At 46.2% G+C, this 140,801-nt stretch overlaps 3 protein-coding genes, 2 long non-coding RNA genes and 5 pseudogenes across 8 annotated transcripts; 3 read left to right on the top strand and 7 right to left on the bottom strand.

The window, feature by feature from the left end:
- LOC147828613 (ubiquitin carboxyl-terminal hydrolase 1 pseudogene) overlaps nucleotides 1-825 on the bottom strand; it is a 2,546-nt pseudogene extending 1,721 nt beyond the window's left edge.
- LOC147828612 (PEST proteolytic signal-containing nuclear protein pseudogene) overlaps nucleotides 1-9,682 on the bottom strand; it is a 10,909-nt pseudogene extending 1,227 nt beyond the window's left edge.
- Nucleotides 9,683-15,398: 5,716 nt separating this feature from the next.
- On the bottom strand, nucleotides 15,399-16,776 carry Pycard (PYD and CARD domain containing). The gene is made up of 3 exons (XM_013076314.3): nucleotides 16,348-16,776; nucleotides 15,944-16,003; nucleotides 15,399-15,735 (listed from the first exon to the last, which is right to left on the bottom strand). The coding sequence occupies exons 1-3, from the start codon at nucleotides 16,619-16,621 to the stop codon at nucleotides 15,482-15,484; spliced, it is 588 nt and encodes a 195-aa protein (XP_012931768.1). The 5' UTR covers nucleotides 16,622-16,776; the 3' UTR covers nucleotides 15,399-15,481.
- A 702-nt stretch (nucleotides 16,777-17,478) lies between these two features.
- Nucleotides 17,479-32,317, top strand: LOC147828611 (myotubularin-related protein 12 pseudogene; annotated as a pseudogene).
- A 2,153-nt stretch (nucleotides 32,318-34,470) lies between these two features.
- On the top strand, nucleotides 34,471-42,258 carry Trim72 (tripartite motif containing 72). The gene is made up of 7 exons (XM_004856242.3): nucleotides 34,471-36,906; nucleotides 37,248-37,642; nucleotides 38,873-38,968; nucleotides 39,047-39,277; nucleotides 39,648-39,670; nucleotides 40,739-40,857; nucleotides 41,659-42,258. Exons 2-7 carry the CDS (start codon nucleotides 37,253-37,255, stop codon nucleotides 42,231-42,233), a joined length of 1,434 nt encoding a protein of 477 aa, XP_004856299.1. The 5' UTR covers nucleotides 34,471-36,906; nucleotides 37,248-37,252; the 3' UTR covers nucleotides 42,234-42,258.
- A 10,564-nt stretch (nucleotides 42,259-52,822) lies between these two features.
- Nucleotides 52,823-54,649, bottom strand: LOC147828610 (RNA-binding protein 4B pseudogene; annotated as a pseudogene).
- A 631-nt stretch (nucleotides 54,650-55,280) lies between these two features.
- On the bottom strand, nucleotides 55,281-62,509 carry LOC110344205 (uncharacterized). Its single transcript, XR_002386634.2, has 2 exons — nucleotides 62,207-62,509; nucleotides 55,281-56,085 (listed from the first exon to the last, which is right to left on the bottom strand). It is a non-coding gene; the product is annotated as an uncharacterized LOC110344205 (long non-coding RNA).
- Nucleotides 62,510-69,997: 7,488 nt separating this feature from the next.
- On the bottom strand, nucleotides 69,998-77,927 carry LOC147828609 (signal recognition particle 9 kDa protein pseudogene; annotated as a pseudogene).
- Nucleotides 77,928-84,062: 6,135 nt separating this feature from the next.
- Nucleotides 84,063-135,301, top strand: Itgam (integrin subunit alpha M). 4 transcript variants are annotated; one of them, XM_021237492.2, is made up of 31 exons: nucleotides 84,063-84,135; nucleotides 86,276-86,322; nucleotides 87,307-87,412; nucleotides 88,667-88,770; nucleotides 88,989-89,059; nucleotides 89,184-89,301; nucleotides 103,573-103,703; nucleotides 104,079-104,224; nucleotides 104,894-105,047; nucleotides 106,203-106,353; nucleotides 107,508-107,581; nucleotides 107,698-107,827; nucleotides 108,394-108,536; nucleotides 109,835-109,975; nucleotides 110,061-110,273; nucleotides 126,001-126,131; nucleotides 126,224-126,387; nucleotides 128,611-128,765; nucleotides 128,858-128,989; nucleotides 129,125-129,198; nucleotides 129,426-129,567; nucleotides 129,652-129,774; nucleotides 130,402-130,481; nucleotides 131,799-131,882; nucleotides 132,138-132,213; nucleotides 132,656-132,763; nucleotides 132,936-133,019; nucleotides 133,154-133,267; nucleotides 133,353-133,454; nucleotides 133,691-133,801; nucleotides 134,331-135,301. In XM_021237492.2, exons 2-31 carry the CDS (start codon nucleotides 86,295-86,297, stop codon nucleotides 134,400-134,402), a joined length of 3,462 nt encoding a protein of 1,153 aa, XP_021093151.1. In that variant the 5' UTR covers nucleotides 84,063-84,135; nucleotides 86,276-86,294; the 3' UTR covers nucleotides 134,403-135,301. The 4 variants fall into 4 exon arrangements, with proteins under 4 accessions (XP_021093151.1, XP_004856301.1, XP_004856302.1 ...); XM_004856244.2 differs by lacking the exon at nucleotides 84,063-84,135 and having other exon boundaries at nucleotides 86,157-86,322; nucleotides 110,064-110,273; XM_004856245.2 differs by lacking the exon at nucleotides 84,063-84,135 and having other exon boundaries at nucleotides 86,157-86,322.
- Nucleotides 106,713-110,378, bottom strand: LOC106010373 (uncharacterized). The gene is made up of 3 exons (XR_001184201.3): nucleotides 110,226-110,378; nucleotides 107,824-107,919; nucleotides 106,713-106,957 (listed from the first exon to the last, which is right to left on the bottom strand). It is a non-coding gene; the product is annotated as an uncharacterized LOC106010373 (long non-coding RNA).
- Nucleotides 135,302-140,801: the final 5,500 nt, after the last annotated feature.

The following is a 140,801-nucleotide window of genomic DNA, read 5'->3' as shown; positions in this document are numbered from 1 at the left end:
TGCGTTAACAGGTGCTCTGAGGTAGTGATGCCATGGGGTGTGGTAGAGGCTCCATTTTCGCTTGTTCTCACCCTTCCTCCCTGAAGGGGAATTTTGTACAAAACTTTCTATATAAATAGTGTTACTTAGGAGGTAAGAAAACAGAAAACTGTCGCATGGTTTTTGTAATTAGCATTGTATAGCCAATACTAGCTTCTGCTCAGCTTGTTCTGCTTGTGTGTGTGTGTGTGTGTGTGTGTGTGTGTGTGTGTGTGTGTTTTGGAGGGTTGGGAGTTTGTCTTGTGGTACTTAGGTCTGAACCCAGGATCTTCATGCTGAACTTCACCCACTGCCCGCTCCCCCTTTAAGGTTTGATTTTGAGACCGGGTCCTGGTAAGTTGCTCAGTTGCCCAAGGTAGGTTCGAACTTTGGGTCTGCCTGCCTCACCCTCCCGAGTGCTGGGATGACCAGCATGTACCACTGGGCCTGGCTAGTTCTGAGTCTTAATGAAGCTTGAATGGAAGACTTCAGCAAGAAATTTGTATGTTTTCAGATGCTGTTTACTCCTCTGTGACTTTTTTGTTGGTGAGCTGGGCCATGGAGGGGGAGCCTGTGGATAGGGCTGGGATATGGGAGACTTCTGTTTGGCTTCAGCGGGACTGGGACAGCCGGCTAGGTGTGTAGGACAGTGGCACCATACAAAATGAGTTGCTCCCTCACTTCGTTGAATGTCTCTGAAAGCCAGGTCTGGATCTTGGCAGGGTATCCCTGCATGACGTGCTTGACCCTTATCTTCCAGGGTGTTTCTTCAGTTCCAAGGTGCTGGAGATAGCGAGGACCGTCCATCTACGCTGGGGCCAGGCCCCTAAAGCACTAAAATACCAGCAGGACTGGGAGTAGCAGCACGGGCCACGGTGCTGGGTGCAGGAAGACAGTGCAGATTGCTTTAGCACTGGTGCTCAGGGGCTATTCGAAGGTGTCGGAGAGTCAGGAACAGGAGCTTGCTGGGGAGAGAACGCTTCAGATGCGCTTGTCACGGGCCAGTTGCTGCAGCTGACCCACCATGTCCTGTTATTCCCACTCTGCAGGGGGAATGCTGAGGCACCGACTGTCTTTTTTTTCTGTTAAGATTTTTGGTGTATTTTAGGTGTGCAGTGCAGTTACACTCATCACTGGGAACTTGCACCTGTACATGATGAATCTTGCTTCTTATTTTTCCCCACTCCCCTGCTCTCCCTTCACCCCCTCCACTCCTCTCTATTTACATTGATTCCATTTTTTCCTTTTCTCATATTTTTCCTTTCCCTTCTTTTCCTTCCCCTACCCCTCCCACTTCCCCTACCTCTTTAGACCTTTACTTCCCTATTTCACATTATCAGTTATACCTTTTGATCCTTATTTACACTCTCAGTTTCTCACACCAGAGAAACTATTCAGTATTTACACACGTGTGTCCTATTTATTTCACTTAAGAGTTTGGCCTCAATATGCATCCACTTAGCTATAAATTTCTCTAGTTTCTCATTCTTTATGGCTGAGTAGTACTCCATTTTATAAAAAACCCCACATCTTTATCCAGTCTCCAGCTGATGGGCACTTGGGCTGCTTCCAAGCTTTAGCTATTACAAACTGTGCCGCTATGAACATGGGTGCACATATATCACTGTGGTATGATTCTATTAATTCTTTCTCTTTATTTTGAGTTTGACAAAATTTATTGGTTATTTTAGTAAAGACATTCATCTCAGTCATATCTCTCCTCATCTTGACCTTAGATTAGTATTTCATTTGGGTCAAGAAAAGAGTATGTAGAGGGATGTTATTTTAACAAACAGTAGAATGGACAAAAATGAAGTTTCCCTACATAAAATTAAAGTTAAATTCATGTATCTTGGTATAATTAAATCATGTAAGAACTAATTAGTTCTATACACATTTCCCTTGTTTTATTTGGGGCTTAATCTAAACTTTAATGTAAAAGAACAACTTATTAGGCGTATGTGCAGGTTTCTTCTCTGGAGTTACTATTAAAAAAGATCAGCAAGTAACTACCATCAATAAAATAGTCTGAAGCTGCCTCCAAATTTAACACTGTAGGCATTCTGGAGGAAATCACTGTATCATTTTTCTTTTGTCTGTGTATGCTTTCAAAGGTGTGTTTAACTGTCACTTTAAAAAAGTCCATATACAATACAAAAATACAAAACAAAACACCCTACAGTACACAAATCTAACGGTATATGTGATGAACAATTCTATAAAATGTGTTTGAAGATGCATTTTCTTTCATTTTCAGTACCTACAATATGCCCAGGCCACTGGGCAGTATGTATACACTTAAAATAAACCATATAATTGTTCTAATAAGAAATCCTGTAGTGAGTTCAATTCAAATTGGATTTAACAATTTAGCAATGTAAATGTGTAGACAAAGTTACAGAAAATGCATCTCATTGTCTTCCATCTTCTACAGTGTTAAATTTTTTTTTTGGTATTTACACCTTTTAAAACATAAAAACCAGCCAAATACTTAAACAGTATGTATATTTAAATTTTTGGTGGTACTTTTTATTTTAAGAGAAAGAGCTTCCTTATGATTTGCCTCAAGTTCTGGTGGAAATGCTTACAAGAATTAGCTAATAAATAAACAAAAACCAAGAGAAGCACATTCAAAATACTGATTTACAAAAAAACAAACAAACCCCAAAATACTGATTTACTGTGGTAGCAAATGGGTGTTCTTTGAAGACTAATGAGGGTAGACAAGACCATTAAAGTGAAATGGGCCATTTCAAACATGATACTTCACACAGAAATTTTTTAAAAAATTATTTTTTAGTAAAAGAGCTAGGCATCTGTATCCACTAATAACAATACAATACCTAATAATATGACAAAACGAATGCCCATAAGGAAAAAAACTATTTTAATTTTATCTAAATTTACTTTCAGGCAATAGTCCAGCAACATTTTCCTTTCAATACAGTACTCCCCCTTTCTCTGTAAGGTTGTTCAGTCAGTTTAGGTAATGAGGGAGTTAATTTAGGGTAACTGCTGACAGTTTTATAGACAGTTATTTTTTGCTTCCCTCTTAATGAGCTAATACATGTGTCTAAAAAAATATGCAATTCTTAAAAGGGCACCATTTCTGATTTCTTTTCTTTTTTTTTTTTGGTACCAGGGATCAAACTCTGGTCCTTGCGCTTGTGCAGCAGGCGCCGAAACCACTGAGCTAAATCCCCGGCCCTTCTGATTTCTTTATTATCTGTAACCTTTGGGAACTAATCACATGAAACTACAAAATTAGCAAATGTCTTGAAATCTGTATATAAAACATAAATTACCTCTAATTTCAAACTCTCACTTATTAGTGTACCACTCAATCTTAAAAAAAAAAGAAAAAGAATTAGCAAATGTCTTGAAATCTGTATATAAAACATAAATTACCTCTAATTTCAAACTCTCACTTATTAGTGTACCACTCAATCTTAAAAAAAAATGAAAAAGAAAAAAAGCGGCTCCAAAGATAGTCTTATACCATTTTAAAAAAGGAAACTGTTCCTTTTAACTTTACACCCACCCCACACCCCAATTCAAAACACATCATTTAATTGTCTTGATCATGGACATTTCCAAGATGAGATTTTATATTTCGTTCCCATAGCTTCTGGTTATCAGAAAACCCATGCTTTCCTTTATTGAAAGAGTTTGGTCCGGCTGACATTGGTGTATCCCTTCCAGTATTCTTCATCCTCATCTTTGCTGCTGGAGGCATTTCCTCTGGTTCATTATCTTCATCTTCATTAAAAGCTGCTGCTACTGAAAGGGTTTTTGGAGCGGGAGTTGGAACAGCTTCTTTAGGCTTACTTGATCCAAGTTTGATGGACATAGCTGATGCTTTCTTTGTTGTCTGACTACCTATGGCAAATCCAAACTTGGAGATCTTTGTAGGCTTGTGGGGAGGTCTGCAGCTTCTTCTTCAGCTGATTGCTTCTCAGCGCTGGGACTGGAACTTTCTCCTCCAATACTGTAAGAAACAGTCTTAGTTTTCACAGGTTTTTCTGCTTCTTCTTCAGGTCCTCTGGCACCTCCAGCTGGCTTTGGCTTCTCAGGCTTCTCAGGCTTCTCCTCTCCTGCCTTTCTGTCCACCCTGATTCTTTTACTTCTTTGGGGGAAGATACCCAGCAGGGGAATAGCTGGGTCAAATGGGAGCACTAGCCCTAGCTCTTTGAGGAATCTCCATACTGATTTCCACAGTGGTTGCACCAGTCTGCACTCCCACCAACAATGGAGAAGGGTTCCTTTCTCCGCACACCCCTGCCAGCATTTGTTATTGGTTGATTTCTTGATAGCAGCCATTCTTTCTGGGGTGAGGTGGAATCTCAGTGTTGTTTTCATCTGCATCTCTCGAATGAGCAGTGATGTTGAACATTTTTTCATATGCTCATTTGCTGTTTTTACTTCTTTGAGAAATGTCTGTTCATTTCAGATGCCCATTTTTGAGTTGGGTCTTTATATTTATATATTTTATATTTGATTTTTTAAAAGTTCTTTATATATTCTAGATAGTAGTCCTTTGTTTGAAGAACAGCTGATAAAAAAATTTTCCCACATTGTAGGTTGTTTCTTAGCTCTGTTGGTGGTTTCTCTTGCAGTGTAGAAGCTTTTTAATAAGATGAGAACCCAGTCGTTGATTCTTTGTGCTAGTTCCCGTGCTACTGAGGTTTTGATCATAAAGTCTTCTCCTATGCCAATGTCTTCAAGAGTTCTATCTAACTTATCTTCCAGCAAGTTGCGTTTCTGTTTTAATATTTATATCTTTAATCCACTTCGATTTTAGTTTAATGCATGGTGAAAAATAGGGGTCTAGTTTTAATCTTTGGCAGGTTGAAATCCAGTTTTTCCAACACCATTTATTAAAGAGGCTCCAGTGAGGATGGTTGGCTCCTTTGTCAAAGATGACGTGGCTGGAGTTGTTTCTGGATCTTCTAATCTATTCCACTGATCCTCAGGTCTGTTTCTTTGCCAGTACCATGCTGTTTTTTTTTTTTTTTGGTACTGGGGATCGAACTCAGGTCCTTGTGCTTGCAAGGCAGGCGGCTGAACTGCTGAGCTACATCCCCGGCCCCCATGCTGTTTTTATCACAGTAGCTTTGTAGTATAGTTTCAAGTTGGGGATTGTGATACGCCCTGCTATGTCTGTGTTGCCTAGAATTGCTTTTGCTATTCTAGGTCTCTTCTGGTTCCAAATGAATTTTTGGATTGTTTTCTCTAGTTCTGTGAAATATACTGTTGGGATTTCAATTGGGATTGCATTGAATCTGTATAGCAGTTTTGGAAGTATGGCTATTTTCACTATATTGGTTCTTCCTACCTAGGAACAGGGGATGTCTTTCCATTTTCTTATATCCTCTTCGATCTCCTTCTTCAGAGTGCTATAGTTTTCAATGTAGCAGACTTTTGCTTCCTTCATTAGATTGATTCCTGGATACTTCTTTTTTTGGATGCTATTGTGAAAGTAATTGTTTCTCTAATTTCTCTCTCAGTGAGTCTGTTATTTGTGTATAAGAAGGCTATTCATTTTTGAGTATTGACCTTGTATCCAGCTAACTCTACTGAATCTGTCAATTAAGTCTAGAAGTCTTTTGGTGGAGTTTTTTGGGGTCTTCTATGTAGAGTATCATGTCATCAGCAAATAATGACAGTTTAACTTCTTCCTTTCCTATCTTTATTCCTTTTATTTCTTTCTTTTCTAATGGCTGTGGCTAATGTTTCCAGAACTACATTGAACAGGAGTGGTGATAGTGGACATCATTGTGTTGTTTCTGATTTTTGTGTGAAAGCTTTCAGTTTTTGACCATTTAGTATGATGTTGGCTGTTGGTTTTTCATAGATAGCCTTAATCAAATTGAGATAAAGACCTTCTATTCCAATTTTCTGTTTTTTATCATGAATGGGTGTTGGATTTTGTCGAATGTCTTTTCTGCATCTATTGAGATGATCGTATGGTTTTTGTCCTTGACTCTGTTAATATAGTGTATTACAATTATTGATTTACATATGTTGAACCATCCTTGCATCCCCGGGATAAATCTGACTTGGTCAGGGTGTATGATATTCTTGATGACCCTCTGTATTCTGTTTTCCAGTATCGTGAGGATTTTTGCATCTGTGTTCATTAGGGACATTGGCCTGTAGTTCTCTTTTTTGGTTGGATTGTTCTCTGCTTTTGGAATCAAAGTAACACTTGCTTCCAGAAATGAATTTGGAGGTATTGCTTTTCTTTCAATTTCACTGAAGAGTTTAAAGAGCAGTGACAATAGTTCTCTAAATGTCTTGTAGAATTCAGCAGTGAAGCCATCATGACCTGGGGTTTTCTTTGTTGGTAAATTTTTTTTTTTTTTTTTGGTATCTGGGTTCGAACTTGGGACCTTGCGCTTGCGAGTCAGGTGGCGGAACCACTGAGCTAAATCCCTGGCCCTGTATCTAGGAATCTGTCCATTTCTTCTGTGTTTTCTATTTTATTAGAGTACAGGTTCTTGAAGTAGGTATTGATGGTCCTCTGGATTTCTGCTGGACGTATTGTGACTTCACCTTTTTCGTTCCTAATTGCATGGATTTGAGCCTTTTCTTTTGTTTTTTGGATAATGTTGGCTAAGGGTTTATCGATATTATTTATTCTTTTGAAAAACCAACTCTTCAAGTCGTTGATTTTTTGTATCATTCTCTTAGTCTCCATTGCATTGATTTATGCTCTGATCTTTTTTTTCTTTTGTACCGGGGATTGAACTCTGGTCCTTCCGCTTGCGAGGCAGACAGCAGAACCACTGAGCTAAATCCCCAGCCTCTGCTCAGATCTTTATAATTTCCTTCTTTGTATGAGCTTTGGGTTTGTCTTGCTTATCTTTTTCTAGGAGCTTGAGGTTCAGCATTAGGTTGTTTATTTGAGCTCACCCTATTTTTCTAGTATGGGCATTCACTGAATGGGAATTCACTGAATTCCCTCGTAGAACTGCTTTCATTGTGTCCCATAGATTCCTGTATGTTGTGCTGGCATTATCATTTAATTGTAAAAACTGTCTAATTTCTTCTTTAATTTCCTCTGTGACCCATTGGTTGTTCAGGAGAGTGTTACTCAATTTCCATGTTTGTGGGGTTCTTGTGGTTTCTTATGCTATTGATCTCCAATTTAATTGCACTATGGTCTGATAATATACAGGGGGTAACTTCAGTTCCTTTTCATTTACTTAGACATGTCCTATGAGCTATGAGCATGTGGTCTGTTTTGGAGAACAACCCGTGTTCAGCCAAAAAGAATGTGTATTCGGGCTGGGGATTTAGCTCAGTGGTTTCGCTGCCTGCCTCGCAAGCGCAAGGTCCCGAGTTTGATCCCTGGTACCAAAAAAAAAAAGAATGTGTATTCTGATTTTGTGGGGTGGAACACTCTGTAGGATATGTATTAAGTCCATTTGTTCAAAAGTTTGGTTCGTTTGTAGTATTTCATTGTTGCTTTTTTGTCTAGATGATCTGTCTGTTTGTGACAGCGGGGTATTGAGGTCCCCCACTACAATTGTATTAGGTGCTTATTTGGTTTTTCATGTCCATTAATATTTGTTTTGTATAGTTGGGGGCATTCGTATTTGGTGGATAGATATTTATGATTGTCATCTCTTCCTCTTGGACTGTTCCCTTCACAAGGATGTAGTGTCCTTCTTTGTCTCTCTTAATTAGTTTGGTTTGGAATCTACTTTGTCTGCAAATAAGATTGCTACCGCTGCTTTCTTCTGGGTTCCTGTCACGTGGGGAACTGTTTTCTATCCTTTTCTTTCAGTCTATGAATTTCCTTTTGAGTTAGGTGTGTTTCTTGTATACAGCATATTGTTGGATTTTGCTTCTTAATCCATTCTGCCAGTCTATTTCTTTTGATTGGTGAATTGAGGCCATTAACATTGATGGTTATAACTGATATGTACTGACTTATCCTTGTCATGATATTTTACTGTTGTTGGCTCTTTTATTTTTTATTTTTCCCCCCTCTCCCTTTAATTTCTTTTTTTTTTGGTACCAGGGATCGAACTTGGGACCTTGTGCTTGCGAGGCAGGCGGCGGAACCACTGAGCTAAATCCCTGGCCCTCCCTTTGGTTTCTTGCCTTACCTGATGTCTTTGCTCTGTTGGGCCTCATGGAGTTGTGACCTTCATTGTCTTTTTCTAGGATATTGTGTAGAATGGTTTGGAGTGTTGGTTTGGTATTCATGAAGTTTCTCAGGTGTTCTTTGTCATGGAAATATCTTATTTCCCCATCAATTTTGAAAAATAGTTTTTCAGGATACATCAATCTAGGTTGGAAATTGTTTTCTTTTAGAGCTTGAAATACTTCACTCCAGGCTCTCCTTGACTTGAGGGTTTGTGTTGAGAAGTCTGCTGTGATTCTGATGGGCTTTCCTTTGAATGTGATTTGTTTTCTTCTCTTAACTGCTTGTAGTATTTTGTTCTTCTGTTGGGTTTCCGGGATCTTGACTATTATATGTCTAGGTGTAGATTTTATGTGTAGGTGTAGATTTTTTTTGATCATGGCTAGTTGGAGTCCTATAAGGCACCAACTGTCTTCTAGCTAGTGAAAGGTGGGGCTGGGATTTGAAAATTTTATGTTTTTGGATTTGAATTTTTATACTTTGTATAGCTTTGCTCTTAAGAATAATTTTTTTCATTTTTTGAGACAAGGTCTCACTAGCCCAGGCTGGCCTGAAATTCTCAGGCCTCCTGATGCTGGGATTGTACGAGTGCTGCTGCTATGCCTGTTCCTTAAGGACTGTTCTGTGCCAAAAATCCAAGGAGACTTCTGATAGAACTGAACTCCCTTTGTTGTAGTCGGGGTTTTGGCAAGGGAATACATTTAATATAGGACACATAATTTATAGGATTATTTTATGATATGTACTCAAAAAGTCAAATATGAAGGAGAGCAATAGATTAGCCACACACTAGAGGCCCAAAGAATCCAGCCAAGGGCCTGGATCCCACAGCAATGTCCCACACAAGTTCAGCAAGAGACCTAGAGTCCTCCACAAGGCATTGTCCTCCACAAGTCCGGCCAGTGGTCTAGAGCCCATGGCAGTGTCTCACACTCGTCCATATTGAGGATCTGCACCTGGAAGGCCCAAAGGCCAGTGGTGGAAGCCAGAAAACAGGCTGGTGAGATGAAGGACTTGTGCCACCAGGCTGAGGCCTCTACATTGAGGCCAGTGATGCTCACGGTGAAGATCAGAGCTCCCTTGAGGAGAGCAGCAGCCATTCCCAGTGACAGCGAGGACCTGAGCTCCTCCTCCGAGGAGAACAGCCAAGTTTGGGTCAGGAAAACCACCCGCAGCAGGCTTCTGCTAGAAAATCAACAGCCCCGATCTTCCCCTGCAGTTCTCTTTTTAGGGCATTGGCAGCAATCCTCTGTGGGTCTTCCATGTCCAGACCACACGGATTCTCAGCTGGGCATTATAAGTTGACCATTAGTCAATCCACCACACCCTTTCTCCAGAGGAAATAAAAGCTCCTATTAAATGTGCTGTTTCAGGACTGCCCTGGGGATCGAACTCTGGACCTTGCACTTGGGAAGCAGGTGGCGGAATCACTGAGCTAAGTCCCCAGCCCTGCCCTGGTTTTTTTAGCTGCTCTTGGAGGATACCTGCTGTACAACGAAATGTTAACTTGTGGTTCCATCTCATAACCATTAAGTTCCTGTGAGTTTGTTTGGTTTTGTTTTTTTGATACCGGGGATCAAACTCGGGACCTTGCCCTTTCAAGGCAGTCGATGGCACCACTGAGCTAAATCCCCGGCCCTCCTGTGAGGTTTTTTAAAAAGCTGTTAGACACTAGAAAGACACAGAAACTACCAGTTAATTTCCTTTCATATGTAAGGTAGGAACTTGTGTGGAGGTTGGAAAGATGGCTCTTTTTAATGGGTCTGAGTCCTGTGTGAAAGTAGGCTGGGGTGAGGGGCACTGGAGCCAGAGGAAGGCATGGACTTGGACCTGGTGGGACAGAAAGGACATTTTAGGTTGTCCAGAGCTCAGGGATCAGCATGTGTGCCAAGTGCGTGGGACTGGATGTGACCACAGAGTAAGCACATAATGTATGATCAAAAATACAGTGAATGTTTAAATTACTATTTCAATTTTTTTATTACAGTAAAAGACACATTCCTATAAATTCTTCTCAAAATATCCTCCCTTGCTTCAAACATACTTATCCTGTCATTCTCGATAACTTTGTAAAGCAGCTCTGAAGTCCTCTTTTGTGTGTCTTTAGTTGTACTGTTGCTAATGGCTCGATTGCTAAGTTAATTTAAAGCGTTTACCTTTTATGGTCATTTTGACTTTGAGGGAGAGCCAGAAATTGCACAGTTCTAGATGGACAAGTACAGTTCAGCTCATGAACTTAATTCTTTCTACGATTCTGGTTGCAAACTGCACTGGACGAGAACCAAATCAAATTTCCCTATAAGGTCAACGTTGAAGCTAACCATTGCATTTGATTTGGTTCTCCTCCTCGACCGGAATCGTGGGAAGAATTAGGTCTGTGAACCGAGGTACCACCATGCAGTGGGTTAGAACACAGCATAATGTTACTATGTGACAGAAGTTGCTATAAGTGCTTGATCATTGTGGGGTTATCAAGAAATATAGGCAATGTTTTAAAAGTTTATAATAAAAGACACATTGCCACTAACCCCCTTCAAAATATTAAAAATTCTCTCTTGCTCCAAATACACTTATTGCATTGTCCTGTGTAATGTGTCTTTCACTATAATAAGTTTTGAAAAATTAAAACATTTACCATATCTTTTTTTTTCCTTTTTTGTTTTTCTGAGATGGCTGGCCTTGAACTCTGTATATCACAGGCTGGCCTCAGACTCACAGCAATCCTCCTGACTCAGCCTCCTGAGCATTGGACTCACAGGCACATGACACCACACCGGCTCTCTCTGTATCTTCTGATCAACCTTGTAGTGTGGCTAGAATTGTGTATGTGAAAAGGAGAGTGGGAAGGAGAAGCTGGGAAAAACCTAGGTGTCTGCCAGATCCAGATGCCCCGTCACTGGGACGCAATACCTAACACAACATGTTCCCTCCGGCCTGAACTGCTGGTGGCACAAATGCATCTAATCCCTTTTTATTGGCCTTTTTACTTATAAAACTAACAAAAATCTATTAATGGACTAACTCTAGTTAGTTGCTTGAATTGGAATAATTAGCACCCAGATATAAAAATAAGTACTATTCATATGCATCAAAATTACTGCAATGAAATTTATTTCATTACATTTATATTAGTGAATTAAAAATACTTTATATATAGAGGTGGCTGGTTTATGCAGATTGTGCAAAACGTTGTATCATGTTTGGCTCTTTTTGTGGCCACAGCAGCACCAATTTTTTCATATAATTTTCTGTAACATTTTCTACATTGCTTGCATGTGTTTCTTTTCTTTCTTTTTTTTTTTTTTGGTACCGGGGATCGAACTCGGGACCTTGCCCTTTCAAGGCAGGCGGCAGAACCACTGAGCTAAATCCCTGGCCCCTGGCATGTGTTTCTTGCTGATCCTAAATTAGCTTCTATAAAGTGTATAGTTTTTTGAGTAATTTGTGCCTGTGGCATTTCTTCATGGGTTAATAGTTTAGCTATAGTTAATTCTCTAAATTTAACATGCAAATCTTACAAATTAGTTGTATTTCATGCTATTTTAATATTTTCCTCTTTTTTTTGGTACCAGGGATTGAACTCAGGACCTTGCGCTTTCAAGGCAGGTGGCAGCACCACTGAGCTAAATCCCGGCCCTTGCTTCTTTTTTTTTTTTTCTTTTTGGTACCAGGGATCAAACTTGGGTCCTTGTCCTTGCAAGGCAGGCAGTGGAACCACTGAGCTAAATCCATGGGCCCCTTGCTTCTTTTTTGAGACAGGGTCTCACTACGTCGTCCAGGCTGGCTTGAACTCACTGGGGATCCTGCCCCCCCCCCACTGGAGGGATTGAACTCAGGACCTTGTGTTTGCGAGGCAGGTGTGTTGCCACTGAGCTACATCCCCAGCCCATCAGCCTCTTAAGTACTAGGATTATAGGTGTGCACTACTACACCTGGCATGTTTTCCTTAACATAAGATGCTAAAATAAAAAGTCATTGTTATTTCATGGCTAGATTATTAAGCTCAGTGGTAAACTTTTCTGTTTTTATTCCTTGTTGTTCCTTGGTGGTTCTTCTCATATTTGTTTGGAATATTTATTTGTAAGTTATATATATATATATATGTTATGGCCTGTACATTTTCCTTTTTTTCTTCTCTTTGAGTCAGGGTCTCACTATGTGGCCCAGGCTGGCCTCGAACTCATGGCAGTTTTCCTGCCTTTGCCTCCTGAGTGCTGGGATTATAGGTGTGTGCCACCATGCCTGGCTACATTTTTCAATTTTAAGGGTATTTCAGTTTTGTAAAATTTTTTCCCATTGGAGTGTTAGATTATTGTAATATTTTAATTGGTATGAATGATATTTATATTTGGGCAGTAATTATTCAAATTCAAACAACTAATTTGGTCCATTTATAGACTTTTAGTTTTATTAGTAAAAAGACTGCTGATAGTACAAATGGATCTAATCGCTTTTATCAGTCAGTGGTACAAGCCACCTAATGGGACATTCATGCATGTACCATGGGTGGTTCAAGCCAGCAGGACAATCAAATTCAAATCACAGCTGCCTGGTAGCAAGACATACAAATTAGGGCCTCACTGTGAATGTGTCAAAGGACTTTTAGAACAGGAAAGGTGTAATTTGACGGTTTTAAGATTTAGTCGGTGGTTAGCTGGTTCCTCAGCAGAAGCATCATGGTGGGAGGGTGTGGAGGAGCAGAGATGCTCGGTCCATAGTGGCTGGGAGGCAGGGCGCAGGGGAACAGCGCCCCAGAGGAAGGGGCAAGGGGGCTGAATAGTACCCAAGGTCATGCCAGCCACAACCCGGCCAGATGCTGAGGAGTGTTGGCCAAACCCAGTGGCTCTCAGGCCCATCAGGCTGACACAGATGCAGCCACACATTCCGCCCTGTGTCAACTTGACACCCGACTGACAGGTCCTAAACTGCACTTACTTTCCAAATAAACCGCAAGCTGATAGTTCCATGCCGCAGGCCCAGCCTGAAGATGGCCCTTGCCTAATCCCCATTCCCTTCTTCTCTGTAGTCTGGACAAGTCAAACAGCACGGACACAGTCTGTCTGACTAAGATTGGAGACCGAGGCACCGCCCCAGGAGGGCTGCACTGTGACCCTCCCTGTCCCCTTCCTCCGCATGCCCTATGGATCTCGAAACCACCAAACCACCAGGCTGAGTCCACCTAGGCCAAGCAGCACTACTTCCCCTCCCCTCCTGTTTGCCTCCCACTATAGATACAGAGGGTGGGGCTCAGCCATTAGCTGCCCACGAGCTATGGTTCCACCCGGTCCCAACTTCCCGGAATAGTCTTTTTCTTCCTTTCTGCTTCATCTCCCACCACTCTCCCCAGCTTTGGACCCTACACTGTGTGGGTCTCAGCACTAAAACAGTTCAACTGTCTTGCATACAGTTGAAAATGCAATAATCTCTTCCTCAGAAACAACAGTTCTAGCATTTTTTTTTTTTTTTGTACCAGGGATTGAACTCAGGATCTTGCCCTTGCAAGGCAGGCAGTGGAACCACTGGGGTAAATTCCCAGCCCAGCTTTAGCATTTCTAAAAGTCCAAGCCAAAGTCTCTGCTAACTTAAGGCAAACAGTGTGATCCTCTGTAAAAAAAAGTCAGACAAGTTACACAATCCCAAGGTCTATGGCACAGGGTAATCATTCCTATTCTAAAAGGAAGGAATAGGGAGATAAAGAACTGGACCAAAGCAAGACAAATGCTGAGTCCTGTAGTCTTCTATCTGGTATCTGGGGCACATGTGGTGAGATGTGGGTTCAGTGGGCTTGTCCAGTCCTACCCTGTGGCCTCTGGTTGCAGCTCACAGGGCCTCTTGGGCCTGCTCTGCTCGCAGTCTGCAGATTTCCGTGGCAGACAGTCCATGGCCCTGACAGTTTCAACTTCATTCCCACAGCTTCATACTCAGATCTCAGTGGCTTTTTGCCTGGGTTCCTCAGCCTTCCTTTGAAATGTAGGTGGAAACCTCCCTGACCTCATAACTCTCAGATTCTGCATGCTAGTAAAACCAGTGTCAAGCCGTGCATGGTGGTGTACACCTGAAATCCCAGCACTTGGGAAGCTGAGGCAGGAGGATCGTGGTGAGTTCAAGGCCAGCCTGGGCTACACAGGGAGTTCATGGTCAGCCTGAGCTATATAGCAAGACCGTGTCTCAAAAAAACAAAAAACAGGGCCTGGGGATTTAGCTCAGTGGTTCTGGTGCCTGCCTCACAAGTGCAAGGTCCCGAGTTCAATCCCCGGTACCAAAAAAAGAAAGAAAGAAAGAAAAAAACAAAAAACAGGGCTGGGGATTTAGCTCAGTGTTTCTGCCTCCTGCCTCAAAAGTGCAAGGTCCCAAGCTCGATCCCCAGTACCAAAAAAACCCAAAACCAAAAAACAAACACAAAGAAAACCCAGTGTCACGAGGATGACACCGAAGTCTGCTTCCAGTGGGAGCAGTAGTCAGGCCTCTTGGACCATGGCTGCAGAAGCCTCAGTGCCTGGATGGGTGAGTACAGCAAAATGGATTCTTGGGAACCAATCACCTGAGTGACCTTGAGGGGACCCAGTGATTCTCTTCTCAGATGTTTATATACTTTTGCATCTTGGAGCCTGTGTGGGTGGGGTCTTGCTGATTCCCGAGGTGCCCTCAAGAAATCTTTCTTTTTGTCTCTGAACAAAGTACTTGGTTTCTTTTGGTTTTTTTTTTTTGGTATGGGATCGAAACTCGGGACCTTGTGCTTGCAAGGCAGGCGGCGGAACCACTGAGCTAAATCCCCGGCCCACTTGGTTTCTTTTTAATGACACTCATCTCTTCAGCCATGCTTTGCTCCAAACATTACACATGGTTCTTCCTGGGCCCCTTTTTTCTCCCAAAATTTCTGCTCTGATTTTTTTTGCCCCAGTTCTCACTATAAATTTGGCTGAAAACAGCCAGAATACTCACTCACTACAGCTTGAATGTTGGGCCTTCTTGAAGTTTCCTCCTGTAGGCTCAGGACATGGGAAGCAAAGCTGTAAAGTTGTTTTCTGTGCTGGGATTAGAGGTGTGCACCACCGCCCCTGGTGGTGTGGACTTCCCGTAATGGTGGGAAGTGAGCCTGGCGCCTAGCATAAGCTAAGCACAGGCTTTTATCACTGAGCCGCACCCCAGCCTGTGTGGCCTGGGAAACGTGGCTTAGCTTCGTACATGTGCGGGCTGGATGTAGGAAAAACACAGGTACAAGCCATTTTCCCATGCATCATACATTTAAAAAATCAGAGATTTGGGGTGAGTTGGCTGGAGCTGTCGAGGGCCTGTGGGGAGGGTGCCTCAGTTCCTCTCCAGGTCGGCCACCAGGTAGGGCTGGGTGCTCCTCAGAGCCTGGAGGAGCAGGTCCTTGCAACTCCGGTCCCAGGACGGGGCAAAGCCGAAGAGCCGCCTCATCTTTGCCGGGTTGGTGGTCTCTGCCCGCACTTGCTGGTACTGCTCTTCACTCAGGACCTCGCCGTACAGGGCATCCAGCACCCCATTGACTTCTGTGACCCGGTAGATGAGTTCGGCCCGGTGCTGGTCCACGAAGTGTGCTGGGGTGGGAGAAGAAGTGGTGAGCGGGCACCCAGGGTGGGTGCAGGGCCCAGCCCTGCTGAGCGCACTGTCTTCAGGCCCCAGGGACCCCAGGGTGGGAGGGGGCAGCCTGGCTGGGGGGGGGCGGGGGGAGAACAACAGGCTGTGCAGGGCGAGGCAGCCCGGGCGGAGAGGCCTGGCAGGTGACACAGGGCGTGGAGGCCTCACCTGGCTGTACGGGCACCCAGGGAGGGTCCGTGGTTGCAGCTGGGGCGACGGCTCCAGGGCCTGGAAATAAGGGGGTCAGGCAGTCGGTTCGCTTTCCTTTTCTGCCCCTTCGGTGCTGACGCCAACTTCAGGCCGAGAGGGAAGCTTGCCCAGCCGGGAAGCGCCCTCCCCACCCCGTAAGGGGCTGGAGCCCGGCCTCACAGTGAGTAACCCCTCAGACGGTTAAAACATTTCTATTTCGAGACAAGGTGCTCGAACTCGCGAGCCTCCTGCCTTAGCCTCCAGGAGTGCTGGGGCCGCGAATACAGGTGTGCACCACCAAGCCTGCAGCCCCCCCCCCCCCCCGGAGCCCCAGGCAGAGTCCCGGTTCGGTGGGGAGCCGGGCTGTCGGAGGGGGCGCTCACCGCCGCACCCGCCGGCCTGCAGCTGCCCGGCCAGCTCCCGCATCCCCATGTCGCGGAGCACGGTGGCCGTGAGCTCGGCGCCGTAGCTCTCCAGGTAGAAGCTCACGAGCTTGTCCGTGAGGTCCACGGCGTCCATGGGTAGCAGCGCCCCGCGCGGGATGCGCCCGTAGCCGTCCCGGAGCGGCACGGACAGCAGCCGCAGCTTGAACTTCTTGAGCTCGTCCGCTGTCAGGTTCTCCAGCGCGTCCAGGATGGCGCCGCGCGCGTCCGGCATGGCGCGGGGTCCAGGCCGCCGCCGCTCCTGGGGCAGCCTCCGGGGACGAGGAAGTCGGCTGCAGGGCGGGCCCGGGCTCCCCGCTCACCCGCCCTCTCTTTCCTCCCAGCCGCTGCGGCTGGCGAGGCGCCCAGGACCGTCCGGAAGCCTCCCGACTCGGCCTGGGTCCCAGGGCTCCCTCTTGCCGGCCTGCGGTGGCCCGAGTTGTCTGGTTGCACGCAGAGGCTTTGGGGCTTGGAATCACAGAACCCTGAGATCTCCACTTGCCCTGCACCTAAGGGTCCTCTCTGGCCCTAGATCTGATCCTACATCCTAGGTCTGAGCCTGATCCCCGATCCTAGACCCCCGCAGTGTCAAGTTCCACATTCTGGGGAGAAACTGCAGCTTCACCTCCCTGACCTCGGTGCCATTATCTGCAAACCGCGCGCCTCTCAGGAGCGCCCTGTTCCTGCTTGGAGGACCAGCGGGGCCAGCCCTGGTGGGCTGGGCGCGAAGCAAGGGGGCAGCTGCTCAGAAGTTGCTGCCTACTGAAGCTTTGTCGGATGCTTCCCGGCAAGGCCAGGAAGAAGGAAGGTAAACAGAGGGCGTAGGTGCCGAGGAGTTCACCGAATAAGCCGAAGGTCAGCAAGTAGGGCCCCAATAGTCAACTGCCAGTCGGGACCTAGTGGGCTGCAGAGGACAAAGAACAGGTCTCAAACAGTTTGGAAGGAGCCTTAGGGATGGCACAGTGCAAACAAGTCAGCCTGGTTTCCGGACAGCGACGGCCTCGCAGCAACGAGTGGCACCCGCGTAATGGCTGATAAAGGCCCTTGGACTTAAACAGCTGTGGGTTTTCTGCCCTTGCGAAATGCCCTCCCCAGTTCCTCCTCCTCCTCCTCTTCCTCCTTGTCCTCCCTCTTCCTCTTTTTTTTGTACGGAGGATCGAACTCAGGACCTTGCACTTGTGAGGCAGGCTCGGTGGCACAGGGCTAAATCCCCGGCCCTTGCTTATGGATTTTTGAGACACAGTCTCACTATGGAGCCCAGGCTGGCCTGGAACTCACAGCGATTCTCCTGCCTCAGCCTCCCTGAGTGCTGGGATTACAGGTGTGCACCATCACCACGTTCGGCTAGAATCCTTGCTCTTAACACAGCTGGGGAGTTCCTGCTGGGTGGCCCCTCTGGACCTCCCCAGCTTGTTAGCCTACTTTCCCTCCTCTCCAAATCCAGCTACGTTGGCTTCACAATTCCTCAAATGTTCCCCGCACCTCTGCCTCTCCAAGCCGTTGACACGCTGTTCCCTCACCTTTGACATAGCGCCCATCTTTGCTTGACAAATACTTGAGTCTTCATGTCTTAAATGTCTTACCTCTGGGAGGCCAGGTGCAGAGTCCTCCCAGCCTAATTCATAGCACTTGGTACTTGCTTGTCGCTCTCAGCAGTGTGTGTGTGTGTGTGTGTGTGTGTGTGTGTGTGTGTGGTGCTGGGATCGAACTAGGCAGGGAGAGGCAGCTGGCTACCTCCTGGAGTCTGACCTGGTGGGAATGGTGGCCTTGGGCTTTCTGGGAGGCCGCAGCACACCTTTCTCCTTTGAGCCTCTCATTGTGGACTAGGAGCCTGGGACCTTGGCAGAGAAGACCCTCCAGGTCACAGTCCAGGGCAGTTATGGCGATCAGGCGCCTCATCACCCCAGCTCCCAAAGGAGTGTCTGCTGGAGCCGGCGGCTGCTCCTGGGGATGGAAGGACCACATGGCCAGGATGCTACCAGCCATGTGGGTTCACATGCTCATGTCTGCTTCCTCGGCATTGATCAGGTCAAAGGAGGCCACTTACATTGGTGAAAAGGAAAAGTGACTTATTCAAGGCTGGCTCTGAGGAGATGGAGGGACCCATTCGCTTCAAACCGCCTTCTCCCCTTGTACAGGTGTGTGAGGGTCACAGTGAGTGTAGCAGACATCCCTGCCCAGTGTAAGCAGGCTCCAGTGGCAGAAGCTCCTTGCCCCTTCCATAATTCGGATGTATTATGTTAGGGGTCCGACCAAAGCTTTATGACTCAAATGGGCAGTCAGATAGCAGAGCTGGGTGAGTCTAGCTCCTCCACTAATGGCTGCTACAGAGACTTAAGTAGCAGGGCTCTGCTGAGTTCGCTTCCAGCCAAGGTCAGCTTGACTCCAATTAAATTCTTTCCCTCTGAATTAACCGTTTGTTCCGTTCAACAAGGTATGCCAGTGCCTCCCTTTTACAGCCCTGCCTGCGATGCCCGCTGTCACCAGGTGTCCTGAGGCGTACCCTGCTCCCCTCTCCCCATGCTTGTTAGGAATAGATTCTGGACGTCTTCGGTGCCTTTTGTCTTTCTGCCCAGAGCAGTTTAGATCAGCCTGAGACCCAGATTCCTCTCAAGTTCCTGTGTCTTTTGTTTTCTCTCTTTCTCTCTTGCTTACATCATACTGTCTTGTAGGAGATCAAGACCCATGGCTGGGGCTCTTGATAGCGTATTTTTTGTTGTTGTTGCAGGACCGGGGATCAAACTCAGGACCTTGCGCTTGCAAGGCAGGCACAGTGCCACTGAGCTACATCCCCGGCCCTCGATAATGTTCTTGATAAGTAAGGAACAGAGTGGAGAGGAACAAGGAAAGAAAATGCAAGTCTCCATACCCACTTTATCACTTCCAGCCACCTTCAGCTCACTCTTGTCTTATGGAAAGGAAACTGGGCTTCAGCCTCCTGGGCCAACATCTGCGTGTCTTGTTAGGCTGAGGAGAGGAAGTGTTGGTTATGTGATCAGCAGCAGAAAGTTTGGAGAAGTTATTTATCTCTAAAAGAAAAAAAGTCTAACTTTTTTTTTTTGGTACCGAACTCAGGACCTTATGCTTGTGGGGCAGGCGTGGCACCACTGAGCTAAATCCCAGCCCTAAGAAAGGTCTAACTTTTAAAGTTCCATTTTGCAGTGCCAGTGTCTTAGTTACTTTTCTCTCCTTGCTGAGACAAAATACGAGAGCCGAAGTTAAAGGGGGAAAGGTTTATTTAGCTCATTCAATCCATAGTTGGCTGGTTCCAAGGCAGGGTGGCATGGCAGAGGGCATCATAGAGGAGAAATAGCTCATGGAGAGCAGAAGGTAGCAAAGCAACAAAGGAGGACCACAGCTCTTTCTACCCCTATCTCTTACCCAGGCTACTTAGGGCAAGCAGCACTCACACCCTTAGTCCTAGTGCCCTTGATCCTAGCATTGCTTCATGAATCAATTCCATCACCACACACCCTAGATGCAGCCACCTCTGAAAAAGCCCCACCTGTGACCACAAGAGGCTTTGGGAGGACAGCTGGTCACAGCCAGAACAGCTAGTTCCAATTCCCCCTTGCTGTAGTCCAGCCCTCAGTCTTGACGGCCTCGAGGTGCCACACCATCTTGATGGCTGTCTAGTGTTGGACTGGCATGCACATTTCATTACCAGTAGTTGGAACACAAACAAAGGAAAGCCAGATGCTTCTCTTAAAAAAAATCCTGAAAAAGTGTTAAAAGCTGTGAAGTCAGATACAAAAGAAAGCTAAAGTCAGAAGATATCTAACAGCTAACCTACCAGAAGAGCTTTTGATTTAGGCAGTCATGCATAAAAACCCTGTTTTATAACTTCTGTAGCGCTACTTATTTTGATAGGGTTGACACACAGGTGACTCTTTGAACTCTCTAAGTGCATTTGTTTTTTCTTTCCTTCCCTTTCTTTCTTTCCTTCTTTTTTCCTTCCTTCCTTCCTTCCTTCCTTCCTTCTCTCTCTCTCTCTTTCTTTCTTTCTTCCTTTCTTTCTTTCCTTTCGGAACCGGAGATCAGGCTCAGGACCTTGTGCTTGCGAGGCAGGCGCTGTGCCACTGGGCTAAATGCGTGGCCCTTCTTTTCCTTTCTCGAGGCAGTGCCAGTTGACCATCTGTAGTCATGTCCCTCGGTGCCAGGGTAGCTTTCCCTAGTGATGGGCAGCTCAGAACATGTCCCACGCTGGAGGGGACGTGACAGCTGACTGGAGCCAGTGTTGTGATGTAAGTAGTTTAGCTAATTAGCTTATAAACAGGCAGCGAGCAAGGGACAGGCCTAAGATGGAGTCTGGCTGGTCTGCCTATGAAGAAAACAGCATTACGCAGAGTTAAGCGTTAACTCAGGCCATATCGATCACTAAGCTGAGGAACGCAGAAAATGAGCATGGAGAAGGGACCGCTGTAACTGACCTCTCCCTTTCCACTTGGCAACCCTTTAGGGGACCCCTCCTGACTACTGGGAGCTTTCACTGTTCTTATGTTTCCAATAAATATTCCTTGTCACTTCCTCCTTTGTCCATGGTTTCTTTCTTTGACTTTATGAGACACCAAGCTGGTGTGGATGGTAACAATGAAACCTTTTTTTAAAAAGTTTTTTCTGCCAAATTTGAGCAATATCAAAGATTTGAAAAGAGTGGCTCTTAGTCTGAGTTTAACCCTTACTGTCACATGTAATCCTCCCTATTTTGTAGTTAATACCCTAAAACTTTAGAACTTTGACAAATAGTTACAAAGCTCACGAGCAGATGAAACAAGCCAATAGTAGCAAAGCAAATCCAGTCTGTACAGTAGATGCAGACTAAGAAGCATAGTGACCAAGTTAATTAAAGAAAGCCAGTATTTCTGTGAAGCAAGTTTAGTTCTGACAGGGATATGTCAAGCAAATACTTGAGCATCCCCTCTTCTTGAAAACCAATGTGAATTACCATTTGGGAGAAAGCACACAATTTACTAATGTTAAGACCAAGAATTACAGGTTAGCGATACCTTTTGGATTTCTTAGGTACACATACAGAACTGTGTAAGTTTTTAAATACTGTGTACAAAAATTAATGTCTAGGGCTGGGGATTTAGCTCAGTGGTTCTGTCACCTGCCTCACAAGTGCAAGGTCCCGAGTTCGATCCCTGGTACAAAAAAAAATTAATGTCTACGTTACCAACTAAGAACAAGTGTTGCCTATAAAGGGCGCACTTCTGATAAGTCTGGTAAATTCTTTCTAGAAATTCTGAGGTGTCCTCATCTGCCTTCTGTTGAAGTTCTTGTATATTTTTTAAACTTCTCAGTTTAGGTACACCTTTCCAAAGTCCATCTAGAATGTACTGCTTATAATTACAGTGTCTACTAGAACTATTCTCCCATTACTCAGATCTCAGTCAGGGTCTACTGATGGAACAGCCCGAACAGGAGCAGGGCTCCTTGCAGGGTTTCCTGAGTAGCGAGCAGTGCCTCTTCAGGGCCTTTGGCTATCACTACCCTTCTCTCTTCTGCACACAGAGTATCCGAGAGAGCTGAATATCTGCCCATGTAGGGCAGTGAGTGGCAGAAACAGAGACAAGCAAATCAGTCATTCTGTGCGGATCACCTCTATCTGATGGTAGAGTTCTTCCCATTTAAAAATTCAGACCTTGAGAATGGCCCTAAACCCAGTAAGACCCTGCAGGCTAGCCACCCTGATCCAAGCCTGCAACCGGACACTGCCTTGGGGATGCTGTCCAGACCCCACTTGGGAAGCTCCTGCACCAAACTGAGTGCCCTGAGGCCTCAGAGGAGCTGGGTCCTGCCTTCCATTCCTGTGGGGGACGAGCTGCCACTCAGGAGAGCCTCGTGCCCCTGGGACACACGTAGAGTACTTGAAAAGTTAATCTCTTCACTTTCCTTTTTTTCCCAAGTTTTACCATCTGGGGGCAGGTAGAATCCTTACTTTTTCTCTGAACAATCAATTTAGCTCCCTTCTCCTTTCTAGAATCCTTATTATATCATACCACGAAGGCCTGAATATAAGGAATTTCACCTCATTTACTTGATTTTCTTTTAAAGCAACAAAGGTCATTTACTTGATTTTTGACAAAACAGCTCCAGTGGTGAAATGGAATGATAGTTAAAGAACTCTAGGGTGGCCACTTTTCCCCAGAGTCTGTCTCATGCTTAGGCCATGCAGTGGTACAGTAGGGTTTCAGCTCTTTTTTGGTCATGTGTCCTGGTGGTAGGCTGTCCTGTTACTCAGCACGAGGCTCAGAGGGCTCCCAAACGGTATGGAAGCCCAGCTGCCTGTTTCAGAAATAAGAGTAATAAGAGTGGTTATAAAAAAGATAAAAGAAACCAAAGCAAACCAAACAAATCAAACGAATACTCCAAACCATCACAACAAATACCGAGGATATTTTTTACTTCTGAATTTCTTCTTACTGCTCAGCACCCAAAATGACTTGTAGCAGGTCCACATGGGCCCTGGGTTACTGCCACCCAAACTGGAACTGCCAAATGGCCACGGAAAGGTCGAAGGGCTACTCCATCCATCAAATGGTGGAGAGTGAGACCCCGGGATGCCCTTCCCCGTGGGAATCACGCACAGCCTGTCAGCTCCGCAAACAACCTTCTTCCCTTCACCAGTGAGAGTGTTCACAGGCAGGTGACGCCACAGAGGGAAAGAAGGGAGCATTCCCAGGGCGCAAAGGTGTCTCCGGCAGCTGCTGGAATGTCCCTGGAGTCCCAGCTGTGGGTCAGCTCGTCTGGGGCAGTCAGTCCCAAGTGCCTGCTGCCTCCCCAGCCAGGACCGGGAGACGTGAATCAAATCACCACTTCTCCATGTACAAGTGGGTAAAAGCTGTTTACAGGGCACAGGGGGATTGTTAGGGCCTAAGTGAGTTAAGAGTTCTGAAGTGCAGAACAGGCCTGGTACATAAATCTCTGAGCCTTTGTTTCTAAACCTGTGAAGTAGGGATGATGTGAGTAACCCTACAGGGTTATGAGGAGGATTCACTGGAATAATGAAAATGAGCAATAATAATTGCAACAATATGAATAGCCAACATTTATTGAAAATTTTCTATGGGCCTGGCATCATCTTAAAAGCTTTATGAGAATTAAATTGTTGAATCTTCTGAACAACCCAAGAGTCTTTGTGACAGTCCCTACAGCACCCCCATTTTACAGACGAGAAGATCAGGTGTGGTGACCTGCCCAAGGTCACGCCACAAAGAAACAGCAGAGTGAAGATTTGAACCCAGGAGTGGCGGCCATTGCTTCATGAGCCCTTTGAGAACAGGATACTCTGCCTGTTTACTTATATTTTTTAAAGTTTAAAAAATTTATTTTTTATGTACTGGGGATTGAACCCAGGACCTCTATACTGAGCTACTTCTCAAGCCCTTTTTCATTTTGAGGGAGGGTCTCCTCAGTCTGGAACTGAGCTTCCTCACTGTACTGCAGTGCTGGGGTTACAGGCCTGTGTCACCCTCTCTGCCTGTCCTGCTTGCTTAGCATATTGTCTAGTTGAATTCTCACTGGGACCCTGCAAGAGTGGTGTTACTCTAACCATTCTTGAGTTGTAGCTGAGGATGATGAAGCCCAGAAAGGCGGGTGATTTTCCCAGGCAGCACCGAGCGTGAGCTCACAATGTCACCCGGGGTCCTGCTGCTGGAGCAGCACGAACTGGGCGTTTCCTGTCCTCGCTCTGCATCTGTGAAGTAACAAGGAGCTTTTGGGGCATTTTTGCTGCAGTTGTTGGGAAGCTCTCCCTTAGGACAAACTGAAGTCTGTCCCCTTTGAGTTCCCCTGGTTCAGGGGATGTGTAGAGCTTGGTTTTAGGGTCAGTAACACTGACCTGTTCTTCTCCTAGACATAGCTTTGTGTCCCTTCTTGCCCTGCAGCCTCCTTAAAACTATTAACCCCCTTTCATGGCCCATCTGTGGAGAAGGACTGAACTGGCTGTCACCTCCCGTCCTGGGTACCACTCCTATGGATGACAGGGCCAAGCGACAGGACCTTTGGGATGCTGCTCTGTAGGCAAGGGAAGAGTAGAATAAAGGGGCTGGGGATATAGCTCAGTGGTGTTGCATCTGCCTGGCAGGAGCAAGGTCCCGAGTTCGATTCCTGACATTAAAAAGAAGTAGAATAAGGGCATCGTTAGGCTTTATTAAAGAACTCGTGAAACAATCTTACTAAAAGCGCCTTTTGCCTCTGCTGGCTAGATTTGCTGGCTAATCCTGACTAAAGGAATTAAAACTTTACTAGAGGAATTTCTTTGGGAGTGATTAAAAGGACAAAAGTAAAGAAAGAGAAACAAAACAAACAACCAAAAACCAAACCAGATATAGAAACGCACCAGATAACACAAATAGCCTAAGTTTCAGGACAGACCCAGCCCCTTTTCAGAGGGTAGAGAATGCAGACTTTGTGTGGCTGTGACCAGCAAATGGCTTTCAAGCAGGTCGGTGCTTTGAGGCTGACAGTCTGGGGTTCTGACGCCTGCTCTGTGCAGGCAGCACTGTCCCTCCTAGTGCAGATCGCCTCGCCCACCAATTCCCCTAGCAACAAGCCCAATATCCCATCAGTCAGGGTCGACCCTGGGGGTGGAGAGGGGACCCCTACCCCATAAAGCAGGGCTGCTGCCCCGGTTCAGCGATGCCTCAGCTCTGGGCTGGAGTGGCTTTGTACCACTTCCTGCAATACCTACGATAAAGTACTTTCACTTTGCACTGGTCCTCTGACTCCTCTTCCTCCTACACTGGAGAGAGAGACAAGCCTGGGGAGGGTGAGTCTGGGGACCCTTGGGTGCCAGGCCACCGGACATAACAGTAAGAGTTTACAATAAAGGAAGGAATGCTCCCTAATGGAGAGATTAACCAGAGGAAACTGACAGGCAGAGCAGGAGGAATCGAGGAGCATGGAAGTCAGGATGTCTGACCCCCGAAAATGAAGGAGACAAGGGGGTGGCTACTTCACTTAGAAGAAAACTCTTATTTAGAATAAAAGAACACCCGCATATGCCTGTGTATGTATAAATACATGTCTATAACATACATATATTTCACTCTAGGATCACTGTTACTGCAGTAGGTACACATGCATCCCTTCATTACTGACTCTAAGCTGCCTTTTCCCTAAGGCTCCTACTAACCAACCTATATGCTCAAAGGCCCTGACAAGGACCAAAGGGCAGGAAGAATTTAAAGCCTGTCTCGTCAGAAGGAACGGGTAGGGGACAGAGGGACTGGGATAGGGTCCTGTGACCTGGGACCCATCCAGAGACAGCCTTGGGACCATTCAGAGTGTGGCAAGAGCCACAGGAGGAGGGGGAAGGGCTCCTAATAAATGAGAGAAGAGGGCTCAGGGTTCTCCATCTCGTTCCAGATTCCGCCCTCTCTCTGGGGTAGCTTGTTTCTGTTCGCTGCTTTTTCTCTTCTTGCAAGTGGTATTCCTTCCTTCACTTCTATCTCTCTAATTTATTACTGGTGCTGAGTTCCGACCCTGGCTAGCTGCTCACCTTGCCATCCCACCTTCAGTCCCAACTCGGCAAGGATGGAAACGTCAGATGAGATCTACGTTCTGGATGCTGGGTTTCTAAGTTTAATTTTTATTAGTGCATGTTTGCAGCACCTAATGATGGCATCCACTGTGGCTGGAATTGGCCTCTGAGCCTAAATAAAGTGGCTTGTGGCTTCAGAGACCAGCTCCAAAACACATCCCCACGCTCTCCTGTTAGTCGCCCAAGCTAAGGCCGAGCTGTCACAGCTGCCAGAGAAGAAGCCGGGCGAGGTGCTACACGGTTCTAATCCCAGCCCTCCGGGAGGCTGAGGCAGGAGCGTGGCAAGTTGGAGCCCAGCCTGGGCAATTCTGCAACTCAGTGAGACCAGATCGTGGGAAAACAGGGCCGGGCATCTGGGACGCAGCTCAGTGCAAAGGCCCTGGCTTCAATCTTCAGTACCACAGAAACAAGAAAGAAAAACCAAGTCAGAGAAGAAATCTGAGACTTGGAGACAGAGTAGGGGACATAAAACTGTCCCAGCCTTCTCAGTGTCCTGGTGAAAGAACACTTGCTTCCGGAGACTCTTCACATGCCAAGGGAATCAGATCTGTAGTCATTTGTACAGGTAATTGCTCTGACTCAAAAGAATAGTAAAACTCGGTGCAAGGCCATAGTGTCAGCCGCACAGCACCGGGGAGCCAGGAGTAGGTAGCGAGGCTGCAGAAGCTTGGCCCTACAACTTGCGAGAAGGAAACAGCCTGGCTGTAAACAAGCACTGGGCCTCGCGTAAGAGCTGAGGCGTGGAAAGGGTTTCTGGGGGTATTTTAGGGTTTACCTACCCGAGTGGTGGAGCGAGAGGAGACATTTATCAGCAGGAAGAGCTTCCTTGCTGCTCCCCTGTGGGGAGTCTGGATACTCTCCAAAAACAACTGTCACCCAGGGCAAAAGGGGTGCAGAACATTTAGTTTACTGGGAGTTATTTAATAAAAATCTGCCTCTGATTCACAATATCTCATGTGCACTTTTGAGATAATATTTAAAACCCAAGGCATGGCAAAGACAGTCCAAAGGGAAACTGAAGAGCCAGAAACAGAAACTGAAACTCAGAGCCTGTAATCCCGGCATTCAAGAGGCTGAGGCAGAAGGATCATGAATTTGAGGCCAGCTGGGGAAGATCCTGTCTGAAAAACCAGCAGGCCGGGGATTTAGCTCAGTGCAAGGACCCGAGTTCGATCCTGGGTACCAAAAACAAAACAAAACAAAACTGCAGGCGCCCCGCCCCGTGTGGGAAGGACCTTGGCTCTTCCCTTGAGATGCTAAACTTGGTCCCTTGCAGTCGCTGTGCTGGGGCCGTGCTGCGCCCCCTGCCCTGTGACCTGGAGCTCCGGAAGCCCGTCCGCTGGAGAGTCCCCGCCGCACACTGCACACTGTGCGCCTCCAGCTCCAGTATGCGGGCCCCGAGGAGACTCACACAGTGAAAGGGAAGTAACCGGGAAGGAAGCTGCTCCCCTTCCCGACGCCAAGTGGACAGCTGCTTTGTGAAGCCAGCTCAGCCCTGCGGGGCGCAGGAGGTTCCGGTCAGCTCGGCGAGTATGGTAGACTCATGTGCAGAAGTTAGGGTTGCCTTCCTGAGGGCTGATGAATCTGCGTTAAGAATAACTAAGAATGAAGTTATAGGAGGAAATGACATTACACTCCACTGTGTTGGTCAGATTTACACAGTGTTCCACAAGGAAAAATTCTTTGGACAACTGAAGGAATACCCCGAGAAACTCATCCTCCACTACGAAGACCTCTGAGCGTTCCACTTTTGTCTGAGGTACACAAAAGAGAGGAAGTCAAAAGGACTGTGGCATAAGTCATCACACCCAGGGTCCTGAACTGCTGGAAAGATTACTTGCCTTCCCGTGCAGCTGTGGCACAGAACACAGTGTCAGCACCTGCTGTTGCCTGTGCCCCTCTCTGGAAGAGGGTGCGCTGCCCTTTCAGGGCCTGGCGCCAATCCGGCGCTGGTCCTGCCCAGCGGAAGCGCCCCTTTGAAAATGTCAGCACTGCCCAAAGAACAGGAAGGACGCTGGCGGTTTGCAGGTGCAGAACAGCTTCCTGGGTGGAATTTACAAGACCACCAGCAGGCCACATCATGAAACTATTACAGCTGAAGACTTATCAAACTGCCTGCCCTGCAGGAAATCCAGGCTGCAGTCTCTAAATTTAAACAGCTGCTTCTGATAGATAACAGTCCTGAATCTGGGGATACAGATATAAATGGCTTTCTCTCTTGGGAAGCAGCTGGATTGACATAATCAGACATTGTCTGAAAAGCAACAGAGATTACAGAATGCCTGGATGCACAAAACATGAACATTCTTCTTTTATTTTATCTATTTATTTTTTTTTTTGGTACCGGGGATTGAACATGGGTCCTTGCGCTTGTGCAGGAGGTGGCGAAACCACTGAGCTAAATCCCCGGCCCAAACGTTCTAGTTTTAGAGGAGCAGACCTTCCACCTCTGCTGCCTCCTCTCCTCTCCAGTGCAAGTGATGTTGGACTTCCACCGTCGAACCAGGACTAGTCTCCAGAGCCTCATCCAAAAGGAGTGGTCATGGGGGCCACTGTTTCTTGGATCACTGTAGCCATCTCTGCTGGAGTGACAAAGAGGAGGTTCCTGTGTTTCTGCTTTCTTAGACTGTGCCTGGCAGCTGGTGCACTGGCATTCCCTCATATGTGAGTTCACCAAGACTTACCTGACTGTTTTGTTGTTTGCTTGCTTTGAGACAGGGTCTCGCTATGCATTCAGGCTGACCTTGAATTCTCTATGTAGCCCAGGCTGGCCTCGAACTCACAGCGATCCTCCTGCCTCAGCCTCCCAAGTGCTGGAATTACAGGTATGTGCCGCCTGGCTTACCTGGCTGTTTTGTCAGATAGCCCACGTATACCTATTTTTAGTACCTTCTTCAATTCACCTCACCAAAAAGATACTAACATGGTAGGAAAAGCCTGGATACACAAAGCAAGCCTTGAATCTGCTCACCGTGTGGAATTGGTCTGTTAGAATCCAAAGCCTAGACATTGCTCAAAAACCGTACATGGAAAAGCCCAAACTGGACACAGGCCAGCAGGAAGGAATGTGTTTCAAACATCAATGACAACTTTCTTTGCCACTCACCCAGTCTAAGTCATCTCCCAAAAGAGGATTTTCAGGGAAGAGACAGATCATTTAATTAAAAGCCTTCTGGGCAAGAGAATTAGCAAACTTATTACCTCTTTGGATGAGCTGCAGGACAACTTCCGGAGTTCTCCGACAGCTGGCTCCGCAAGCCTACTGACTACCACGGTTGGTTGCCGCCTCATATAGAGGGGTCAGAAATAAAAGTTTGGGCACCACGACACTTGTGTTGGATTCCAGAAGCCCAAATTGTAGGTGGTGGCAGAGCGGCCACTGTGAGCAAACTCTGAAAGTCCACGCGACACCACAGCCACGCGGCCCTCCAGGCAGAGGTGCGGCCTGCTGCCAGCTCGGCCCCCTGTGCTCTGTCTCCCTTCGCTTTGCTCCATGACACTGCTCCAAGCTGTCCTGCCCAACAGTGGCTGGAAAGCTTTGTGGGATGAGGGAGATCTGGCCAGATGGAAAGGCGAGTTTGTGGATCTCCAGGCCGTGGGACTTGTGTGTCAGTGACGGTGGAGAGGCGCCTGGGAGTTGGGACCGTTGTCCCTGGACGGGGGTCTTGTCTTGTTAATGTGGGAGGGTTGTGGCTGGCGCTGTGTTGGAGAAAGCCCAGGCCTTGCAGAAAAGAGCTGGTTTTCACTTTTTTCATAGTTCTGAATGACTATGCAATTAAAATCATATCTCCAGTATTATTAGTGGGGAGGAATTCCTACTGGACCCCTCATAGGGTGGTGGCTGTTTTCTGATGCCTGAGTATTATAGAAGACCTGAACTAGCCAGTTTACTGAAAGAGCTTCAGCGTGATATTCTCGGACTTGCTACTTTTTGTGCGTGTGTGTGGTACCGGGGATTGAACTCAGGACCTTGCGCTTGCGAGGCAGGCAGGGTGCCACTGAGCTACATCCTGGCTCCATTGCTCCTTTCTTCTGACCCTTTCTGTGCCAAGATAGTTCATCCCTCCATTGGGAATAGTGTTGATGGCCCATTTCTGTAGGAGGAAAGGCAGCTTTATGTGGTGTTTGTGTCAATCGAAAGTCTGAGACAGAAGTGTTGAATGGATGGCATTTACTTAGACTGGCACTGTCATTTCTGTAGAAAAGCTGCAAAGTTCCACACACCCTGACCCTCAGCCCTCGCCCTCCTTCTTGGACTGCCTCGCTGTGGAGTGCTGGCTCAGCGCCACCACTCCTCCTGTGCTGCCCAGGCCTTTCCCCAGCACCATCCCTCTGCACTGCCTGCTGCGGACCACAGGGTCCCAGTGTCTCGCTGCTGAACCTCTGCTGAAACGGGGGAGTCTCTTGGTTTGCTCAGAGGAGCTTTCTTGCCTCTGGAGTTTCCCAGCATTTGAACACCTTGCTTTGCTGCCTTCCACTTGCCCCAAGAATCTGGAGACCCTGAGAGCCAGCTTGTCCACTGTGGCTCCTCTGCTGCTTCCCAGCTGCCTGCTTCCCTTGCCTGCTCTGGTCCTTCACAGACTGCTGGGGTCGACCCCTTGTGAAGGTGGCTTTCATGGGCAAACAGCTGAACATCAGTGCCCGAAGTGATGATTCACGCAGGGTCTGAGTGCCTTCGGCATGCAGTTGGGGGAGGTGCAGAAGTTGGGGCTTCTCAGGGGCTGGGAGAGGGGCCAGGCCGGCTGATGAATAATTTTTATAAAACTGTGTTCCATGAAATGTTTTGGAGATACACTAAAACTATCTGTATTTATCTCAAACTCAACTATGCCTGGTCTTCTCCTTAGACCCGCTGCTTAAAAGAAAAGAATATATATATATATGTAGAAAAATATACTTTGTAAGGACTAGTTTTTTTCATTCTTGGTGAAACTCTTGTCAAATTCCACAAAAGGACGGGAAAAACCCTTACATTAGAACCTTTCAGAGTGAATGTTTTTGCCTTTTATACATTTGCTCTTCAGAATAGATCCAAATTTGGATGTTAGATGTTTAGAAATACCTGCTGGAGAGAAGTAGGAGAATTTGAAGCTATTGACAAAGGAGTTTCCACTTTGCACTGACTCACTTTGTACATATAATCATTTTGCCCTTCTTCATTCCACATTAAACCATATGCCAGGTTGGTCAGTTAAGGTAACAGGTTGAGGGGAGGGCAGGATTTGTGCATCTGGGGGCCAGACACATCTCAGTCTTTGTTGCCTTAAGAGTCTTAGGAGTGAGGTCAGTATTAGGCTTGCCACAGGGATTTTAACAAATACACGAGTTCCTAGCTCCCTTCACTTATGTCCTGTGGGCTTTCTTAACTAGCACTAATCTCCACTCACTTCCTATTTCCTCCCAGGTATACTATGGAGCTAACTATTTTGTTACCTTATTATAACATGAATATTTTTATGGTAGCCTCTTCAATCTTGGTAATTTTCATTCCAAAAATGCCTGGTGTTGAAATATCTAGGAACCAATCTAAGGAAGGGAGTAAAAGACCTCTACATTGAAAACTACAGTACTTTGACAAAGGAGATCGAAGAGGATATCCCTTGTTCTTGGGTAGGAAGAACCAATATAGGGAAAATGGCCATACTTCCGAAACTGTTATACAGATTTAATGCAATCCTGATCAAATTTCCAACAGCATATCTTACAGAATTAGAACAATCCTAAAATTCATTATGAACCAGAAGAGACCTACAATAGCAAAGGCAATTCTGGGCAACAAAGGCAAGGCAGGGGGCATCACAATCCCTGACTTGAAATTATACTACAAAGTTACTGTGATAAAAACAGCACAGTATTGGCAAAACACCAGACCTGAGGATCAGTGGAACAGATTAGAAGATGCAGAAACAACTCCAGACATAATCAGCCACCTCATCTTTGACAAAGGACCCAAACACCTTCACTGGAAGAGAGCCTCTTAAATAAATTGGTGCTGGAAAAACTGGCTTTCCACATGCTGAAGACCCATATCTTTCACCACCATGCACTGAACTAAAATCAAAGTGGATCAAAGATCTAAATATTAAAACAGAAATACTTCATCTGCTGGCTGATAGAATAGGTAAAACTCTTGAAGACATTAGTGTAGGCAAAGACTTCATGAGCAAAAGCCCTGTTGCACAGGAACTAGCACAAAGGACCAACAACTGGGATCCATCATATTAAAAAGGTTTTGCACAGCAAGAGAAACCACCAACACAGTGAAGAGATAACCCACAGAGTGGGAAAAATTTTTGCCAGCTGTTCCTCAGACAAAGAACTGCTATCCAGAATACATAAAGAACTAAAAAAAAAAAAAAATAGACCCCCCCCCCCAAATTTAAAGTTCCAATCCAAAAATGGGCATCTGAAATGAATAGACACTTCACAGATGAAGTAGAAACAGCAAATAAATATAGGAAAAATTGTTCAACATCACTGGTCATTCAAGACATGCAAATTAAAACAACACTGAGATTCTACCTCACCCCAGAAAGAATGGCTGCTCTCAAGAAATCAACCAATAACAAATGCTGGCGGGGGTGTGGGGAGAAAGGAACCCTTCTCCAATGTTGGTGGGAGTGCAGACTGGTGCAACCACTGTGGAAATCAGTATGGAGATTCCTCAAAGAACTAGGGCTAGAGGTCCCATTTGATCCAGTTATTCCCCTGCTGGGTATCTTCCTGAAAGAATTAGAAGCATCGTACCACAGCGATATATGCACAACCATGTTTATAGTTCGTGATAGCTAAATCTTGGAAACTGCTCGAATGCCTATTAACTGACGAATGGATAAAGAAAATGTGCTGTTTTAAAAAATACAATGTATTTAAAAATACTCTGCCATAAAGAAGGATAAGAAGGATAAGCTTGAGACATTTCTAGCTCAATGGATTCACCTTGAGACTATACTTCTAGGTAAAATAAATCAGGCACACATATTTAAATACCACATTGTTTCTCTGGTGTGAGAAACCAAAAGTGGAAATAAGGACTAAAATGGGATGTTGGGAAATGGGAATTAAATATTCAAATGTGAAGGGGAACAAGGGAAGAGGGAGGGGGAAAGGAAAGAAGGGACAAGGAAAAAAGAGACTAGAAGAAAAAATGGAAACAAAGCTTCTGTAAATAAGGAGGGGAAGAGGTTGAAGGGAGGGGAGGAGAATGGGGAAAAAGCAGTAGGATATATCACGTCCAGGTGCAAGCTCCCTATGGTGGGTGAGTGTTATCATTATCTTTATCTAAATTGTACCAATAAATGTTTTGCTTAAAAATGCCTGCTGTGGTGCTTTATACTCTTATTATAAAATATGGTTTAAAGGCACAAGGCCATGGCCCTTGTCATAGCAGTTGAATGTACATTGAAATATTTTTCTATGATTTTTTTTTCCGATACCAGGATCGAACTTAGGACCTCGCACTTGTGAGGCAGGCGACCTTTCTATGATTTAAAAAAAAAAAATCACTATAGCTAAATAAGTCAGCAAGCTGTTGTAACATGTAAGGTCATGGTAATTGATGTAGTTATATTTGAAATCAGATTTTTATAACTTGCATTTGTGTACGAAATTCTCAGTGGATTTAAATGTTGTGAAAATTTTATTCAAGATTCAGATATGAGTTATGCTTTACAGTAAAAGCTGAAATGAGGCCATTTACTTTAAAATGGAGCACTGTGCAAGTTTGGAAATGTACATTAATAATTTACTGTACACAATATCTTGAGTTTGTTTATACCTCCAAGTTTTTACACTGAAGAGAATTTAGCTTTAATTAAATTCAAAAATTTCTTTTTTTAAAGGAATAAACTGTGTGGCTATATCTGTATAAATGTGCTTTTTATTTTCTGGATGCACAAAAAAGTTTATTCTTGTATTCTCACTGCATCATTATCTGATTGCAAAAATTAAAGTATAATTTACAAGAAAAACAAAAAATAAAAAATAACCAACCAGCCAACTAGCCTATGCCCCAAACAAAATAAAACAGAAACTGGGGAGGGGGTATCTTGAGAAGAATGAGCAAAGCTAGGTACAGGCTGAGTGAGGCTGATAGAGAGAAACATGAAGGCCAAATGAGAGGGAAAGCATCTGTGTGCTCATCCATTATTAGTTGAGTGCTTACTTTGTGCCACACATTTTATTGTAAGCTGGAGACAAGCATTGAAGAAAACTTATATTCTGATAGAAGAAGACAATAAACCAACAAACAAGTGGACTATATTTCACGTCAGATGGTGACAAATGTTACAGGGAAGAAGCACGGAAGGCTGGTATTGTGCTGATGAGACTTAAATCCACGGAATGAGCCAGGTGGTGCACACTTAAAATCCCAGCACTTGGGAGGCCAAGGCAGGAAGATCGCAAATTAAAACCCAGCCTGGGAAATTTAGCAATTTAGAGAGACCCTTTTCCAAAAATAAAATACAAAATAAATTAATAAAATAAATATAAAGGGCTGAGAATGTAGTTCAATATGAAGCCCCTGGGTTCAATCCCCAGTACTGCAAAAACAAACAAAAACCAATAAAACTCTTGGAATTGCCAGGCATGGGGAGCCATCTGTATAACCCCAGTTTCTTGGGAGACTGAGGAAGGAGGATCGAGGGCCAAAAAGAAAGAGAAGAAGGTCTTAGAGAAGGCCTCATCAAAATGTGAGGTTGAATGCAGATGTGAGGCAGGGAGGCAGGGAGACGTGCAGTACCCAGTTTTCAGAGTTTGATTCCTGAGTTGATGCCTGCAAGTTGCTTATGGTGAGCAGCTTCATCACCAGTACTTGGAGCTTTAGGGATGACTACTTCTCAGAAGCATCTTCCAGGTGTAGCTGGCTTTGGGGCTTGAGTCTGTTGCAGGACCCCACCTCTTCAATTACTGGGGAGGAGAAGTTTCTGCCTATTTGGCCCAGCCGCCAGTTCTTTGGCACTGGCCTGTAGGGTTTTTTTTCTTTCTTTTTAACGACCCTTCGGTGATCTCAGTCTTGGTATACCAGGAGGAACAACTGCTGAACACAATTACGTCACCTTGGCTGACGTAGTACAATCAGCAATAACAATAGCATCAAACACAGCCTAGAAAATGACAAACTGTAGCCCTTAATATGGCATTCTCCTAATCCCTTAGGAGAAGATTTAAAAGGGGGTGGGGGTAAAAAACAGAAATAGAAGAAGAGGAAGCGATCGGAAGCAAGGCAGAGGACAAACTAGGAAACTGGTGAAGCAGACAGGTGGGAAAGAGAAAAGAAAAGGAAAAGAACAGAACAGAGCAAAAACAAAAAAATTAGAAACTGTTCAAATAATCAAGAAAACAATCAAGAAAAAACTAAACAAAACAAGAATAAGAAAGGAAAAAAAGAAAAGGAAAAAGATTAAAAAACCCCAAAATGTCCAATTCAAGATGTGTCTCTCCTGTCACTGTTAGGTAAGGTGGGTAAACAGAGTCCAGAGCCAAACTGATTAATCCCAGCAAGTTAGCTGCAGCTTCACAGTGGGGTAGTGGATAATCCCAGCCAGCCTGCCCCTTTAGTTCCTTTGAAGTTCAGGCCAGTTTCTGGCTCTGAGGCTGGAACCGGATTCCTCGAGCCTACAACAGTCTATGTGTCTCTCCTGCTGGTTTGAACTCTGCTCCCTGACCTCCTGCTAACTTGAACTCGGCACCCATACTGAGGCACCAGGAGCCACTAGATGGAGTCGCCTACAGCTGTTCCGAGTTCTAAGCTTAGTAGGCCCCTCTCCAAGATGGCTACCAGCCAATTCCCTTCTCCTGGGTGAGGTCTGAACCCGGATAACTCACCAGCCGCTGCAGTCCAGTTTGTCCACTGGCGTGTTTCTCCAAGGAGGCTTCTGGGGGCGTCTGTAGTCACTGTGTTCTGGGGCCGTCTGTAGTCAGTTCGGCCTTTCCCTTGAGGAGAGTCTGGGCTCTGGGAGAGAGCCTGCCTGGTCTTTCTCCACCCTCCCTGTAGGCTTCAGTTCTTGTCAGACCCTTCCTGCATCCCGGGGAACTGCTTCCCTCCTCCTCCTCGAGCTGCTGTATTCCAGTGTCAGGACACCAAGTCTCAGAGGGGCTCTTTCTCTGCTGCTCACCATTCCATCTTCCCAGAAGTCTGCTGTGCAGTATCTGGGTTTGAAACCTCTCCCAGTCAGAGAGAGTGGCAGGTGCAAGGCTCTTGTGGAACGGGGGAAACAGGATAAGAAACAGGCAGAGCAATGAATGGGGTCAGATGCTGAATGAAATCTAAACTGAGACTGAAAGAGAAGCATACATACAGAAGGCCTGGGGCTCCCAGGGCAGAACGGACTTCTGGCTGCGGGGTCTGGATTCACTTCATTCATTTATTCAACTATCTATCCTTCATTCTCCCAGCACTCAGGGGCTCACGTGGCTCCAGGGCTGTTAAGCACTCAGGAGAAAATGCCCTCGCCTGACCTCTGGAAGAAAACCTTTCAGGCCTTTTGCGGGTCGGGTGATTCTGTCGGAGACCTGGGTGAGCTGGGATCTCGGGAAGCAGAGGCTGACAGCTGGGGAGGGGCACAGGCAGGGGGAAGGAAGCCCGGGTGTAGAGGTGGAAGTGGGTTAGGAAGGGGACGCTGCCTGGTGCTCGCATTTCTGTCCCCCACTGGCTCTGAGCCCCGACCTCAGGCCGGGCCTGCGAGAGCCGCGGATGGGCCAGGACAGGTGGCCCTGACAGGCGCCTGCCAGCTGGCTGCTCAGCTAGATCAGTTTCCAGAAGTGATTCGAGGAGGTGGGCAGCGCAGCTAAATATAGCCCCGGGCAGGCTCCGCCCTCTGTCCCCTGTCCTGTTCTGGGTGTGCCTATGCCCCTGCTGCCCACTGCTGTCCTTGCTCTAAGCCTGCTGCCGCCGCAGCTCTGATCGCCTCGGGGAGGCCTGACTCTGGTCCTCCGGGAGTCTTCTGTGGCTAAGACCTCGCACACGACCTGTGAGTCCTGCGGGCCTGGAGGCGCGGGGGCCGGGCCGGGGCTGGGGGGTTCTGGAGAATTCAGGGTTGGCGCGCTGAGGCCTAGCCTGGGCCAGAGGCTGCGGCCTGGCTAAGACAGGCAGGCTCAGCGAGACTGTGCTTAGGAGCTGGGTGACCGCGGCCCGACCGACCCGGCACGTTTCGGTGGGTCTGAGAGGAGCGCGGGGGGCTGTCTTTAGGACCGAGACCGAGTCCCTTGTCCTCCGTGGCAAAGCCGGAGTTCCTCCCCGAGCCCCGGGGAGGGCTCCTCCCCGAGGGCTGCAGACCCGAGCTGACCCCGCTGACGGCCGCGCCCCCTGCAGGCGCCATGTCGGCCGCTCCCGGCCTCCTGCACCAGGAGCTGTCCTGCCCGCTGTGCCTGCAGCTGTTCGACGCGCCGGTGACCCTGGAGTGCGGCCACAGCTTCTGCCGCGCCTGCCTGGGCCGCGTGGGCGGGGAGCCGAACGCGGACGGCACGGCGCCATGTCCCAGCTGCCAGGCGCCCACGCGGCCGCAGGCGCTCGGCACCAACCTGCAGCTGGCGCGCCTGGTGGAGGGGCTGGCGCGGGCGCCGCAGGGCCACTGTGAGGAGCACCGGGACCCGCTGAGCGTCTACTGCGAGCAGGACCGCGCGCTCGTGTGCGGCGTGTGCGCCTCGCTCGGCTCCCACCGCGGCCACCGCCTGCTGCCCGCCGCCGAGGCCCACGCGCGCCTCAAGGTGGGCGGCCGGGGGCCCGAGGGGCGAAGGCCGAGTGGCCAGGGCGCGGGAGGCTCGGTTCCGGTGGAGCTGGGGTCCGGGACCCCACGTCGCGCCTCAGCGCCCAGGAGTCAGGGTTGGCGAAGGAGACCGGCCCACGGCGGGCGCTGGGACAGGCCGCAGGGCTCCGCCCTCGAGCCGGAGTTCGCGTCCTCAAGGCCCCAGCCTGGCCTCAGGGGACTCCTAGCCCACCCCAGAACCCTACTCCTCCGAGCCCACCCGGCCCAGGCCCACCTGTGGGGCGGACCCCAGCATGCACAGCCTCGCCCATCCTTATCTTCGGACAGAGACCAGAACCCTGGAAGGAACTGGGGGCAGAAGCGGCGAGATCCAGAGATCCAGTCTGCGGGTCGCAGGGGTGGGGTGGAAGGGAGAGGAAGGCAGGGGGATGCCTGGGGTCCGGGCGAGAAAGGGTGGGGCTCACGTCAGGTCCCCAAGCCGCTCGGCCTCGCCTCAGGGCAGACGCGTGTCCAGCAGCAAGGCGGACGAGAGGTCGGCCGAGTCCGTAGGAGGCGACGTCGGAGAGCAGCCCGAGTAGCCCGAGCCGCTGCAGCCGACGGCCCGGGAAAGGCCGCGACCCCTCGGCACACGGCTCCCGCAGTCCCCGCTCCCCGCTGTTAGGGGCAGGGTCACCCCGATTCTGCAGAGGGGGACACTGAGCAGGAAGCCACGGAGTCAGGAAGGGACCCGCCGGGTTCCGAGACCCCCGCCCCCAGCAGAAGCAGCTTTGTCCAACTATTAGGGGCTCCCCGTGCTCGCATTCTGGGAACCACAAGCTCACAGGTTCTGGGTAGGAGTCAGCCTGGGTTTAGGGTTCAGTTGGCCCATTCAGGACGCCTTCAGAAAGCTGCGTGTCCCCAGAGGCGACTGAGGCCCTGGCGTGGGGTTTGCATTTCCTCCTGCACAGTCTCACTGGCCCCAGAAGCCTGCTGTGTGGACAGCGCTATACCTGCCAGTCTGGTCTGGGAGACCAAATTCCACCGGAGCTTGTCATCCCTGGGGCTGGCTGTGGGGGAGCGGGTTCAGGGAGGGGTTGGACCCCAGGACCAATGCTGGCCAGGCCCGGAGGCATGAAGGGTCTGGGTCTGGGGACATGGCCGGAGGAGCTGGCACTGAGGCCCAGCTCCGGATGGCAGGCGTGGGGTGCGCTGGGGTGGTCAGCATCTCGTCTCTCTTACGCCCTGCTCCCAGACTCAGCTCCCGCAGCAGAAGACGCAGCTGCAGGAGGCCTGTGAGCGCAAGGAGAAGAGCGTGGGCCTGCTGCAGCACCAGCTAGTGGAGGTGGAGGTGAGGGCCGCTGCGGGCCTGGGATCAGGGGTCCGGGCCGAGGGCGTCCTGCCGAGTGCTCTCCCCTGCCCCTCACAGGAGACGGTGCGGCAGTTCCGGGGGGCTGTTGGGGAGCAGCTGGGCAAGATGCGGCTGTTCCTGGCTGCCCTGGAGGGCTCTTTGGACCGGGAGGCGGAACGAGTTCGAGGCGAGGCTGGGGCGGCCTTACAGCGGGAGCTGGCGGGCCTGAACTCCTACCTGGAGCAGCTGCGGGAGATGGAGCAGGTGCTGGAGGAGGTGGCCGACAAGCCACAGACCGAGTTCCTCATGGTGAGCGGCATGATCCCAGCCCCGGCTCAGGCTCCACGGGCGGGTGGAGGCGACGAGGCCGAGAGGCATGGGGTGCGCTGGGTCACACATGGGGGGCACTGCACAAGGTCTGTTGTCCAAGTGGACGTCTTTCGTACTACAGACCATTAGGTCCATTTACTCATCAGGACAGCCTTCCGACAGGAACACGGGTTCCCTAGGGAGGGCACTGTGCTCTAATGCAGGCAGAGGGACGGGGCTAGGGTGACCTTGAGCCCGGGGTCCTTCTGGCTCTCCTGCGCCTTCCGGCCCAGTGCTCCGGTGCCCCACATCCTCAGCAGTCCCCAGAGTCCTTCCAGCTTGCTTCACCTCCACTCTCTTTCTCCCCCAGAAATACTGCCTGGTGACAAGCAGGTGAGGTAACCTGGCTGTGCCCCCTTTGCCCTTGGCTTCTAGTGACACCTGCTAGTCACCGTGCACTCCCACGCTGTGCGCCTCACATCGCTCCCCGCTCCCTGTGCTTTGTGTGGACACAGAAACCAGTTAGACCCGGCCCCCACCGAGGGCAAGGCTGCTGGTGTGAGCCAGCTGGGTGGGCCTCACAGGCACCGTGCGCCCTGCTGTGTGGTGGTGGGGCCAGGGGCTTCCCAGAGGAGTGGGCATCTGAGCTGGCTCCTGGAGGAAGGGACGGGCGCTAACTGGGAAGAAATGGGGAAACAGCAGGACAAGTAGAGGGAGAGCAAGTGCAAAGGCCGGCAGGCCAGAGACAAAGCTGGTGTGGCAGACTAGGAAGGGCTGAGAAGCTTGGACCTTATCCCAGCAGAAGAGTTTTATTTATTTCTTAAAGTAAATTGTAGAGCCCAGTATGGTGGGACACCACCTGTGATCCCAGAACTCAGGAGGCTGAAGCAGGAGGATCACCAAGAGTTCCAGGCCAGCCTGGGCTCCATAGTGAGTTCAAGACAGCCTGCACTACGTAGTGAGACCCTGTCTCAAAAAGCAAAACCAGGTGCCAGTGGTGCTGCACCTGCCTTGCAAGCATGAGGTCCTGAGTTTGACGCCCAGTACTGCAAAAAAAAAAACAAGACAAAAAAACCAAAAAAACCATTTTATGTTATATATATTCTACAATTTTTTTCTTTTTTTTTGAGAAAGGGACTTGCCATGTAGCCCAGGCTGGCCTTGAATTTGCAGTGACTCTCCTGCCTCGGCCTCCTAAGTGTATATTACAAGTGTGTGCTGCCACGCCTGGCTCTTTTAAGCATTTGTAAGTGTACAGTGTATACTCTGTGGCACTGGCATATTCACATGCAGCCATCAGCTCCGTCCATCTGCAGTGCTTTTTCCTGCGCCCAAAGCGAAACTCCCGCAGGAGTTTTCAGTGCAGCTGCAATGTGAGGAGATGCTGGAAGCTTCCTTCCCCTCAGGCCCTATCCTCTGTGGGGAGGGCAAAGACACCTCCCTTCACCTCCGCACCCCCAGGCTGCAGAAGATCCTGGCAGAGTCATCACCCCCTGCCCGTCTGGATATCCAGCTGCCTGTCATTTCAGATGACTTCAAATTCCAGGTGTGGAGGAAGATGTTCCGGGCTCTGATGCCAGGTACCGAGAGGGCGGTACCTGGGTGTGTGTGTTAACCAGGGGCCAGTGGGAGTCCCGGCTCAACCCAGGTCACTGAAGAGGGCACCCACACTGCAGCTCTGGCTCCCCTTGCAGCGCCTAACCCGCACATGGGGGACTTCTGAGGGCGCGGGGCTCACAAGTGACTGACAGGGGCGGACAGGAGGCTGGGGCGTGGGTCTGAACCCCAGAGCCCTGCGCCACCCTTGGCCTCTCGCTGGATGTGGAGATGCTGACTCCTGCTCATGGGAGTGCAAGGGGGCTGGCTGAGGATCCGCGGAGCCCCTGGCTCCCTGGCACGGGCCTGGGTCACACACTGGCTGTCGTGGCCACGGCTGGGGAAGCTCAAGGCCTCAGCCTCACCTACCAAGAGGTAGAGCCCGTCTGGGTGCTACAGGGCACGAGGCGCGGCTGCAGCCGTGTGGCCCCTGGTGGTCAGTGCGGTGGGGCTGGAGACCCTGGGTTTCATCAAGAGAAAAGTAAGACCCAGAAGCCCGCTCAAAGTGACGGAGGCCGGGTGTGGTGGCGCCCAGCTGTGATCCCTTCAGCCTCCTAGGCGTGTAGCTCAGTGCAAAGGGTCCGGTCCCCAGGGACCCCACCCTCCGGCAGAGGGACCGAGAACCGGGCCTCCTTGGCGCTGCAGGCGGCAGGTCCCCGGCTCCGTACAACTCTGTCCGGCGCGGGGCTGGAGGGAGGGAATCAGGCAGCTGGGCAGAAGGAATCCGGGAGGCGCTGCCCGGCACAGGCAGCAGCCGAGGCCTGCTGACCGCGGCGTCCCTGCAGCGCTGGAGGAGCTCACCTTCGACCCGGGCTCGGCGCACCCCAGCCTGGTGGTGACCGCCGCGGGCCGCCGCGTGGAGTGCACGGAGCAGAAGGCGCCGCCGGCCAGCGAGGACGCGCGCCAGTTCGACAAGGCGGTGGCGGTGGTGGCGCAGCAGCTGCTGTCGGCCGGCGAGCACTACTGGGAGGTGGAGGTGGGCGACAAGCCGCGCTGGGCCCTCGGCGTGATGGCGGCGGAGGCGCCCCGGCGTGGCCGGCTGCACGCGGCGCCGTCGCAGGGGCTCTGGCTGCTGGGGCTGCGCGACGGGAAGGCGCTGGAGGCGCACGTGGAGGCCAAGGAGCCGCGCGCCCTGCGCGTCCCCGAGCGGCGGCCCACGCGCGTCGGCCTCTACCTGAGCTTCGGCGACGGCGTGCTCGCCTTCTACGACGCCAGCGACGCCGACGCGCTGACCCCGCTCTTCGCCTTCCACGAGCGCCTGCCGGGGCCCGTGTACCCCTTCTTCGACGTCTGCTGGCACGACAGGGGCAAGAACGCGCAGCCGCTGGAGCTCGTGTGGCCCGAGGCCGGGGAGGCCTGAGCAGGAGCAGGAGTAGGAGCAGCGGGCGGGCGGGCGGGGCAGGGAGGAGCGAGGCACAGACGGAAGACGGGGTGAGGGGTCGGTACCCGCGAGCAGCCTGACGGGTCCGTCAGAGCCCTGAGCTTGGCCACCAGGCGGCCCACGGGTGCAGGAAGAAGCTGAGGTGGAGGGAGGGAGGGAGCGGAGGGCCCAGGGTGGGTGGGTCTGCAGAGGCACAGGTCTATTCACAGAAATTTACAACGGAGCAGAAAATAAGCAAACACAAAATTTAAAGCTGTCAGAGGCCATGGTGGGCCACCAACTTGCAGCTTAGCTCCCTTGGCTTTGAGAATGTTCACTGTGCACCCTGGACATGGAAGAGGTTCCTCTGGGCCCTCTTCTGTGGGGCATAGAAGGCACCCACCAGGGCTACCGGAATCGTCCCCCCGCTCACCTCGGGCTGCAGCTCGCACCCCATTTCCTGGGCTCTGGAGGGCCCACTGAGGCCAGAAGGAGTGCCCCTGTGTGCTGCAGAGAGGGGCCTTTGGGGATCGGGCCAGTGGGACTGCAGGTTGCTCCTGCTTCTGTCTGAGGGCAGGTGCTGGCCAGGCGGGGCTGCTGCTGTGTGTGACAGGGCCGGGGTCTCTCAGCAGCTGCTTGCCGTGTGGCGCTTTTCCTGGGGGATGGTAGGTGTGGGGCTGACAAAGGGAAGGCTGTGGGTAGGTAGGAAAGGCCTAAAGGCCTAGCCAGGAAGAGGGGCAAGCTCAGCACGTCCCCTGGCAGGAGACCTGCGGGGATCTGAGAGTCGGAAGGGAGGATTCATCTCAGAAGCTCTTCAGCTAGAAGACAAACAATAAAGGAAATGAATTACTTGGCTGTAAAACTCATCACAATTGATAAAACCTATTATAATCTGACTCCTTCATTTCATCTGTGTGCAGAGACAAATGACCTGTTGTTGGTCAGTGGCCTTTTAATTATGCTTTTTTTGTTTTTGTTTGTTTTTTTGGACAGGGTCTTGCTATGTAGCCCACGGTGGCCTCAAACGTGTGGCGATTCTCCTATGTCAGCCTCTTGAGTGCTGCGATTACAGGTGTATGCCACCATGCCCAGCTAGCCTCTGAGCTTGACCTGACTAATCTTCCTGAAAACATAAATGCTCTATCCCCGGCATGGGAGATACAAACACACCCCACAAATGCCTTCAGGTGACCAGAGTCAGTTGGAGCAATCTCAAAACTTTTGACTCTGTTACCTCTGAGTGTCTGGCTCTGCAGTCAGGGCCCTGGGCATTTCCAGGCTCATCTGCTATCCCTGCCCTGTGGATGTCAACCCTCGGCCCTACTGCATCTTGGATCCCTTGTGTTCCCTAGTCAGGGATCTCTTTGCTAGGAAGGAATTTCTCTCCCACTCATCCTTCAGGACTCTGGAAATCAACTCCCCCCCGCCCCCCACTCCTGGAGATTGAACCCAGGGCTTTTGTTTATTTTTTACGTTTTGAGACAGGGTCCTCTTGGGTCACAAAATTGCCCAGGCCTGCCCACTTCTGACCTTTCTGCCTCAGCCTCCTAGAGTGTTGGTATTATAGGCAGGCAAGTTAGAAGACAGCAGGCGGCTGGAGAGGCAGTGGGTCCAAGAGAGTCAGGAGGACCACACAGGCCAAGGCTAGATGCACAGGAGCCTGAAGTGAGAGTGAACAAGAACCAGACACAAGTCCAGAGCTGGGACAGGTAAAAGCAGGGTGACGGCGACCACTGTGACAGCTTCTGTTCCTACTGTCTGGAAAAGGTCTTTGCCTCTCTGTTCTTTTAATAAACCATTAGGTAGAGGCCAAGAGACGCCTGGGGACACATGCTTGCTGTGTGGCTCAACTCCTCACAGGCCCGTTTCTGGTTTAAGTGGCTTTCGTCCTGTAGGCCGACCTCACTTTGACTCAGAATAGTCTCAGGCCTGGTCAGTTTTTGGTATAAACTCCTAGACAGAGAGTCCCTGTGGCATCCCACTTTCGGGTCTCCTTCCCACCACTGGGAGCTATTTCTTTCTTCTTAACAAACATTCTTCCGGTCTACCTCCTTTGTCCTCAACTCCACCCTTTGATTTCATGAAGAATCATGCTATTGCATTTCAGTTACACGTGTGCACCGCTATGCTGGGCTTCTTTTCCCTTCCTGATCTAGGCTCCTCCAGAAAGAGCTGGTCACTCCCCATGCTGGCTCCCAGCACCCCTTCCTATGCACTGCACATCTGTGGCCCCCAGCTGCCTACACAGGGGCTCTGGAGGCCTGGGGAGGGATAGGTATCCAACGGCTCAAAGCCACTTCCCCAGGAAATGAGGGAGGTTCTGACAGGTGGTAAGCACAGTCGTTAGGAGGGCGGATGCCTGTGGGAGGGGACTGAAGCGAGCCATGTGACTGTGGTGAAGCCCGACCCGAGTGCAGACCAGAGGCCCAGAGCTGGTGGAAGCATCCTCGACTGTTGCGAGGGCTCCTGCAGCCAAAGGCACCCGTCTGGGGTCCTGCGTCTCAGGGACCGGCTGCCTCTCCCCCGGCCTCAGTTGAGAGCTGCACATGCTCCTTGCAGCAGAAGTTGTATCAGGAAACTTTGTTTCCTTGACTGCCACAAGTTCCTTCTGCAGTTTCCCCAGCCTGAGCCGGATGCACTGAAGGAAGTCATTGTGTGGTTGCCCAAGGTGACTGACAGAGATGGGATGGAGGGAGGCACTGCTGGACCCAGGTGTCCCTTGGTGAGAGCGGCTGCCTGGGCCAGCCAAGTTCCCCTCGGGGTGCAGGAAGGTGAGATGTGGGTACAGAAGTGGGTCCGGCCGCTGCTGTGTCCTAGAGGACCAGCGTCTCCTCCCCAGCCCTGCCGTGGTTTGAATGTGGCCGCTCCCTGCTGGGGCGTGGTCCCGAGAGGATACTGGCACGCAGGGACCAAAGCAGCTTCCCTGGGAGTGGCGAGAGTGTTAGCAGGAGGGTGTTTCTTACGAGTGGAGTTGGGCTGCCTTGGTTTTCTCTCACTTCCTCTTTCACCACGAAGCCTTCTCCTCTGTGCAGCCTGCTCCTGCTTCTGCTCCCTGCTGTTCACGGAGGAGGAGGATCTTCGCTTCAGGAACTCCCGGGCCAACTGTGGCCTCCCATTGCAGAGCAGCCAGAGCCACGCGTGGAACTGCAGCAAAAGCATGACTTTGCATCCAGTACCTCACTCATCTTTTCTTTTTTTTAGTAGGAAAAATTGGTGTCATTTTAAAAATTATTATTTAATTTATCTATCTTTTCTTAAGTTCTTTTATTGGTACATTTTAGGTATACAGTATGCTTACATTTATCATTCGGTGTTTGTACCTGCATATGATGTATCTTGGTTATTTTTCCATTACCTGTGCATCCTTCATCCCCTCCACCCTTCCTTATTTACACAGACTTGGTTTCCATTTTTCCCTTTTCTCATAATTTTTCCTTTCCCTTCTTTACTTTCCCCTTCCCTTCCCACTTGCACTACCCCTTCGGACCTTTTCTTCCTATTTCAAATTATGAATTATTCATTTTCATCCTTATTTACACTTTCAGTTTCTTACACTAGAGAAACTATTAGGTATTTACACATGTGTGTCCTATTTATTTCACTTAAGAGGATGGCCTCAATGTGCATCCATTTAGCTATAAATGACTCTAGTTTCTTGTTCTTTATGGCTGAGTAGTACTCCATTGTATAGAAAAACCCACATCTTCTTTATCCAGTTTCCAGCTGATGGGCACTTGAGCTGTTTCCAAGCTTTAGCTATTACAAACTGTGCCACTATGAACATGGGTGCACATATATCGCTGTGGTATGATTCTTTGAATTCTTTGGGGAAGATCCCCAGTAGGGGAATAGCTGGGTCAAATGGGACCTCCAGTCCTTGTTCTTTGAGGTATCTCCATACTGATTTCCACAGTGGTTGCACCAGTCTACACTCCCACCAGCAGTGGAGCAGGGTTCCTTTCTCCCCACATCCCCGCCAGCATTTGTTATTGGTTGATTTCGTGATAGCAGCCACTCTTTCTGGGGTGAGGTGGAATCTCAGCATTGTTTTCATCTGCATCTCTCAAATGACCAGTGATGTTGAACATTTTTTCATGTTTATTTGCTTTTACTTCTTTGTCTGAGAAATGTCTGTTCATTTCAGAAGCCCATTTTTGAATTGGGTCTTTGAGCTTGGGGGTCTGACTTTTTCAGTTCTTTATATATTCTAGAGCATAGCCCTTTGTCTGAGGAACAGCTGCTAAATTTTCCCACATTATAGCACTGTACTCATCTTCACGGTGCCAGGCCGTGCAGCAGCTAGGGCTCCACCAGGCTCTGTGCGGTGGCAGCTGGGCTTCCAGGCCCCTAGGGGCCTGACGGGGTGACTCTGAAGGGTGGGGCTCTACAGTTGCTTGGTACATCTTGGACTGTCAACTCCACACCAAGGTTATTGCTATTCTTGATCATGATGGGCATGGTAAAGTTGTATAACTTTTTTTCGGTATGGGGATCGAACTCGTGTCCTTCCGCTTGCGAGGCAGGCGGCAGAACCACTGAGCTAAATCCCCGGCCCCAAGTTATATAACTTAATCAATAAATTCGAATTGAAAATCACATGTTTATATTGAAACTAACACATCATGAAGCAGAGTGTAGGATTTCCTTGAATTTTCAAGATTAAACAAAGGCAGCCACAAAGTTTTATTATTATTATCACATTTTTTTGGTGCCGGGCATTGAACTTGGCCCCTTGAACTTGCAAGGCAGGCGGCAGAACCACTGAGCTAAATCCCCGGGCCAGCATCCACAGAGTTTTGCATTGGTGTATCTAGGCCCCCAGAGCCTCGGGGGAATGAGATTTAATGATGAATGAATATATTTAATAATATCTTATAGATAAAGGGAAAACTCTCTTCAGCCATCCTGATTTCTTCTCTTCTTCCCTCATCAGAAGTAATCCCTGTTGGCATTTGGGTGAGTAGTTATGACATTGTGGCCTGTCAGGAGCAATTCTACATGATTTTTGGGAAAATCATTTCATAGATAAACTATGACTATAGCGGTCTGAGGCCCAATGTCTCCTTTCCCACAAGCTGGCTATGACATGCGGGAACGTGACTCCACGCTTGGCTCTGGTCACAGCTGAGGCCTCAGTGGTCCCGTGATGCTGTGAGGCTCAAGGGCAAGAGTTCATCAGCTGAAGACATACGTCCTGGTTCTTTGAGCACCACGTAGAAAGGTTTCACCTGGGGAGGGACAAATTCCTCATCAGTTTAACTCATCCCACTTACTACCGTAAGAATGCTGTCCTTGCTGCCTTCATCAGCATAAGATCCTCATCGACCTAAGATCTTCATCAGTGTAAGATCCAAATTGACAAGGGATCGCCGCGCCCCCCAGGTCACCCGATGCTCCCTCCGATTACTGTGTGCGCCCAGCACATGGCGGCCGGCTCGGGGAGTCCTTGTCTTTGCTGCTCTGAGGCACTGACCTCCCGCCCCCATATGCTTTGAAATTACGCAGGTCGCTGTTGTCTTTCTTTCTTTAGCCCTCGCCTTCCCCCTCTCTAGGCAGTCGGAGGATTGATCTTGATCGCCCTCTGATAGTGACCTACATATTTTGTCTTCATTTCCTGGCATATAGCTGGCAGCCCCTAGGTGGCTTCAGGATGGGGCTGGTCATTGAGAAGGCCAAGGCAGGTTGAGTGAGTCGGGACTCTCAGCCACCCTGCAGTCTCCAGGGAAGGGAGGGCACTGAAGACCAAGTTAGTCACCTGTGGCCAGTGCAGGACTCGCTCAAGCCTCTACCGTGAAGCCTCCATGAACTCCCGAAGGGCAGGGTTGGAGCACCTTGGGTGTGAGGGCAGGTAGAAGGTTCTGTAAGGTGGCACCCCGGAGAGGCCGTGGAAGCTCTGTGCCCCTCCCTCCCCCTGCCTTACCCTCCGCCTGTCTTCACTGTATCCTTTGTGATGCCCTTTGCAATAAACCAGGAAACACAGTAGGCTGTGTTCCTAGGCTTCTCTAGCAATTAAGGAAAGCTCAAGAAGGGGTCAAGGTGCCCTGATGCGTAGTGGGTCATCAGAAGCACAGGTAGAACAACTCGAGCTTGCAGTTGACACCCGAAGTGGGGGCAGCCCTGGGCACCGAACCCTCAGCCTGGGCGACCTGATGCTCCTTCAGGTGGTGGTGTAGGGTGGAGCTGGGGTAGAGGACACTCAGCCAGTGTCCAGGCTGCAGCATTGCTTACTGATGCTCAGGGAAAACCGCTGTACACACCTGGCATCAGAAGTGCGTGGGAGTTTAGTGGAAGAAATTGAATTTAGAGTTTGGTTTTTCTACCATAGTTTTCCGGAGCTTACCAAAAATATATGATATTTTATTTCTGTTTTTTTTGAGACATGATCTCACTCTGTAGCCCAGGCCGGCCTTGAACTCATGGCGATCCTATTACCTCAGCCTCCCAGAGTGCTGAGATTACAGGCGTGCCCCACCACGCCCGTCTCATTTTCAGGTATTAAAATGTCTAACATAATTCAAAATTTCAGCATCACCGTGTCTAATTTAAAGTGACCTGCAGTGGAAGAAAAAGGAGGCTTCTTTCCTTCCTTGAGGTGCCTCTGTCTCTCCATTGCTCCTCCCCTCCAGGGACAGAACTCAGGGCCTCTTGAATGCTGGGAAAGCACTCTACCCAGAGCCGCAGCCTGGTCCGCACTCCCTGGTCCTCCTTCCCTAGCACTGTGCCCTCTTTCTCTGTCAACCTTCAAGGTCAAGCTAATTACAGGAGGGGCGGAGTGACGCTCACTGGGCGGCTGTGACCTGGCAGCTGTTACAGGCTCTCCTGGGAGGCACTGTTGTGCCCCTCAGGGGTGATGGAGGCAGACACTCCCTAGAGTAAACCTACTGGAGCCCAAACCTGCATCTAACTCATGATGCCTGATTCCAATGCAGTCACACTGTACACAGGTGTGGCTCTAACATTTCACAGAGTGCTGGGTGTGGTGGTACACACCTGTAAGCCCAGCACCCTCGGAGGCTGAGGCAGGAGGATTTCCAGTTTGAATACAGTGTGAGCAATTAAGCGACTTAGCAAGACTCTGTCTCAAAATAAAATGTAGCTCAGTGTGAAGGCCCTGGGCTCAGTCCCCAATACCACACACACATATGAGATTTTACAGAGTGCTCTCAAATTCATAATCTCACTTGAGTCTCTTGAAGGTCAGAATTATGTCTCTATTTTATTGGAAAAAACAAGTTTTTCTCAATGGGAAACCGAATAGAAGTGTCAGGCCTGAAGGTCAAACCTGTCTCTCTGCAAATTTTTTTTTGTTTTTTGCTTTTTGAGACAAGGTTTCTCTGTATAGCTTGGACTCACTGTGTAGGACAGGCTGGCCTGGAATTCACAGTGGTCCTCCTGCCTCAGCCTCCTGAGTGCTTTGTTTACAGCTCTCTGCACATCTGTTCAGTCATTATCAAACCCTTGCCCTAAATGAGACAGGTTCTCTGGACCCTCAGAGGGAGGCTTGTGTTAGTGGGACTGAAAGAGCCAGGGCCAATCTCAACCTTTGCTACCTTGAGCAAGTCCGGGTGGGGCTGAGTGGTTCAAGAAAGAACTTGAGAGCCAGGAAATGCTTTCTGTTCAGTTGCTCAAGCCTGGGCGAATGGGTAGAAACAGTTTTTATTGTGGAAACACCTTTCTTTTTTCTTTAAACACCTTTTCATTTTTCATAAAGTTTTGTGAACCAAATAGTATGAGATGTGATGCCAAAGAGTTTTTAATAAAATAGGAAGCACTCATGATATAAGAGGAGACAACAAACAGTCATCTCAAACTATAAGTCCACTATGGATGGAATTACAAGAAAAAAATCCTCTGGGAAAAAAAGATAAATGGTAATACATAGGATTCCTAGTGATCTCTCTCTCTCTCTTTCCCCCTCCCTCCCTTCTGTGGTACTAGGGATTCAAACCAGGACCTTTGCTTTGAGCTGCATCACTGGCCCTTTTTACATGTTTTATTTTGAGGCAGGGACGGAGCCCCACAAAGTCACTAAATTGCCTCGGTTGAGCTGAAATGTATGATCCTCCTGCCTCTGACTCCCACAGTACCCAGCTAACACTGACTTAAACACATTGAAGAGAACACACACAGAGACACACACAGGCAGGTGGGTGCAGCCCTACACTGTCTTGGAAAGTTAGAGAAGAAACAGGAGACGTGGGTCTGGGAGGAAGGCTTGCTTTTTACGGTGTACATTATTGAACCTTTGGAATTTTGGATATGGATGCATTATCTTTGATATATAATTTTGATTTTTAACAGAATCTAGGGTGGAAAAAGTAAATTTAACTAAAAAAGAACGGATAAAATGTACTAGGTAAATGCTGCAGGTAGTATGACAAATCTGAAAAGGGCACGCAGCTCGTGGCAAAAATAGTGGCAATGGTGGATGGAGTCTGGGAAACACTTGAACTCCTCTGTCAGATCTTCCAGGTGGAGGAGGCCATGCAGGCCGAGGGCCGGGCTGCTGATCAGGCTTCAGGGAGGACTGGGGACCTCTCCTCTTAGGCCTCAGTCTGCTCCTCTGAGGAGCAGGCTCTGAGACAGGGCGAAGGCTCACAGTTCCAGAAGCACAAAGCAGCCAAGGAGTGGGGAAGCAAGACGAGCTATGCAAAGCGGGCTGGCTTCATCCCAGGGAGAGCGGTGGGAAAATGCTCCCCCACCCCAGGGTGGGGACCTGCACGCTGTACATGTGCTCCCACCAGACATCCCGAGGGCTGCTCCGGGGTTCACTCCCCAGCCCTTCTAACCCGATCTTTGCAAGCTGGCCTCATCTGAGGCTCTGGAGAGCCCACGGCCAGGGAGAAGCAGCCACAGTGGTTGGGAGCCCCCTGAGCAGGCGAAAATGTGTAGCTCAGGGGACCCCAGCAGTGCCAGTCGCATCCTGCAGCTCTGTTCTAGAGTCAGCCTCAGAGGGCTTCACGGGAACAAAGTGGACTCAGCAGGAGGCCTCCTGAGGACTCTGGGGCCCTACAAGGGGAGAGGCCTGGTGGCGGGCAACAGCAAAGCAACCTCGGCTGCTGTGAGGACCGGGTTATACTCTCCCGGGTCTGGAGCTGCACAGGCCCCGCCCCACAGGTGCTGGGAGTGGCATTTCAGGACGGGTGTGAGTCATCACTGCCTGGGGCATCAGGCCTGGCACCGGCTCTTCCGGGGTCAAAGGCAGGATAGATTTCCCAGGAGTGGCCGGGCCTGCCAGGTGTCCAGGTGTCTAGGCGGGCAGGACACAGGGTGAGAGGCCGCCGGCGGGGCTCCCTGCGGGGCGGGGGGCGGGAAGCGGGACCTGCCCTGCTCTGCCCCTGCGCTGGATCAGGCGTCCTCTCTTCGGAGGGGCCCAGCGCCGATTTGGCCCACACCGCTCATCTCATGGTTGAGGAAACTGAGCCAGCTGCAGAAAGTTGTTTCCAAGGAAAAGAGAGACCAGATTACTGCTTCAACTGTAGTTTGGACATCTGTTTGGAACAACAGCCCCATTTTTTTTCTGTGCTGGGGACAAACTCCAGGCCTTATGCGTGCTATGCAAGTGCTCTACCAGTGAGCTACACCCGCAGCCCGTGCCCTGCCGCTGGAAATGTAAGATCCGTGGCACAGAAACTGTCCCCGCCCCGTGCCGATTTGGATTTCGCAGAACCCTTCATCGGTACACTCACCAACTGTTCCATGTACGACTTCTTTCATCCTGTTATCTATTTATTTAAACATATGAACACCGTATGAATCCAATACCTAACCCGATAGGTAGATTATCACTAAGAACGTATTCAGGGGTGTCCCTATCCCAGTTCCTAGCTCCCCTCAGAGGTGCCATTATCCTGGATTTTGTGTTTTTCACTTTTCTTCCTTCTAATTATATGCATGTTTATCCCTCCCCCAGTGTAAGGAAGGGAAATGAGGAGAAACTGTGTAGTGGTACATAAGAATTTATCCAGGCCTGGCGCACACCTGTAATCCCAGCACTCTGGGAGGCTGAGGCCAGAGGATTGCACGTTTGAGCCCAGCCTGGGCAACTTAGCCAGACTTTGTCTCAAAAGGAAACAAAACCTAAGAGACAAAACAGACAAGCAAAAAACACAAACGAGGCTTGGGGTGTAGCTTGGCACCTCCTGGGTTCAGTTCTCCGTTATCTCCCACCCACCACGTACTAGCCAGCCGTGCAGTTAGTTCATCCTAACTGTGAAATTGCAGTGACATGGGAGAAATTATCAAGTCTTTTAAAAATGCCACCAAGCCTCTGAATTACCCAGTTCTGGAGCTTCCTTCTAGTGTTGTTGACCAGACGTTTTTTTCTTTTTTTTAGTGTTAGAAATATTTATTTGTCAAAAAAAAAAAGGAAAAAAAGGGAGTGGAGAAAACCTGGCTAAATTTCAGCTAATGCTGTCTCACAATCACAGGCCAGACAAAAACAAAACAAAGCAAGACCTCCAATGGTCCTAGCAACTTCAAAAGAATGGCTTCAATGTTCGAGTCCAGATTTAACAGAGAAAAGGCTGCTTGTGCTACACCGTCATTTCAAAGGGAAGGGAGATGCTGCAGGGGGCAGGGAGAAGGGCTCAGCTCCTAAGGACAAGCAGAATACGAGAGGGTTCCACTGTATAGGAAAAAGCGGAGGCCAGCATAATGCTTACCTAGGGCTGCTCAGAGGCTGAGAATATAAGGATCAGATTGAAAGGCTACAGACACTAGTATCAAGAGGGAAGAAAAGTCAACTTAGAAAAATTAAATTAAGAAAGAAAACACAGCTGGGGATTTAGCTCAGTGGTTCTGTCGTCTGCCTCGCAAAGACCTGAGTTCGATCCCCAGTACCAAAAAGCAAACAAACGAAGAAAACATAGTTGGGCACAAATTCCTTTCTTTACTGAAACAGGAAGCAATGGAAACATCCCAGCAAAAGGGACCTCGGAGTGAGTTCTCATTCATGACTGCAGCCCAAGGGTTTAGCCCGCAATTACCCACCTGGAAACTGTGTTGTCAAGGCCCGGATGGCCCCCACTGCCTCTTCTGCCCATGGCATGTGTGCAAAGGCAGAATCTTTCACGATGTCACATTCCATGGCTGGACCACACTCTTCAGACTTGGCTCGAAGCTCTTAGTTGGGCCAAGCAGGACTGATGTTGCCCACGTGTACCTTGGCTGAAGCTTTGCTCTTCTTCTTGCTGGCTTCCATGCCGATGCTCACCCCGTGCAGCTTGTGGCGGTGCAGGCCCCGCATGGCACCCTCAGCTGCAGTTTCGTCTTCCACGTGCACAAAGCTGCAGTTCTTGATGAGGTCACATTCCAGCACCTTCCCATGCTGCTCCAAGGGTGAGCGGATCTCTTGCTCGCTGGTTGCCCGTGGCAGGTTTCCAGTGAACGGCTTCACCATCCCGACAAGAGCCTCCGGGTGTTGGCAGTGCCGGCGGCTCCTGCGCCAGAGCGAACCCCACAAAGTGGCCAGGGTGGCTCGAGCCTCGGGGACCGGCCCGTTCTCCCCAGAACACTTTTAAAATATGCTGTGTATTAAGTATCTGTGCTGTGTTCTTAACATTTCCATTTTTATTAGAAAAGCAGAAGGGGACCAGAGGAAGGAAAGGGAAGGTGAGTAACGGGGAGTTAAAACAGTCAAAGTATGTTATCCTCATGTACAAATCTACCGCATGACACCAAGCGTTCTGCAGAACTACTGTGCACTAATAAAAAATAAGGTGGAGAAAAAGAGCTAGGCATTTTAATATTTCAGTACTTTCTGTTTCTACCTTAACATGCGTGGTCCGAATGTGCCGTATGATTTCTGCCCTTTTGTAGAATAACACTAGATTGTTTTTGTCAACTATGCTTTGTGGTTAAAGTTATTCTGAGACAACTATGTCTGAATGACTTCAACATGTATCTATTAGTTCTGCCTTATTAGTTGTGTTGTTCAGATCAGCTGGTTAATTCCCATATTCATGACTGTATCTGAATTTACCCTCCCTTTTCTACTTTTGTAATCCTTCCTGAATGTACCTCTTCCCTCCTGTGTGCTAACTGGGCAACACTCCAACCTCTTCTGAAACTCCAGTTTGAGACTTTCCTGCTCTCCAGTGCCTAAGCAACTTGCTTTGTCGAGACTCTGAGGAAAGACCTGGTTGGTGGCTGTCCAGTCCCCGTTATGACACACTTCCTCCTGCTTGTCTATGAGCAGGAGATGTTGGAACCGCAGGTTCCTTCCTCCAGATGCTGCCAAGATCCAGCCCCCTTCTCTGGCCTGTCGTGACCCTGGCAGCCAGTTTCAGGCCACATGCCTTGTTCCTGTTCTCTGTTGCAATTTTTTTCCTGTGCTGTGGATTGAACCCAAGGCCTCCACACTGAGCTACAACCCCAGCTCCTTTTTATTTTTTATTTTGAGATTAAATCATTAAATTGTCCAGGCTGGGCTGGAACTGTGGTCTTCCTGTCTCAGCCTCCCAGGGTGCTGGGATTATAGTCATGCACCACCATGCCGTCTATTGCAGTGGTTCTTATGTTTTTCTGTCAGCAGACTAATTTTTGTTTTTTAGGACAAAAGAGACTGTGGAGCCGCCCAGTATAGCTTATCTAGGCTTTATTGGCATTTTTCTGACCAGAGAAAGGAGGCTGTGGGTGATGGCGGAGGGGCCAACAGCCCCTAAGTGATGTTCTCAGCCCTGCCCCATTTTTCTTTCTTCCTACCCCTCTGCGCTGCTGATCAGTGGAATGGGTCCTTTGTTTTGTTCAGAGATGAAGTCTTAGTTTTAATGTAGCATACACCAGACTCAATCCTGGAAACACACACTTTTCTTTTTGGTTCTGGGGATCCACTTCAGGACCTTGAGCTTGCGAGGCAGGTGGTGGCACTAAGCTAAATCCCCGGCCTGGAGATATACACTTTTCTTTTTTTATTTAAGAGTAGGAAAAAATTATTGAGAGAAAGAGAGCTTCTGTCTAAGAGAGACAGAAGGGGACCGGAAAGTGGGCTGCCCCAGAAATGTACACTTTGATGATTCAAAATTATTGACTTCAGTCAGACGTAGTGGGAGAATTACGTTCTTAAACAGTAAGATCACAGCGTGAGAACTGATAGTGGAGCCATGTGCAACTGAGCTCGGGTCTGAGTGGGGATCAGGCAGTTTCTCAGAGCAGGCGACAGCTTGACCTGGGCCCTGGAGGGAAGTAGGAGCTCCTGCGATGACAACAAGAAGCAGAAGGACGGCGTTCTGGGTGTGCCCAGTGGCAGGTTACAGTAGATATCTAAAACTACCAGCAAATTTCTCTCCCGGCACTCTGGGACGCTGAGGGAGGAGGATTGCAAGTTTGAGCCTATCCTGCTGGGCGGCTCAGCGAGAGATCTGGATTTTAGATAATGAATGAATGAAGAAGGCGGGCTGGGGGGGTAACTCAGGGGGAAGACTGGGCTCCTCCGCTAGCGCTGTGTTGCGGTGCGCAGCCATGGCTGTGGAGGAGATGAAGCCCGTTACTCGGCGATGAGATTTAACTGCAGCCGGAGAACGCAGAGGGGCTGCTTCTTGGTCGTAAGAGAGCCTCAGGGGACAGCAGACAACTGAGGCTTTCCATTATTTATTTGTGACGCAAGGACACGAGAACAGAGACGTAGGACAGCAGCATTGTGCAACATACCGTGTGGGGCAGGCCAGAACGGGAGGGACGCTTTGTACCGTGACAGATGCCAACCTAGTTCAAACAGTCTTGTCGGGGCGCACGGAACACCTTGGCCAGAACAGGCACCTCCGACCGTGACGGCAGGTAACGGAGTCGCAAGATACTCGGGCTGGAGCTCAGGGTTTGGGGAGTCAGGGTGATGTTCCAGAAGATGGCGTGACTGTATTTGAATAAATGCAGATTTTTGCACCCGAATAAGTGAATAAATATATAGATTGTTGTACATGAAAAAATAAGACAGCCCCTGAAAATAAAGCCCTACTGCAACTTTTGGAGTAAAAATGAATCTAAGACTCAGTCTTCCTTTGGGGGAAATACAGTACTGGTGTTGATGGAGGCCTCAGCTTCTCCCTGATGACTTTGCTCCAAGATCGCTTACATCTCCTCAGCACAGTGGCTGACTTCCTTCAGCCTCCAGAAAAAATTGCTGGAGGAAGCGAGGCAGCAGTGGAAGTGCTTTTCGCCAGGTGGGTTGGAAGTCGTGGCTCTTCGCTGCTGCTCTACTCTCTTGGCCACGAGGCCAGCCCTGATTCAGTGTGGGCAGGACCTGCATGGGTGCGAATGTTGGGAGGGGAAGGTTGTGAGGGCCCTGCTGGACGCTGAGCACACTCGGGGACTGGGGCACAGCTGTTGCAGCATGCTTGGGCTATGAAAAGCTGAAGCCAGTTACGGTACTAAATTGTCATGGGCCAAGGAGGCTGACCTTAGACTGTAGGTGATGAGAAATTTCAGGGTTTAGGGAGGTATCTACACAGTTGGTCTGCCTCTTATCCAAACTGCGCAGTAAGAGCTGCACAGTGCGTACACAGAGGCCCACTGATTCTTCATTTTCTGCTTCTTTTTCTGAGGTACTGGGGATCAAACCCAGAGCCTTTGAACTGAGCTACACCCCCAGTCTTCATCCCTTTTAAAAAATAAATTTTACTTTGAGACCGAGTTTTGTTAAGTTGCTAAGTTACCCAGGTTGGGCTTGAGCTATCCTCCTGCCTCAGCCTCCCAGAGTGCTGGGATTATGGGCAGCAGTGCCACACCTGTCTCTCTGCTTTTTCTTCAGACTGTTTGGAACCCCGTAGAGATCCACACACATCTCAGTATTCTTTTCTTTTTTGGTACCGGGGATCAAACTCGGTACTTTTTGTGCTTGCAAGGCGGGCGGCAGAACCACTGAGCTAAACCCCCGGCCCCACATCTCAGTGTTTCACTTAGTGTTGGACTGCCTTTTGGGAACCGTCAGTCATTTACCCTTGGGTTCTCCTCCACCATGTAAAACTTCATTTCTCTGCACGAGTTGGGAAATTTTTGGTTGCAAATAAAAAAATTCACCTTAAAATGATTTATATGTTTATTTTCTTCATCACTGCATGTTAGTCGTATGGAACAGTGAGTTTCACTTTGGCATACATATAACATAGTTGGATCATTTTCTCATCTCATTCCCTACCTTTTCCTTTTCTCCTCTCCTCCAGCCCCTTCCTCTTCCCTAACAGTCTCTCTTCTACTTTCACGTCATCTCTCTTTTTACATTTTTTTATTTAAAATTTTTTGCTAGATTTCCCATGTGAGAGAAAACATAGTATTTGAGTCTGGCTTATTTTGCTTAACATGATGGTCTCCAGTTCCATCTATTTTTCTGAAAATAACATGCCTTTTGTTTTTTATGGCTGAATAATACTCTGTAGTGTAAGTATACCACATTCTCATTATCTGCCTATTAAAGGGGACCCAGGCTGCTTCTGTAGCTTAAACTTTCATGACTTATGCTGCATAAACATGAGCATACAGCTATCTCTGTGCTATGCTGACTTTAATTCTTTCAGGGATATGTTGAGGAGTGGTAGAGCTGGATCGAATGGTAGCTCTACTTTTAGTTTTTTGAGGAACCTCTACACGATTTCCATAGTGGGTGTACTAATATGCATCCCCACCAATGGTCCAGCAGGGTTCCTTTCCCCTTGAACCCTCACCAACATTTATTTATTCTTTTTTTTTGTTTTTTGGTACTGAGGATTGAACTTGGGTCCTTGCGCTTTCGAGGCAGATGGCGGGACCACTGAGTTAAATCCCCGGCCCTCATTTATTTATTCTTGATGATAGCCACTCTGACTGGGGTGAGATGAAATCTCAGTGTAGTTTTGATTTGGATTTCCCTGATGGCTAAGTAAGCTAGACAGTTTTTCATATATTTATTGGCCATTTGTACCTCTTTTGAGAAATGTCTTTATCTCAAAATGATTTGAACAATGAAATGGATTTGCTGGCTGATCCAAGTGGAAAGTCTAGAGGTAGAAGAGCGTTTAGGTGTGCTTTGATCAGGAGTTTCTCATTTCCAAGAGGGACTGGGCTCTGTTTCTGTGATGTGTTGGTTCACTCTCAGGTAAACTTTCTTTAGAGTAGTAAAGATTACTACAGTGGTTTCAGCTTTTACATTATACTGGGAAGTCCCTGAACTGGCAACAAAAGAGGATCTGGAAAAAATGAAATCAGAAATAATTTCTCAGAAAGCAGTAGAGATTGTGCCCATAGTGCAAGACATGATTAATAAATCTAGAGAGGACACAGATAAAAAAAAAGAGCTGAGGAACTTGATGGAATCCCAACATAGGAAACAAATGGAATCCATAAAACAGATGCAAACAGATTTCCAGGAGATTAAAAACTCCACTGAAAGTCTATGCAGCAGAATGAGCCAGTGTAAGGACAGAATTTCAGATATAGAAGATAAGATTGCAATTAGTGACCAGGAAAAGAAAAATTTCTTTAAAATTGTAAGGGACCACGAGAAATCAATTCAGCAGCTGCTTGGTGATGCAAAGAAGAATAACATAAGACTGATTGGAGTCAACGAAGAAACAGGAGAGAGTGCAGATGACATAGAAAAACTGTTCACAGAAGTGATGACAGAAAACTTCCCAAGCAGGGGAAAAGAACTTGACATACAGATAAGTGAGGCATATAGGACTCCAACTAGCCTTGATCAAAAAAAAAAATCTACATATAGGCATATAACACATAGAACATTATCCTGGGAAGAGAAAAGGCATCTTTATCCTGGCATGTACTTGGATTGGTCACATGCTTGTGAGCGAATCAGTCACGTAAGCGAGGGTGATGGGATAAATGAATTGGTTTAGCTTAGTTCATTGCTCTGCCCTAACAGCTGGGGGAAAAATCGGTGTCCCCCAAACCATAGTCTTCCAAATGGAAACTGAGAATTTCCAGGAAGGGGGAATGGATACTGGGGATGAATGACTGCAAATGTTCAAAACAAAATCAAAACTGTGATGCGGGGTGGGGCTGTAGATCAGTGGTAAGGTACCTAGGGTGCCTAGCATAGGTGAGGCCCTAGGTTTGACCCTGGGCATCGCAAAACAAACAAAACAAAACAAAACCTGAACCAAACCAAACCAAACCTGTGGTGTGGTTCATCTAACCAGCAGTTACCAAGTCCTGCCCAAATATAGCGCTGGGCCCTGGGATAGATGCAGCCTTTTAAGGAAAGTGTAGTATTTACCCACCAAGAACATAAACTGATCCTGAAACAGCACCCAACGTATAGTAGGCTCTCAGTAAATATCTGATGAGTAAATAATCTAGTGGAGGGATCGACAAATATCTTTCTTTCTTTTTTATTTTTGGCAGTACTGGGCGCTGAACCCAGGGCCTTTGCACTGAGCTACAGCCTCAGCCCTTTCTAATTTTTATTTTATTTTGAAACGGCGTCATGCTAAGTCACTAAGTTGCCCAGACTGGGCTCCAACATGCAATCCTCTTGTTTTAGTCTCCTAGAGTGCTATTACAGGTGTGTACCACCATGCCCGGCTTTGACACATGTCTAATTCAGCACACCACCTAAGGTTTCCTGCTTACTCTTGGAATTCGGAGAGGATGTTATGGCTTAGGTCTAAGATGTCTCCCTAGATTCTATGTGTGTGGAAGGTGAATGACCGTGGGGCGCTGTACTCATCAGTGGTTCAATAGCAAGTAGCTAATTGTGCTGTTAAGAAGTAGGGCTGGTGGGAGGTGGGTTGTCTGGGTCATGACCTGGAAGGGTGTGTCCTTGTCCCGTGGTCCTGAATCTCTCTCTACTTCCTGGATGTTGTGGGATGAGCATTGTGCCTCTGCCATGGCCCTCTTCTGTCCTGTGATAGAAGGACAGCAGGATTTCTGCCTTGGAGCTGGCTGACTAGGAATTGTATCTGTGAGTCAAAATACATCTCTTGGGGGCCAGGGATTTAGCTCAGTGGTTCTGCTGCCTGCCTTGCAAGCCCAATCAGAAGAGCAACAATCAGATCACATCCCTTGTCCTCTGTCTTAGTCACTTTCCTTGTCTCTTGGACAAAATATCCAGTACCCACAATTTAAAGGAGGAGAGATGTATTTTTTTTTTTTTTGTACCTTGAGCTTGCAAGGCAGGCAGCAGAACCACTGTACAGCAGAACCACTGATTGTAGCTCCCTCACAGTGAGGGCTGGGAAGAGGAAACGGGGGGGATGCAGAAGGCCCTTTCTCACCTCTGTGTTCCTTCATATGGAAATAGTAAACCTCCATTTCCCTTAATTTCTTGATCTTAACCACATAAAACTCTTTTGGAGGAAAACTTTTCCCATACCTGTAGCCTTTCCCCAAACTCCGAGGCCTGTAGCCCCAGGTAAGGAGCCTTGCCCTGAAATGTGGCTGTAATGGCGTAGGGTCCTGTGGAGGAGGATCATGGTTACTTTGTGAAACTGTACAAGAGAGGTAATGAGAGTGTGGCAGGGAGAGCTAGTTGTCTTCTGGAATCCATTTTCCTCACCTTTCTTTAGAATACAATTCCCAGTTTTAGCTAGGCACATGGCTACTTGCAGCTGTGTGTGGTCGTGTGACTAAGTTCTGACCAATGACATGAGAGATGTGCAAACGGTGTGGGCAGTTTCCGAGTCATACTTTTAGAAGAAAGAGGCTTGCCAAGCTGATGGAGTGGTTCACAGGGTGGGAGGGACAGTTGAAGAAGCAAACTCAACAAGAGCAAGAAACTATGGCTTTGGAGTTCCCATGAACAGAGAGAAGAAAACCAAATGTTAATTTTTCTATCTTTGCATCACTGTGCTCAAAATAAAAATGCATAAGTAGAGTCCACATGGCTCTCGCTGGGTCAAGAGACTACCCATTTAGTTAAGGAAGGACCAGGCACCTTAACTATCAAGACTGCATGCAATGGTACAGAAGGAATTGACCGGAAGAAATTAGGTGTTATTAGCAAAAGAAGAGAGAAAGGATTCTGCATAGCCTAAACATGACAAATGTTTACTATGGATAATAGGATATTATCCTATTATGATATCCTATTATATGATAAGGAAAATGAGGCTCTAGTACAAGGGAGAGCCAGGGGCCAAACCCTGGTCCACTGCCATGGTCTTAACCACGGTGCTGTGTGGATTCCAGTGCCTAACACAGATTGGGCTCATTTATGTTTGAGTATTCACAAAATAGTTTGGTGCTGCTATGGCTTGTGTCTAGATGTCCCTCCAAAGCCTCATAGGGTCAGAGGTGGGCCTTTCCAGAGGTGGGTGGATCTAGAGTGTATGATGCTGGGATTGATTCATGGTGCAATGCTAGCGTTAAGGCTACTCCACCCTGGATGTGAGTGCTACCCAGGGTAGCCTGAATAAGATATAAGGAACAGAAGGTTGCTGTTGCTGTTCTTGCTGCTTGCTGCTTTTCCGGTCTTCTGTCTGTCGTGGGGTATTCCTTTTCTGAGATGCCCTCTGCCATGCCTCTCTGTCTTGGAGCCAGCTGATTTTAGACTGAAACCTCTACAAATTGTGAGCCAGAATAAACGTTTCCTCCTTTAACTTTGAGTTGGGTATTTTGTCTCAGCGATGAGAAGAATAACTAAGACAAGCACCAAATTATCTTTCTATTGGGGTCAAATGGAAGTTCTTTTACCTGTTGATTCTTGGCCTTATTTGGCCACAAACCAGGGGTGTACTTTGACAACAGAAAAAAAATTGAAGTTGGGATTGTTGGAAACTCATTGGTTCAGGCTGCTTCATTCTGCACACTGCTCTACAGGGCACAAATGGCTCAGAGAGCGATCAGGGGCTTGCGGTGTAGGAAGAACAAAACCCCTAACTGATCTTGATTCTTTGAGTCCACCGACATGGAACAGAAATCATGAGAGCAGCTGTAACCCTACAGACTCAGTCATCTCATAGGAAGAGAGACTTCTTTACAACTCTACAGGAACACGTGGTGTGGCGTGGGGCTCTGCTCTGAGGCTGTGTGAGGATCGCACTTACCAAGTCTGGGCTGCTCCAGGCCTCGGTCTTCACCCCGGCTTCTCTCAGAGGCCATGTGGCCTCCTCCTGGTCTCTCTGATCTTCTCTGTGAAGAGACTCTTCCCTTTCTGCTCCCTCTGCTCTTTCATAACTTGGTTTGCACTGAGCATCACTTCCACATTCTAGGCAGGAAGTGAGGGAGAGGCAGTGTCAGCTTCTCTTCCCTCTCATGTGTCAGAATGGGAACCCACGGCCACTTCTGTCGCAAGGCTGGTGTTTCCAGTTCCCCTGTTGTGGAGACCCACAGGACAGAGCGGGGCAGCTAATCTGCTAAGTTACCTGCTCCGGGAAGTGAAAATCGTACTGACTTCCCGGATGGTTGAGATGAAATTTATGAAATGGTTTGAAACTGTAACACGGTCTCATGGTCTGTAAGTGTTGCTTAAAAACAGAATTGCATACTGTACAACCCACTGGGACAGTCATTTGGCAGTGACTTTGGATGGCCCCTCAGTGTGCATCTAATTTGCTCCAGTAATTTAATTTTAAAAATAATTCTTTCTCTGGAAATAATCCAAAGAAGCAAAAACCTATAATTTGGAAAATTATTTAATTCAGTATTGCTTAAAATTGTAAAACACTATTTCTCAACTTAATGGAATACTTTATGTTCATTAAAATTATAATTGTGACTCTTATAAAGCTACATGAAACACATCTGTGCTAACATACATGGCAAAAACAGGTACAGAGTTAAAGCTACCCTGTCATGATGAGTTGGTGTCTGTGCAGGATGTGGGTAGGAACTGTGCAGAAAAGCTGACGTGGGTTATTTATGTACTTTTGTATTGGGGATTGACACAAGGTCTTTGCATTGAGCTACATCCCCAGCTTGCTTTTATTTCTTATTTTGAGGCAGAGTCTCACTAAGTTGTCCTGGCATGGCTTAAACTTGCAATCCTCCTGCCTCAGGTTCCCAGAATCCCATATAGACATGACTTTTTCTTTTTTCTTTTTTTTTTTCTGGTACCGGGGATCGAACTTGGGACCTTGCGCTTGCCAGGTAGGTGGTGGAACCACTGAGCTAAATCCCTGGCCTCTTATTTTCTTTAATATTGTCAATTACTGTTTGCATAGTCAATATAAAATATAATTACAATGGCTTCTTAGGCCTGGCTCAACCTCTCAGGGGTTAAGGGGCATAACATTGGGTCACAACAACCCACCCCATACTTTTCTACTATAAATTTTTACTTTAGCATAATAGTAGCTGGCTGTGCATTTCAGAAGCTGTGCCTGGTGGATACAGGAAGCAATCTTTGTGTTTACTCACTTGGTGCAATGAATGATGAACGATAAGGTGTATGCAAAAGTGTCAAGCCAGGATTTTTACCCACATAATGCTGTGGCTAACAGGTTTTGCATATTTTTACCTGAGCATCACAGGAGGTAAAATACACCCACACCACTCTTCTGTTATGAAAACATGTATTTTATCATAGTGGGATTTAGGCGTGACTCACAGTGGCTGCACAGTAGCAAAAACCCATCTGTGCATTCACCCACTTGGCAGACAAATGGCAAGGTACCGGAGCTTCAGAGCAACAACAGGTGAGTTTTACCCATGACATACTCATTGCTAAACTTCTGTGCATTTAGGATTTGTTTAAAAAAAGTTTTCTTTTGATTTTTCTGGTAGAAGTAGCCCAATTCAGCACAATGGCACATGAAAAACCAGATTTGCAAGTTTTGGAGAAGGTCAAAAGTGAATCATTAGATTACTCATGCTGGATGATGGAGATGATGATGACTTTGACGTTGGCCATGCTAGCCAAATTTCCTGTGACAGTGAAATGGAGCAAGAATTGACTGATACAGACACAGGGAATGCAGACCTCTTTAATTCAGGTGACAAAGAAAACAGCAATGTAAGTGCATATTTGACTATTGGAATGTTGCAAAATGGTCATACAACCAAATGGAATGAACCGATGTTAGAACTAGGTCCGAAAATATAGTGAGGATCTTGGCAGGGGTGAAATTATTGGACAGAATGCCAGCACTGCCACTCAATGTTGGAAATTGTTTTTTTTTTTGTTGTTGTTGTTTTTGAGGCAGGGTCTCCCTTTGTAGTTCAGGCTGGCCCTGAACTCACTATGTACCACAGGCTGGCTTTGAATTCATGGCGATTCTCCTGCCTCAGCCTCCTGAGTGCTGGGATTACAGGTGTGAGCCACCACGCCCGGGTAATGTTGGAAATTGTAGCAGATGAAATGCTACAATATGTTGTGAAATGCACAAAAGCTGAAATAGAAGTAAAATGTTCTGTAGGTACCGATAGCCATATTCAAAAATGTATTTATTATGACACCTCACTAACTGAACCGAAAACATTCATAGGTCTGCTGTAGTTAGCAGAGATTTCTCATGGTAATTGCAGGAATGTGGAAGGCTTATGGAAAAGCAGTGGGTCAAAATATGGCATAAAAGGCCAGGGATTTAGCTTAGTGGTGCTGCTGCATGCCTCGAAAGCACAAAGCCCCAAGTTCGATCCCTGGTACTGAAAAAAAAAAAGGGGTATAAAAATTTATGCCCTTGTAGATGTGAAAACTTACTATGCTCTCAATTTAGAAATTGATCCTGGAACTCAGCCATCTTGTCTTTATTGGTGTAGTAATAAAGTGAATGATATTGTGAACAGACTTGCTGCTCCCATATCCCAAACTAATTGGAATGTGACATTCAACACTAGCTTTACCAGTTTCCAATGAATGTTACATTTGCTAACACAGCACAAGTTGACCAGCGTAGGAACTGTATACAGGAACAAAGTAGAAATTCCAAATGAAATTTTGCAGTTTCAAAACAGAGAATTGTATAGTACAATCTTTAAATTTCAGAAAGATTTACATAGGCTTTGAATGTGACCAAGAAAAACAAACTGGTACTGCTCACATCAACATTGCATGATGGAAATGTTGATAGGGAAACCTCCACAAAATGGAAGCCCGAGATGGGAACTTTCTACAACAAAACCAAAGGTGGAGGAGATGTTGATGAGTTATGCAGCAACTATGATGTCACTCGAAACTCAAAGCATTGGCCAATGGTTGTGTTTTATTTAATCCCAAACATGTGTGGCATAAATAGTTTGATAGTTTACAAAGAAAATAAGAAATGCAATACCACAGAGAAATTTTCTTAGAGGCTTGGGACTGGAACTCATAGGAGATCATTTACAGCAGTGGAAAAACAAAGTGTTTCTGCCCAGGGAACTATGCAAAAAAACTGTGGAGCACAGTGGTGAGCTGACAGCTGAACAGTCAGGTGCAACATCACGGAGACCTGCTATGACAACAGGAAAACCAAAAGGATGTCAACTGTGCCCTACAAGGAAGGACAGGAAAATGAAACATATGTGCTATCAGTGTAAGCCATACTTGTGCATGGAACATGGAGTTGTCATGTGTGGGGACTCCTTGGGTGTGACAGTTGAAGCAAAGATCATGTGAAAATGTTGGTGTTTATTTTAAATGCACAATACACATTAAGACTTTTATACTTTAGTTTATTGATATTTTATGTTCCTGTTAACTATACATCGTGTAATATAAGAACCTCGTGACACAATACCAAGACCAGTGAGATGTCAAGTATGTCCTACAAAAAAGGCCAAAAAGCAAAAAGACATGTTCTGTCAATGTAAGTGATACGTTTGTATGGAACATGCTGGTGTCACATGTGAAGACTTAGGTGTGGTAATTGAAGTAAAGATTATTTTTTTTGTACAGTGATATTGGAATTTTCATTGTAGCTCATAAAGGAATTTATTTATGTTGTTCTTTTTTAGACTGTATGCCAAAAACAGTTGATGTTGAAAATTTTGATTTTTTTTTTTAGAAATACTCAATAAATATTGAAATTTCAGGCCTGGGGATTTAGCTCAGTGGTTCCGCTGCCCGCCTTGCAAGCGCAAGGTCCTGAGTTCAATCCCTGGTACCCAAAAAAAGAATCAATACTTTATTTTTTGTGATATTTTTTCCTGTTAAGTACTCATTGTTTAATATAATAAAACTCATAAAATTAAAATTAATAATTCATCAATGGAAATATTCTAAAGAATAAACGTGGGTTTTATACACCCACATTTATGTGCCTTTGTGACAAAATTGACGTTATGCCCTGCATAGCTATATAGGGTCAGGTATCTTAGGGGATATCTGACCCAGAAATGACTCCACAATATAATTCATTCTGCGAGTTGGGGCAACACTATTGCCTTTTTTTTTTTATATCGGGCATCGAACTTAGGACCTTGCGGTTGCGAGGCAGGCGTTGGCACCACTGAGCTAAACACCCGGCCTGCTATTGCCTTTTGATATTTTTATCTATCTCTCTCACTTCTAAAAGCAAAAGAACACTCATCAAAAGTTTGTGGTTCTTATTCCCCAATAAGTGCAACTTCCTAACCTTCTAAGAAGTTAATTTCCTCCTGGGTCCCCTTCAGGTCAGGCCCTGTTTCTGCTTTCAAGAGTGGGAAGCAGGAGGAGCTATTGTAGAGATGGTGAAATGACTGGCCCTGCTCTGAGTGTGACCTCTGCCTAACTATGCTCTTTTTTTTTGGTACTGGGAATCCAACTTAGGACCTTTCATTTGCCAGGCAGGTGCAGTGCCACCGAGCTAAATCCCCGGCCCCTAACCATGCTCTTAATGTGATCTTTCTGGAAACACTTGGAACTCCTACAAAACTGGTGCCAGGACTGTTTCTTTGACTTGCATTCCCAGTTCTTTTTATTTCTTTATTTTGAGGCAGGATCTTGCTAAACTGCTAAATTGTCCAGGCTGGGCTTGAATTTATGATCTTCCTGCCTCAGCCTTCCAGAGGGCTGGGATTACAGGGGTATGCATGCCTGACAGGCCAACATATGCTTCATGTGCTATTGGGGCCATGGTAGGTGTATCACTGATCAACTCAAGACTTGGCTGGAGAGCTGGGGATGGAGCACTTGTCTAGCATGTGAGGCCCTGGGTTTAATACCCGGCACCAGGAAAAGAGTTGGGTATGGTGTGCATACCTGCAATTTCAGCACTTGGCGGCTGAGCCAGGAGGAGTTTGAGGTGAGTGTGGGCTACACAGAGAGTTCTAGGTCAGCCTGGACCCTGTCTGAAAGAAAGAAAGAGAGAGAGAGAGAGAGAGAGAGAGAGAGAGAGAGAGAGAGAGAGAGGTGGTGGTGCACCCTTGTCGTCCCAGCACTCAGGAGGCTGAGGCAGGATTGCCATTGCTGTGAGTTTGAGGCCAGCCTAGGGTACATAGTGAGTTCAAGGCCAGCCTGAACTGTTACAGTTGGATGGGTCAAAAATAGTCCAGATTCTTGTGCATGACAAGGAAAGAATTGCCAAGCATACATGTTGTAGTAAGTAGTAAGTAGCTAGTTTATTGAAGATCATGAGACAGTAACAGCAGGAACAGGCAGAAGGGCAAAAGGAAAAAGGAGGAGGAAGAGGAATCCCCGTAACTCAGGCTTCCAGAATTTAAAGGATCAGACACCTCTGACTCCAGGTGCCTCCCGTTCCTCTTTTACTGGTCTTGATGCTCTGCCACCTAGAGCGTCATGATCTCCTAAGCTTAAACATGGATACTTGTTAGGGTGGTGATGTGTTTGAAGTTGAATGAAGGGAAGGAAGTGGGTCCCTCAGCTTCCCTGTTTCTAACTGTACTAGAACTACATAGCGAGACCCTGTCTCAAAAACAAGAAGAAGGAAGAGGAGAAAAAAGTTGGTAGAAAATTCTACTTAATGTGAACTGAGAATTCATTACGTGGGCCTCGACATTCACTCTCATTTAATTCTCACTGAGATGTTAACTCTGAAGTATTAGTAGTATTATTACCCTTATTTACCGGATGAGGACGAGGAGGAATAGAGAGTATCTTGCTCAAGATCATAAACTTACAGAGCTGAAATTTTAGTTTTTCTACTTTGAACTCATACCTCAAAGGCTAAAACAGATGACTGAGGATGAACGAGGCAGAACCTTTCTTGGGAGCCCTGTATCAATGGCAATTCAGTGTCAATGGAAAAAAATACCTTGTTATTTTATTTATTTATTTTTGGTACCGGGGATCGAACTCGGGTCCTTGCGCTTGCACAGCAGGCAGCGAAACCACTGAGCTAAATCCCCAGCCCAATACCTTGTTATTTTACTACCAGAACCTTCTCAGGGGAGTGCACCCTGTGGAATAAGTTCCTCTGGATGTGGTGGGCCATGCACATCAGAGTTTAGATAGAGATAATTTGTCTGTGTAGCAAGAGGAAAAGATTTGGAGAGGTAGGTCCACAAGATTTTTTTGGAATGAGCCAAGCCAGAATCCGGGGCACCGTGTGGGGTGAGGGAGACTCTGAGATCTTCACTCCCTTGACAGAAAAGCTAAAAAAATCTGAGAAGAGAAACAGAGCAAAGGGGATCTGTGAAGTTGAGGATGGAGAGGCACATGGTGTAACACATGCTGATTGGAAGGAGGTGAGGGAGTGGGCCATATGGGCATCCCGAGGACAGCCAGCACGATAGCCTTGGGTTGCCCAGCAGGTCTGAAGAAATTGAGGAAGCCAGCAGAAGGGCAAGAGAGGAAGAAAGGAGAGGAGCTCAGGCAGGAAGGGGGGCACAGGATGACGGCTCACTCAGGCCCGGGGTTGTAGAAAGGCTTTTGCTTCCAGGGAGCTGGGGAGCCTTGCGAGGTTTTGAGCAGAGCAGCAGAATGATGTCTTGTGTTTTACAAGGACCCTTCTGGCTGCAGTATTGAAAATTGGCTTTAGAGGGAGGCTGGAGTAGAGGCAATGGGTGTAGAGAGAGGGTTCTAGAATCCAGACAGGATGAGGGTGGCTCCATAATTTGGCAGCAGTGGAGTTGGTGAGGAGCAGTCCTGTCTGGGATGTGTTTGAAGGCAGAACCATGGCAGTCCTTGATGACTTTTGGTTTGAGCACGGGAAGGATCTCCTGGCCATAGGGCAAATGCACGTAGGGGACACATCGCACCGTGGTGCCCTAGTAACCTGGCTGTATCCACACGGGCCGCGGGCAAAGGCTTCTGTCACCCTAATCTCAGCTTTGTCGGAACACCTTCGGGTCATGGGTGGCCCTTGAGTGTCCGCTCTGTGGCAATCTCCCGTCACTGCCCACCTCCTTAGGAGGCTATCATGAGGCAGCTTCTCACTGCCTCTCAGGTTCTGATGAAGCATGAGGCTTTCTGCCCTCTGCTTCCCCTTATGTTCTCACCCCCAAAACAGAGCTACAGACGTAAACTGCTTTAATTGTGGTTTAGAATACAGCGCCCCTCTTCAGAATCCTCCTTTGGATGTGCAGGAGAAGAACCATGGGGAGCTTCGGGTACTTTTACTTTTATTGTCTACATAAGTAGTGAACTATTGGACCCTAAGAATGGCCCACTGCATCTTTACTGGGCGAATCATGAGCCCTTGGCTGGTCTGGCCCTCGACTCGGATGCTTTATGTTGAGGTGGGGCAAGATGCGGAGTGATCAGGAGTTCAATTTTATTCTACGTTTTAACAGTAGCAAAGTTTTATTGAAGGTAGGAAAAGAAACAGACTTTGCAGAATGAGTTTGGGCCAAGTAAAAGTAGGAAAAGAAGTGACCCTACAGGGCGAGAGCACACAGCGGCCCAGGAGTTCGATTTTGCACGCTCAATTTGAGATCCTCGGTAGACCTCTAGGGCAGTTGGCTATCTGAGGGTGGAGCTAAGGAGAGAGGTCCAGGAGGGAGCCCTAACTCTGGGACTCACCAGGGACAAATGATGTCTACAGCCACGAGGCCACCTACGGACAGAGCAGGGATTAAAGGAGAAGAGGCACAGAGAGTGAGCTCCGAGCGCCCTCTCACGAGGCTGGGAGAAGGGAGCTGGCAGGGGTAAGGGAGGCGGAGAAGGGCCAGAGGCTGCATGTGCACTTCAGGCCTAGGAAGCGGTGGCCAAGCGTCACAAGCGGCTGCTGAGCCACTTAAGATAAAGTCTGGGCCCGGACTGCCGGGCGGCCCCGCAGGCCTGGTGACCCCGGCGGAACAGGGCTGGGGTGGGGAAAGCTCGATGGGAGGGGCTTAAGGAAGAATGGGAGGAGACAGCTGTTTTGGAGAAATTTTGCCAATGGGAAGCAAACAGCGGGGGCAGTGGTTACCGGGGGAAGTCGGATGATGAAAAAGAGGTGTTTTTTTGTACCGGGGATCGAACTCCGGACCTTGCACTTGCGAGGCAGGCGGTGGAACCACTGAGCTAAATGCCCCCTCCCCATGTCCTGCTATTTTGCTGAATTCATTTATTAGTTCCAACAGTGATTTTGTGGAATATTTAGGTTTATCAACATATAAGATCATATCACCTGCAAAAAGAGATCATTTTACTTCTCCTCTTTCAATTTGTAATACATTCACATTTCGAGGGGATGCTTTATGCATGCTCAGGGCCTGCTTATAAACACTCCATTCAGTAATGTCTTAACACAGATCTGCATCTGTGAAAAGCAACTGGCAAACCCATCTGTTGGCATTCTACTTGTCAGATGGTGAAGACCAAAACAGAATGTTCCATCAGCTTTAATTTTTAAAATATGATCGTCACATTGGGAAAATGAAATAAGCACAGTAAAATAAACTGTGCAAAGTATATGCTACTAAGACATAAGGATTACAGAAGTTGCAGGCTGGGGATTTAGCTCAGTGGTTTCGCCGCCTGCTGTGCAAGTGCAAGGACCTGAGTTCGATCTCTGGTACCAAAAAAAAAGAAGAATTACGGAAGTTGCCAGAGAAGCCATGCAAAATGGTCACAACCTTTAAGGCACAGTGTTATTAGCGGGGGCTGTGATGTGTGTTAATGTTCCCATTTTGGTTCAAACAATCAGCTTGTCCATCTATGCCGTCTAAGTAAAGTTAGACTTGGCTAGAGAGTGTATTCTAGAGAACTGGTTAGCTGCTTTTTAACCAATGCAATGAGCTCACCATAAAAGGGGGGGAAAGGAGCCCATAAAATTTTGAAACTGCTTTTCCCCTCAAAAAATAAAATAAAGAACATCTATACCCCTGCAGCTAGCCCTGACAACTACTTTCATTCACAGTGCTTTATACTTAAACCATGATGGGGGAAATTTCTGAGAGGCCACTGCTAGCCTCTGATCACGTTTTACAGCAGTGAATCAGGACAAGACATAGATTTTTCTAATGTGCATTTAGTCACCAAAGGACTGAAGATGTCTGGGCTTTGATTCTGTAATGTTTCTAAGACCGTGTCTGTTAAATGCAAACAAGAAAGGAAGAAGTCTTGGCAGAGCAGAAGTGACACAGACTTGATTATTGGATCGACTTAAATATCCTTCCTGGCTCATAGCCTAGTCCATGCTCTAGCTTTTTCTATGGCTTGGGCTTCTTTGGTCTCCACTGTTCTGCTACATCGTTTGCTGATGGGTCATCTGGCTCAGGCGCACCTAATAAAGCCTGGGTCAAGAGCAGAACTGTGCGGATCTGCAGGGCTGGGACCATTTATCTTTCAAAATATCTAAACATATTCTTCCCAACTTGTCTACATTAGGATGATAAATTTTGGTCATGAAATGTACTTTAGGTGCTGCCATTTCTTCTGGAAGAAATAGTTCAAGTTTAAAAGTCCTTCCCTCAAAGGGGGAGTCCTGGGGACCAGCAATGATCACATGAAAATAACGGGCGTGGCTCTCATCTGGTTCTGCTTTAATGCCAGGAACTGGCTCTGCCAGCAAACAGTTTCCTGTCATTCCCAATAACAAGAGACAGGAGAGTCACACTGCTCAGGATCCAAGTTCTGCCTCTTGGCAGTTTAAGACCTTTAGGAAAGTCTTTTGAGCCGGTTACTAGACTGTAAAGCACACTGTCTAGTTCACAAAAAACGAATTTTTGGTCAACATTTCTGCAAGGGTCAAATGGCTGAAGAAATCTTGATGATCCTGCGGGCAGCCCCGTCTTGTCCGATCCCTAATTTGGCCTCTGGTCGCGTCTCCGGCTCCGCTGGCCTCAAGCGGGAGTGGAAGTCCCGCGCTCCACTTCCGGGGGGCGTCGCCAAGGCCCCTTGGGAAATGTCTGTGTTTTTCTTTTTATGCGAAAAAACATCATTAAGAGTTTGTTAAGGATTACATAAAGTCTGTAGATTGCTTTGGGTAGTAGTAACATTTTAACAATGTTATGTACTCTAATCCAGGGGATTGATTTTCATTTATTTATGTCTTTACTGTCTTTCAGAAATGTTTTGTAGGGCCGGGGATTTAGATCAATGCTGCCGCTGCCTGCCTCACAAGTGCAAGGTCCCGAGTTCGATTCCCGGTACTAAAAAAAAGAAAAAAAAAGAAAAAAAATGTTTTGTAGTTTTATTGTACAAGGCTTTCATTTCTTTGTTTAAATTAATTTGTAAATATTTTATTCTTATTTTTTTTGTGGCATTGGGGATTGAACACATGGCCTTGCATATGTTGGGCAAGTGCTCTAACATTGAACTATCGTCCTAGTCCATAAATATTTCATCCTCTTGGTGCTACTTTAAATAAATTTTTAAGCTATCTTTTGGGTAGTTTATTATTAATATGTAGAAATGCAACTGAGTTCTGGATGTCACTTTGTATTCTGCTATTTTTTTTTTTTTTTTTTTTTGGTACCGGGGATCGAACTCGAGACCCTTCGCTTGTGAGGCAGGCGGTGGAACCACTGAGCTAAGTGCCCCCCCATGTCCTGCTATTTTGCTGAATTCATTTATTAGTTCCAACAGTGATTTTGTGGAATATTTAGGTTTATCAACATATAAGATCATGTCACCTGTAAACAGAGATCATTTTACTTTTCCTCTTTCAATTTGTAATACTTCATTTTAAAAAAGTTTATATAATATTTTATTTACCAGCCTCTCTGAAATATGCCAAAATTCTTATGGGTAATGAAAGTATAGATGCTAAACTGTTATTCAATGTGACAAATTTCTACAAAAGTGTTTCAATACAGTGCCTGCATTTCACTCTGATGAATCCACTTGTGAACACTATGTTTAGATAGTAAAATTAGATTATAAATATAGGATAAGTAGAGCAATTGTGATAGTCATACTTAACACTTTATTTATTTATTTATTTATTTATTTATTTATTTTTGGTACCAGGGATCGAACTTGGGCCCTTGCGCTTGCGCAGCAGGCGGCGAAACCACTGAGCTAAATCCCCAGCCCCATACTTAACACTTTAAAGGGGAAAATGGGCAGGTGTCATAGAGGTTCAAAGCTGTAGCACTGGGAACACGGATCAGCCCTGTGCTTTGGTGGGAATATGCAGTAAATCCCTGCCAAATGGCAGTCTCAATCCGCTCATGCATTCAAATGGCTCTGTTATTACTCATCACTGAAAATCAGCTTTGAAGTTAATCATTGCTCAACACATTGATGATACTACAAATTAAAAATACAGTATAATCTGAAAAGCTTAAGGTAAGAATACTTGTTATTCATAACTATGTTTAGATATGGCCAAGACTACACTATATAGTCAAGCAAACTGCTGTGCACAGTTAATTCCAGGTACCATATATATCTGTTGGTTATTAACAGCACAAATTTTATGCTCCTGAAAAAATAGAGTAATCCAGAAAAATGGTTACATTTAATTTTCTCTTAAAGACAGATGAATTAAGAGCTGGCTTTTCTTGGTATTTAATTTTCAAATACTGATATAAATTGACCAGAGAAGCCAGGCATGGTGGTGGATGTTTGTAATCCCAGCACTTGGGAGGCTGAGGCAGGAGGATCACTTCAAGTTTGAGGCCAGCCTGGGCTACATAGTGAGTTCAAGGCCAACCTGAACTACATAGCAAGACCCTATCTCAAAAAACCAAAACCAAAACCAAAAAAAAAAAAAAGAAAGAAGTTTACCAGAGAAATAATTAATACACTTTGCCCAACAGCAGACAGTTTCTGTTGAAAGTCCCTAAGATGCTTGCATTGCTTGTACAGTTTCCAAAAATAAGTGATGGCTTTTTAAAAACTGAAAGCATTTACATTCTTAGCTCTCCAAAGTGAACTTTAAAAAGAAAATACAAAAAATGATCTCTTGCATTTTGAATAGCCCACTTAGTTATATAAAATGTATTTGGGGGCCGGGGATTTAGCTCAGTGGTGTTGCCACCTGCCTCGCAAGCGCAAGGTCCTGAGTTTGATCCCTGTACCAAAAAAAATTTTTTTTTGTCCAATACTTTCTCAAGTCCAAAAGATATTTACTTCCTACCAATAGGACAAAAAGAATCTGCATTTCAAACCAGCAGCCTATTGCCATGGCAACACTGTGCCACTCCTTGGCTACCATGAGTGGCCTCAGCTGACTGGAATTTCTGTCTCCTTATCTTGAGCTTGGTCTGTTTTATACACCAGACAAACTACATCATGTGTTACTTTAGTACGCAGATCCCCTTCAGAATGCCTGTGTGTGAGAAGCATGCACGCCCTCTGAGGGCCCGTGAGGGAGACAGAGCTTCTCGGCGGCGGGGCTGAACTTCTCCCAGGCCTGGCACCATGGCACTGGCAGGGACACGGCTCAAGGCCATGGGACCCGGAGAAGCCCCTCCGTCCCTGGCCGCCTGCTGCCTTTGCCTCACTTCTTTTTCTTACTGCTGTGGTTAGGACGTTCAGGACCGTGTGGAATAGATGGGAGAAGATCAGTGTTCCTCATCTTAGAGAGCTGTCTGGCTGTTCGCCACTGACGGCGATGTCCTCTGTGTGTGCACCTGTGTGTACGTGTCATCGTACTTTGCATGTGTAGCTTTTCTTATGTGCAGGTAGTTTCCTATTTTACCAGTTTGTTGGGTGTTTGGGCATCTTTTTGTTTTTATCATGAAAGAGTGCTGAATTCTGTTAAATGTTTTTCTGTATCAATTGAGATGATCATGTTTTCACCTTCATTTTATTAATATGTTGCATTATATTGATCATTTCTTTTATGTTGACCCACTCTTTTATTCCAGTAATAAATCTCACTTGGTCACCCTGTATAATCCTTTTAACATGATACTGAATTTTGTTTGCAAGTATTCTGTAGAGGATTTTTACATCAGTGTTCATATAGGGTATTGGTCTGTGTTTTCTTCTTCTGCCTTTGTCTGGCTTTGGTATTGGGTTATTGTTGGCCTCATAGAATAAGCCAAGAGTCTTCCTCTCACTTCAGTTTTTGGAAAAGTTCTAGAAGATTTGATGTTAATTCTTCTCTAAATGTTTGATAGAAATTATCGGTACAGGGTTTTGTTTTGTTGTTTTTTTTTTGCTGGGAGACTTTTGATGACTGTTTCAATTTCCTTACTATCTATACTATATACTATAGTTATAGGTATATTCAGATTTTCTATTTCTTCAGAGTTTAGCCCTTAGCAGATTCTTAGGAATCTGTCTATTTTATGTAGGTTATCCAATTTCATAGCTTTCTCTTCTTCCTTTCTTTCCCTTTCTTTCTTTCTTTCTTTCTTTCTTTCTCTCTCTCTCTTTCTCTCTCTCTCTTTCTTTCTTTCTTTCTTTCTTTCTTTCTTTCTTTCTCTCTCTCTTTCTCTCTCTCTCTCTCTCTCTTTCTTTCTTTCTTTCTTTCTTTCTTTCTTTCTTTCTTTCTTTCTTTCTTTCTTTCTTTCTTTCTTTCTTTCTTTCTTTTTCTTCTTCCTCTTCCTTTCTACTGGAATTGAGCCCAGGGAATGTTGAGCTATCCATCCCTTTACATTTTTATAATTTCAGACGGGTCTCAATAAGTTGCCCCGGGTTTCAACTTGTAACCTTCCTGCCTCAGCCTTTTCAGTAGCCGGGATTATAGGCTTGTGCTGTAGTGCTCAGCTTATAGTACTCTCTTAGAATCCTTTCATTTCTATAGAATCAGTACTGATGTTTGCACTTTCATTTCTGACTTTAGAATTCTTTTTTCTTAATCATCTAACCTAAGGGTTTGTCAATTTTGTCGGCCCTTTCAAAGGACCAAATTTTATCTTTCCTGATTTTCTCTTCTCTGCCTAGTTTTTCTCTGCTCTTATCTTTTTTTTTTTTTTTTTTTTGGTAGTTCCGGGGATTGAACTCGGGACCTTGCATTTGTGAGGCAGGCAACAGTGCCACTGAGCTAAATCCCCAGCCCTCTCTGCTCTAATATTAATATTTTATTTTTGTGCTAGCTGCTGGTTTAGTCTCTTCTTTTTCTTAGCTCCTTAAATTGTATAGTTAGGTCACTGATTTGGAATCTTTCCTGTTTTTTAGGGAACATATTTGTAGCTATAATTGCCCTCTTACCACTGCTTTTGCTGCATTCCAGAAGTTTTGGTATGTTTTGTTTTATTTAATTCTTACATATTTTCTAATGTCTTTTGCTCTTTCTTCTTTGATCTATTGGTTGTTTAGGTGTGTGCTTTTGTTTTTTTTTTTGGTGCCGGGAATTGAACTTGGGTCCTTGCGCTTGTGAGGCAGGCAGCGGAACCACTGAGCTAAATCCCTGGTCCAGTTGTGTGCTTTTAAATTTTCATAAATTTGTGAATCTTCCCAGTATTCTTCAGGTATTGATTTCCAGGTTTATCTCTGCGTAGTTGGAGAAGATACTTTGTATGATAAATGTCTTTTAAAATACATAGAGGTTTAATTTGTGGTCCAACAGATGGTGTGCTCTGGAAGGCGTACCATGTGCTTTTCAGAAGAATGTGTATTTTGTTTTCATTGGGTGGAGGGTTCTATATATATATATCTATTAATTTATTATGTTGTTCAAGTCCTCTATTTCCATATCTACTGTATAATTTTCTATTCATTCTTCTTATCTTTCATGGCACTGGGGACTGAACCCAGGGGTGCTCTACTACTAAACTATACCCACCTCTTTTTACCATTTGTTTTGAGACAGGGTCTTGCTAAGTTGCCTTGGGTGGGCTGAGCTTGTGGTCTTCCTGCATCAGCGTCCCAGAGTGCTGGGACCACAAGTGTGTGCCTCCCTGCCCGCGTTGTTGTATTCACTGTTCATTATTGAGAGTGGAGCATCAAAATCAACTGTTACTGCAGAATTATCCATTGCTCTCTTTATTTCTGTCAATCTTTGCGTCACATATCTTGCTGGTCTTTAGTCTGGGTTAGGGTTCAGATCTAAATGTTCCCCAGAAGTCTTTTGGAAAGTGATTGGATCATGGGGGGCAGGGAGTCCCTGACTTGTGGATGCTTGAGTTGCAGACTTTGCAGATATGAGTGGACCTCACGTCACAGACATTCGTAGATATGAACAAATCGCAGAAGAAGCTGTCATGTGTGCAGGGCACTGTTGCAGCTGTGTTGCCGTGTGTCACGGTGCGATGGTGCTCAGTCAGAGCCTTGGCTACCTGGAAGCAGAGCAAAGCAGTAACCACGGAAACGAAAGTAAAGTAATTGGGAGCTTGGACAGAGGTGAAAAGATGGCAGCCGCTGCTTACTCTTACAGCATGGTCCATTCCGCCACTGGCTCAATTCTAAAGAACAAGGGCACGGCCATGGGACACGCGAAGTCTGCTTTGCCAGTGAAGTCGACAACAACATCCAAAAATTGCGGTACAGTGACAGGAGATGGAGAAACTTCTCAGTGTGTGGGTGCAGGATTGGCGTCACTGTCAAGTCCCACTCAGCTCAATGCTTATTCGAGGTAAGGCTAAGTCCTGCTTGAAGACTTGGAAAAGTGGGGTGAACAGGGTGCATCTTTTACTGCCAGCCATGGTTGGTTTAACAGATTCAGGGCTAGAGCCAACCTTGCAGAGACTGTAGCTGCCCAAGGATTTCCAGAAACACTTAGATTATTGATGAAGGTGCTTATTTACACTAGCGGGTTTTTAACATCAATGAGACAGGGCTGGACTGGAAGAGGATGCCAGAATGAAGTTGCATCAGTGAAGAAGAAAACATGACACCAGGCTTCAGAGCAGCAAAGGACAAACTTACTGTGTTGTTTGGTGGCAATGCTTCCAGCAATATGAAACTAAAGCTTCTCTTAGTTTACCATTCAGAGAAACCAAGGGCCCTCAAAACACAGCCAAGGACACTCTACCTGTTGGTGAAAGAGTAAATCCAAAGCCTGGGGTACACAGGCCATTTTCCTTGACTGGTTTTTCCACTACTTTATCCTAGAGATAGGGAAATATTGTTTGGGGAAAGATACCCCTTTTAATATTCTTTTGCTGCTTGACAATGCACGAGGTTACCCCTAATTCATGGATGACTTTTATCCCAACATCAAAGTAGTGCATCTGAATATGGTGCTCATTCATCCTGTGGACCAAGGAATTATTGTGACTTTCAAGAAATGTTATTTTTTCATTAGGCAGTGAAGGCAATTGATGAAATAGGAACAACCTTGTGACAATTTTGGAAGAATTATAATGTCTACAAGACCATAAAAAACATCAACTTTGCTTGGCGTGAGGTTTCGGCTGTCACCATGAATGGAGTTTGGAAGAACCTTTGCCACAGTTTGTTCATGAAGTTCATGGACTTGAGAAGATCCAAAGAGATCTTCAACAATTTAGTGACCCTCAGCAAGAAGCTGGAGCTAGGTCTGCAGGAGGATGACTTCACTAAACTCCTTGCTGTGCAACACAAGGAGCTCACTAATGAAGACCTATTGAGATCAGAGGCCCGGCAAAAAGAGGAAGAAGGCCCAGAGGAAGATGGAACTGAAGAACCAAATAGATTCACAGCACGGGAAGTGGCAAGGGAATTTTCTTTTGAAGAGGACCCCAGCATAGAATGACACACAGAAATTGCAGCAGCCATTCAGAATGCCATCCAGCACTACAGAATCATCTGTGATGACAGAGAGAGAGAGAGAGAGAGAGAGAGAGAGAGAGAGAGAGAGAGAGAGAGCCACTAATCACACATCACTGGATCATTTTTTCAATAGGGTGGACAGAACTGAATCCATCAGAAAACCCTTGTCATCAGCATCAGGTGTGGGCCAAATCCCATCTTGCCTTCCATCTGCTATTGCTGATGATCCTTCAGCTCTGCCATCTCCTACCTTCCCTCCCTCCTCCAGTTAGCAACTTTCTTCTTGTCTGTTCATTCCATGCAATCCCTTATATGCCAGTTGTACTGTACTGTGCCACCATTTTAAGGTAACTGTAAAAGTAAAAATAGTTTATTTACAATATTTTAAAAAAATGCTTTACATGGTACCTTTGTGTCAAAGGGGTCACTTTGTTGGACTTACAAATGCATCTGACTTATGAATGTTCTCCCAGAACAGAACTTGTTTGTAAGTCAGGGACTTACTATACATTCATCATGGATCAATCTGTTGATGAGTTCATAGCTGAATGTACTGTTAGGCAGTGGGGCCTGGTCTGAAGAAGTGGGTTAGGGTTGGGCTTGGACTAGAGGCTCTCTGAGCTGCAACTGCCAAGGCCAGGGGATGGGGCTGCCCAGGCTCTTTCGAGCACACATCTTGTCACCACATGCCCCAGGACATGGACCTACAGGATTTTATGTTTCCCTGGTTTCAGTCTTCCTTTTGTCTGATTTATTTCTGACTGCCTATTCTTCTCTTTTGGAATGGGACTGCTAACCCTGTGCATTGTACATTGGAAGCACAGTGGTACTTCTGTTTATAAATTTGTTTTATGATTTGGGGAAAGATGATTGCATTTGTGTTGATGTCGGAAAGATGGCCATGGACATCTTTTTCACCAGATGTGGAGTTTGCAAATGGAAGCTGAATTTTGCTCAATGCTTTTGTTTGTGAACCAAATGTTTGCAAACAGAAGTGTTTGTGAACTGAGGCATTATTGTCTTCAACTTTCTTTTTGATTTTTATAAAGACTTACAACTAAGAGTTTGCCTTGAGTGTCAAGGGAGACTTTGGACTTAGAGTTTGCACCAATGTTTGAATTGTTAAGACTTTGGCAACTTTTGGAGGTGAGCTAAATTCATTTGCATAAGGACATGTACATCAGCTTTTTGGGGGCTGGGGAAAGATGTTATGGTCTAAAATCTCCCCTAAAAGTCTGTGTTCAGAGGTGGGGCTTTTAAAATGTGACCGGATCATGGAAACACTATATTCATCAGTGAATTAATCCATCAATGAGTTCATAGCTGAATGTACTTTTGGGAAGTAGGGCCTTTTCAGAGAGGTAGGTCACTGAGGGTGTGACCTGGGAGGGTGTATTTTTATCCCCAGCTTCTCCCTTCTCTCTCTGCTTCCTGCTTGCCATGGTTGGAGCAGTTTTGCTCCACCACACCTTCCAACATGCCATTTCTGCCTTGAAGCCAACCAACCATGGCCTGAACCCTCTGAAGCCATGAACCAAAATAAACCTCTCCTCTTTTAAGTTGTTGATGTTGAGTATTTTGTCCTAGCTATGGGAAAGAGACTAATAGAATGTGTAAATGTTTATAATTGTTATATGTCATCTTGCTGAACTGGACCTTTTATTAGTATATAATGTCCTTATTTGTCTCTTATAAACCTTTTGACTTAGTTTATTGGTTGGGATTTGTATGAAGTATCCTTTTCCATCTTTTTACTTTAAACTTTTGTTGAAAGTAACAATACTCTGCATCTAAACTGAGACTTTTGCCAGGGATTTAGCTCAGTGGTTCTGACACCTGCCTTGCAACCACAAGGACCTGAGTTCAATCCCTGGTACCAAAAAAAAAAAAAAAAGACTTTTATAGATAGCATATAGTGGATTGTTTTTTAATTCATTCTGTCAAATTTCTGTCTTTTGGTTGGAGAAATTGATCCATTTGCATATAAAACAATTCCATACGCCTTATAGTATTTTGTCTCTCATTTCCTGTATTATTGTAATTCTTTGTATTTAATTGACTTTAAATTTCTCATTTCCTTTTTTTTTTGCATATTCCTTAGCTATTTTCTTTGTGATTACATAGGAATTAATTTAACATCCTAAAACTATAGCACTTTAATTAAAAAATTTGGGATGTGAGGGAGATCTGGCTGTGACATCTGTCATTGATCACCAGGGTTGATCCAGCTGATCTGGCTGGCTGCTCCTCCCTCACTGCTCCCTCCTGAAGTTTCGAGCTCGGTGAAAGCAGACTACCACCCCCAACAGAGGATGACTGTTTCCTCTGTCAAGGGTGTAGGAGTAGCTGCGCTTCCCTCCTAGAAGCTCCAAATAAAGTTTTGTCAGCAAAGGGGCTGGGGATTTAGCTCAGTGGCACTGTGCCTGCCTCACAAGTGCAAGGTCCTGAGTTTGATCCCTGGTACAAAAAAAAAATGTCAGCAAAAATTCAATAGGATACACAGATTCTACTCTTTAACAGCTTAGTTTTCACCTCTTTCAGTTGTTGATAACATGAAAATTGTCTTTATATTTTGTATGTCCAAAAACATAAAATAATAATTAAAGATTGTCTCTCTTTTTCTCTCTCTTTTTTTTGTGTGTGTCTTTTTTGCAGCAGGGTCTCATTATGTAGTTCAGGCTGATATTTTTTTTTTTTTTTTTTTACCAGGAATTGATCTCAAGACCTTGCACTTACAAGGCAGGCATGGCGCCACTGGGCTAAACCCCTAGCCCTAAACATTATCTCTTAAATCATGTGGAAAACAAAAAACTGGAATATGTGCCATTGTTGCAATATAGCTTTTATAAATACCTGTGTATCTACATTTATTGAGTTTTTTCCTCTAACTTTGGTACTATCTAGTGCCCTTAAATTTCAATCTGCAGAACTCCTTTTTGCATTTCTTGCAGGGTAATTCTAGTGGCAATTCTCTTGGCTTTTGTTTATCTACAAATAGATTAATTTCTCCTTCCGTCTTGAAGGATAGTTTTGCCAGATACGGGGTTCTTGATTGACACTTCTTTTTTTAGCACTTTGGGTGTATCAGCCCACTGCCTTTTGAGCACCAAAGTTTCTGATAATCTTATTGAGAATCTCTTGTACATGACAAGTCATTTCTTTCTTGACACTTTCAAAATTCTCCGTCTTTGTTTTTCAACAACTAGATTATAATGGGTCGTAGTGTGGGCCTTTGAGACATGGAGTTTTTTCAATTTCTTGGATGTTTGTATTTATAACTTTCATCACATGGGAAGTTTTTGGCCCCTTCCTCTCTCCTTTCTTCTGGGGACTCCCACAACATATACGTTGATCTTTCTGGTGGCCCCACAGTTTCTATAGGCTCTGCTCACTTTTCTTCATTCTTTTTTCTTCCTGTGTTTTGGACTTAATTTCTATTGTCCTATATTCAAGTTTACTTATTCTTTTATCTGCCTATTCAAACCTGCCTTTGATTCCCTTCAATGAAATTTTCATTTTCACTTTAGTTATTGTCATTTTCAGCTCCAGAATTTCTTTTTGGTATCTTTTTAGGTTTTCTATCTTTTTATTGGTATTTCTATTTTGTCAATACATTATTTTTGACTTTCTATACGTCTTCCTTTGGTGTTTAATGTGGTGACAAAGGATTGAAATTTTCAGCACCCAAACTTTGATAACATACTTCTTCCTGGCGCATACTGTACTGGACAGTCATAAAGCACTGCACTGATGAGGACTGAAAACAGCAGAAGATAGAAGTAAATATAAAAACCATCCTTTTCTTGCCTGAGCTATCATTATATCATCTCATTCCCCAAAATGTTAAAATATGCAGATACACTTATCTAAGTCTAAAGAACCTTTTGTGAGGCTTAATTAAAGAGCCTTGACAATTTACAACTTTGATTTAGAACTTTAATTACAATGCAGATGTTCCTGAAAGATTAACAAAAAACAGGATGCCTTGGAAAATGCGTTTCTAAGATATCTACATTTTCCAACTCAGACTCTTTCCCATGTATCAATTCCCTTATAAAAACCCAAATCTTTTACCTTGTGTGATACCTCTGCTGGAAACTCAAATTTTTGTCTCTCCTGATGTTGTACTCATCTAAATAAACTCTTGTCTTTCCTATAATCTTTGTCTCTTGGTAAATTCTTTTTACCACCCATGTCACTGGCCCTCCATATGCTATCTGACATGACATTTAAAACAAATATTTTAGTCTTTGTCTAGTAAGTCTGCTATTTGGTCTTTCTCCTGGATGGTATGGTTGGTTTATTATTATTTTTTTCTTTGAATTGTCCTTTTCATTGTATGTCTGATGTTTCTTGTTGAAAGTTGAACATTTGTGTCTAATAATGTGATGGGGACCTCAATGTAGCTCACAAAGTAGGTTTTTTATGGTTTGTTAGATTGTATTTTAAAAAATTTATTTTATTTTATTTTTTCAGTACCGGGGATCGAACTCAGGACCTTGCGCTTGGGAGGCAGGTGGAGTGTCACTGAGCTAATCCCCGGCCCTTTTAAAATTTATTTTTATTAGTACATGTTTGCAATACATAATAATTATGTTCATCCTGGGGAGTTGGCATGTGTACATAACACATCTCGATTCTTTTTTACATCCACTCCATGGATGACTGGTCACAGAAAAGAATGTCAAGATGCATCAGTGTGAGGAATAGAAAGGTTTTATTAGATAGAATTAAAGAAGTACAAACTCAGAGGAGAGAGAGGAGCCCTAGGTCTGGGGTTGGGTGTTCTTGGAGGCATCTTTTAAGATGCTGACCGAAGATGTTTTCCCTGAAATTTTCTTTGAAGCTTTTTCTTTTCTTTTTTTTTTTTTTGGTACTGGGGATCGAACTCAGGTCCTTGTGCTTGTGCAGCAGGTGGCGAAACCATTGAGCTAAATCCCCGGGCCTGAACCTTTTGAATTTGTTTATTTTAAGGTCAGGTTTCTACCCTTTATCTTATCAACTAAGCTAATTTATGCATTTCCAGTATCTTTAAGGAACTTTGGTTGTGATGGGCTGGAAAAAAACGAGGCCCAGAAGCATCAGCCGAGCTGGAGGAGAGCTGTGGAGTGGGGACCTGCAGAGCCTGCGTTGTGCCCTGAAGTTGCAGTTTTCTTAAAAGTACAGTTTTGAAATTATGATTTCTTTTCCTTTTTACACATCCTTTCCCCTCTATCCTACTTCGCTTTGGAGTTCTATATATTTTGTGAAAGTATTTTTCTGGGTCATTGAAAACAGAATTAGTTACTGTACCAAACAGAATGCAAAGACTTATTACAGAGTGAGACAGCATTTAACCATTCCTCTGATGTTGGTATTCAGATCATTCTAGTTTTTCATCTTTAAAAACAACCTTGCAATGACATCTTGTAATTACATCTTTGACTGGCCTTCTTAGTTATTTTTTCCATTATTTTTTTGTTACTATATTTTTCATTTTTGAACCTAGGGCCTTTGGATGGAGCTACATACTCACCCCTTTTTACTTTTTATTTTGAGGCAAGGTCTTACTACCTGGCTAAATTGCTTAGGTGGGGTTCTAATTTATGATCCTTCTGCATCAGCCTCTGATAGTGCTGGAATTCCAGATGTATTTCACTTTTTGAAAAGAAGAGATGGGGTTTTGCCATGTTCCTCAGGCTGGCTGTGAGCTCCCGGGGTTGAGTGATCCTTCTGTGTTAGCCTCCAGGGTAGCTGGGACTGTAAGAGCTGCGGGTCACCTTGCTGGTATTTCTTAAGAAATACCTTGGAGATGGAAAATTCCTGAGCAACGTTTGAGGCTTATAGAGGTTAGTACAGGATGTCAACTTGATTGGTGTCTTTGTTACTTTTCTTGTTGTTGAGACAAAATACCCAACACCCACAGTTAAAGGAGGAAGGCTTATTTTAGCTCACAGTTTGTAGAGTTTTCAATCCATAGTTGGCTGACTCCATGGCAGGATGACATGGCAGAGGGGCATCACAGAGGAGAAACAGTCCATGGCAGGCAGAAGACAGCAGAAGCAGCAAGCAGCAAGCAAGGATGGCAGCCCTCTTTCTGTCTCTTATATTCTATCCAGGCCACACACCCTTAGGGAAGGTAGCACTCACCCGGGGTGGGCCTTCCCATTATCCATGCCCAGAATTATGCCAATCAGTGGACCAGTTTAGTAATCACACACCTTGATCCCAGCGTTATATGCTTAATTCCAGCATCATACACTCTAGGTCCAGCCACCTCTGAAAAGCCCCACTTATGACTGCACGAGGCTTTGGGGGGACATCCAGATACAAACCATAACAATTGGCTTTGGGATCCACTCGGGGAATTGGTGGACACACTTCTTGGTGTATCTGGGTGGGTTGTGGAGGCCTGGCCTTAGGGTCCATGTCTGGTCCCTAGTCCTTTGCCCCATCCTCTCTGGCACTGTTCCTCTTCTCTGCTTCCTGTGATCTTGAACTAAGCAGCTTGGCTCTGCCACACCCTTCTGCTCTGATGTTTCCGCCTTGGAGCCAGCCAACCATGGACTGAGTCCCCTGAAACCATGAGCCAAGTTAAACCTCCCCTCCTTTAAGTTATGGGTGTTGGGAATTGTGTCTCAGAGAGAGGAAAGCTAATATAAGGATTTTTTGTTTTTGTTTTTTTGGTACCAGGGATCAAGCTAGAGTCCTTGCACTTGCAAGGCAGGTGGCAGAACCACTGAGCTAAATCCCTGGCCTTAAGGTTTTTATTAAAAAGCAGAATAGTTAAAAAGCACCAGGTTTCTCTTTACTGAATTGTCCTTGTTGAGAACACTCTGGCTGAAGGGTACCTCCATTCTCACAGGCTGCTGGGGGGATATCTTATAAAGCCTGTTTTTGGGGGAGACCTCTCACCCTTGTGCTGTCTCTATTGGTCTTCAGAACATACATTCCAGTAGGCAGAACTAATGCTATTTAGCTTGGTTTTCACATGCTTTGGCCAGCCCCAGAAGCAAGTGGGTGACAAGTGGCACCTTTTGGATAGTGACCTCGAGGGTTTGGTGCAGGAAAGTAGGTAGGGAGGAAAAGCAGGCTGTGTGGAGCTCATGAGGAAAGTGGAGCTGGGCTGCGTGCTCACTGAGCCTCCGCCCTCTTCCTTTGAGTTTTAGCAGGCCTTGGCCTCCTACTTCTCTTTTTACTCTTGATCTTAGCCAAAAGGCCGAGAAGTGAACCTACTTCTCTTTTTCACCCTTTCTGGCTTGGGTGACTTCCTTGAGGTGGTTCCTTGGTTTCTGTTACCCACAGCTTATGCTTCTCTCAGGTTCCTGCTCCTTTCGGCCATGACCTGTGGAGTTCTTCTGGTGACAGGTATGCTGGGGACTTGGGGGTTCCTCCAGGTGGGGAAGAGGGGAGACTTTTGGTTTGTGAGTGCAGAAAAGGGGCACAGACTACATAAGAGTTAGGCTGGGCAAGAACAAAGTGGATTTGGGGAAGGGTAAACAACTGACCAGGGATTGAACTCAGGACCTTGCACTCGTGAGGCAGGTTCAGTGCCACTGAGCTAAATCCTGGGCCCACCTCCACTTCTGTTTAACAAGTATTAAGTGTAAATGTTGGTTGAGTGACAAGTGAATCAAAATGATGTGAGTTAGTTTCATTTTGTGCCTATGTTTTGTGGAAAATAGGCCCAAAAGGGAAGGAAATGCTTGAGAGTTATATAGAAAGGAAATTTTCTAAGTCTCTAGGAGCTTCATTGCTGGACAAATCATCATGTTGCAACATTGTGTAAAGGACCAATTGTTCCTTCAGATGGAGGCTGGAGCTTAGATGGGCTGACTCACTCTGGGATGGTGGTCCTTGGGCGTGAGTCAGCAGACGCGACCCATGGTCAGTGTGGCCCACCACTTGTTGGCTGTTACTCCTAAGCCATAGTTGAATATGAACATTTATAATCACTTCAGGGATTGGGAACACTAATTCTGAATTCCAGTTAAGTGAAACACCATCCCCCTAAAGAATTCCAGTTGTGCTCATTAGTAAATTTGAATTACAAAGAATTATACATAATAATTATACTGTGAATTTCCTGATGAACAATTTGTAGAAATGCATCCTCTCTTGTTAAAGTGCCTGTGTAACATGGTCTACCTTTCGGCCTGCAAAGTTGGAGGATTTACTACCTGGCCTTCAGTGGAGATGTGTGGGGAGCCCTGCCCAGACTGCCAGAGCTGGACCAGGAGACAGGCGTCCTGGTCCTGCTGCTGTGTGGGGACCTGGGCAGGCAGGAGATGGAGCAGGAAGGCAGGCCACTGGTTCCCTTGCCTGACCCTCACCCGCTCACTCTCCCTCCAGCCTTGGCCTTATGTCATGGGTTCAACCTGGACACTGAGAATCCAGTCACCTTCCAAGAGAATGCAAGAGGCTTCGGGCAGACTGTGGTCCAGCTTGAGGGATCCCGGTGAGAACCCCAGGAGCAGTCGCCTATCTCGTGTGCTGCCCTAAATTCGAGGGCAGGAAGTGATTTCCTCGACTGATTTGTTGTTTGTTTGTTTATGGTGCTGGGGATTGAACCCAGGGCCTTACACATGCCGGTCAGGCAGGTGCTCTGCTACTGTGCTGCAAGCTTGGCTCTTTGATTTTCTTTTTTTCTTTTTGTTTTGGTACTGGGGATCGAACTCGGGACCTTGTGCTTGCGAGGCAGGCGCTGGAACCACTGAGCTACATCCCTGGCCCTGTTTCCAAACTTTTACATGAACAGTGCTGGCATTTTGCACATATGCAAGTATGTTTGAAAGTACATTCTGAGCACAGGGATTGCTGGGTCCAAAGTGTATTCGGGCAGATCCAATTTCATAGATTTTCTAGATTGCCCTCTATAGGGGTAGTAACAATGTACACTTGCCCCAGACACATCTACTTCCCTATCCCTTTGCCAATCCGCTGTGTTATCAAACTTAACGAACCGTTGTAAACCCAATACATAAGAGTTGGTATCACAATTTAGTTTCAGACTGCTTTCCCTCTTAATGAGGGATGTGTTTCCTTTTCTGTAAACACTTTCTTTCTTATCTGTTGCTCGCTTTTTCTCTTTTTCCCCCTTACTGGTTTGTAGGAACTGATTATATTGAGGGAAGTAGTCTGGGGTATGAGCTAAGTCTTCCTTCCTTCCAGTTTATCATTTGTTTTTTGATTTTGCTTATAATAGTTTATAAAATACAGAGATTTATTTAAAATGACTATGTGGTTGAGTATATATGAATTGACTGATTGATTGTACTGGGGATTGAACACAGGGCCTTCATAATGAGCTGCATCCCCACCCATTTTAAATTTTTACAAGTTTGTTTTGAGATAGGGTCTCACTTGTGATCCTCCTGCCTAAGCCTCCCAGAGTGCTGAGATGACTATAGGTGTGCACTACCATACCCTGCTGAATTTATTCATTTTTTTTTTTTGGTACTGGGGATCGAACTTGGGACCTTGCACTTGTGAGGTAGGCGGCGGAACCACTGAGCTAAATCCCCAGTCCCTGAATTTATCCATTTTTAACTGTCCTCTGAGTTTTGTGACTTCCTTTCCCATTTGGAAAAATTTTTTTCCTTTTTTTTTTTTTGCTAACTCTTCCTCCTCCTTACTGAATCCAGGATGCTTGTGCAGGTCCCTGCTGTCCTCTGTGTGTCAGTGTGGTCTGCATTCCCACCTCTCCCTGCAGGGTGGTGGTTGGAGCCCCGCAGGAGGTCAAGGCTGCCAACCAGACAGGGGGCCTCTACCAGTGTGACTACAGCACAGGCCGGTGTGAGCCTGTCTCACTGCAGGGTGAGTCGCTGCCCTGCGGGACCCAGGGCTGGGGTCCAGCGCGGCACTCCGTCTTCTGGGGCCCTGTGGTGGGGGCTCCCCGGGCTGTGCTCTCCCTGTGGGCTTTAGGTAGCCTCTTCCTGCCTTTTCTGTGATTTGGGTGCCCCCATGTGCCAGGCTGAAGTGGTCCTTTAAGCTCCCCCGGGGGGCGACCACATCTGCCATGTCTGTCTCCTCAGTGCCCCTGGAGGCTGTGAATATGTCCCTGGGCCTGTCCCTGGCCGCTGCCACCAACCCCACCCGGCTGCTGGTGAGTTGCCCTGGGTCACGAGGATCTTTGGGGGAGGAGTGGGGCCCGGGGCTGCTGGGAGGCAGAGGAGGAGGCAAGAGGGACAGGAGTTGGCCAGCCCTCACACTGGCACCCTGCTCCTCAGGCCTGCGGCCCCACCGTGCACCAGACTTGCAAGGAGAACACATACGTCAGTGGCCTATGCTTCCTGTTTGATTCCAACCTGAGGCGGCAGCCTCAGCGTGTCCCAGAGCCCCTCAGAGGTAGGGCCCCTTGGCAGAGACCGGAGGGACAGAGCAGGACCAGGCTGGGCGCTGCTCGTGGTCTGGGGGCTGACGTGTGGGGAAACTGGGTTCTGTTACACACGCACAGGCCGGAGGCACCTGGAGGAAAGCCCCCATATAGCTACTTACCTCTGTGACGGCCACTGACCGCAGACATGGCCCTGTGGTCCTTAGAGTGGGTGTCAGGATCTCCCGCCCACAGCCTTCCATGTGGTGGATGGTGCAGGCCCTGCTCGGCTCTCCCATCGCCTCATCCTTTCCCTCATCGAGGGACCGCCCCCAGCCCCGGCCTCCCTTCCCTAGGAATTGCATGGGACCCTCTGGCTCAGGCGTTACACTGACTGCGCCTTTTTCCTGGCTCGCTCTTCTTCAGATTCTGGCCTACAACCCCGTGTGTCCGCTCACTTAGATGTCACCTCCTGGCAGAGGCCTTTCCTCTGCTCATTCCCGGGGCTCTACCACACTGTCCCACTTTACTATCTCCAGATCTGTGCATTCACATTTTGCTTGTTTCTTATCTGTCTTTCCTCTGTAATGCAGCCTCCATGAATAGTACGAATATTGGCTAACTATTCACTGCTGCATGTCCTCATGCCTGTTGCTGCTTGACAAATTTTCCCTGAATTTAGCAGCTTAAAGCAATAAACATAGTTAGGGGCCGGGGATTTAGCTCAATGGGACTGTGCCTGTCTCGAGAGTGCAAGGTCCTGAGTTTGATCCCCGGTACCAAAAAGAAAAAAACACCCCAAAACCCAAAAAACAAAGAAAACATAGGCAGACGTTGTGGCACACACCTGTAACCCCAGAACTGTGGGAGACTAAGGCAGGATGATAGAAAGTTTGAGCTCAGCCTGGCAATAAATTTAGCAAGACCCTGTCTCAAAATAAAAAATAAAGGGCTGGGGATTTAGCTCAGTGTTTCCACTGCTTGCCTCTCAAGCACAAGGACCTGAGTTCAATCCCCAGTACCAAAAAAACAAAAACCAAAAAACAAACAAACAAAAAAAGGGCTGGGGATGTAACCCAGTGTGAAGGCCCTGGATTAAATCCTCAGCGTCAAAAACCCAACCAAAACAAGATTACTATCTAGAGATTTCTTGAAGTCAGGAAGTCAGGAATCTAGGCGTTGCTTAGCCACTGCCACTGCTTGGAACTTCTCCCGAGGGTGCAGTCAAATTGTCCCATCAGAGCTGTGGTCTCAGCTGAAGGCCCGGGCAGGGGAAATGCTGTTTCCCTCCTGCCAGTCTCATTTTCTCCCATCTCCTCCCTTTGCCACCAAACTCCTGGAAAGGCTTCCCTTGCTTTGTCTCTTGCCTCTTCCCCCTTTGTACATCCTCACTCCCCGATGCCTGGCTTCCACCCACACATTGTGCAGATCTTGCCCTTGGCAGTGACACATGTGCCCACTAAATGTCAATTCTCTTTTCTGTGTTTAGGTTACTAAGCTTTCAGATGTGGCCTGCAGTTTGTCTCTTCCTTCTCCACATGCTCTGGCCTCAGACCCCCACTCTCTTGCTGCTTCCCCTGCTTGGGGTTTCTCAGCCTTGTCCCTGGGCGTCTTTGCCTTCTCCATCTAAGAGAAGGTACTTCTCTAAGAGGTGGTACTGTATCCCTAAAGCCTTCGCCACCTGAGTTTTTTGGGAGGTAAAGAAGGTTCATTGTCACTCTGGGGGGACCAGGCTAGTCCAAATCTGGGGATGATTTCTTTACGAAGCATCTTGACTACCTCTGAAGCCTTTTCTGAATGGGTAGAAAGGCTTCAATCCAGCCTGTGAAGGTGTCGATCAGGACCAACGTACCTTTAAATCCTCCACATGGTGGCGTGTGGGTAAAGTCTTGTTGTCAGTCCTCTCCAAGGTACGTCCCTCTCCTCTGCACAGGTTCTAATGAGGGAGGAGGTTTGGGCTCACCAGAATTACGGTAGGCACAGAGTAGGCAAGCTTTGCAGACTTGGTGGGTGGTTGCTGCTAATCCTAGCTCTGTGAAAACTTGAGCGGCTGTTTCCAGGGTAGCATCTCTTCTCATATGGAAGGAATCATGAAGTGTTTTTATAGCCTTCTACTGCATCCTTTGAGGAAGGACCAGTTTGTTTTCTAAATATCACTAGTTCCTTTTTAAATTCCCCTTTGTTCTGAACCCACTTATTTTCTGGGGGTATAGTCTGATTTTAATGGTTCCTCAGGAACTGAAAATAAGGCTAGAGTTTGATGGGGCTATAGGGCTTCCCTTTTTGCTTCTGTATCAGAATTTTGATTTCCCAAGGAAACTTCAGACATGTCTCTTTGGTGCCTTTTACAGTGCATGACTGTGACCTACTTAGGAAGATGGACTGCCTCTAGGAGTTGTGGAATTTCTCTCCTGTGCTTGATAGATGATTGCTATTTGTCAGTAAGCCTGTTTCTTTTCAGATTCCTGCATGAGTGTGTAGGGTCAAGAAGACATATTTGGAGTGGGTATAGATATTTTTTGTTTTGTTTTTTGAGATAGGGTCTCGCTATATAGTTCAGGCTGGCCTTGAACTCATTATGTAGCCCAGGCTGGCCTCAAACTCACAGTGATCCTCCTGCGTCAGGAGGGATTACAGGCATGCACCACCATGCCCAGCTCTGTATAGATACTTAACCTTCTGCTTTTTCCTAATATCAATCCCCGAGTAAGAACTACTAGCTCTGCCTTCTGAACAGAGGTTCTTGGAGGAGCAGGTTTAGCTTCAGTGACCCACTGTGAGCTGACAACTGTATAACCTGTCTTTCGATGTCCTTCTTGAACAAAGCTACTTCCATCAGTGAACCACACCTCCTCAGGGTCTTGGAGGGGCAGATCACTGATGTCCTGCCTATTGGCATATGTCTGAGAGATGGTTTGTTCACAAGAGTAGCTAACTCTGGGCCTGTACATATCAAAGAGACAGGTTAAGAGCAGTACAAGCTTATTTTTTTTTTTTTGGTACCAGGGAATCGAACTCGGATCCTTGTGCTTGTGCAGCAGGCAGCGAAACCACTGAGCTAAATCCCCAGCCCCAGTACAAACTTTTATAATAACCTCAGGGACATCTAAGGGCATGGACTGATATTTAGTGAGCTGTTCCCCCATTAACCACAAGTAACGTTTTGTCTCCAGAATAGCCCTGACCTTATAGGGTGTCAGGACTTCTAGTGTCTGTCCCAAAGTTAACTTTGTAGCTTCATCTGTTAGTACAGTGGTAGCTGATACTGCTCTCAGGCAGGGTGGCCATCCAGCAGCACTCTATCTAATTACTTTGAAAAGTATCCCACTGAGCAGGGCTCTTGCCCTAGCCTTTGGGTCAAGACCCCCAAAGCAATTCTTCTCTTTTCTGATACATAGAGAAAGAAAGGTTTTCTTAAGTCAGGTATTCCCAGTGCTGGAGCCTGAGTGAGGGCGTGCTTTATTTCCCTAAAGGCATTGCCAGTCACTTTTGCCCATTCTAGGGGCACTGACTCAGGGGCTTTGGCAGCCTTATAGAAGGGCTTTGCCATTTGCCCAAAATTAGGTAGCCAGATCCTACAAAAGCCAGCCAGTCCCAGGAAAGAACAAAACCATTGTTTGGTGGCAGGAGGCCCAAGATCACAGATAGCCTGGATCCAGTCCCTAGACAGCTGTCAGTCCCAAGGTGTGAGAATATATCCCAGATATTGAACTTTTTGGAGGGATATCTGAGCCTTTTCTTTGAAGACTTTATATCCCTTCTTGGCTAGAAAGTTGAGAGTCTGTATAATGTTATAGTTAGATAATTTCTGAGTTGGGCTATAAACTAGAATGTCATCTACATGCTGTAGGGTGATTCCTTGTTTAAATTTTAAGTTTCTCAAGTCTTTCTCTAGTGCCTGAGCAAAAAGGTGAGGATCGCCTCTAAACCCTTGTGGAAGAACTGTCCAAGTATACTGCTGCCTTTCTCTTGAAATGGGATTTTTCCCGTTCAAAGGCAAACAGAAACTGGGAGTCTGGATGAAGAGGGATGGAGAAAAATGCATCTTTTAAATCTAAGACTGAGAACCAATTAATGTCCCCTGGAGTTTAGGAGAGAATTGTTTATGGCTCTGGCAAGAGAGGATGGATTGGAACAACAGCCTTGGTAATGAGGCAGAGGTCTTGTAGCACCCAATATTCTCCCAAGGGCTTTACCACAGCGAGAATGGGAGTATTACAAGGGCACTGACAGGGCTTCAGAAGGCCATATTTGAGAAAATTCTCTATGAGAGGCTGAAGGCCTTTACGTGCCTCTTCCTTCATTGGATACTGCTTTTGGTTAAGAAACCACCTAGGGTCTTTCAGTCTTGCAGCTACTGGGAGACCTGAATTTGCACTACCAGGTGTTCCCCTTTACCAGGTGGCAGGATCCACTCGTTGGCCAGTTTGGTCAGGGAGATCTGATATAGTCTCAATAAGTAAATTCCATTTTGGCCTTAGCTGGAATTTGAGACTTGCCCCCAATTTTAGCTAGCAAATGTCTTCCTAGCAGGGGAGCAGGACACTGCAGGGCAATTAGGAACTCATGGTTAAACATTTGGCCTTCAAAGTGACATGTCAGAGGAGGAGTAAAAAGAAATCTCTGGCTAGGGGTCCTCTTGACCTCAGCTATGTCTACAGACACAGAGGAGAGTCTTCCAGAGAAGGAAGGCAGAATTGAATGAGCTGGCCCTGTATTAGTTAGCAGTGGAATTGGCTCAGCCATGATGTCCAAGTCTATCCAGGGTTCCCCAGAGGAGATGGCGATATCTGTGGACAGGGGCTTTGCAGGTTTCCCTGGGCCTCTTCAGCCATCAGAGCAGGAAGTGAAGGTTCAGGCTGGGCCCTCCCTCTCTGAGAGCGGGGCCAGTCAGACCTCCAGTGCCACGAGTCAGGCACATTAACTGCCTTACATGTGGAGCAGGCCAGGCCGAGGCTTGGTGCAGTCTGTTGCCCAATATTCAGTCTTTGGGTTTTTTTGGTACCGGGGATCGAACTCAGGGCCTTGCACTTGTGAGGGAGTTGGCAGCACCACTGAGCTAAATCCCTGGCCCTCCAGTGTTCAGTCTTCTTACACTCGAAACAGGAACTCTTTCCTCACTTGTCCCTGAGCTTTTCCTTAGATGACCTGGGTGGTTTAAAGCATTACCAACTGTGACAGCCATAATATTAGCCTCTTCTTCATCTCTCCTCTGGGTCCCAATTGTTGAACACAGAAAAGGCTGTGTCCAGCAAGTGAGCCATGGGTGTCTGTGGCCCTATTTGAAGTTTATGTTGAATATCTGGGGCTAGTTGACAGATGAAATGTTGTCCCACTAGTGCCTCTCCCTCTTGGAAGATGGATCTATATTAGTATACTTGTGGAAGGCCTCTGCTAATCAGTTATGAAACAAAGCTGGATTTTCTTCTGTACCCTGTAAGACCCCACCCACTTTATTATAACGAACAGACTTTTTTTTCTTAAATTCTTTTACTGATACATTTTAGATATATAGTATGTTTACATTTATCATTGGGTGCTTGTACCTGTGCATGATGTATCTTAGTTCTTATTTTTTCCCCATTATCTGTGCTCCCTTCACCCCCTCCCCCTTCCCTATTTACAAAGACTTTGTTTCCATTTTTTTTTCTTTTCTCATAATTTTTCCTTTCCCTTCTTTCCTTTCGCCTTCCCCTCCCACCACCCCTACCCCTTTGGACCTTTTCTTCCTATTTTAAATTATCAATTATTCATTTTAATCATTTTTTTTTGTGTTTTTTTTGGTACAGGTATTGAACTAGGGTCCTTGTGCTTGCGAGGCAGGCTGCGGAACCACTGAGCTAAATTCCCGGCCCCTTGTTTTAATCATTTTAATTCTTATTTACACTTTCAGTTTCTCACACTAGAGAAACTATTCAGTATTTACACATGTGTGTCCTATTTATTTCATTTAAGAGGCTGACCTCAATATGCATCCATTTAGTTATAATTGTCTCTAGTTTCTTGTTCTTTATGGCTGAGTAGTACTCCATTTTATAAAAAAACCACATCTTCTTCACCCAGTCTCCAGTTGATGGGCACTTGGGCTGCTTCCAAGCTTTAGCTGTTACAAACTGTGCTGCTATGAACATGGGTGGACATATATCGCTGTGGTATGATTCTTTTAATTCTTTGGGGAAGATAACCAGCAGGGGAATAGCTGGGTCAAATGGGACCTCTAACCCTAGTTCTTTGAGGTATCTCCATACTGATTTCCACAGTGGTTGCACCAGACTGCACTCCCATCAGCAATGGAGAAGGGTTCCTTTCTCCCCACACCCCTGCCAGTATTTGTTATTGGTTGATTTCTTGATAGCAGCCTTTCTTTCTGGGGTGAGTTGGAATCTCAGTGTTGTTTTCATCTGCATCTCTCGAATGACCAGTGATGTTGAACATATTTTTCATATGCTTATTTGCTGCTTTTACTTCTTTTTCTGAGAAATGTCTACGAACAGACTTTTTAATGCACCTTTTCATCCCCATGGTAAGAGCAGCTACCATACTAGGCATCATCTCTAGTCCATCCTGAGTATTAGAGTCGCAGCTTGGCTCTGTTGAGGGGAGAATAGATTCTCCAGGGTGGTTTCCATTCCTTTTCAAGGCATATCGCTCATCTGCATAGTTTCTAGCCTCTTGTAGGATTCTTTATTTTTCATCTGGGGTAGAGCAAGTGGCCAAGATGTATTGGACATCTCACTGTGATAAATCAAAAGCAAGCAGCTGCGTGTGGTGGTGCATGCCTGTAACCCCAGCACTTAGGAGGCTGAGGCAGGAGAATGGCCATGAGTTTGAGGCCAGTCTGAACTATATAGTGAGATCTTCAAGAAACCCTGGTATCAAAAAAAAAAAAAAAAAGCAAAAGCCAAAGTTTGAAACCCATTTTCAAACTTACTAGGATCTTCTGATAGTTGGCTGAATCATTCCTTGCACTGAAAAAGCGACCTGTACTCGAGTATTCCCTTGTGGCCTTGGGAATTCTCTTAGGGGCAGGATGAGTTATGAACCACTTGGAGTTCTACCTGCGGGGCTTAAAGCTGTCTGAGCCCCCAAGACGAGGGGGATGAGGAACATGGTCCTCCTGGGCACCAGGCTCTCATGGAGTTTCTGAGTCATTTGGAACTTGGAGGGGACGGACTTGCTTTATTTCCCTGAGTTACAAGAAGGAGGTCGAGGAGCCCTCCCAGTATCATCAAACAGATCAGAGAGACCCACATCGCCCTGAGAGACAAGGGAGGGTCTCAGGACAGAGTCATCCAGAATATTTTTTTTCCTTGGTGGTTACTCTAAACACCATTGCTCCTGAACATTCCCTTTGGTAGAGTCACAAAAGCCTGAGCACAGGCATTCCATCCCATGTGTATGTTTAAGCAGAACTGCTGTAGCTGGAGGATAGTCTCATGATTTAAAGCACTATCTCATACCATCTCCCACCACCACCCAGTTCACACTGGACCCAAAAGCTATTACAATGGTAGATATGCTGCTCTTGTTTTAGACCGTCAGGGTCAAACTTTTCCCACTCATCCAGAATGTGGCCTAGTGGTGATGTCGGTAAAATGCACGTGGTTGTGAGGGCCAATAGGATCCCCATCTTCTAGTCTTGGGACCTTCTTCTCCTGTACCTGAGCTTTTTTTCCTCGTGCCTGGCAATGCCAAAATGTACTCTCCTGGCTCAGATTGCCAAAATGTTATGGGGTAGCTTATTCCTAAAAAAGTGGCTCACCAACTAAACGTGACTGAGTTCAGGTTGCTTGCCGCTCCTTCTGGAGTTAGATTCCAGGTTCTCGTCTCGAACGAAGAATTGGATGAAATGAGCAAAATGTAGTGGTTTATTCAGAAAGTTTATTCAAAAAAGTAACAGTGAGGAGTCGGGGAGAAACTGCACGGCAAGCTTGGGCTGAATAAAGAGCAAAAGAATAAGCAAAGATAAAGGTACACGCTGTGCGTGGAAACAAGGGTGGGCTGTGGTGGAAAGCGACATTAGCAAAGTCCTCATGGCGGCGATGTGCCTTGTACGCCGTCTAAATAGCGAGGAAACCCAGGAGAACGTCTACATCCGGTCAGGTCTAGGCCGTCCTATGAAAACCTGCCGAGCTTTGGGAACTGTTCTGCGCATGTGTGCAGGTCGTGTCGTTATACTTCCCCAGCCAGCGTTCCTCACCCCGAATCTCCTATCTCAATAGTGTGGCCCTGTCAGCGATGTCAGTTCTTCCAATACATAAATGCTGCATATTTCTTTTATTTGTGGCCTCTTCAGCTACTTTCATTAGTGTTCTATAGTTTTCAGAGTAGAGATCTTTCACTTCCTTGGCTAAATTTATTCCCAGGGCCCCATTTTTTTGCTATTGTGAATGGAATTGTTTTCATCATTTTTTTTTCAGGTAGCTTACTGTTAACATATAGAAACATTGCTAAAAAACTGATGATTTTTAAATGTTGATTTTGTTTCCTACAATCTCACTGAATTAGTTTATTTGTTCTAGCAGTTTCTGTGGAGTCACTAGGTTTCTCTGTGTATAAGATTATGTCATCTGCAAACAGGGACAGTTTGACTTCCCCCTTTCCAGTTTGAATGCCCCTTAGTTTTTACTCTTGCCTAATTATTCTGGCAAAGGTTTCCCGAATTACATTGAATAAGGGAGCTGAAGGTGGACTTTGTCTTGTTTCCAATTTTATTGTTTTTTTTTTTTTTTTTTGGTACCGGGGATTGAACTTGGTTCCTTGCAGTTGCGGGGCAGGCAGCAGAACCACTGAGCTAAATCCCTGGCCCTTGTTTCCAATTTTAGAGGAAATGACTTCAGCTTTCTATACGATATAGTCTGTCAGCTTGTCAGATTTTCCATTTTTCATTTGTTGCGACCTTACTGTGTTGACCTGGGTTTCTTTTTTTTTTTTTGAGACAGGGTCTTTCTATATAGTTAGGATGGCCTTGAACTCACTCTGTAGTCCAGGCTGGCCTTGAACTTTCGGCAATCCTCCTGCCTCAGCCTCTTGAATGCTGGTATTATAGGCATGTGCCACCATGCCCGGCCTATGTGAGTATCTTATATGCATACTCTTTTGAGAACTTTTTTTTCCTTTGGCACCGGAGATCTAACTCGGATCCTTGTGCTTGCACAGCAGGTGGTGAAACCGCTGAGCTAAATCCCCGACCCTCTTTTTAGAACTTTTACATGAAAGATGTTAGATTTTGCCAAATACATTTTCTGCATCTACTGCAATGATCATGTGGTTTTGGGCCTTCACTATGGTAATGCAGTGAATCATCTGTGCTTATATATGTAAGTCACACTATCCCTGTGTTCCTGGGATGAATCCTACTTGATCAGAGTGAATGATTTTGTTTTTTGAGACAGGGTCTTGCTATGTAGTTCAGGCTGGCCTTGAACTCATGGTAATACTAGTGCTTAAGTCTCCTGAGTGCTGGATTGCAGGGATGTGCCACCATGCCGGGCTGTCTTTTGAATGTGATGTTGAATTGGTGTGCTCGAATTTTGCTCAGGATTTCTGCATCTATGTTGACCAGGCCTGCCTGCCTTCCTTCCCCTCCCTTCCTGATTTGTTCTTGTCTGGCTTCCATAGAGGGTGATACTGGCCTTATAAAATGAATTTGGAAGATTTCCCTCTTATTCAATTTCATGGAATGGTTTTAAAAGAATTGGTATTAATTTTTCTTTAATATTTGGCAGAATTTAGCAGTGAAGCCATGTGATCTTTGGGTTTTCTTGGATGGGAAACCATTAGTTATTCAATCTCCTTACTGGTCTATTGTTCAGATTTTCCTTTTTTTTTCAGTGCTGGGGATTGAACCCATGGCCTTTGCACTGAGCTACATCTCCTGCTATATTTTATTTTTTACTTTGAGACAAGCTCTTGCTAAGTCACTAAGTTGCCAGGTTAGGTTTGAAATTATGATCCTCCTGTCTCAGCCTCCTAGACAGCTGAAATTACAGGTTTGCACTACCACATCTGGCTTCATAATTCAGTCTTGGTAAATTGTATGTTTAGGGATTTATCCATTTCTTTTATTTTTAAAATTTTTTTGGTACCTGGGATCGAACTTGGGTCCTTGCGCTTGCACAGCAGAAAGCAGAACCACTGAGCTAAATCCCCGGCCCTTTTTTTCTGTTTTTTGAGACAGGGTCTCATTAAGTCACTAAGTTGCCAGGCTGCTCTCAAATTTGTGATTCTCCTGCCTCAGCCTCCTAGAGTGCTGGGATTACAGGTATATGCTACTTTGCCTGGCTTATATACATATATATACATATATATATATATATATATATATATATATTTTTTTTTTTTTTTTTTTTTGGTACCGGGGATCGAACTTGGGTTCTTGTGCTTGCGAGGCAGGTGACGGAAACTCTGGGCTAAATCCCCGGCCCGATATATTTTATTTATTTATTTAGTACCAGGGATTGAACTCTGGTCTTTGCTCTTGCAAGGCCCTGGCTGATACATTTTAGATTTTAAAAGATCCATTAAGACTTGTTTTGTGGCTTACTAAATGGCATGTCTTGAAGAATGTTACATGTGTAGTTGAGAAGTATGCTCATTCTATAGCCATTAGATTTAAATTCTGTATATATCTATTAGGTCCATTTTATCTAAAATGCAGTTTGATTCCAGTTTTTCCTTATTAATTTTTCTCTCTGCTTAATCAGTTGAAAGTGGGACAATGAATCTTCTACTTTTATTTTATCATTGTCCCTTTATGTCCATCAATATTTGCTTTATTTACTTAGGTACTCTGAGATCGGATGCATGTATATGTTTACAACTATTATGTCCTCTTGGTAATCAAGCCCTTTATCATTAAATGATGACCTTCTTTGCATCTTATAACAATGTTTTTATGGTATTAGGTGTTAAATTCAGGGCCTCATGTAGGCTCTGTCACTGAGCTACATACCAGCCCCTTTCATAACAATTTTTAACTCAAGGTCTGTTTTTGTCTGATATAAGTATAGCTACACCTGCTTTCCTTGGGTTACCAATTGCATGGGATATCTTCTTTCAACCACTTACTTTTAGTACATGTGTATCCTTACGGCTAATCTGGTCTTTGTAGGCAGTATGTAATTGGATACTGTTTTTTAATTCCTTTAGTCACTGTGTCGTTTGATTGGAGAATTTAATATTTACATTCAGAGTAATTACTAATAGATAAGGAGTTACTATTGTTATTTGTTTACTTGTCTTCTGGCTGTTTTGTAAATTGTTTTTCTTTCTCCCTCTGTTGTTTTATTTGTGATTTGGTTATTTTCTTTACTGCTATGTTTTGATTCTTCTCTTTATTGTTTGTGTATCTGCTGTAGCTTTTGCTTTGCCATTACCACGTAGTTTGCATACAATATCTTATAATAGTAACACCTTAACTTCAGTTGTACTTTTTTCTTTGTGGTGTTGGGGCTGACGCATGCTAGGGTAGTGCTTTACCATTGAGCTACATCCCCAGCCTATGACTCTAGACTTTAAACTTCTGTCCTGATTTATATTTTTGGTATCACAATTTACTTATTTTATATTACATATTTCTTAAAAACAAATTGAAGTTACGGTATTTTTCACTGTTTTGACTTCTAACCTTCATACTAGAGATAACATGTGATTTACAGAGAGCCATAACAGTATGGATTTTATGGATTTTACTATTACTAGTGAATTTTATGCTTTCATATATTTTCATGATAGTAATTAGCATCTTTTTATTTCAAATAACTCCCTTAAGCATTTCTTGTGAAGCAGGGGTAGTGGTCAAGATTTTGTTGGTCTGAGAAAGATTTTATTTCTCTTTCATTACTGAAGGACAGCTTTGCTAGGTGTAGTGTCCTTGGCTGGCAAGGTTCCCCTCTCAGCACTTTGAATACTTCAGTCCATTCTCTCTGGGCCTGCGGAGTTTCTGCTGAGAAATCAGCTGATTGTCTGGTGAACCATCTCTTATTTGTGACTTGCATGTACCTAAGACCAACACCATCCAGGTGATGCCAAACTCTGTCACCAAGCTTCCTTCTGCCTTGGCTGTAGGGGACCAGTCCCTATGAACCGGATCTTGAGGGACAAATCCCTAGGCTGCTGCCAATCTGGAACATGGTGCTCTCTGCAATCTTCTCAAAGCAAAGTCTTTCACTTTTGCAGTTTTGAGGGTGGAGCTGGATCTTGTCATGTCCTCAAGTCTTCTATTCTCCTCAGCTCTGTCTTTGCAGTTCACAACTTTACTCACAACATTTTAAATTATTCTACTGGGCTCTTTGCCTTTGATTCTCAACATAGATGTGGATAAAAGGACCCAACAGTAGCCATGCCACCACCTCAATAGTACCCTGCCTTGAAATTTCTTCTGCAAGATTAATTAGCCAACCACCCTAATCACAGTGTCAGGCAGTCTCTGGAATGAGCAAAATGCAGACAAGGCATACCGCACACGGACCAGAGTCCAACAGTCAGTGCAATCCCTCTTCCCAGCGGAAACCTCCCGAGCCTGGTCTTTACTGGCAGCATTTCTATAGGATTCTGGTCTTCTGAATTCTGACCAGAATCTCCCATCACATATAGCTTGGAGCATTCCAGGGCTGCTTCTTCAGCCAGCTTCTCCAAATTGTTCCAAAGTCTTCCCACAAGCCAGTTCCAAAGGCTTTTGAACCACATGGTCAGGTCACAGCAATGACCCCATTTCTCTGGTACCAAAATCTGCCTTAGTTGCTTTTCTCATTGCCGAGACAAAATACCTGACATCCAAAGTTAAAAGAGGAAAGCTTTATTTCAGCTCACAGTTTGCAGAGGTTTCAACCCGTAATTGGCTGGCTCCAGGGCAGGATGGCACGGCAGAAGGGCATTGCAGAGGAGAAACAGTCCATGGCAAAGCAGAGCAGGCAGAAGGCAGCAAGCAGCAAGCAATTAACAAGCAGCAAGCCTGTTTCTGTCCCTTATATCTTATGCAGAATAACTGTTCTTAGGGCCAGTAGCACTCACACCCAGGGTAGGGAACTGTGCCAAGCCAATCAGTGGACTAATTACACACCGTTGATCACAACTCCAGTTCTAGCCTCCCCTGAAAAGCCCCACCTATGACTGCATGAGGTCTTAGGGGACACTGAGATGCAAGCCATAACATCCACTCATTCCTGGAGCAGAACAGACGCCAGCAGCTGCTCTGGTTCCAATGTGGCATTGTGCAACAGCTGCATGGGCCTTGGGCTGGGGCACAGTATGGGCTCCTTCTCTGGGGTGACACGGTTGTGGACCAGGAAGCTCCTGCAGAGGGCTCAGTGCCTGAGTCTGCAGTGATCTTTAGTGGGGCATGGTAGGTGTGGTGGTAGTGGGCTGCTGGGGTCCTCTCACTCACCTGTCCCACCCCAGTGGGGGATGGGGTGGTGGAAGTCAGGGATTCCGCCCACCCTGGATGGCTGTTTCTGCTGCTCTTTCATATATTCTGAACCCTCCTTTAGTTACTTTCACCAAAATATATGAGGGATGGTCAAAATACACAGTGAATGTTTAATTTTAAAGATTTAGTAGAGTGAAAGACACATTACTATTAATTTCTCTCAAAATACTCACTGTCCTGTTAAACACACTTATCCTGTCATTTTTGCCACTTCTGCAGCAGTTCTGAAAGTCCTCTTTTGTGGTTGTCTTTATGAGGTATGGTTAAAAATGTGAAGGTGTGATAAAAAATGTGATAATTGCTGCTCCTGAATGCCATTCAACAAAATGTAGGCTCGTACGAACATTATGGTGTGTCCTCACCCTCCTTGTTCACTAGTTGCAGCACCATATGACGTCTGGTTCTTCCCTAAAGTCAAAATGATCATGAAAGGTAAATATTTTACATCGACTCAGGACACTGAGGCAGCCAGAACAGTGCAGCTAAAGATGCTCATGAAGGATGACTTCCAGATCTGCTTCAGAAAGTGGCAAGAATGACGGACGGGATGGATGTATTCAAAGTGATGAGTACTTTGAGGGAGATAAATGGCAATGAGTCTTTTACTGTAATATATTAAGAAATAGGTATTCACCATAATTTTTGACCATACCTCATATTTGGTGGTTTGTTGTTTGGCTGTCTTTGCGGGGTGGGTGAACACTAAGGGCTCCTGGTCAAGCCATCTTGCTGATTTCAAGAAATCTGTGTTTTCAGTTAGCTTGCAGTACAGGTGGATTCTTGTTTACCGTTTACTCTCATTGTCCAGCTGAGCGCTGACTTGCAGTGCATGCACAGCAAGCCTTCAGTTACTCTGCACTCTCCCCTTCCCTAGGGTGTCCTCAGCAGGAGAGTGACATTGCCTTCCTGATTGATGGCTCCGGTAGCATCCATGCACTTGACTTTCAGAAGATGAAGGAGTTTGTCTCAACTGTGATGGACCAATTCGAAAAGTCTAAAACCTTGGTGAGGGCCAATGGGGAAGTTAGGGAGCAGCCCCCATGAGGGTGACAAATGCCTGGCAACCAGACCTCCACTTTCCCTCCTACTGCAAATGCAGACATTGCCACCTCAACAAGTGTTGTGCTACTTCTCCGTTCTCTGCTGTGCTTGGGTGCAGCCTCAATCTCCTCTTAGCCCCGGTAAAGCAGGCAGTGCTGACTAACTGGCAAGGCCGGCATGGGGGATGAAACCCACGTCTTCTATTGCTGAGTTCCAATACTGAGAAGAAGTGGGAGATGTGGGGAAGGAATCTGGAAATTGGAGTGTTCTGAGATTTACGGAGGGCTCACTGGGAAGAGGGCACCTTCCCCAGGCTAATGCCGGGTGCCTTGTTCCCAGTTCTCTTTGATGCAGTACTCAGATCAGTTCCGGACTCATTTCACCTTCAGTGATTTCAAGAAAAACCCTAACCCAAGATCTCTGGTAAACCCAGTAAGACAGCTGTATGGGCTGACACACACTGCCACAGGCATCCGCAAAGTAATGTAAGTCCTTTCTTCTTTGCTCAGGATGGAAGGAGGCGGAGATATTTTTAGCTAGGGTTTGAAGGATGAGGGGAGTTGCTCAGACAGGGCTGGGATAGAGCATATTTCCAGGGGAGGGAACAGCTTGAGCAACGGGTTAAAGGCGGAACTGTGTGTTGTGCAAACATGAAAAAACAAGTTGGAAGTAAAGGGGGGCACAAGGGAAGGGGCTAGGAAGTAGGTTGAGTCTAGGTCACCGAAGGCAGCTCTATGGCAGCGTGGATTGATGGATGGCTCTAATCCGGGGGGAGATGTCACATCTTGTTTCCAAAATGTCACAGTGTGTTTATAAGGCGAGGGTGGGCTGTGTATTGTGGGAGGCACTGTGGTATATTCTAGGAGAGAGTCAATGAATGCCTGCTTAAGTCCATTTCTTGTTTTAAAATTTCTAAACTTAAAAGTCATAATATTCAGTTTAAGATACCAAACTATGCAAATGCGTATAAAGTCCATGAAAGCTTTCTTTCTCTCCACCCTTCTGTTCCCTCTGCTGCCTTTCCATTTCTCGGGGCAGTCACATCTCAGGACTAAGTCGCAGCGGAGACAGACCCCAGCCATGCCTGTGTCTGTGACTCTCCTGACGTCCCCTCCCTAGCTTTCACGACATCTCTGTCTACTTGCATTTGACAGAAGAGAACTGTTCCAGCGTGCCAGTGGAGCCCGGGAGAATGCTGTAAAGATCCTAGTTGTCATCACAGATGGACAGAAATATGAAGATCCTTTGACGTATGAGGAAGTCACCCCAGAGGCAGACAGACAGGGCATCCTTCGCTATGTCATTGGGGTAGGAGATGTGACTCTTGGGCCTGATGCTCCTGTGCAGAGCTTCTCCTGGGTACACCCACCCACAATTTGCAAAGAGTGGCAAAATCAAAGTGAGGTCAAGGTTCCTGCCAGCCCGGACACAGCATATCACCTAGTGGATGTCACAGTAATGCTGGACAGTGAATCATTCCGAAATTTGGGGGCTTGAAATAATGAGGAAAGCTAGGCCTAGTGGTTCAAGCCTGTAATGCCAGCATTCTGGGCAGCTGTGGCAGGAGGATCATGAGTTCGTACCCTGCCTGGGCAACTTACTACTTAGTGAGATCCTGTTTCAAAACAAATAAAAAATAAAAAGGGCTGGGCATACAGTTCAGTGTGGAGGCCCATGGTTCAATTCCCAGTACCACATAAAACAGTAAGTTTATAGGTCACCGGATAGTTTTCCTGTCTCAGCTGGAGTCACATTTGTAATCAGCAGCAGGCTTTTAGGGAGATCTGCTCGTCTTCCCCAAGGCCCCCCCCGCCCCCATTTCTACGAGTCGCCATGTATGTTTGCTGCACAGATGTCCTTGGTGGAAACAACTGGAGTGATTTGGCTCTTCTGCTTCCTGGGTCTCATTCTCTAGTGGGCTGGCCTGGGTGTAGGCTTACGATGAAGGCAGAGGAATAAGAGAGCAAGTGGAAATGTTGCAGGTGTCTTTTCAAGCCTCTGTGTCAATTTGATAACATTCATGGACTAAACCAAGATCCAAGAGTAGGAGAGAACAGCGAGGTTCTGGGGAAAGGGCTCGGATGCAGGAAGACGTGAGGGTTAGGATCATCATATAAACAAACTACCACAGCACCTTGTGTGGCATGGAGAGAAGCAGCATCATGACACATAGCTTGGCGTGTAAGAAACACCCTCATACACATAGAAAAGGCTCCCTTTCCTCTGGGGGGAGGTCAGCTTGTACCAGGAGGCACGGCAGAGCAAATGGGTCAAAGCCAAGTTTAAGTCCCCAGGGCTCTCTGCCCCGCACACCATACAGTGCTTGTGGGCCATGTCCCAGGGCTGTCTGCTATATTCTCTCATTTGTCAAACTACATTTCAGATTATTGCCTAAGGATTTTCCCTAGGTGTTACTGTTACTCCCGGGTCGCATCTGATTTGTCCTTTACTCCTCGGTAACAGGTGGGAGATGCCTTCAGCAGTAACAAGAACCGCCAAGAACTTAACAGCATTGCATCTGCACCCCCTCATGACCATGTGTTCAGGGTGAATAACTTTGAAGCTCTGAAGACCATTCAGAATCAGCTTCAGGAAAAGATCTTTGCCATTGAGGGTGAGTGTGCATCAGAGCTTGTCGAGGAGCTCCAGACGCTGACCAGGCCCTCCTAAACCTCGGTATTCTGAACCTCAACAGCAGCTCCCTCCCGGTCACCTGGGCTTCGCTTAGCCACTTCCTTTGAAATCAGAGAATCTAGGCCTTGTTTCTAATTTTATAAGTCTCGGCCTTAGGGTGAAAAATTGAAGTGTGGGGGAGTCCAATCCCACACAGTATTTCCCCCAAATTGTGGATGTGTTGTCAGTATGTATTTGCTTAGAGAAGTGCCTGGTACACAGAAAGTGGCCAATAAATTAAAAAAAAAATATATATCTATATCTAGATATATATATTCTACCAAATGATGTGTGCACACCTCAGGAAAAGGAAAACTTGTGTAGTTATTTGAACACTAAATTTGCGGAGACGTTATGAGATTCATACCAGTTACCTCTGGCCTCCACAATGGCAAGACTGGAGCCCACGGGCTCCAGACCTTTACTGGTCCTGCTGCCTGGGTGACCTTGGCCATGGAGACTGCTGCACACGCATTTTCAATTTCTTCTTTAGGGGCTGGCGATGCAGTGGGTTTTCTGCAACATACGACATCCTGTAGGGTCCCCTATAGATAACAGTATTAAAATATTTTATACAAACTTTTTTTATGAAGTGTGTATACATTTTTTGGTGGACTCTGCGTGTGATATATATATAAATAATCTGGGGACTGAACCCAGGGCCTTTGAACTACAATTCCAGCCTTTACCCAGGGCCTTTGAACTACGATTCTAGCCTTTTTATTTTTTTGAGAAGGGGCCTTACTAAGTCTCAGAATTGCCCAGGCTGGACTTGAGTTTGCAGTCCTCCTGCCTCAGCCTCCCAAGTAGCTGGGATAACAGGTGTGCGCCACGATGCCTGGCTTCAATAAATGTTTACTGAATGAAAGAATTTAGAAATTGGGGAATTTCATGTACAATCTGTCTTTATGTCTTCTCTTGAAAAGTTGGAAGATCAGACACCCCGAGGCCCGCACTCTCACTTGACGCAAACAAGCTGCAGAGGCCCAGCTGCCACCCCTGAAGAGGGCATGTGCTCTCCAGTCCAACACAGATCCCACTGAGCCTCCCACCGAGCCCTGCTTTCTCTGATGTTAGACATCTCCCCTCCTCCAGGTACTCAGACCGGAAGCACCAGCTCCTTTGAGCACGAGATGTCTCAGGAGGGCTTCAGTGCAGCCCTTACCTCTGTAAGTGTTGCTTCATTGCTAGGGTGGTGGGGACAGGAGGAGCGGAGAAGAGGCGAGGGAGGGGCTCTGTGATGGGCAGCCTGGCCCCTTCGTGACCCTGTTCAACCTCTTCCCAGAGTGGCCCCCTGCTGGGCTCTGTGGGCAGCTTTGGCTGGGCTGGGGGAGCCTTTCTGCATGCGTCAAAGGGAAAGGTCACCTTCATCAACACAACCAGAGTGAATTCAGACATGAGTGATGCTTACCTGGGTAAGTGGAGAGAGGCCCGGGCTCCTCCAGGAAGGGGTAAGGGCGCAGTGTAATCAGCCAGTACAGATTCTGCTGGATCTTTCTGTGGACAGCTGTAAAGACAGAAACTTCATAATTGATTTTTTTTTTTTTGGTACCCGGGATCAAATTTGGGCCCTTGCGCTTGTGAGGCAGGTGGCGGCACCACTGAGCTACATCCCCGGCTCAAAATGGAATTTTAATTAGGTGTGGTATGAATGCCTTAATCCCAGCACTTTGGAAGGCTGAGGCAGGAAGATCGAGCAGAGCCCCGCCTGGACCATTTAGCAACTTAGCGAAACCCTGTCTCAAAATGAAGAATAAAAAAGGACTGGGATGCAGTTCAGTGGGAAGGCCTTGGTTCAGTCCCCAACACTGGGGAAGAATATGTTCACAGAGAGGAATATAGCACAGGGCTCAGTTACCACAGCCCGCCAAGCACAGGGCTGCCCCGTTGCCCTGACTCTAAGCTGGGCCTACACGACAGGACGACAGGACGGGCGTGGGCCCGGTGAGGGGAAGCGCTTGCTCTCAGGCCCCATCTTTAGGTTATGCTGCTGCGGTCATCGTGAGGAGCCAGGTGCAAAGCCTGGCTCTGGGGGCGCCTCGGTATCAGCACACTGGCCTGGTGGTGCTGTTCAGACAGAACGCTGGTGCCTGGGAGACCATGGCCAACATCTGGGGCAGCCAGGTGAGTGCAGACCTTGCCGAGGTTGCGCATGGCCCACGGGCTCGGCTTTGCATGTGGGGATGCTGTGTGCTGCACATTTTAAACAACAGTAAATGACAACGTTTGATCTGTACTGAGCTCTCTACTATTCTACCTGTACCCAGAACTAGTATTCAACCGGTGCAGAACCAGTATAGCCACGTTAATTTTTAGAATGTTGAAATAATTCCACAGCTGGATGGCTCTGTCCTTAGTCAACCCAGTGTCCTCTGACTAGGGAATACAGGAGCAGACTGTGGTAGCTTCCATGATGGGACGCTGATGTTGGACACCTGTATGTGCCACCGCACAGGTGGATCCTGGATGCAGAGTTCTAAGTGGAAGAAGCCAGTTCCAAAAGGCTACATGCCACAAAATTCTGTTCAGATAACATTCTGGAAAAGCAAAACTACTGGGACAGAAGACAGATGAGGGTTACCAGGGACTGGAGGGCTGGGGAAGGCTGGCTGTGATGAGCAGAGCAGACACTCTGGGGATAGATGAGACTCCTATAACACGGCTATGGTGGTGGTTAGATGACTCTGAAGGTTGTGAAAACCAAAACTGCACTGAAAGGGCTGAATTGATGTGTAAAGTTCACCCCAATAAACCTGACCTAAAAAAGTAGGAATCCTACTGACATTAGTGGCTGTTAGTCTCCCCGCGGTGGTGTTCGGGGCAGAGGCCGTGTTGCCCTGAGTCCTGGTGTGATGTCCTCTGTACCCGTCCTTCCTAGAGCTTAGCCAGGTTGAAAACTGCCACATATATATTTCTGTGTCTACCACCCAGCCTGTGCAAATAGCAAGCCCTTGTTTGTTGAATCAATGGATAATTAAGCAGAGGAATCCTATGGATGAATTCTACATATTGACATTGACCATATTTAAAAAATTTTATACTGAGTGGTAGACCTTATTTCTCAATATCACACAAAAATTCCCCAGTGGCAATTGTTATTTTTAATCCAACCGGTTGGTGCTTTATTAGTTAGACTGCTGACTTTGACCCCCGCCAAGATCTCCACTATATTAAAGGGATAACCTGTCTGCTCTTGTAGGTTTTTCTGTTACAGTGAGACCAAGTCCACTGCCACCTGACTCTATAGTATGCTCCTCTAGCTGGTAGCACACTCAAATAAGAATTTAAAATGAATCATCTAAAAATCACATCCTCTCCAAAAAGTTTTCCTCAGCAGGCACAATGTTTTCTTCACAGAAAGGGCACCCCTATGCCCCACTTTGGGTGGGAAGGCGTATGAGATCTTGGCCCATGTCTTTCAGATCGGCTCCTACTTTGGGGCCTCCCTCTGTTCCGTGGACATGAACAATGATGGCAGCACTGACCTGGTCCTCATTGGGGCCCCCCATTACTACGAGTCCACACAAGGGGGCCAGGTGTCTGTGTGTCCTCTGCCCAAAGGGGTGAGTGCTGGTGGGACCTGGGTTGGGGGTTTGGGTGTGGGTGGAGGGTTTGCCTATTTGGGGGCCTGACATTGTTTTTGTTTAGCAGAGGGCTCGGTGGCGATGTGATACCCTTCTCCGTGGGGAGCAGGGCCATCCCTGGGGCCGCTTTGGGGCAGCCCTGACAGTGCTGGGGGACGTGAATGGGGACAAGCTGACAGACGTGGCCATCGGGGCCCCAGGAGAGCAGGAGAACCAGGGTGCGGTCTACCTGTTTCATGGGGTGTCAGTAGTCAGCATCAGCGCCTCACACAGCCAGGTAAGGGCTGGTCACTGTCCTTGTCATAGCGGTAACTTCTTTGCTGATCTGTCCCCTCCAAATTCAACATTCCTACAGCTGCCACATTCATGCTCCCAGTATTCCTTTCGGAACCTTCAAAAATGACTTCACAGAAGCCCCAGGAGATTCTAGAGTGATTCTTCTTGCCATGACGGGAGGTGGTTGGCTTTCCAGTTCTACCGAACCAGTGCCAGTTCTCTTCCATTACAGCTGCGGTCAGACAGGCTTCCTGCCTGCGGTCTCTGGCTCTTTTCTAGCCTCATTTTTCTTTCTTTTAAAAAAATTTATTGTGGTAAGAACACTAAACACGAGATCTACCCTCTCAGCAGATTTGGATGTAAGGTATCGTGTGGCTCTCAGTTGTTACGCTGTTGTACAGCATGTCTCCAGTGCCTGCTCGTCTAGAGGAACTGGGACTTTATACCCATGGGTTAGGAATTTCATTTCCCCACCTCCAGTGCCTGGCACCCACCGTGCCATCACTGTTTGCTTCCATGATTTTTACTATTTTGGATGATGCTCATGAGTGGAGCTGTCTGTCCTCCCGTGTCTGGCTTATTTAATTGAGAATAATGTCGTCTAGCTTCATTCCTGTTGTCACAAATGACTGAATTTCCTTCTCTTTAGAGGCTGAATTGTATTGATTGTGTCTTTGGAAAACATTTTGGCAATATTTTGTAATTTTTAGTATTCAAGTCTTTTAATTCCTTAGTTAAATTTAAGTTTTATTCTAAATACTTTATTCTTTTTTATGCTGTCATCAAAGGGGCTGCTTTTCAGATTTCACTTTCAGATATCACATTACTGATGTGTAGACAACTGACTTTAATTTACAATTTTAATTGTGACATAATAATTGTATATATCTATAGGGTACAATGTGATATTTTAGTAGTACATGTTGGTGGTACATGATGAATACATCCATTGTGAATAGTTGGTAGATACATAAGACACATCTTAATTCTTTTTACATCTCCTTCCTGTTCACCTTCCAACTCCCAACATTTCTTGGTCTTCTCTTGCAAAAGATCTATCTCCTTATTTCCTTTTATATATCCTTTATTTTGCTCTTTAATTTATTTATGCTTTGGGTTTCTCATACATGAGAAACCATGAAATATTTAAGCTTGTGTGCCTGATTTATTTCACTTAATATTATGGATTCAAGGTGCATCCATTTTCCTACAAATGACACAAATTTATCCTTCTTTCTATCATAATGGTTCTGCATTGTATATAAACGCCACATTTCATTATCCATTCATCCCTTGCTGGACATACAGGCTGCTTCTAAGATTTAGCTATTATAAATTGTGCTGCTACTAACACGAGTATGCATGTGTTACTGCAATATGATGTCTTTAACTCTTTCATGAAGAAGGGGAATAGTTTGATCAAATGGAATTTCTAGGTTTAGCTTTTTGAGGAATCTCCATACTGATTTCCACAGTGGTTGTACTAGTTTGCCTTGCCCCCAACAATGTAGAAGGAAGAGCTCCTTTTCCACACAGCTGTGCCAGATTTGTTATTATTATTTGATTTCTTGGTGATTGGGCTTCTTTCTGGAATAAGAGGGACTCTCAGTATTGTTTTATTTTATTTTATTTTTTTGGTACCGGGGATGGAACTCAGGACCTTGCACTTGCGAGGCAGGTGGTGGAACCACTGAGCTAAATCCCCGGCCTTATTTTGCATTTTTTAAATGGTCAGCAATGTTGAAAATATTTTCATGTATCAAGGACCGTTTGTATTTCTTCTACTGAGAAGTATCTCTTTCTTTTAGCTGGCCGTTTTTGATTGGGTCTTTCATTTTTGGGGGTTTAATTTTTTTCAGTTCTTTATATTTTATAGTTCTATTTATTTATAGTTCTATATATTTATGTTTATATTAATCCTCTGTCTGAAGTATAGCTGGCAAAATATTTTTTCCCATTCTGTAGGGTGTCTCTTCATTCTGTTGGTTGTTTCCTTTGCTGTGCAGAAGCTTTTTAATTTGACATGATCCCTTTTGTTAATTCTTGATGTTATTTCTTGTGAAACTGGGGTTCTGTTCAGAAAGTCCTTGCCTGTCCCTATGTCTTCAAGAGTTTCATCTATTTCATCTCCCATCAGGTTAAGTACGTCTTTTTTTTTTTTTTTTTTTTAGTATCAGGTATCAAACTCAGGACCTTGCGCTTGAGAGGCCAGTGCGCTGCCACTGAGCTAAATCCCTGGGCCTTTAAGTGCTTCTGTTTTAACATTTAGATCTTTGATCCATTTTCATTTTAGTTTAGTACATGGTGAGAGATATGGGTCTAGATTCAATCTTTTGCATGTGGATGCCAGTTTTCCCAGAACCATTTGCTAAAGAGGTTATCTTTCCTCCAGTGTATATTTTTGGCTCCATCATCAAAGATTGATAACTGAATGTGTTTGGGTTTGTTTCATCCTCTACTCTGTTCCATTGGTACACATGTCTATTTCTATGCCAGTACCATGCTGTTTTTTATCATGGTAGCTTTGTAATCTACTTGAAATCTGGGATTGTGATGGCTCTTGCTTTGCTCCTGTTACCCAGGATTGCTTTTGCTATTCTGTCTTTGCTGGTTCCAAGTGTATTTTGGGATTGTTTTCTCTAGTTCTGTGAGGAATATTGTCAGTATTTTGTTGGGATAGCATTAAATCTATGTATCAGTTTTGGAAGGGTGGCCATTTTGACAGTGTTGATTCTGCTTATCCAGGAACAGGTGATATCTTTTCATTTTCTGATGTCATCTTCCATCTCCTTTTCCATTTTCTGAGTACTGCAGTTTTCATTGTAAAGGTCTTTCACTTCCTTGGTTAGGTTAATTCTTAGATATTTAGTTTTCTTAATGATATTGTGAATATTGTTTTCCTAATTTCTTTCTTGATAGGTTCATTATTGGTGTACGGGAAGGCTATTGATTTTTTTTTTGTTGTTGTTATTGTTGTTTTTTGGTACTAGGGATTGAACTTGGGTCCTTGCACTTGCAAGGCGGGCACCAGAACCACTGAGCTGAATCCCCAGCCCTAGGCTATTGATTTTTGTGTGTTGATTTTTTATCCTGCTACACTGCTAAATTTGTTATTAATTTTTGGTGGAATATTTTGGGTCTTCTAAGTAAAGAATCACGTCATCTGCAAATAATGATAATTTTAACTTCTTCCTTTCCTGTACAGATTTTATTTCTTTCTCTTACCTGATTGCTTTGGCTAATGTGTCGAGTACTATATTGAACAGAAGTGGTGATAGTGGACATCCTTGTCTTGTTCCTGATTTTAGAGGGAAAGCTTTCAGCTTTTCCCCATTTAATATGATGTTGGCCATTTGATTGTCATAAATGGCTTTTATCAGATTGAGATAAGGTTCTTCTATATCTATTATCTTCAAGGTTTTTGAAAAATCAAAATGGATGTTGGATTTCATCAGAAGTTTTTCTGCACCTATTGATATGATCATGTGATTTTTGTCCTTGGTTCTCTTTATGGGTATACTGTATTTATTGATTTGCATATATTAAACCATTCTTGCATCCCTAGGATGAAATCTACTTTGTCATAAAGTATAATCTTTTTCATGACTTGTTACATTCTATTTGCTAGTATCTTGTTGAGAATTTTTGTGTCTATTTTCATTAAGGAGATTGGCCTGTAGTTTTCTTTTTTAGTTGGGTCCTGTTCTAGTTTTGGACTCAGGGTAGTGATCAGGGTAGCTTCCATGAATGAGTTTGCAAGTATTCCTTCCCTTTCATTTTCACTGAAGAGTTTAGGAGTATTGGTGTTATATCCTTTGTCGACTTCATTTTCTTGGTCTAGAATATTCTTAAATATTTTGGGGGATGCTGATTTGATATTCCTGTACCTCTCAAGAGGTTCTTTGTCATGGAATACCCTTATTTCCCCATCAATTTTGAAAGAAAAATTTGCAGGATATATTAGTCTGGGTTGGAAATTGTTTTCTTTTAGGGCTTGAAACACTTCTCTCCAAGCTCTCCTGGCCTTTAAAGTTTGTGTTGAGAATTCTGCTGTAATAATGGATTTACTTTTATAAGTGATTTTTTTTTTTTTGCCTTTTCTCTGGTAGCTTTTAAGGTTCTTTCTTTTTGTTGGACATCTGGCATTTTGACTATAATGTGTCATAGAGCTTCTTTTTTTTTGCAGTCATTTGGTGCTCTCTCTACAGGTAAACCTTACTTACCTGTAGCTTGAGTTCTTTTCTCATGCTTGGAAAATTTTCTGTTATGATTCCTGTAAACAGATGTTTTTATTCTATGTGTGCTATCTTCTAATTTCTCTCTAACTTAAGTTAGCCTTCTTAGTGTTCTCCAGTAGCTACTGGATGAATTTTCTTGCTCTTATAATTTTTAAGGCTTCTCTGAGTAATTCTTTCTGTATTTCCATTTTATCCTCAATTTCTGAAACCCTATCTTCACAGTGGTAATTTCTGCTGTTTATGAATTCCATGGAATTCTTTATCCCTGGGATTTCTGCTTCGCACCTGTTCACAGAGTCTGTATCTTTGGTAAGTTTGTTCTTCATGTTTTAAGCTGTTTTGGTCAGGTCTCCCAATTTTTTATTTGTTTGCCCACAACCACATTAGTTATGCTTCATGATTGCTTCACTATCATTTATTTGGGTTATGTCCTCTTTGAACTTGCTGAGTTTCTTTTCTTCCTCTTTAACATGTTCCTGATAGGGCTGTAATTTGTGTGTCTTGCTGCTGGGCAGCTCTGAATTGAATTTGATTGTCCTGGCTTGAACCACTGGTGGTATGTGCATGATTATCTGAAAAATGGGTGCCACTGTGGCTGCAAAACAGCTGAAGTATTATGATATTTTGCACACTTTCCATGAATAAGCCCTTTTGTATAATGTATTTTAAAGAAATTCATGAATATAAATAAAGTTCTTTAAATTTAATGAAATAAATAAACTTGATTATTGTAATTTTTAATCGGTATAGATAATATTAATATTTATATTTGGACAGTAATTATTCATATTCACACAACTAACTAGATTTGGTCTATTCATAGGCTTTATATTAATTTTATTAGTAAAAAGGCTGATAAAAGTGATTAGATTTTTTTGCACCACTGGTGGTTCAGGATGCCTGATGGGACAGTCATCCATGTACCACCAATGGGTCAAGCCAGTGGGAATGTGCTAATCATTTCTAACAGCTTGGATGTCTGCTGTTTGCTTTCTTATTGCTGCCCCTCGGGTCTGCTTTAGAAGATTTGGGCATCTTTGAGGACATTTTGTTGCCTTTCATGCTCCTATTTTTTTGGTGCTGAGAGTTGAGGTCAAATAGACTGAAGAGAGCTTGTAGCTGGTGTGAGGATCTCTTTAATTAGGTTTGATTTTCCAGTGATGTACTCTTGGCTTTATTTTTCCAGAGATATTGTTTACCACTTCAACTTATTCAGTTTAATTGGGCGGGAGCCTGTCACTCTGTTGCATCCCTTGGAGAAAGAGAGTCAGGTACACTGGCTGATCAGGGCCGGCCGGGGTATCGAGGAGTGTGATGCTGTTAGGAGGAGATGCAACTGAGCAGCTGAGGGAAAGTCCTGGCCTCAGAGTGAGATCCGAGGGATCTGAACTTCGATGCTTTGATACACATACACACGTGAGGAGGGCCGGGGATGTAGCTCAGTGGTGCTGCCGCCTGCCTCGCAAGCGCAAGGTCCCGAGTTCGATCCCTGGTACCAAAAAACAGAAACCAAAAACCATACACACTTTAGAGCTGTCACATATATACCTATCATCTCAAACATTTAACATTTTAAAGAATAAGTACATTTAAAATCTATTCTTTTAGCATTTCAAATATACAATATATTGTTATTAACCATGGTTACTATGCTATGTAATATATCCCCCCTAAATCAGTTCTTCTAACTGAAACTGTACCCTTTGAACAACTTCTTCCTGTTCTTCAAACCTCCTTCCCCAAGCATACAGTAATCACTATTCTATGCTTCACATCTATAAGTTCAAGTCTTCTAACATTTCACATGTAAGTAAGATTATGAAATACTTTTCTTCCTGTGCGTGGTTTGTTTCATTTCGTACAGTGTTCTCTAGGTTCATTCCTGTTGTCATAAATGACAGGATTGCCTTTATTTTAGAATGAATAGTATTTGATTGTGTATATATATTCAACATTGTCTTCATTTATCTGTTGATGAACCATTAGGTTGATTCCATATCTTGGCTTTTGTAAATAATGCTGCAGTGAATATTGGGAGTGCAGATGTCTTTTCGATTTACTGATTTCATCTCCCTTGGAAACACACACACACACACACACAATCAAAATATATAGCAAATGCTACGTATTACACATTACCATTGATCTCCCTCAAATGCCTCTCTTTGCTTTGAACACACTTAGCTTATCTTTCTTGTCACTTTCTGGAGCAGTTCTGAAAGCCCTCTTTTTTTCTTTTCTTTCTTTTTTTTTGGAGACAGGGTCTCTGTATGTAATCCAGGCTGGCTTTGAACTCACTGTGTATCCCAGGGTGCCCTCAAATTCATGGCAATCCTCCTGCCTCAGCTTCCTGAGTGCTGGGATTACAGGTGTGTGCCTCCATGCCTGACTGGGAAAGTCCTTTTTTGAAGTGTGATAAAAGCTATAGTGAATGCTGCTGTTGAGTGCCATCCAGTCGAAAAGCAAGCTGTATCTTACTTACTAGACCTGGCTCCATGTGACTTCTGGTTCTTTTTTAAAGTCAAAATGACCAAAAAAGGTAAACATTTTGAATTAATGTAGGACATTGAGGCACATTATGGGACAACTAAAGACACTCAATAAAGAAGGCTTCCAGAACTCTTTCAAAAAGTAGCAAGAAGAATGGGGGCCCGTGTGTTCACGTAGGGGCGGGGGTGGTTATTTTGAGGTAGATTCACAGTAATGTGTCTTTTATTATAATAATTAAAAAAATTTTGAACATTCACTGTATTTTTATTACACTTTGTATATTCCCACATCCATAGATTTATATACACACTCTCATAAGTGAAATTGCTGGATCATGTGGTAATTTTATTTCTACATTTTTGAGGTACTCCACATTATTTTCATAATTACTGCAGTAATGTGCATTCCTACCAATTGTGCGAGGGTTTCCTTTTCTCTACATCCTCACCATCATTTGTTATCTTTATCTTTTTGATAATAGCCATTCTATGAGGAGTGAAATGATGTCTTATTGTGGGTTTTCTTTTCTTTTCCCTGATGATTATTTATATTGAGCATTTTTGGTGTACTAGTTGGTCATTTGTTTCTTTTGAGGACTGTCTACTCAGTTCTGCTGTGGTTTGGATATCACTAGCCTGTCCTCCAAAGGGCCCTGTCCTAGCAGCTTGCTCCCCAGTGTGGCAGTCAGCATTGAAGTGGAGCCTTTAAGAGGTGGAGCACGCTGGAAGGTACTTAAGTCGTGGGGACTACCTTGGGCAAGGGTGACTTCTTTTCTGGAGGCTGGGATAGTTCCCACAATAATGGGTTTGCTTGGCTCTCCTGGCTTCCTGTTTCACCTTCTCTCCTGACTTACACCCCTGCCATTATGACAACTGCTCTGTTGTGATGTAGCACGAAAGCCCTCACCAGGGCCAAGCAGATGTTGGCACCATCCTCTTAGATCTCCAAAACTGTGAGCTAAATAAACCTATTTCTGTATAAATTATCCAGTCTCAACTAGTTTGCTATAGCAACAAAACAGATTAGGACAGGTCTTTTACCTATTTTTAAATTGGCTGGTTTTCTTGCAATTGAGTGGTTTGATTTTTTAAATATATTTTGGATAGGAATTCCTCAACAGATGTGTAATTTACAAATTACTCTCATTCTGTAAGTTGTCTCTTCATTCTCTTGATTATTGCCCTTGTTTGGAAAAGGTTTTGTGTTTGCAATCCTAATTGTTTGGGATTATATTTAAAACATCATTGCCCAGACTAATATGGTGCTTAATTCTATGTTTTCTTCTAATACTTTTGTAGTTACAGGTCTTATGTTTACATCTTTAATCCATTTTGAGTTGATTTTTGCACATGGTATAAAGGTCTAATTTCATTCTTTTGCATGTGGTTACACAATTTTTCTAGCACCATTTGAAGAGACTGTTCTTTCCCCACTGTGTGCTCTTGGTACCTTTGTCAAGAATTACTTGACTGAGCTGGATGCAGTAATCTCAGCTACTTAGGAGGCTGAGGCCAGAGGATCACAGAGGCCAGATAGGGCAATTTAGCAAGACCCTATCTCAAAATAAAAATTAAAAGGAATTGGAAATGTAGCTCAGTGGTAGGCACTTGCCTAGCTTGTGTGAGCCCCTAGGTTCAATCCCTAGTATTGAAAAAAATCAGCCAGGTATAGTGGGACATGCCTAGAACCAGCACCCTGGGCGTCTGAGGCAGGAGATCAGAAGTTTGAGACCAGTATGGGCAATTTAGTGGCTCTGTTTCAAAATTTAAAAATAAAATGTGCTGTGGGGCCTGGGGACACGGCTCATTGTGCAGGCCATGGGTTCTATCCCCAGAGCTGAAAGGAAGGTTACTGGACTGTAAATATATGGGTTTCTTTCTGGACTTTCTATCTTGTCTCATGTCAACCTGTCTGTTTTTATGCCAATGCTATGCTGTTTTGATTACAATTGTTTTATAATGGTTTAAAATCAAGGAATGTGATACTTTTAGATTTTTTTCTTCAAAACTGTTTTGGCTATTCAGGATCTTTTGCGGCTCCATATGAATTTAAGGATTTTTCTATTTCTGTGAAAAGTGACATTGGAATTTTGAGAGGGATTGGATTGGATCTGTAGATTATTTTGAGTAGAATGGAAATTTTCATAATGTAATATTTTGTTGCTATTGTAAGTAGGATTGTTTAATTTGTAATAAATAGTTCATTTAAAATAATTTCATTTCTAGTAGTTCATTATTAGTATACAGAAATGCTATGGATTTTTTCGTATGTTGATTTTGTATCTCCAACTTTACTGCATTTATCAATTAGTTGAATCTTTAAGGGTTTTTTTTTTTCCTGAGATGGTCTTGCTATGTAGTTCAGGCTAGTCTTGAGCTTACTATGTAGCCCAGGCAGGCCTCCATGGAGGATCCTCCTGCTTCAGCCTCCTGAGTGCTGGGATCATTGGTGTGCACCACCACGCCCCCTGGCTGAAACTTTAAAGTTTTCTAAGATCCCATTCACAGCAGTTTTATTTTTCCCTTTCATATGAGAATCCTCTTTATTTCTTTCTCTTTCCTAACTGCTCTGGCTAGGACTTCCAGTACTGTGTTGAAGAGAAGTGGTCCTTGTCTTCTTCCTGATCTAAGAGGAAAATTAACCATTTAAAATTATGTTAGCTATGTGTTTATCATAGATGGCCTTTTTCATTTTGAGCTGCATTCATTCTATACCTAATATGTTGAGAGTTTTTTTTTAATCATGAAAAGGTGTTGAATTTTGGTACCAGGGATCGAACTCGGGACCTTGTGCTTGCAAGGCAGGCGGCGGCACCACTGAGCTCAGTCCCCGGCCCAAGGTGTTGAATCTTGTCAGATTCATTTTCTGCATCTTTTGAGATGAGTATATGATTTCTATCCTTCATTTTGTTGATAAGTGTCACATTTATTGATTGTGTAAGTTCAACCATCTGTGCATCCCAAGGATTAACCCACTTGACTATGGTAAGTGATTCTTTTAATCACTTCAATTCAGTTTGCTAATATTTTGTTGAAGAGTTTTGCATGTGTTTTCTTCATGGATATTGGTTTATAATTTTCACTTTCTTCATCTGGCTTTGGTATCAGGGTAATGACAGACTGGTAAAATGAGTTTGGAAGTATTCTCTCTCCTTTGATTCTTTTCAAAGAGTTTGAAAATAATTAGTGTTAGTTTTTCTTCAAATGTTTGGTACAGTGTAGCAGTCCAGTATTGTACTTTTGAGGAGACAGCCACCTCCAAGACCCGCACTGTCTGATCTAGTCTGAAATTCTGGTCCTCAGACAGGCAGATGTTGGTGTCAGACTATTTAGTTGGTTTCCGTGTTAGTTACTTTTCTCTCCTTGCTGAGACAAGATACCCAACACCCAAAGTTAGAGGGGAAAGGGTTTATTTAGCACACAGTTTGTAGAGGTTTCAGTCCATATCAGCTGGCTCCAAGGCAGGGGGGCAAAGGGCAACAGTTCATGGCGGTGGAAGCAGCAAAAAGCAAAATGAGACCTTACCAGTGTCTCTCTGCCCCTTTATCCCATCCACACTACCGGGATTGGGGCGGTGCCAAGCCAGTCATTCACATGGTTTAAAATCACATGCCTTTAATCCTAGCATCACATACTGTAGATTCAGCCCCAGCTTACGACCGACTGAGGCTTTGGGGAAACAGCTGGACACAGCCCTGACAGTTGGGCTGGATGGCTTCCCGTGTTCTGAGGTCAGGTGGCACTGCTGGCTGTGCCCATGGCTGCAGAGACCACTGGGTGGGCTTTGTCTTCAGGTGGGGTGGGTGACTGTGACCACCTTTGACCAGGTAGGGTTGCGGTTGTCCTCCCTGGCTGTGTGGTCCTGTAGTTGGACAGAACTGCATGACTGGCTCGGGCTAGGTGAGGTCTCTGGGATTACCCACATGGGTGGGCAGGGCCACAGGCTGCCCTGTAGATGTGTGTGACCGTGGACGGAGAGTTCCTGAAGTAGCTGCCCAGCAGCTGGGGTTGAGCAGGGGTGGATGGTTCCTCCGTTGACCCCTGACCTGGAGGTGCTTCCTGGTCTGGAGAAGACTCACTGAGAAGCTTGCAGTGTGGGATGGCTGGCCTGGGATCTCAGCCTGGAAGGCCCACGGACTGCGTTTCCTGCAGGGGGTGCTGCTCACTAGTTTCTCTGGCGTGGTCCCTCTGCTGGGCGGTTCACACACATCTGTGAGCTGTGACTGTGACCTGCCTGCCCATTGTGTTTTCGTCTGATTCCAGATGGTCAGCTCTGCCGGGACACCCAGGGTTTCCTGTGGGATGACACAGAGCGGGCCTCCTGTGAAGGGACTTAGAATGGTGGGGAAGTGAAACCATCTGCCCTCAGTGCAGTTTTGCCGCTGTAGACTCCCCTCCCTGGTATTCTGTGTTGTGCAGTGCTGTCTTGAGGGAGGGCAGGGGGTCACAGAATCGCTCTCTTACCTTTCAGCTTGGCTTTGTTTTTCAGTTCTGTGGTTCATCTGGGCATCTAAGTCTCATTCCTGAGTTCTAGGATATTCTTGGTGGTATTCTTGCCTGTGAATACTTGCTAGTTGGATTTCTGTCGGGCATGGCCAGTGAGGAGCCAGTCTCTCCCTCTCTGTCTCTCTCTCTCTTTTCCTCTTTCTCCCCACTAGGGCTTGAACTGAGGGCCTTTGCACTGAACTACATCCTCAGCCCCCTTTACCTTTTATTTTGAGATATGGTCTTACTAAATTGGAGAAGGGCTGGGCTTGAATTTATGATCTTCCTGGCTCTACCTCCCAGAGTGCTGGGATTACAGGCATGCATGTAATCACTCATGTATTCCTTTTCTTCTTATTTTTTTTTTCTGGTACCAGGGATCGAACTCAGGACCTGGTGCTTGCAAGGCAGGTGTGGTGCCACTGAGCTACATCCCCGGCATTTTTCTTAATTGGAGTACTGCTTCTTTCTGTGGGTGTCTGCCGTTTCTCTGTGTAAGCAGGGTTTGAAGATTGGTTTTCATTTAATTTTTGTTACAAGAGAGTTACCTGCTTTATGTGCAAATTTACAAGTCTGAAATGAGCAGAGAAAGCCCTCGGTCCCTCCCTCCATGCCATGGGACCTCAGCTCCCAAGGAAAGAAGGGCTGAGGGGAGGGTATTTCATCTGCACCCAGACTTTAGGATAAAAAACAGATACGAAATGGGTCAAAGAATCTTGTGATTCTGCTGCTTCCATTTTCACTTCCTTTTTTCCTATGAGTGAAACTGGAAGGCTGAAGTGTTCAGACAAGCAGACTCTCTGTGGTTCTCCAAACCTCCACATTACAGCTGGGCTCGGTGGTGCACGCCTGTAATCCCAATACTTTGGGAGGCTGAGGCAGGAGGATCACAAACCACTTTATACATAATTTCAAAACAAAATTCTCAGCTGGGTGTGGTGGTGCACGCCTGTAATCCTGGCACTCAGGAGGCTGAGGCGGGAGGATCACTGTGAGTTCCAGGCCAATCTGGGCAACATAGTGAGTTCAAGTTCAGGTTGGACTATGTAGCAAGACCCTGTCTCAAACCAAACCAAACCAAGCCAAACAACCTCCCAACAGAGTAATATACATGTAATTATTTAAGTCTTTATCAAGTTAATTATCATAAACATAGATTAATAGCCAGACTATGGCAATGAAACATATAAAACACATAGAACAATTATACTGAATTGAGGTACACTTTTAGATACATTGGCCATCCTGAATTACAATAACTTTTCTTTCTCTCTTTTCCCTTGCCTTTTATTTTGCACTTTATTTATATATTGGATTTCTCATATAAGAGAAACCATGTGATGTTCAAGCTTGTGTATCTGCTTCAGTTCACTTAACATTATGGTCTTAAGATGCACCCATTTTACTACAGATGACTCCAGTTTATCCTGCTTTATGGCAGAGTAATACTTTTTGTTGTGTATAAACACCACATTTTCTTTATTCATTCACCCTTTGATGGACAAATAGGCTGCTTCTAAGATTTAACTATGGTGAATTGTGCTGCTATAAACATGAATATGCATGTGTCACTGCGCTATGGCATCTTTAACTCCAGAAGGGGAGTAGCTGGGTCAAATGGAATGTCTATTATTAGCTTTTTGAGGACTCTCCATACTGATTTCCATAGTGGTTGTACCAGTTTGCACTCTCACCAACAGTGGAGAAACACCCCCTCAGCCTTTCCAGCATTTGTTATTGTTTGATTTCTTGAAGAGAGCTGTTCTTTATAGAGTGAGATGGAATCTCAGTGTTGTTTTAATTTGTTTTTCTCAAATGGTCAATGTCTTTTTGTTGCTGAGACAAAATATCTGACACCCAGAATTAAAGTAGGAAAGGTTTATTTTGGTTCACAGTTTGTAGAGGTTTCAATCCATAGTTGGCTGGTTCCAAGGCAGAGGGGCATCGCAGAGGAGAAACAGTCCATGGCATAGCAGGGCAGGCAGAAGGCAGCAGAGCAGCAAAGTAGCAAAGCAGCAACAGCGGCCTACTGCTCCCTTTTATCTCTTCCAGGCTACCAGCATTTTGAGTGGGGCCACCCATACCCAGGGTGGGGCTTCCAGTTATCCACACCCAGAACTGCGCCAAACCAGTCAGTGGACTGGTTTAGTAGTCACACAGCTTTACTCCCAGCATCACAGACTTAATCCCAGCATTACACACCCTAGATCCAGCTACCTCTGAAAAGCCCTACCTATGACCACATGAGGCTTTGGGGGACATCGAGACACAGCCATAACAGTCAATGATATCCAACAGTTTTTCATGTATTTCTTGGCCATTTGTACTACTTCATCTGAGAAGTGTCTATTCACTTCAGGCTTTTAGTTCTTATATATTCTAGTTGTTAGTCCTTTACCTAAGGAGTAGCTGGCAAAATCTTTTCCCATTCTATAGGTTGCCTCTTCACTCTGTGGGGCCACCACCTAGATTAAGATATCAAACATTTCTAGCATCTCATGCCTCTCCAACATTCCTTTCAGTTGAAAAAAATAACATTTTTATCTTTTTGTGGTTCTGGGGTTGAACTCAGGGCCTTGCATGTAGTAAGCACATGCTGTACCACTGAGCTACACACCTCACTCCAGCAACCACTTTTGTTTTGTTTTTTGGTACTGGGGATCGAACTTGGGTCCTTGCGCTTGTGGAGCATATGGTGGAACCACTGAGCTAAATCCCCGGCCGAACAACCACTTTTCTAAAGAAAAATATACTAAAATACACATGACATAAAATTTACTGTCTTAACCATTTTAAAGTATACAGTTAACTGGTATTACATTTGCAGCAAAATCACTTAAAACTTTTTTTACTTACTTTTTTTACTTACTGTTATTTTTCAGTGTTATTCTTGCACATAATTTGCAAAGTCAAAATAGGTTTAAAAGGCTTATCCAGTGAAACAACACTGTGATTTCTGCTTTATTTCCCCCTCTCTTGAGGACTACTTTCAGCTCCTTCAATTATTTTCTATGTGTCCAAATAACATGATTATTTTCACAGTTTCTTTAGAAATCATTTGAAATTAATTGATGTGCAAAATTTGTATTATATTTATGAGATAAATATATTTGTGAGACTTGCATACACGTACATGACATGTAATGATTAAATGAGAGTCACTAGCATTTCCGGCTCCTCAGACATTCATCATTCGTTGTAGCCTGTAGTTGCTGTGCTGCACTAAAGGACACCAGAACTGATTCCTCTCGCTGAGCCTGAGTTTGGTACCCACTACAACCTGTCCGTGTCTTCTGCCCTCCTTCCTCAGTTTCTAGCGACCACTATTGCACTCTCCTCTTCTGTGACATCAGTTTTTTTTTTTTAGTTCTGCAAAGGATTCACAACATGTGGCATTTTTGTTGCTGTGTCTGGCTTGTTTACTTAATGTGATGTCCTCCAGTTCCATCCACATTGCTACAAATGATAGGATTTCATGCTTTTTTTTTTTTTTTTTTGGTACTGGGGATCGAACTTGGGTCCTTGTGCTTGCAAGGCAGGCGACGGAACCACTGAGCTAAATCCCCAGCCTTCATGCTTTTTTTGGATGAGTAATAGTCCCTCGTGTGTGTGTGTGTGTGTGTGTGTGTGTGTGTATCTGTCAGTTAAAATGAACAAATGATCTGTACAGATATCGGTCAAAATACATACAAGTGGCCAAGAGATATATGAAAAAATGTTAAATATCATTGATCTTTCAGTGAATGCAAATCAAAATATCAAAGAGATGTCATCTTACCCCAGTTACAATAGCTATTACCAAAAAGATAAAGAATGACAAGTGTTGATGAAGATGCAGAGAAAGGAGAGCTCTCATCCACTGCCGGTGAGGATGTAAGTCAGGACAGTCACTGTGGAAAGCAGTACGGAAGCTCCTCAAATGCAAACCGCAAGCCTACCCCATAATCCAGCAGTCTCACTCCTGGGCTCGGAGCCAAGGAAATGAACTCACTTCAGGCCACGCGCATATCTCTGCTAATCGCGGTGCTGTTGACTGGAGTCACGATGTGGGGTCGCTGATGGATGAATGGACAAAGAAAGTTTTGCTGCGTCCTGACTTTGGTGGGAACTTCTTAGCGTTGGGGGCCAGGACTGTGCTCCCCTCCAGTCTCTCCCTTCCACACACTTCTGCTTGTACAATACGTTTAGTTAGATCAGTACTTAGTGTCCACATTATTACGACCATGCAAGTAGGGTACAGCTGAGGCAAATCGCATACTTTTACTTTCCCATAAAACTTGTAGTTTTCTCTAGAAACCTAGATAATTAATGGAAATTGTGGGTATTAGCTTGAGGTGGTGGTTCACAGAGAAACCATCCCTTTGTAAGTTCTACGGTGCCTTAATTCCTTGAAGAGTTGTGGGAATACAAATTGAATGGAGCCCAGAGAACGTCTACGCAGGCCACCCTGTGTGACTCCGCCACACAATCCTGTCCTTTCCTTGTCCTTTTCTCTCCTCCTCTTTGCTGCTCTCAGCGCATCGCAGGCGCCCAGCTCTCCCCGAGGCTGCAGTATTTCGGGCAGTCCCTGAGTGGGGGCCAGGACCTCACAATGGACGGACTGACAGATCTGGCTGTGGGGGCCCAGGGACACTTACTTCTGCTCAGGTGAGAATTCCTTTAGGAGCACACTAGCTGTTTTTCCCAAAGGAGCGTCTTTGCTGCCTGAAGTTTGGGATGGTCCTCGGGTGTCCCTGCAGGTCCCAGCCATTGCTGAGAGTGGAAGCAACCATGGATTTCACACCCAGCGAAGTGGCAAGGAATGTGTTTGAGTGTCAGGAGCAGGCAGTGGGAAACAAGATTGCTGGGATGGTCAGAGTCTGCCTCCGTGTCCGAAAGAGCACGCGGGATCGGCTAAGAGAAGGTGAGGCTTGGGAGATAAGATTCAAAGGGTTAAATGACTGGGGACATTCAGTGGTGCCTTACCCAGTCTCCCAGGCTTCTACAAATCTAAAGGAAAATTCTGGTTGGCTCGACAGCCTTCTCCCAAGTTTGGCTGGAGTGAGAAGGCTGCTCCCCTACTGGGTGGGGAAGCGCAGCAAACCTCAGCAGAGACATGAGCAAATGGCACTTTCTTACTCTCTCAGTTCTCCAGAGAACCAGGGGTCCCATACCTGTGAAAAATTAGATTCATATTTTTTTAAGTAGAGAGAGAATTCATTTTGGGAGATTGAATTGATGAAGCTAAACAAATTTATAAAGTATTCAGATGTGCATTTTATCAAGAGTGATCTGAATTCTTCCTTTGCTCTAATTCTCAAAGAGTAGAATCATGCTTGAGGTGGAAGAATACTGATGATAGTACTAGAGAAAATAGAGGAGAAAAAAAATCTAGTAGCAGTGTTACTGGGACGAGAGGATAGCTGTTAGATAGTGGGACAGGGAAAATGGCTACAAATTCAGAGCAAAGTTTTGGAGAGAGCTGGGTGTGGTGTTGCACACTGGTAGTCTCAGCACTTGAGAAGCTTGAGGCAGGAGGATTGTTGCAAGTTCAAGGCCAGCCTGGGCTACATAGTAAAGTTTAAGGCCAGCTTGAACCATATAGTGAAACCTTGTCTAAAAACAAACAACAGAACAAAATAAAAAGTGTTGGAGAGTAAGGAATAGCAGAAAAGGTACCCTCAAATGTACACTGAAAATCTTCTCAAATCATTGATTGACTCTTAAGCTATGAAGGTCCAGGTCAACTACTCAGGAAATCCAGTAGAAAATAACTCCTGGAAAGCTAAGAATCTGAGCAGAGGATTAAGTGGCATTCCAGTGGTGAGGAGTCAGAAATTTAAGAGGGTCCTTGGTAAAGACTTTGGTATTCCTGACTAATAACCAAGAGAAACAATAGGCAATAGAAATAGACTCATGAATGATTTTGAAATTAGAGTGATCAGATAGGAATTTAAAAAAAATACAATTAATAAAAAATACAATTAATATATTCAAAGAAAAAATGGAAAGGATGGAGAACTTGAGTGAAGACCTAGAAATCATAAAATAAAGTCAAATGGAAATTCTAATAATGAAAAATATAATGACTGGAATTAAAAATTCAATAAATTTACAGCAGAGAATGCTTGAACTGGAAGATAAATTCACTGAAAGTATCCAGATTAACACATACAGAGAAAAAAAAAGGATAAAGGGTAGGGAGAATGAATGAGGATGAAGCAACAAATAGTGGTTAGGAGTTTTCCAAAACTGATGAAAGACATTAAAATTCTTTACAAAGGGCCGGGGATTTAGCTCAGTGGTTCTGCTGCCTGCCTCGCAAACACAAGGTCCCGAGTTCAATCCCTGGTACTGGAAAAAAAAATTCTTTACAAAATCAAAACAGGATAAATAAAAAGGAAACCATACAGAAGTATATTACAGTAAAAATACAATTAATTTTCTAGTATATAACCGAGTAACTACCATTTTATTTATTTATTTATTTTGCTTAAATTCTTTTATTGGTACATTTTAGGTATACAATGTTTACATTTACCATTGGGTGCTTGGACCCATACATGATGGATCTCGGTTCTTTCTTTTTCCCCACTCCCTGTGTGCCTGTAACTACCATTTTAAACACTTACTTTATGGACACTAGTTTTCATCACTGGAAAAGCATGATTTTCTTTTTGGTTTATTGCACATGCTTTATTATTTTTTAGCAAAATGCTTATTGGCACATTTTAGATATACGTAATGATAGCATTCATGATAGGGAACCTGTACCAGTGCATGACATATCTTGCTTCTTCTTTTGTTCTCGCTTCCCCCTCCCTTATGTACAAAAGCTTTGTTTCCACTTTCTCGTTTGATTTTCTTTCTTTCTTGCCCTTCCTTTTCTTCTCCCTTCCCCCTCCCTCATTCTTCTTCTCATTTGAACATTTCTTTCCCATTTCCCAACGTCTATTGTGCATTTTTGAAAGACATAAATTATCTTCACTAAAAAGAAAAAATCTTCACCTTGAAAATAAGGACTTGAGATGCTGAGCGCTCGGGTAAGATGTCCCGAATCACGCAGCTGGGTGCAGAGGGCTGAGGCCGTCAAGTCCTGTGTGGCCACACAGCCCAGGCTCCTCACCACGCTGCCCTGTCCCTTCAGGAGATGTGCAGGCTGTCATGTCTTATGCCCTGGGCCTGGACTCTGGCCGCTCACATCCCCGTGCCATCTTTGACGAGACCAAGAACAGTGCACACAGACAGAGGCAGACCTTGGGGCTGACAAGGAAGTGTGAGACCCTGACACTGCTGTTACCGGTGAGCAGGCCAGTGGCCAGGCCCCTGGGTCAAGAATGAGGTGGGGTGGGAGGCAGAGAAGAGCAGGTCCCCTAACACCCACTCTCCCTCAGAAATGTGTGAAGGACTCAGTGAGCCCCATTGTCCTGCGCCTCAACTACACTCTGGTGGGGACACCCGTGCCCTCTTTTGGGAACCTTCGCCCCATTCTGGCTGAAGATGCCCAGAAGTTTTTCACAGCCTTGGTGAGTCCTGGAGTTGGGCCCCTTCCAGGGCATGGAAAAGACAAGAGGCTGATTGTTGAAGCTTGTTTGATTTCAATATTTTATTTTATTGTTTCATTTCATCATCTCCTTTTAAATCATATTCTTAATTTTCAGTTTCCCTTTGAAAAGAATTGTGGCAATGACAGCATTTGCCAGGATGACCTCAGCGTCACCTTCAGTTTCAGGAAGTGAGTTTCTCTCCCTCATCACTGTCTTCCGACCTGCTCCGTGGTGTGGTGCTCGGTTCTCCTGGCCCCAAGGAAACCAGCACAGAGTAGTTTCTTCAGAGGCACCGTGTGCTGCAAGGTCCTCAGTGGCTGTCCGTCCGTCTCCTGCCTCTCCAAGTGCCTGCACAAGACAGACTTGGCCCAGGGCAGACTGGCAACTCACTCTTGCTGTCTTGTTGCCCCCACAGCCTGCATACCTTGGTGGTGGGCGACCCCAGGGGACTCAGTGTGACGCTGACTGTGAGGAACCAGGGCGAGGACTCCTACAGGACGCAGGTCGCCCTCTACCACCCACTGGGCGTGTCCTACCGGAAAGCGTCAGTGGTCCAGGTAGCCAGACCCTTCTCAGGCCTGTCTGCCCTTGCTTCCCTTTTCTCCGTGGCTGGGCTTGGCAGCACTACATTTGCCTCCCAGAACCGGCGCTCACAGCAATCCTGGGACGTGTCCTGTTTGTCCGGCTCCTCCACCGAAGGACCTGGGGCTTTGAAGAGCACCAGCTGCAGCATAAACCATCCCATCTTTCCAGACAACTCCGAGGTCAGAGCCACTAGCTTTTCACCTTCTTTTCTCTTTTGTCTTCTTCTGGAATTCTCCTCTTCCTTCTCCTCTCTTCCTCTTTTGCCCTTTCCTCCTTGTTCTTTTCTTAAAAGTAGAGGCTCCCCTTTTTTCTTACAAAATAGCTTTACTGAGATATAGCTCAAGAGATACCAGGGCCAGGGATTTAGCCCAGTGGTTCTGGCACCTGCCGCGCAAGCGCAAGGTCCCAAGTTCGATCCCCGGTACCAAAAAAAAAAAAAATGTACAAGTCAGTGGCTTTCAGTGCATTCAGAGTGATGAACATTAGAGGTCTTGCTACTGGCCGCCAACTCCCATCTCCCCAGCCTCTGACGACTACTGATTTACTTTGCCTCTGTAGATTTCATATTCTGGATATTTTGTATAAATAGGAACACACAGTGTGCAGTGTGTGGTCCTTTGTGACTGGCTTCTTCTGATTAGTGTATTTTCAAGGAACTTTCACTGATAAGTACTTCATTTCCTGCATTGCTGGATAGCCTATGGTATGGATGGGTGGGATTTTATTTACCTGTTCATCAGCTGATGGATGTGTGTGCTGCTTTTTCTCTCCTGATCTTATCACCATGTCTCCTTTCTCCAATTCAGGTCACCTTTGATGTCACATTTGATGTGGAGTTTGGTGCTTCCCTTGGAAACAAACTACTCCTCAAGGCTAATGTGACCAGGTACCCTTGTTCCTCACTTTTGGGGCCCTTTTCCAGGCTGAACTTTTCTCACTACTGATATTCTGTTCAGATCATTCATTCATTCAACAAACAGAGATGAACACACACCAGGTGCCAGGGAATGGACAGTGGTGGTTAAGGCAGCAGTGGTTCTTGTCCTCACAGAGAGTATGATTTAGTGGCACAGGCAGATAAGAAAACTGGTGATTATCCTACAGTAGGAAATGAGTGATTCGGCCAGGGAAGGTGGTGCACACATGAAATCCCAGCACTTGGGAGGCTGAGGCAGGAGGATTGCTGTGAGTTCGAGGCCAGCCTGAACTACATAGTAAGACCTTGCCTCAAAAAACAAACAAACAAATGAGTGATTAAATGGCAGGGCTGTCCAGTGTTCTTGGGAGCTTTGTTCTCAGGAAATATTTCTGAAGAAAATATGTGAAGACTGAAAGAAGGAAGGGCATACCAGGTGAAGCCTGGAGCCTGGAAAGGTGAGGGTGCGTTTAAGAGTGGCCAAGCGCACGGTGCAGGATCGGTGTAGGTCGTGGTTAGATATGGGCCCGGTCGCAAAGTGACGGATGAGCAGTTTCAAGGAAGCTGCAGTTTAGCCTACAGGAGTGGCATTGTAGGTCGTGGTTAGATATGGGCCCGGTCGCAAAGTGACGGATGAGCAGTTTCAAGGAAGCTGCAGTTTAGCCTACAGGAGTGGCATGATTATATTTGCATGTTAGAAAGGTCACTGTCCAGGGGTGGTGTCTTAGTGACTGTCTTGTTTCTGGAACACGATACTGGTTTATTTTGGCTCACAGTTTCAGTCCACGGTTGGAAGACGCAGATGCAGAAACGGTGTGGTGGAAGGGCCTGCCGCGGGGCAAAGCTGCTCACACCCAGCAGTCAGGAAACAGACAGAGAACAGGGGAGGGGGGAAGGCACCCTTCCAGGCCACGCCCCCAGCGACCACCTCCACCCAGGCCCCGCCTCCTCACTGAACAGTCAGCTCCTGAGCACAGCCAGCTTCCATGAGCCCACCTCTGAACTTCAGGCTATGTGGGGACATCAGATCTAAACCATTACAGCTGGGAATTGGGATGGAGCAGCTTCGAAGTCAGAGAACCAGGTGGAAGGTTGCTGTAGCTGTCGCAACGAGCGGAGCTGGATCTGGGCCATGTAGGGGTGAGGAGTTAGGGAACAGTGTGGTCTAGGATCTGGAGAGAACAGGGCTCGGTGACGGACTGGAAGTAGTGGGTGATGGAGAGGGAGAAGAAGGAAAAGCTGGTTCCCAGTTCCCAAGCACTCGCTAAGATCTCTCTTTCCTTTCAGTGAGAACAACACACCCAGGACTAACAAGACTGAATTCCAGCTGGAGCTGCCTGTGAAATACGCTGTCTTCTTGATAGTCTCCAGGTGCTGGCCCCAGACTGAGCTGCACGTATAGCTGCTGCACTTCTGTATCTCTGTATGGGTCTGCGCTGCATGTTTGTGTGCGTGTGTGTGCATATCTGTGTGCCTGTGCGTGGGCATGCGTGGTCAGACTGGCACACACTGTGTCCCACCTGCCTCACCCCGCACACCCCTGTGAGCTGGGGACCCTCACACGCAGCCCGAGAGCCCCGCCCGTGACACCCTGGTCTCCTGTCACCTGTCCCTTTCTCCCTTCAGTGGTGAGGCCTCGACCAAATACCTCAGCTTCACAGCCTCGGAGAAGGCCAGTCAGGCTATGGAGCACCAGTATCAGGTGGGGAGCAGAGAAGCGAAGCAGGAAGTAAAGACGGGAAACCGGGGCAGGGCGCCTGCTGCGTGCCAGGCTCGGCAGAGGAAGGCAGAGGGGGGGCGCAGGCGGGGACTCTTCACTCCCAGGCACAGCGAGCGCATCTCGGCTTTGCCGCCCACGCAGGAGACACTGTCACCCTTTGGTTTACAGACGGGCACAGCAGGGCTCGGAGAGGTTAACAAAGCATGTCCAAGTTCTCGCAGCTAATCAGTGGAAAAGCCAGGACACAAGGCCCGCTGGTCTGGCTTTCAAATGTGTGTTGGATGGCTACACTCTCCCGCCTCCGGAAAGGGGCAGGACACGGGCCTTCCCCAGCTGTGCTAGGCGGCAGGGCCAGAGAAGCACGTCCTGCAGCCGGAGGGGCAGAGCCGTCGGAGCCCTGACCCTCCGCCCTTCCCTGGTCCAGTTCAGCAACCTGGGCAAGAGGAGCCTCCCCGTCAGCGTGGTCTTCTGGGTGCCCGTGATGCTGGACAACGAGGCCGTTTGGGACCAGCCCCAGGTCACCTTCTCCCCTGTGAGTCCAGCTGGGCCCGAGGCGTGGCCCAGTCCTCCCTCCATGGCCCGAGCTTTCCTGAAATGTCGATTCCACCCTGGACTTTGGAGCCTCTTCCTAGCCTGCTCTGGACCCTGAGCATGGGTCTGGGACCCTCATTTCCTTCTCCTGGTGACTGTGTCTCATTCCTCAGAACCTCTCGAGTGCCTGCAATGCCGAGGAAAGATCACCTCCTCTCTCTGACTTCCTGGCTAAGTTGAAGAAGACCCACGTGCTGGTGAGAAGCAGCCTGACTCCAACGGGGGGCCACATACAGACCCGCTGCAGCCCCTCACGGACTCTGATGTGGCCTCCCGACCGAGGGGGCTGAGCGCCGATGTTTCTGCACGCTCTTCCTCCTTTCTCCCCCAGAACTGCTCCATTGCTGTCTGCCGGAGAATCAAGTGTGATGTCCCGTACCTCAGTGTTGGAGAAGAATTCAATGCCACTCTCCGTGGCAACCTCTCATTCGGCTGGTACAGCAAGGTCCGTGAGGTCTTGAGGCCTGTGGGGCCGGCACTGCTGTGCTTCTCCAGGCCCCGCCTGGCCCCTACTCTGCTCTCGTCCACAGACCTCGAGGAGCCGCCTCCTGGTTGTGAGCACAGCAGAGATCTTGTTTAACGACTCTACGTTTGCCGTGCTCCCGGGCCAGGGGATGTTTGTGAGGTCCCAGGTAGCTGTCTCAGGCACAGAGCCTGCTGCCGGGTGGAGGAGGAGCTGGGCCTGAGAAGATCATGGGTGGAGCTGGGAGGGAGGAGAGAAGCAGGTGGGGAGGAAGAAAGAGGCCTGGGTTTTGGGGACGCAGGGAAGGGGGCAGCTTTGGGGTCAGGGGTGCAGCCCGACTGGCGAAAGCCCCAGAACCCGGGGTCTTTCTCCTTATGCGCGCCTTTTCTCCTCTTCCTCCCCCAGACGGAGACCAAGGTGGAGCTACATGACGTTCCCAGCCCTGTCCCGCTCATTGTGGGCAGCTCCATCGGAGGGCTGGTGCTCCTGGCCCTCATTACTGCCGCGCTGTACAAGGTGCCCCCGGTTGGCCTCTCCCTGCCCTTCCCTCTTTCTCAGGCAGCAGGTCCCTCAGTGGGTTCAGCTCCCCCTAATGCTACCAGCACTGCGCCTTAGGCAAGTCGGAGCCTCTCACTGCCTCAGTTTCTTCAGTAACACCAGTACCCACTTTGGGAAGGAAATGGGGTTAATATGTGTGCAGCCACTAGAATGGCCCCTAGGTGAAGCCCCACAAGGAGACTTTTTTCGTTTGCGTGGGGAGGCTCTCGCTATACAGTACAGCTATGAACTCTTGCGATTCTCCTGCCTCAGCCTCCTGAGTGCTGGAATTACAGGGATATGCCACCATCCCCAGCAGGAGAGGAGATATTCTTCTTGTTGTATTTTAATATTACCTTCCTGGTCCCAATGTTGGTGCTGTTTCCCTCCCTTCCACACTGTGCCTCGTTAGTGTCTGCTCTTTGGGGCCCTTCAGTTCCCCTCCTGGTCTGCGACTTTCAGCTGCTCCTCGACTGTGTCCCTTACATCTCTGTCTCTGCCCCAACAGCTTGGCTTCTTCAAACGGCAATACAAGGACATGATAAGCGAAGCTGGTCCGCAGGTGGCTCCAGCCCAGTAACAACCCTTCTCCTCAGAGTGGCCTTGACAGCGAGCAGGACTTCAGTCAGAGCAACGAGCGGGTCCCTGGGCTGTTGGGCAGACGTGTCTCGCAGGAGGGCGCGCAGGAAAGGCCTGCCTGAGTTTCCGTGTGTGTGTGGCTCCGTGTGTGACTCTGGTGTCCCTTGCATATGGGCAAAGTGCCTTAGCACAATCTCTTGGACCCCTGTGTGTGTGTGTGTGTGCGGGGGGCGAAGATGCTGCCGGGCTTTCGCCGGGAGAGGCGAGGGTGCCCTTCCAGGTGAGCAGGAAGGAGACAGAAGCACCCTCTCCGACCGGAAGCGCCGTCTCCGCGGAGGAAGTGAGGCCGCCGCAGGCGCAGGCGCAGTGCGCAGCCTGCGGAGCCTGTGCGCCAGGGAGGGGGGGACCTGGAGAGGCGGAGCCTGTGGAAACCCAGCCCACCCCAGAGGCTGTTGGCCGGTGAAGATCCCAAGGAGGAATCGCGACCCTCCCGTCCCTAGTCATCTTTTACTTTTATAAACCTGTCCATTGTGCAAAAACCAAAAGACATTCAGGGTGTATGGCGAAAAGTCTCTTCCCAGCTCTCAAAATACCCTCTGTAAGGGCAGTCAAGCTGTGTGTTTTTGGGTCTCCTTCGCACACATATACACAGAGACTTTTTTTTTAACACAATGATAGCATACTTTATAGTGTCCCGAATCTTGCTTTTTTCATTAGTACTGCACAGAACTTTTCATGTCAGGACACAAATTACTTTTTCTCTTTTACACAGGTGTATAGTATTCTAGTGCACGAGTGTGTCATTATATATTTAGCCAGTCTTCTTTGGATATATTATTTTCAACCTCTTGCTGTTAAAACAATGCTAAATAAATAAATTGGATATATGTTGGCTTTGCATACGTGTTAAGGATAATTTATACAGCATATTTTTAGAAGTTTGAGATTCCCCCAGAAGCAGATTCAAGAAAAGGATTTGAGTGGAAGAAGTTTATTTAAGAGATGGCCCGGTGAAATACTCACTAGGAGGGGGAAATGAGCTGGGGCGGGGGGGCGCGGAGACAACCACTAGCTGTGTCACCAACAGAGATGGCACAGTGAGCTCTGTAGCTTGGCCTCCCCAGGACGCTCTGTGTGCTCCAGCGTTGTGTGACCCTGAGCTGTGACGCTTGCCTGTAGCACTGAGCTGCTCGGCTCTGCCGCAGTAGTGGCAGGATGACCTGATGGAGAATTAACTGTGCTGTCTCCCCTGCAGACTCAAAAGAAAGGTGGTAGAAAAGTGATGTGTGTCATGATGCTATGGATTTCCCTTCTCCAGGGGAAATCACACAACTTTGCTTTTGGAAAATCCTAACTCTTAACCACTTCCAGCTTAGAAGATTTCAAGCTGGCAGACCTTGGGCCAAATCCAGCCATCATATTTTATTTGGCCCATATGGTCTTTTTTGGTCTGTTTTTGATTAGTTGCTGACATTTTCAAGTTATAAGATTTCCAAAAGAAATCCAGATTTATGGCTGCTCTTGAAAAACTACAATGTTTGGCACTGGAGCTACACTAGACAGAATGCACCGGTTAGGCAGGGTGTGGCTCTGTCCACCACAGTTCCCCCACTCCAAATAGCATTCTGGCCTCTGAGGCCAGGGTCAGATGTATTCAAGGTGACCTTTGAGGCCCTGACCAACTCTGCAGCTCACCCTCTGACCCTGCTCCTCCCCCTGAAGTTCGTGTTTTGCAAAGGCACCAAACGTGATAAACCATTATTTTGAAAGAGAAAGGTGCTGTGGTTAATGATCACACGGGGACGCCGGGCTGACAAACAGGCTGTCTGGACATGTCCAGTGCACCTGTGTCCCTCCCCACATTCCCTCTCACCTCTCTACTTCTGCCCACCTTCTTACCTTCTTCCTGAACTCACTTCTTTTTTCCATCACCTGACTCTTGCCCTTGCTTAAATGTTACTTCCTCCAGATCCTCCTGATTCTCCATTTGAGAGAAGTTCAGTCTGACACAAGCTGCCACAGTAAGCTGTGTTTCTTTCCCTGGAGCCCGGCCATCCCCCAGGGACAGGACTTGTTACTCCTGGAACCTGTGATGAACAATTGCTGAATGCAGACGCTGAGCAAATGAAGGAATGAACCCTGCTCTTCTGGAGCCTTCCACCAGGAGACAGAGCTCTCAAAACTCTGTTTCCCTAAACCCTGACACCTTTCTTTGGGACCATGTGATATTCAGCCAAGCTGCTTCACATTTTCTAGATGCCAAGAGCCTGAATATACAAAGGAAAATGGCCAGGCCACTTTATATAAAAGTAGGCCGCTAGCCCAGAATCTGCAACAACCAATAACCCACCCAGGAAGCCGGAAGTCAGATCATTATCTTTAGCACCTAGCAAAAGAAACCTCATAATTTTAATTTTTTAATCAGTCCCATGTCCAGGCAGGGCTCAATTAATAATGATAAGCCTCCTTAATTTCTGTTATAGCCAAACAGAGAACGTCAGGTCCACACATTTGCTCTGTCTCACAGGATGGCTGCTTCCAGCCGGCTTGCTGACAGCCTCTCCACGCCAGCAGCTTCCAGGCAGGGCGTAGCAAAGCTTTCCCTTTTCTGTCCTATGAAGCCTTCCTACTCCTCCGCCTGCTTGAGCCTCTGCAGTGATGATGTCCAGCTTATCTGCTGTAATGAGCTTTGAGCGTAGCTCTTGGCTGTTCTTGTTTGGCTGGTCTTTGTTTATTTCCATGATCCTCGGGTCAGTCTGCTACTGTGATAAATAAACATAGTAGTTTCCTTTCCACACCCTCTGTGAGTACCCCATTTTGGCAGAGACTTTGAAGAACAGTCGCTGAAGCTGCTCCCTTCACTGCCTCCCAGTCCCCACTGGCAGTTATTAAAGCACCAGGCCTCTCAGAAGCTGGGGGCCAAGTTCAGTCAGGGATGCACTTGGCTACTGAGAACACTTCTGCCACGAAGCCAAGGCCAAGACACAGAAGCTGAGTGTGACGACCCAGCCTTACTCTCTCAGGAATGCCCCTCTTTCAGTTTGGCCTCAAAGCAGGGCCCACTCCGTGGTGGGATTCATGCTCCACAGCTTTCCCTGCAGCCAGGTGGATTTGGATTCCAGTGAAGATCTTATTGTCACTAAGCTTCTGTCCCTCTCTGCACTTCTTTGATTTCCCCCCCCCCCAGGAGCTTCCTTTAGTAAATTGCCAGCCCTCAAATTCCTATCTCTGATTCTAGACCTGGAAAACCAGACCTATGATGACTACTATTCCAAAAAGCCCACTCGCCCTCCTCCGTCATTTTCTCCCATCCAGGTAGTAACTGGGCCTGACTCAACTTCTAAGATCAGATGAGATCAGGCAAAGTCACAGGGTGGGGTGACTGAGAACCATGTGCTGCTTTCTTTATAGGCCATATCCCTACCTGAAAAAGAAGTCCTAGTTCATTCGTTTCCTTGACCTGGATGCTGTTTCAAACCCCTGAAGGCTGGGATTGTCTGTTTTTGTTCCTTAAGGTATCTATACTGCTTGTGCAGTGCCTAATTTAAAGTAGGATCTCAATTGATACTTGTTAATGAATGAATGAATGAATGAATGAAGACTGTGGTGTGGCAAAAGGGCTTGAGCTAGTGGCAGCAAATTATGGGATTAGGAAGTAAATAAAGTTCACTAATGGAAGATAAAAGCTGTATTTTAGTAATGTTTTCTTTGTACAGATTCATCTCAGTGTTGGCCTCCTATTTCTGGTAATAGAATGTTCTCTTCTTCCTGGTGGAAGGAGAACACCTTTCACCTGGGAGATTTTGTCTTGCTTCAGGCAGAGGGGAGGAGGTCAGAGAGTACTTCCTGCATGTCTTGTTGCTCCATCAGCAGTAGCTTAAAATAATCAGTATGGCAAAATGAAATATTTGGGGGTGGAATTCTCCAAACCCCTTCAAGGCCAATCCAGTCTCATTAAATCTTTCACAACTGCCCAGTGAGGTGGATATTATTTTCCTGTTTTGAGATGAGGATATTGATGATGAAATGTCATGTTAAATTGCCCAATATCAGGCTGACTTTCTATAGTTTAGGACTCAGCCCAGAGGTGCCTGCTCACTTCCTTGGACTGTGAGTGAATCCGGGAACTGGGCAATGCACCACGGAGCCTTTAAGCGGCGGGGAGCCCAGGCTGGGAGAAGGCCTATCTCCAGCACTCCAGATCCCCCTTCTTGGGCACCTCCTTCCCATTGTCTTTTCTCTTCTTCCTCTCCCGGTTTCCCAGTGACATGTCTTCCCTTTCCCTTTTCTCCCCTGGCTCTTTTCTCTGAAATTAAGTGCAAAATAAATACTATATTTTTCTTTTTTTGTGGTATTGGATTGAACCCAAGGCCTTTGCACTGAGCTGTGTCCCAGCCCTCTTTTATTTTTTGTTTTGAGACAGGGCCTTACTGAGTTGCTCAGACTGGTTTAGAACTGTCAGCCTTCCTGCCTCAGCCTCCCAGACAGCTGGGATCATAGGTAAGTCCCACCACGCCTGGCTTATTCCACTGAATCACTTTCCATGCATGGGGGTTTGAGCAGAAACAAGGCTTTTGTCAGCATGTGTGAGACAGCTGTGCTTGCTCCTTCTCATCCCTCTGCTGCCTCTGTGTTGTCTTCATCCACCAGGCACACTTGTTTCTGTTCCTTAGTTTTGTTATATTCCTTGATGCCTTTATTTTCTTTAACCTCCTTTTTTGTACCCGAGATGGAATCCAAGGGTGCTCCACCACTAAATTACATCTCCATTTCTTTTTGTTTTTTACTTTGGGACGGAGTCTTGCTAGTTCGCTGAGGCGGAACTTGAATTTGTGGTCCTCCTGTCCCAGCCTCCCAAGTGCTGGGATTACAGCCATGTGCACCATACCCAGGTTTCTTTAGCCTTTTATTCAAGCTAAACAAATCTTTATTTTATTCTATATTTACACCAATGCAAGTTAGTTTGCCTCTTTGAAGGGCAGAGTCTGCCTTGTTCCGAGCAGCATTCTGATTTCTGTTGCTACTGAGCAGGCCTCAGGATGACCTGGGCTGAGAACTTGCTCCATTCCCTTGGCCTCTGTGCCTGTTCCCTTTCACCCACCCAACCACTGTTCACTCACTGCTACAGTTTGAATGCCCCCTTCAAAACTCACTTTGAAACTTAATTGCCATTGTGTATTGAGGTGTGGCTCTTCAGAGGTAATTAGGCCAGGAAAGCTCTCTCCTCATGGATAGATCAAGGCTGTTACGGCTGGATTAGGTCCCCAATGAGAGGATAAGTTTAGCGTCCACTCTTTCTCTGCCTTGAACATGCCCACTTGTCCTTCTGCCGCGTTATTTAAGCCTGTGCCAGTTGTCAGCACCATGCCCTTGGACTTCCCAGCCTCCAGAACCGAGCACCAAGTAAAGTTCCGTCGCTTATGCGCCTACCCAGGCTGTGTTTTCCTGTTATCGCAGCAGAAGCAGACTAAGACACCTACCCACGCAAGTTCCTATGCCTGTCACACTATTTTTCCAGCCACCCACACATCTACACATAAGCTCATCCACCCTCTCACCACCTGTCCACTCACATACCTGACAGATGTGTGTGGACCCATGGGTGTTTATTCAGGGTCCAATGCCCAGTGTTGGAAAGACAAGGAGAAATGAGACTCAGTAGCCCCTTCGTGAACTTGTCTAGCTGGTGTCGTGTTTTGTTCCATCTGGAAGGATTGATCTGAGAGTGACCTGAGAGCACAGTGGTGACTGAGGAGGAACCACGTCACCGGTGGTGTTGGCACTGGCTGGGGCAAACCCCCAAGACTTCGAGAGTCCCTGTGCCTGTGCCACTCACGGGCAGCCAGGCTTGGAGCCCAGGGACTGGCTCCCCGACCTCAGCCTGCGCAGCATGAAGCAAGGCTGTCCACCGTGGGTCCGACAAGGTAATGAGCACAGGACTTGCCGTGGAACTCAGTGCTAGGCTGGTGAAACCTAACACTGGGTGGATCCTAACAGCCTCTGTCTCCAGACCAGTCTGTGGCTGAAGCCTCCAGCCTTCTCCAATCCCAAGTGTCAGCTGGACTTCTCTGGCTACCAGCACATGTGGCTGGGGGCAGGGGCCTCAAGCCATAAGCCCACTGCAGTGGCAGGTGTACCATAGCAGCATCAGCCTGTGTCCTGCTCTGTGCTGCGCTTATCTCAGTGGGCTTTGGGCTCAGAATGAAGAGGAACAAAGAAAGCATATGGCAACTCAAGAACAGCATTAAAAGAGCAAACGCTCAGGTTATTGGGGTTTAAGAGGGGCCTGAGAATCCCAAAGGAGTGGAAATGTTATACAAAGACTTAATAAGCAAAAACGTCCCAAACCTAGAGAAGGATACAGATATCTGGGCACAGGAAGGTCAAAATCACCACTCAG

Source organism: Heterocephalus glaber, unplaced genomic scaffold, assembly GCF_053883595.1.
Source record: "Heterocephalus glaber isolate CG9 unplaced genomic scaffold, H.glaber_assembly_v1.0 deba00000943, whole genome shotgun sequence".
NCBI classification, from domain to species: domain Eukaryota; kingdom Metazoa; phylum Chordata; class Mammalia; order Rodentia; family Bathyergidae; genus Heterocephalus; species Heterocephalus glaber.
The sequence above is the reverse complement of the archived record's forward strand: the minus strand, read 5'-3'. Positions and strand labels throughout refer to the sequence as shown.

Excerpts from the sequence above, each read along its gene's own strand:
- Itgam (XM_021237492.2), top strand. The coding sequence starts at position 86,295 with ATGACCTGTGGAGTTCTTCTGGTGACAG. Across the intron at positions 126,132-126,223 it reads GGACACTTACTTCTGCTCAG|GTCCCAGCCATTGCTGAGAG; the intron begins GTGAGAATTCCT and ends GTGTCCCTGCAG. Across the intron at positions 133,802-134,330 it reads TTACTGCCGCGCTGTACAAG|CTTGGCTTCTTCAAACGGCA; the intron begins GTGCCCCCGGTT and ends CTGCCCCAACAG.
- Pycard (XM_013076314.3), bottom strand. The coding sequence starts at position 16,621 with ATGCCGGACGCGCGCGGCGCCATCCTGGACGCGCTGGAGAACCTGACA. Across the intron at positions 16,004-16,347 it reads GCAGGCCGGCGGGTGCGGCG|GCCCTGGAGCCGTCGCCCCA; the intron begins GTGAGCGCCCCC and ends CCTTATTTCCAG. Across the intron at positions 15,736-15,943 it reads CTGGGTGCCCGTACAGCCAG|CACACTTCGTGGACCAGCAC; the intron begins GTGAGGCCTCCA and ends CTCCCACCCCAG.
- Trim72 (XM_004856242.3), top strand. The coding sequence starts at position 37,253 with ATGTCGGCCGCTCCCGGCCTCCTGCACCAGGAGCTGTCCTGCCCGCTG. Across the intron at positions 39,671-40,738 it reads TACTGCCTGGTGACAAGCAG|GCTGCAGAAGATCCTGGCAG; the intron begins GTGAGGTAACCT and ends CCGCACCCCCAG. Across the intron at positions 40,858-41,658 it reads GTTCCGGGCTCTGATGCCAG|CGCTGGAGGAGCTCACCTTC; the intron begins GTACCGAGAGGG and ends GCGTCCCTGCAG.